We start from the raw sequence: 120,632 nt of genomic DNA on the forward strand, positions 1-120,632 counted from the left end.
TTGTCAAAAATTATATGTTCATAGGTGTGCGGATTAATGTCAGCATCTTCAATTCGATTCCATTGGTCCACCTGTCGGTTTTTATGCCAGTACCAAGCTGTTTTTATTACTGTAGCTCTATAGTAGAGCTTGAGGTTGGGGATCGTGATGCCTCCAGAGGTTGTTTTATTGTACAGGATTCTTTTTTGTTTTTCCATATGAAGTTGAGTATTATTCTTTCCAGGTCTGTGAAGAATTGTGTTGGTATTTTGATGAGAATTGCATTAAATCTGTAGATTGCTTTTGGTAAGATTGCCATTTTTACTATGTTAATCCTGCCTATCCATGAGCATGGGAGATCTTCCCATTTTCTGCCATCTTCTTCAATTTCCTTTTTCAGGGACTTAAAGTTCTTGTCATATAGGTCACTTGCTTAGTTAGAATTACTCCAAGGTATTTTATATCTATGGTAAAGGATTATGTATCTCTGATTTCCTTCTCAGCCTGTTTGTCAATTGTATATAGGAGGGCTACTGATTTTTTTGAGTTGATCTTGTATCCTGTTATGTTGCTGAAGGTTTTTTATAAGCTGTATCAGTTCCTTAGTTGAATTTTTGGGTCATTCATGTATACTATCATGTCATCTGCAAATAGGGAAAGCTTGACTTCCCTTCCTTTCCAATTTGTATCCCCTTAATCTCCTTATATTGTCTTATTGCTCTGGCTGGAACTTCAAGTACTATATTGAATAAGTATGAGGAGAGCCTTGCCTTGTTCCTGATTTTAGTGGAATCGCTTTGAGTTTCTCTCCATTTAATTTGATGTTGGCTGTTGGTTTGCTGTAAATTGCCTTTATTATGTTTAGGATTGTTCCCTGTATTCTTGATCTCTCCAAGACCTTTATGATGAAGGGGTGTTGGATTTTGTCAAATGCCTTTTCTGCATCTAGTGAGATGATCATGTGGGTTTTTTTTTTTTTAATAAGGTGTATTACATTGACAGACTTTCGTATGTCTCTCTGCCTGACCTGGAACTCACAGAGATGTGCCTGCCTCTGCCTGTCTCTCCAGTACTGGGATTAAAGACATGCACCACCAACCTGTACAACAGATGGAGGAGGTGGGGTCCCACATTTCTTTATCTGAAGGGGTAAGGGAACTTCCGATGGGACTTCTCAGTGTTGAGTCAGTCTTGCATTCCCAGGACAAGCCCCTGCTGGCCATGATGGTTCAGGAATTGAATTTGCTGGCATTGTGTGGAGGGATTCTGCATCAGTGTCCAGGAGGTGACTGGTGTAATGTCTTCCTTTGTGGTGATGTTCCTGTGAGGACTGTCCTTCAAGGCTGTGCTTACCTCGTGAGTTCAGGGGTGTTCAGTGTTCACTGCTCTTCTGTTTCCTGGAAAAGTTTGATACTGCCTCGTTTCTTAAGTGTTGGAAGACAATGTCAGGAAGCCACCAGAGCCTAGAGTTTTCTTTGTGTGAAGAGGTTGGAATCAGCAAAGTCAGAATCTTGGAGGAGGGGCCTCTTAGTCTTTAGACCTAAGACTTAGACCCAAGGAAGATCTGCTGCTGATCTTCCAGTATCTGTGAGCTCAGTTGGCCTTGCAGAGCTCAGACAGATCTTTGAAGAGAGAACCCGCCAAATGGGTCAGAATTGGGCTGCTTTATGAATGTGGAAAATGTGCCAGTTGGATTCACATGCTAACCAAAGTAAAGCTTCCATTTTGCCATCCCTAGGAATCACTGGAGCTAGGGAAGCAAGGGAACCCCATCCCCACCCCTCCCTGCTGTCCAAGTCCTCACAGCAGCCACCTCCTTGTCATCCTCTGACAGACTGGCTGTTCCTGGCTAACCCTTCCCCAGTTCCTGCTAGACTGCCCCAAGAGGACTGTTCCGTGTGAGTGTTGTTCCTCCTACTCCTTCGTTTATTTTCATGTGACCTTTCTCAGCCATCATGTCATGGATATGAGGGAGGGGCCCAGGCACCAGGTGAAGGGGAGTGCTGCGGGATGAACTGGGTCTGCAGCCTCTTGCCTAGCTCAGCTGTTCTCAGCTCCTCGATGGCATGTCTTTTCTGTACCTCTCTCTTAGGAGATAACTGGTTAGCTTTCCGCTCCAGGCAGGCTCCCCAGCACCAGGGCTAGAAAGAGCTTGCACATTGCAAAGTTAGCTGAAGGTCCCTGTGACTGAAACACTGTGAGTGAGCAGAAGGGCAGCATGAGCTGAGGTGGGAGACAATGGGAGACACAGGGAGGGGACCAGCTGCTCCGGCCTTACTTACGGAGGACACAGGACACGCTGGGGAAGATGCTCAGACCTGACCCCTCCGAGGTCAGGTGATCTCACCACCTTTCCCCGTCTCTTTGTCATTTCAGAGGTCGTGTTCTCATCTTACCCTGGATTTTCAACTTCAGAGGTAGGCAGAACCGCTACTTCATGTTGGTGTTCGTCTGTTTGTTCTTCTTCTAGGGGTCAAACCCAAGCCTTACCCTGACAGGGCAAGCGCTGTCCTGAGCTACACTTACAGCCTCACCTGGATTCTTTCTCACCCGATAGAGTGAAAAGTCTTACCAGTAGTTGTACTTCGATGGAGAGGAATGGCAAGGACATGAAATAGTGACAAGTTAACAGAGCCACAAGAGACGATTCTGTAGGTCACACTAAGTAAACAAGTCTTTGCCGAGCACCTACTACGAGTCAGCCCTCTGCTGCTGACGTTGGGGAGGTGGTGGGGGAACTGACTAGGCCCTGACCTCACTGGTCACAGACTTGCCCCCAGGCCTTCAGGAACTGTTCAGCAGAGCGCAGTGACAGCCACTGCCTTGGGTGATAACTGGGACTGCCACCAGGACGGGATTCACAAGAGCCCTCTCACAAAGGCCTAGAGAGTAGATTTCCGGCGAGTTACAGTGCTGCCCAGATCTGAGCCTCGCTGTCAAAGGTGTACCGTTTGATTTTGTCAACACAGAAGGCTGGTTTTTGTCTCAGGCAGAGCTCACTAACCAAGCTCATGGAGACTGACACATGTCGTCTAAATATTGTTGCATCCAATTGCAACAAGATGTGCCTGTCTACACCCAGCCAGCCCCTAGCCTTGAGAGATAGGCACCTCATCACAGGTATGACTGTGTGATTAATTGGACTGGTTAACTATGGCCGCACAACAAAACCACTGACTGACTTCAGTTCAGCTGATCCCGTCCTACAATTATTGGAGCTAGCAAGGTGGTTCTGCTGGCTTGCAGGCCAGCTGGGAACTGAGCATGCCCTGCCTGGCCTCTCCACACCGTCTTTACACCCTGGTCATAACAACAGGGCAGTTTCAGGTCTCAAGAGAGCAAGCAAGCATGGAGGAGTGTGAGATTCAAATGTGTCACATTGGCCACATTCGGTTGTCAAAGCGTACTAGAGGGGCAGGGTGACGTTAGAGCACACTCACCAGTCCAGAGTTTAAGGTCAAGTTCAGGGGGAGAGTTCCTAAGAAAACTGCCCTCACTGTAGGTGCCAGTCATGAAGGAGGGAGAAGACAGTAAGCTATCTACACTGTGACCACCTAGCTGCAAATCTGGGAGTCCCCCCCCCCCCCCCCAGGGTCGATGATTTTCTAGAACTCAGAGGACTTGAGAAAGGGCCATGCGCCAACAACTTCAGTAGGAGTATAAAGGACAGAAAGTGAGGCCGGAAAAATGAGAAGGCGGCTCATAAGGTGAGATCCCGAAGGTCCCACCTGTAAAACTTCTGCACCCCCCCAACACCTCAAACTACTTACCGACCAGGAAGCTCTTCAGAGCCTCAGCACACAGCTTTTGTAGAGGGTCTTCTTAGATGTGTTTGAACTCAGAGCCCTCCCCCTGCAACCGGGTCTGACCCGCACCCCTCCCCCACCCTCATCCCATTAGTAGAGTGGAAAATGATTCAAGGAACCCTGGCTAACAGACGAACCATCACTTAGGAAATTCTCAGGGCTTTAGAAGCTCAATGCCAGGAGCCTGGGGCAGAAACCAGATAAATTCTTCACCACAAGGCAGCCAATCTACTTTTAGGAGTATAGAAACGGCAGCTGCTCATTTGAGTGGGCAGTGTCAAGGGTCACTCTGCAAAAGGACATTCCTCAATAGCTGCCGTCAGCTGCACGGCACACGCATGTTCTCTGAGGCACATGCAAGAACATGGGCAGTGTCCACAGGTCATTCATTTCATTCTCTTCAGAGCCTGCTGGATTGAAACAATCTCGGGCTCTCCACCTCTGACCTTTCTAGAACCTTCTAGGGCATCAATGTCAAGTGTTGAACCGGGGCTGGACTGCTGAGACCCTCTCAAACAGTGCAAATACGAAATCTCCAGTCCAAAGGGCACTGGCCGTAGTTTGCTCTGTTGAGTCCTTTCTCAGCAGTTCTGGGCGGGGAAATCAGTTCTTGCGCAGGGAGGGTCTTTACAGAGGGCTTTAGTACCATCTAGCAGAGACCTTTATGTCCATAAAGTGACTCCCGATTTTCCTCTATGTTGTTGTCTGAGGCCTAACAAATGTAATTAATCTGCCGGGCGGTGGTGGCACTCACCTTTAATCACTCGGGAGGCAGAAGCAGGCGGATCTCTGTGAGTGCGACCAGCCTGGTCTACAAAGTGAGTTCCAGGAAAGGCACAAAGCTACACAGAGAAACCCTGTCTTGAAAAACAAACAAACAAACAAACAAACAAACAAAAAAGGACATTCCTATTGGATGGAAGGGCCTGCGGCCAGGGATGTGCCTTGGAAATCACTGACAGTTGGCAGGATGGTCCGTGCTTATAGCTCAGCGCCTGGAAACCTAGAAGGTGAATTGGTGGTAGAGATATTCATGGGTCTCTCTCTCTGTGTAAATGTCAGATGCATGTCCCTCTAGGAGACGGCCATCATGGCCTCAGCTCAGTGTCCTCTGAGCCTGATTCTCTGGGTTTTCCTGGTCTGTGCTCTACTCTGACCTGCCCCTTTCTGCTTACCCAGTCTTGCCCCAGTTCTGACGCTGGAGGGTCCTAACAGGCCAGACTCCTGCCACCTCCTTCCTCAAAAGTTCAGGGAGACAGGTGGTGGTCAAGAAGGAAATAATTTATTATGCAGTGTACCCACACTGAGAAGAAACAGGGGGACCAGTGGCTAACCCCTGACCTTGGGCTTCTGAGAAGAGCCCAGACTATACAGGGGAAGGACAAAAGACAGTGTGGTGGGCCATAAGCATACACAGTCGATCAGTCTTGGTCCATCTCTGAGTGGCTCATGGCTTCAGGTCTGGTTCTGGAGGTCCTGTGGTCTCTCAAAAAATTGTTGCTTGGTAGTGGGGGTTGGCTCAGTCATGAGATGACCATTCCCACTCAAGGGGCAGCCTCCACTACCTTATGGGATAACTGCTTCTCCCTCTGTTCCCATGGTGGAGTCATCTGCCTGCAGTCAGTGTCTTGAATCTTGAAGATGTCTTAATTATTCTTAGTGTCTTGTGCCTTGAAGGATGATGGGAGAGGTCAGGTAAGTTTAGGGCTGATCTTCTGTGGCCAGTTTTTAGATGAACACCCCTTAAATATGTATGTGTGGAGTTGAGCAGGGATATGACCCCAAGCTGAGAGCTGCACAGGAGAGAGCCCTGGTCCCATAGGGGCCAGAGCAGCCCTTCAATCCCTGTCACAGGGCTGAAAAGCAGAGGAGATTGCTGTCTGCTGTTACTCTGCCCTGCTCCATCAGATTGCAGGGGTGACCTGGACCAGAGGAGCCATGGAGGTTTCCCACACACTGGCCTGTCTCATTTGTGTGACTTCACAAAATATCTGGCCCAGAGTAGTTGCTGCACACATGTTCATCTGTCAAAGAAAGGGCAGTGGAGTGATTGTATCAAGATCATGCCACAGTTAGTGGCACTTGGGACATTTGGTTTGTCTTGGCCCAGTATCTGCTCTCCTCATGCCCTTTGACTCCATGTGAGTGTTTGGCATGGTCGCTCGTCAGGTTCAGTTGCATGCTTGGGCCTACACTGGCCCTGAGGCACTGGGATCCCCCCCCACTTCTGCCCTACTTCTTCTGGCCAAGGTGACCGATTGCCTTCATCAGTGCAAACACTTCTTCTACCTTGGGGTGACCAGGGCCAAGGAGCCCTGGGGCTGGGACTGGAGAAAGAAAGGGCTGGAGCCTCTGGTGTCTGCAGCATTCGGGTAGAGTCTGCCGCCCTGGAGAACTTGAAATTGGAACTTGGGATACTGGAGAATTAGCTCGTGTGACCTCAAAGAACATGGAGTCAGAATTCTGGCCTTTATGACCCCAGATGTCTCTTTGGCCAGACGCTCTTACAGAGAGAGGTCTTTTCACCACACCCAATAGAGAGGGCATTTGGCTGCTGCCAGCCTCAACTTTTTTTCTTTTTTTACTCATTGTGACACTTTGACTCTGACTTTTTTTTTTTTCCTTCTAAGACAGCCAAGATATGTTCCCTTCCTCCCATATTTGAGATTCTTCCTGTGAAGTCACTGAAAGCGAGGAACCAGACACTGGCCCCACCTTTCCCAGAGCTCAGATACCTTAGCCTGGCCTACAACAAGGTAGGTACCTTTGCTCTTTCCTTGGGACATGGATGGAGATGGGACCTGTTCTGGTCTGAAGTCCAGCATTTTCTTCTCCGCATACAAGTGTGTGTTCCTGGCTCTCAGGGTAGGGAGGATTAATTAGCACTTGCCACGTACTAGCCTCTGTGCTAGGCACTGGGAGTATAGGTGTGAAGAGACCTCGAGACCAGGGCTGGAGCTTGGTTATGGACTGCGTGCTCAGCATGTGTGAAACCCAGCGTTCAGTGCCCAGTATGGCATGAAGTAGGTGTGGTGGCACATCCCTGTGATCCCACCACGTGGGAGGCAGTGGCAAAACAATCAAGATCAGCTACCTGGTGAGTTGGAGGTTAGCCTGAGCAAGAGACACTGTGTAAAAGAAAAAGCCATAGTCTTTCAGAGTTGTCAGCTGAGGAGATGGCACTGGACAGGCAGTCACAACGTGAGCATGTTTGGTGCCGAGGGTCTACAGCACTGTGAGGTAGTGTGTGCTGCCGGGTCTGACCTAACGTTTGGCCAAGGAAAAGTGGTATCCAAGCTTAGATCTGAATCATTGGGTTTCATCAGGTGAAGCGGGGTTGGGGGACACAACAGGCTGAAAAGTCCACGTGTTGACTTCAGCTGTTTCCCCTCCATCTGGAATCCAGACTTGTTGGATTTTCTATAGCCCCTCGGTGGTTTATTTTTTGGTGCCAGACGGCACACCCAAGCTCTCCTGTGCACACATGTGTTCACCTGTGGAGCTACACCCCGGCCCAACCCTACAGTGTTTTTAATTTTTCCTATGATTTTGTCTTTGACCTGTGGGTTCCTTGGGCATCAGCTGGCTAATTTCCAGATCTTCTAGGTGTCTTAGATTTGTTGATTTCTAATTAATTCTCTCACCAGGTAAACATGATTTATAAGATTTCTTTCTTTTTAAAGTCTCCTTAAACTGGTTTTGAGGTTCCCTCTGAAACTGACTGTCCCGTGAGCACTGTCCCGTGAGCACTGTTCCGTGAGCACCGAGAGCAGCAGCATGTGCAGTTGTGGAGACAGTGTTGAAGAATGGCGGTCGAGATAAGATATTGGTGGTGTCACTACTGTTCTGTGCACTCTTGCCTATCAGTTACTGAGAGCAATGTTTTCAAATGTCTACTCAGGGCTCTGGGAGTCGACTAAGTAAGTTGCTTGCTACACAAGCCAGAGGACCTGAGTTCAAATCCCCAGCACTCACATCCAAGCCAGCTGTGGCAGCCCAGGTGCTAGAGAGCAGCCGCCGCAGGCGGGTCCTAGGGCCCTGCTGGCCACCCAGGCCAGCTGGAACAGTTCTAGGTTCACAGAAAGACCCTACCGCAAAAAGTAAGGTGGGCACAATAAAGGAAAACACCAGATGCCAACATCGGGCCTCCAGACACACATGCACAGGCAAGTGCACCCACACAGGAAGAGAGAAATCCACTCCTGGCCATGGTTTTGTCTTTTCCACCTTTAGTTCTGCATTCTGAAACTGTTAGCAGGGACAGCTGCATTTAGCACACGTCTACCTAACATGCAGTCAAATTGTGAATCACCTCCCTTTGCTTCTGATAATACTCCTTGTATTGAGGTCTTCTCTGTCTGATTCTAACATGGCTGTGGCACCTTCACATGCTTCCTCTTCATATGGTCTGTCTCTACCCCTGCACTGGCAGCCTGTCATCTGTACTGAAGCACATTTTTCAGACCACAGAGACTTGATCTTTGCTGGGCTGTGAGGGTGCTTCTCTGCTGTTCCCATCTGCAGCTGTCAGCCTTCCCCCAGGTCCCTGCAGCTCTGGTTGATCTCCATGAGCATCTCTGCCTCCTAGTAGACTGCTGTTGCTTGTTCCTTGGCACTTGCTGGCCCAAGGTAGGAACCAAAGATGGACTACAACTTCAGTCTTGTGGGCAGCACTGTGGCCCTGCATCTCCGAGATGGACGTTCTCATGGTCCTACTGTTGCTGCTCCCATGGCAGCAGATTTCTACTGTGCAGGACCCAGGTGCTTTCCTACTCGACGTCAGGAGTGGGAAGTGCTCCCTCACCCAGATGCCATGCTTGGGACTGGCTCTTCCTTCTGGGCAGCAGGGGCCACTGCCTCTCCTGCAAGGGCTGCTGTTCTCCAGGCACACATGCCGCACAGTGCCATGCCTCGATGAAGCTTTCTGTGGTCCTCTCTCGCACCCACACACCATAACCACACCCTCAGGAGCCTCACTGCCACACTCTGAGCCACAGTTGGACTTCAGCTGTTCATTACAATCTTTAGTCCTTAAAGCAGATGTAGCCCCAGCTTGGACCACAGGTGAGCCAGTGTCTCACTCACCCTGGAGATGCCCTGCTTTCCTGAGAGTTCCCCAGGACATCCCTGAGACCGGAGTTCTCTGCCAGCTTGCCCGGCTTGTTCTTGTTGGGGTAGCACCCCCTCCATCTGGTGTCCTCACCATGACAGTTAATTCCCAGCACTGTGGTGGTTAGCTCTTCTCAGGTACCTGGCACAGACCGTCAGGCTCCATCTTGTGTAAGTGCTAGGCTTTGTTCTGCTTACATGTGTATCCTTAGAATCCAGAATAACTTGATGCACGGCAGGCTCTCAGTAAGTCTTCATGAATGCTACTCAGCACAGACACAGCTACATGTGTTGAAATGAGTGTGTGGTTTAGCAGAGGTACAATTCTCCCTCCAAACAGAACTTCTCTCCCGAAGATGTTCACTTAGAAGTGTTGTGTCAAAAGCAAAACAGTCACTTTAACTCAAACTTTAACCAATATTTACTTAGCTCTGACATTTGATTGTTATATTGTCTTTAACCCAGTGAGGTTGGGCAGAATCAGAAGTTATCACTGAAAGAGGTGTGTCTCTGATGTCATATGACTCACCCTATAGGGAACAGCTAGCCTGGGGCCAGATTCTGCTTGCTAATCAGCCAGAACCCTGAGTCCATGCCTTTCAGCTAGGGCTTGGTGTCACAGAACAGAGAATACACATACACCCTAGGTGCCACTCAGCTCCCTTCGTGTTTTAATTATAAACAGGATCTTATGTCTTGACTGAATTAATTTACACTTCCACTCCCCATTTGAAGTGCTTGTCTCTCATTGCCTCGTTTACCCAGAGGCTCGGGCCATCCTGGGCCACCATTACATATACCACAGTCAACTCTGGAGACTGAACCTCCTTCTCTGGACTCTAGCACATAGGTCCACAAGCTCTTTGTAACGTGTTTTCAGCATGCTGGGCATGCGTTCTACCACTGAGCTACATCCCCAAGCCCAGCATTTTTTTCTTTTTTTTAAATAAAGGGCCAGATGATATATCAGTCTGTTGTAGCTACTCCGTTCTGCAAAGGCACTATGACCACAAAGGAGAAAGACTGTGATCTATTAAAATATGAGAGAGCAGATGGCTTGGTGCAGCCTCTGGACTGGGTAGCTTTTATACTTTCAGGTACATTCAACAAGGATAGCATTTCATGATGTGTTAAAATTATACAAAATCAAATTTCAGAGTCCATAAATAAAATTTTACTGGAAAAGAAACACTCTATTTGCTTGTGACTTGTCCAGGACTGAGTCAGGAGCAGAGAGTCTGTCCTGACACTTAGCGCCTGACTCTTCACAGGAAGCTTTTAGTGGCCTGTGGTCTAGAGAATCAGTGTTGGGCTTGCTGAATGAACAACCATGAGAGATGCCATTTGCTCCAGTGCAGTCCAGTGAGGCTCCAGGAGCCAAACTGAAGAGTCTGTCTTTCCCTGCCCCACCCCCCCCCCCGTGCCTCCTGTGTCCCAGCATTGAACCCCACTCTGGGCTCCTCTGATTCCACCCCACTGCTGTCCCCACATTCTAGCTACTCTGCTCAACAAAGCTTATGTAACATTTGTCATGCAGTCTGGCTAAGTGCACAGGGGTACTGTAGCCCCTGGCCCCAGCCAGCCATGAGGTGTCCCTTGCTGTGGCTCATCCCACTGATAAGTGGGCCCCTGGCCTCTGGTGCTCTTCAATCAGTCCATCGGTGCTTAGGGCTGATGGCAAGGAATACCAGTACTGCTAATGAATGCTGGAGTATACAGGTTTGCCATGAGTATACAGGTTATATCCAAAGTCAGTGCTGGGCTACCCTCACGGCTCTTCAAGACAAAGGCTTTTGACTGTTTGGCCACCAGTACCCTTGGCACTCTCATATCCAGTATGGCGAAGAGAGAGATTTTAAAGATGCAGCAAGAGGGGGAGGGGTTGGAGAGATGGCTCAGCTGTAAAGAACACCACGTGGCCGCTCACAACCAACAGTACTCCAGTTCCAGGGAGATCCAACACCCTCTTCTGGCCTCTGAGGTCACTGCACACATGTAGTGTACAGACAGACATGCAGGCAAAACACCCATACACATAAAATAACGAAAAATACTTTCAAACAGGGAAGCAGTGGTGGCAGAATCTTTAGACAGGGAGGGCCAAGTGTCTGGGCCCAAGCAGGGTCCAGATGGTGCGGGGATAAGGCATTGCCTGCTGTCCATCACTCCCACATCTGTCCTGCAGCCATCCTTGCTAGCTAGCCCCTCCCACCTGAGTGGGGAGCACCAACTAGCGTGTCTCCTACACCTGTTCCAGATCGCAAAGGAGGATGCTGTCCTGCCAGCGGCTCTCTTCCCCTCTCTCTGTGACCTTGTCTTCCACAACAACCCTCTGGTAGCACACACACGAGGTAGGTGGCCACAGATCTGTCCCCGGACCCAGTGTCAGTGTTAGCCCTGGGGCCCTCGCTCTCACCTTAGATACTAGGCTAAACTTGCTGGTGGTGTGTGTGTGTGTGGGAGGGGACCGGGGTGAGGAGGGGAGGCTCAGCTATCCTGGAGAACGGAGCACAGCTGACATTTCTGAGCCCCTGCTTTGCACCTGCTGCCCCAACAGCAGCCATGGCAAACAGGCATCAACCTCAACAACTTTGGTGGAAACCAAAGTACACAGTGGTTATGACCTGCTCAAGGTCACTCAGGAAAAAAACAACTGGGAATTTTGAATTCTCTAGCCCTTCCTTGAGCTCTCTCAGCTGCACCCTGGTTGCAGAGCAGGGCTGTATGGCGGGCACAGCTGCAGGGCTAGCTCTGCCAGCATTCTGAATGCAGTTCTGTTGTGGTGCCCACCATCTTCTGGCCCAGACCTCACAGCTGGAGGTGGGTTAGAGTCCCAGGCCTGTAGTCGCACCAGTGGGCTGCTAAGCCTTGCTGCACTTCGTCACCGTAGCCTCTGTGTGCCACTTTCCTTGCTCATAGGATAGGAATAATATGGCACCTATTTCCTGTGGTTGAAAAGAGAAGTCCAATTACACTGACATGTACAGGGTAACTGAACGGTGCAAACACACAGACAGTGAGCCCCGCTAGCTCATCAGTCATCTTTTTTACCTCCACAACACCAGGGATCCCACCACTGCTAAAGAGCTTCCTCCAGGAGCGCCTGGGCATCCGCTTAGTTCGAAGGAAACTGGTAAAATCTAAACACCATATTTTGATGCCTCGGAAGGAATCACGAAAGGTAAGTCTTCCAACAGGGCCCTAGCCCCGGGGAGGTGGAGCCTATTTTCGCATACACACTAGGGTGGTCATGAGAAGACCCCTCCCAATCAAACCTGGAGGCTCCCTCTCCACTGACTCGTGTACCTTCTTCCTTGCTAGAAGCAGGGTGGTAAGACGGAAGGCCCCAGCAAGAGGAGAGATAGTGAGGAGCCTTGGAGGTCACCAAGTCAGGGACCCCCAATTCAGAGGAACTAGGTCCAGAGAAGAGGGGGAGAAATCGGTCTTCAGGTTAGACCCATCACTGTCCACAGCTGTCTGAACTTGGCAAGAGCTTTGATCTTAGAGCTGCTGCTGTCCCAGCTCAGGAGCCTCTCAGAGCTGCTGAAAGGGCTGCATGAAAGGAGGCCCTCAGCCTCACTGAAGAGGCCAAGCCCTCAGCCACACATGCTCCTGTGAAAGTTACAGCTCTGGGTTGTCAGCACTGCCTACACAGCCCCGGCTGCAGGCAGGCTGAATTCTCTCACTCCCAGCGGGTTCTTAGCCTCACCTCTGGGGACCATGAATTAGTAATTATCATCCTCTTGATCTGAAGCAATTTCAAACAATCTGTGAAAAGCTCCCATCTCCTAATGCAGACATTGCTGGTCCCCAGAGAAGACACATCTGTCCCTCACCATCTGCTCTGTGGTTGCTTCTGTCTGACCAAGCTCTTAAGCTCTCAGAGGAGAGCAGTGTTTAAAGCCGGAAATAGAAATTCCTAGGGTTTCTGTGGCCTGCTCTGAGATCTACCACCTCCCTGTGTACCCGCCATCTGGCAGGGGAGGGTGTTCATGAGCTAGATGCTGGACAGGCCGCTGTCTCCTAAGTGCTCCATGGCCAGTCCTCCACGGAGCACTCACACCTCTGCTCTTACTCTTCTCCCAAGAAGACAGGCTCAGCTCACCAAACACAAGGCAGTGTCGGGCTCAGGGTGCCCCTCACCCCTCCTCCTGTTCAAGGGTCTGAGTAATGGAGGTCTTAATAAACACAGTACCAGCTCACATGTGAGAACAGCACTCGGGTACATCTAGGCACACACACCACTTGACCCCAGAACATGGCGTGGGCCTAAAGCCGCCTGGGATAGCAGTCTGTCCGCAGTGTGCTGAGAGGTGGAGCTACCCACGCAGGTCAGTCCTGGGCAGGAAGTCGGAGCACCAGTGAGGCAGGGATGAAGACTGTCAGTTCACCTGCGGGAAGGGACTAGGAAAGTAGGGTATGCTTGAGAAGTCTTTCTCCAGCTGCGCTCCATCTCCCACCCACAGGCATGGAGGGAGATGCTGTCCCTCCCCATGCCGGCAAGGGCTCCTGGTTTGTCACAGCTGCACTGTATCCTGCCTTTCCCCTGTGACGTGGGTTTTGGACCCCATGCCCTTCAGGCTTCCATTCAAAACATGGACTCCTCACATATCAAAAAGAAAAAAAAACTTCTTAAAATGAAACTTACTTTAGAAAGGAGTGAGTGGTCCTTCCCACTCCTCAGGTGGTGGGTCTGGGTACAGGCTGGGCAGGGGGGTCTGCCCTGTTCACAAGGAAGCAGCTTCCAGGGATCCAGCTGTGTCTCAGTGCACATGCTCCTAAGTGCAGTCCAGGGCCTTTCTGACTAGTCAGTCTGTAATCCTGGACAAGAGGGCACGGCCAGCCCCGCCTCCTCGCTGCCTACCCCCTCCTCCACCAGGGAGACCGTGCAGGAAAGAGGTGACAGGCCCTGCCAGTTCGGTAGCCCCACAGCTCCTGAGAAACTTGGCTCAGGAACAGCGGGGCCACCCGATCCCCATAGGAACCCCTGAGGAAGTGAGAGGCATTCCTGAAGAGAGACACTGCCAGGAGCAGAGCGAGGTCAGGCTACAGCTGAGACTTAGAGCACAGGACAAGTCCTGTCACCTCTCTGACCTGGGAAAGAGGCTAGTTGTTCCGGTCATTTATAAAGTTCACACCTGTGTGACAGTGTCCACATGGAGGCCAGAAGACAACCTGTGGGAGCCAGTTCTTTCCTTCCCGGCAGGCAGCCACCATGGTGGTATAGAGTAGAGCTGTGTCCTCTGTGCAGGGCATATGTGATGGCCTTCCTGCCTGCCCAGACTGTACTCCTCCCCACTCTGCAACCATCTGAGACTGGTGGGCCAGGACCCACTCCTAACTATGGAGCCAATCTAACCCAGCCTTTCTCTTATGCAGGTGAAAACTCATGTCCCCAAGGTGTCAAGGCACTCTCTGGTCCCCCATCACATGAGCTTGACTGCAGACAAGCCTCCCTCAAGTCTTCTGCGGGAGCCAGAGCCAGGAGCTGAAGCGCCGCTCTCTACCGAAAACGCTTCTCGTGAGGAGCTGCTGGCCACCGAGGGCCCAGAAGACACTTCCCTAACTCACCGGACCTTTGTGCCAATGCCTCCCATCTGCTCCGACTCCACTGTACACAGTGAGACGGTGTCCCACCCGAGCCGTGCAGCTGCCCTCTTGAGCCCAGAGCACCCATCAGATGAAGATGCCAAAAGCACGGAGTCCATCTTCCTGACCCAGGTACCTGTCCCCAGCTGCCTCCACCCCAGCTGCAGTGTCCACAGTTCCTGCTCTGAGCTACTGGCACTGCCGTGGACTGCCCAGGACAGGCAGGGAAACCTGAAGGCTGTGCAGCTCTCAGGGACCCTTGATCGGGCTACACGGGATCTAGTAGTCCAGTGGCACAGACAGCATCTCGGATCTCCCTGGGATGTGGTGCTGGCCAGTTTGCAGAGGTGAGTCACTACTCATGCCTTTGCCGAGTTATCTTACTTCTCCTGTTGCCCTGGGTCCTCAGCTACAGGTGCCACCTCCCTCCAAGGTGCTTATGGTCTAATGGGAACACTGACAGGAACAGAACTCGCCATCTGTGCTGAGACTGGGGGACCCAGGGACCAGCCCTGAGGAGGGACGCCTCTGTCCAAATCAGGATGAGCTGTGCTTCTCAGGCCATGGGAACGTTAGCAAGGGGGAGATACTGGCAGAGAGAACGGAAGTGTGGCGCAGGAGGAGCAATGCAAACGGGTGGTTTGGGAACCATGAATACCCAGTGTCAGTGCAGTAGTGTGTAGAGCAGGGGTTCTCAACTTGTGGATCGTGACCCCTTTGGAGTCAAGTAACCCTTTCCACAGGGGTCGCCTAAGACCATCAGAAAACAGATATCTACATTATAATTCATACAGTAGCAAAATCACAGTTACAAAGTAGCTACAAAAATGGTTTTATGGTCAGGAGGAACCACAACACAAGGAACTGTATTAAGGGGTTGCAGCATTAGGGAAGCTGAGAACCTCTAGTGTAGAGAAAGGAACTAGAGATTGGACATTCCCAATATGAATGAATCAAATCCCAAATGCTCTGAATTCTGAAATTTTTTAGGTGCCAACATGTTCACAAGAGGAAAATTTCATATCATGAAATTTTGTTTCATGCATAAAATCACCTAAGATATTTGAAATTACCTTAGGGCTATGTATATAAGATATACATAAAACATAAACAAATTTTACATGTAGACATGGGTCCCATGCCAAGCATCTTATCTTGTCATGTAAATATTGTAAAACATAAACATTCTTCCCCCAGGCACTTCATATAAGGACTGTTCAACCTCCATAAGGCTAGAAGAGTTGGCAGGGTCCCCCAGAACATCCCTACATGGGATAGGCTTCCAGTATTGTATAAAAACCATTTGGGTAGGCCAAAATGTCCCTGGTTCACCTCAAAGCAAGAATAAAGAGTACGAAACAAGCATCCTCAGCACGGCACATTTGAAGGTCCTTCACCTGTGCCACATTACTCTTTAAGTGTGCCATGCTGTTTCTCTACTGCTCCAGCCGCCAGCCTTTGTCACGGCCAGCAGTTCCCTGCTTTGTCTGGAAACAGCTCTCCTGTGTCCCCAAGACTTGGCCCAGACTAAGGAATCACTTCCTATGGAGTTTCCTGGCTGGCTTGGGGCCTCCTCTGAGATTGCGCAGACTGGCCATGCCTTCTCCTGCTAGCACACATCACCTATCATCAGCCTCCTCCACACCTCAGCTCTCCCTGTATCAGGGCCCAACACTGCAGGCTGTGCAGAGCCCATGCTGGGATCTGCCAGGGACCAAGTACCTGTTTTCTTCCGGGCGCAGGTGAACGAGCTGCCACCCTCCACCGTCCACAAGGAAAAGTTAGAGGCAAAGGAGAGTGACCAAAAGAGACCATTAACTGCACCCAGAGAGGCAAAGAGGACGCGGAGGAAGCTTCCATCTGCCTCTATGCACAACAAGTACTATGGTTATGAGGAGCTGCTCACAGCCAAGCCTGACCCCGCCTTTGTGGAGCCCAAGGGTATGTCAGGGCCAGGGGCATCCCTTCAGCCCAGAGCAGGCCATGCCAGGCCAAGGTTGGTGCTGCCCTCCATTTGGATGTCTGTCAGGGGGTTTCTTAGGGCACGGCAGCGTCACTACGCTTTGCTGAACCTTCAGTGCTTTGGGGTCATGGTTTTTCAAAGACTGGCTGGGTTAGCCCAGTTGCCCAGGGTGGGGAATTGCTCACAGAGAAGGGTTAATGAGCAAACAAAGCCAGGTTCCTGAGCTCCCTCCCGCCAGCAGACCACCCCACTCCCCACCCCCCATCACCACCTGGTTGGGGGGTGCAGAGGCAGTGCCCTCTCGGCTATGATTCTATTTACTCTGATGTGCCTCCAACGGAGCCTGGAGCAGGTCTCCTGGGAGTCACCCTGTCTGTCATGTGACCCCTGAGTTCAAGGAACCACTGTGAGGCCCAGTCTTCCCACATCAGACTCAGGCGGACATCTCGGACATTTCGCTCCATGAATGGTGAAGCATTAGGAGGGGGAGCAGACGAGGGAGCCCTGGGAACGACGTTCTTGGGCTCTGCAGTCCTTTTCCCTGCACCAAGCAGGGTCAGGGATAACACCTGCTGCTGCTGCCTTCTCTGCTAGGCATCCAGAAGAACGCCCAGGCCCTGCATCGCATGCTGAAGCAGCCGCTCATCTGCCGGTCCTCCAAGCCCAGGCTGGACACTTTCCAGAAACCCTACATCCCCAAGGAGAAGCGGGTAAGCACCTCAGCCACTGGCTGCTCCGGAGTTCTGAGGTCTCTGCAGGTACAGACCTTGGGACCCTGAGGCACGGTTCCCAGCACTCCCTACTGCCTGTTGCAATGAGTGCATGAAGTGACAGACCTCTTTACTTTGTGCCAGGCTGGGAGGATACCAATCCCACCCCCACGGAAGACCCGAGCGCAGCTGCTGGATGACATCCTCATTCGCATGCGGGACCCTCGGAACGTCACTGAAGCTCCACTGGGTACGGTGCCGCTGTCCTACCAGGGCTGGTGTCTAGCAGGAGGACTGGTGCAAACCTAGAGGGGAGCATGGGACTCAGGGAGGGCTGTGGGACTTCCGAGCTATCTACCGTGTGTGCAGGGCAGGCAGGCAGGCAGGCAGGCAGGAGGCTCCCTGTCACCAGGCACCCTTGGATTTTGAACTGAGGTATGACTTCCCATTGTCGGGACTGGACTGCTTCCACCCACCAACATGCTTTGTGCATCTCTGGGCCGGGATAACTGGGCGAGCCTGGCGCCATCTCGTCTCTCCCTGCAGGCGTGGTGCTGCAGCGGCGCGCACAGCAGCGCCTGGTGAACCAGAAGCAGTACCGGGAGGCCAAGAGGCTGCTCAAGGAGTTCCGTGCGCGCTACAGGCAGCTGGTGCGCAGCTCGCTGCGGACTGTGTTCACCGCCAGCCCGCCGCCCAGGCCGCCCACCCGCCGCGCGCTGAGCGCGGGCCAGCCCAAGTTGGGCCGCTTCCTCGAGTTCATGGACGAGTTCTGCCAGGACACCACGGCCAGCGACTCGAAAGAGTAGAGCTACGCACCGCCCTCCCCAGGGGCTATGTGCCCTGGACCGTGCCCAGCCCTGAACAGAGGGGGCTTGGGCTCCATCTTGCTTCGTGGTCAGCATGTGGAGCTCGGCAGGACCTCGCCTCCCAGCCCGGCAAGGCTGCACCTGGTGGCTGGCCCAGCAGCAATAAAGAGTGGTGCATAGAGCAATAGAGTGGGTGCCAAGCATTCTTCCTGGAAGCCAGGCCAGGGCCACAGTGGTGGTGTCACTAAGGAGAAAATCTCCACTGATTCCTGCATCCCAAGAGGGCTATGAGAAACCCACCCGAGTCGCTCATGACGGCTGAGACAGAGGAGTAGCATAGAAAACTCAGAAGTGCGCTGTAGCCAGCAAGAGGCAGGGTAGCAAAGCAGAGGGCCAGAGGCTGGGTAGACAGATTTCCCGTAAGGAACGGGAAAGAAGATGGAATGGTCCCTTTTGAGATAATGGCTGGTAGAAGTGGGGAGTGGCTAGTTTCCCAGGGACCTGTAATCCAGGACACAGGCTGAAGCTAAGAACACAAACATGGGGCAGGCGGGCACCCCAGTTCATAATAAAGCAACATCTGGCCAAGGCAGACTGGGGCTGCTGCACTCTCTTGGTGTGTGCCCAGTAGGCAGCACCTGCCCCAGAAGGGTCTGGAGAAGTCCACTGGGGCTGTGCTGTGTGGGACCTAAGACTTCTCCCCTGGGGACAGCTACTTCAGATCCGGGCAGCAGACCTGCAGTCCCTAGGGTCCAAGAATGCTTCTTGATCCCCAGCAAGGCAGACTCCCCAAATCCAAACTCCAACCATTTGTATATTATTGAACTCAACTTCACAGACTCATGTAAATAGCCAGTTAAGTGCTTACATGAAACTGTGATCATATTCAGACATACACATGCATGTACCATCACTACACAGACCACACCAGGTGACAAGAATATAGTTAGCCCATTTAGATGCCTGACAGATACAGGCGATGCCGTGACCAACAGCGGCCACACTCAGAGCACTTGTGGTTGACTTGCTGGAGTGGACTTACCGGAGTTCCAAAGCACCCGTCTTTATTGTGAGGAGCCACCCTGAGAGTCACAGTCAACCCACCAGGTTCACCCGTCTTTATTGTGAGGAGCCACCCTGAGAGTCACAGTCAACCCACCAGGTTCACCCGTCTTTATTGTGAGGAGCCACCCTGAGAGTCACACTGTCAACCCACCAGGTTCACCCGTCTTTATTGTGAGGAGCCACCCTGAGAGTCACACTGTCAACCCACCAGGTTCCACTGCTGAAGAACCTCCTAGAGTGCTCCCCTCAGCCACGTGTGTTACTGCCACATATTCTCAAGAATGGACCTACACACACACACACACACACACACACACACACACACACACACACACAAACCCTGTCCCAATCTAGCTTCTTGTAGTCTCTCCAGTAATGGCACTGACTCTCTTTTGTGGGCAGTTTTAATGGTTATGTTAGTACCCCCATGGCAGCCCCTTAATCAGTGTGAGGGAATTCCAAAGAGGGCACACTTGTCTGGGCAAAGCACCACTTTCTCTCAGGTGTACAAGCTGGTTGTCTCTCCTTACTAAGTTTCTGATCTGTCTAAATTCCTTTGGCTTCTTACCCCAGAAGCTGCTTCCCAGAGTTCAAGCATGAGCCTTTTTTCAAACATGTAACGAAGTGTTGCAACTGAACCCCAAGCAGGAAGCCACCAAGTAGTACCCCAACTCTTCTACTATTCTAGTAAGACTTGGTAAGATGACATGGCAACTCATGTTTTTCATCTTTTTTTCCTTGTATTTTCTGACAGGGCTTCATGTTGCCCAGGGTAGCCTCAAACTATATAGCCAAGGATGACCTTGAACTCCTGATCCTCCTGCCTCCATACACTCGATGCTGGGATCACACTTAACTTTCTGCTTTAGTTTACATGTCCTTCAATCTTCCCAAACTGAGCCGGCTAGTCACCCGAGATACTAATGAGCAATCTGGAAGTTAGTGAGGGTTTGGGAGAACCAACAGATGGAAAAGCAAACTGTGCTCACATCTGGAATTAACTCAGAATTCCACAGGACCAAGTGGGTAATGTGGGAAGACAGCCTGGTCACTGGCCCAACCAGTTCCAGTCCAGATAGCAACTGAAACCACACTGCTGGTGGTAGAGCTTTGCACTGTGTCATTAGCTATGGCCACAGCAGCAGAAGAGGCAAGCAGCAGCTTTGGAGTCAGGGGAGTTCTGGCCAGGGCTGGAGTTCCCATCTGTAAAGGACTCTCACCATACCTAGTTATAAGGGAATCAATAGTGTGTGGAGCGCTTTGCTACTATAGGGACCAAGTGCCAAGTACTGTTTTCAAGACTCCAAGTGGCTGCATGTTCACTTCCACCACTCTCCCTTGAAGGCCTAGTGCAAAGGGACTTCAGAGATCCGTCCGGATGTGCTGGCACAGTCTTCCAGGCTCGTTTTCCCAGTTTAGGAGAAACAGGTTAACATTTGTTCTGTGGTCAGTGAAAAACTCACATCAGAGGTGTTTTGGTTTTGTTTTTGTTTTTTTGGTTTTTCGAGACAGGGTTCTCTGTGTAGCTTTGGAGCCTGTCCTAGAACCCCAGGCTGGCCTCGAACTCACAGAGATCCACCTGCCTCTGCCTCCTAAGTGCTGGGATTAAAGGCGTGCGCCACCACCGCCCGGCCAGAGTTTTTTTTTTTTTTTTAATGACTTTCTGAGCAATGGTTCCAAAGAAGAGTATTTTTAACAATCATATTTCTAAGTCCATCACTAAGGTGCAAGGACAGTGGCATCTCCCAGTCATTCTTTACTCAAACTTGGGTCTTCAGAGAAGCTGCAATGGTCACAAAAGGTCAGGAACTGTAAATACCATCCATTAGAGCACATAAAATGGTAGACTTGTTCCCTGTGGAGAGCCCACCCCAGTGCCTCCCCACTCATTCTGGATGCCCAGGTAAGGCCTTCCATCCCAGGTACCTCCCTGGCCCAGGACAGCACCCAAACACACGGCTGCCTTCTGCTTAGCCCACACTGTCAGACGCAGCACTCCAGAGACCAGCCAGAAGCAGACCGTTTGCTTTCATGAGTGCTTTACTGCACTTTCAGCTTGGGCCTCGCCTGGAACAGGCGCATACACACACTGAAGAACGCACTTTGGTACTGTTTTAATCACACATCGTCCCACCTGATCCACACCACTTCACTGTGGTAACAGCATCCCTTGACAGGACATACCTTGTCCCAAGTCCTCTGTCAAAAGGCTCTTTATGAGTCAAGGGGGTACAGACAGCAGTGGCAGGCAGTCCACCAGGATGCAAGGCCCCTTCTCCGATCCTAATGTAAACAGGTTGAGCAAGTCACAACCACCAGACCACAAGGAGCTATAGCAGGTTGCCTAAAACCAAACAGACAACCAATTTATATTTCTAGGTGGAAAGGTTCAGCTCTTGGCTCTTAATACAACTATATTTGTACAGTTAAGAGTAAACAGTGTATCAGGTGCAAAAAGAAAGGGGGGGGGCGACACCCACTAGTTGGCATTTCAACTAGTCACTTCCTGTCTTGCATAGTATCTGTTATCTTGCTTTGCTGGAGGCTTCAGGCTGATGGTCATGTCTGATGCAAACCGGGATCTGCCGGGCTGCGCTGGTGGCACAGTTGGAGGGCAAGTGCCAGCTAGGGAGAACTGACTGCTATTACAGGAACCTGGCACCAGGAGGAAGCTGCTCCCTGCACAGCTTGACCCTGACCTTAGCATGACTTTATCCAGCTCTTTCTGGACCTGAGACACCAGAAAGGGAGGGGGCCTGTTCAGAGCCTAAGGTCAGCACTCACACATTCCTGGCAACAAACTTAGGAAACACAAAAGTACATTTTTCCCTCAGAAGAAACACTGGTGAGACACAGAGTAGTCTGCTCAAGTGGGCTTGGCGCCTCTCCCGCCATCCCCTTTGACTACATTGGTAACTCTGTGTATCTACCTCTCTTCTGTGGAATAGTCTTCAGAACGCTACAGACTAACCACAGGCAAAGGAGCATTCTGGGTCATCAAAGAGAATCTGTGCAGCAGCCTTGTCCTCAAAATCTGCTCCCTGCCCTACTGGCTCATAAGAACTTTAGCCAGCTCCTTTCTCTCTAAAGGCTAAATCTAAGGAGCATCCTCTGGTTGATAAGGAAAGGGCTGTCTAAGAAAGATTTAAGATGCTAAAGAGGTCAATTTGGAAAGAAACAGCAAAGGCTATGATTAAAATAACTACAACAAAATTCCACTCATTACTTAGCTCACACTACGGGGTTTTCCCTATTAAGTACCCTATATAGTATGGGTGTATTCAGGGGAAGTCGGTACATCTTCACCGAAAGAAACAAAGAAAAAGCCATTCTCAAACCTCTGTCACTCGGGTGTTCCCTTCATTCACAAATTGTATAACTCACTATTATTCAGCCCTAGAGAACTACAGCAGAAACCAGAACAGTGGGTCTTCATTTAAAGAGGGGCTAGGGTTGGTCCAGCTTTAATATCCCATATGATAAGCTAGCCTCTACCCTCTCCTGATGGCTCTCCACTTCAGTGACAAGTTAGGAAGAGGAAACCCCAAGTCACTTCAGGTTCTAGTGAGAGTCAGCTTGGGGAATGCATTAGGAGGTCACTCAAGTGAAGAATGGGCTTCTCCGGTCCTATCAGTGATCCAGACCTGCCTCATTTCTTGGAACTTGAAGTAAATTAAGAAAGGATTCCTGGACAAACCTCAGCCAGACTTAACTTTTTTTTTTTTGTTTGGGTTTTTTTTTTTTGTTTTGTTTTTAAGGTAACTAAGGGACAGCAGTCAGTTGCTGGCTGAATAATCCCTGACTTGACACCAATCCATCCAGATGACTTCTTCCACCAGGTACAATCAGCCGCAGGGTTACTTCTCTGGAGAAGGGCTGCTAAGCCCTCTTGAGGAATGGCAAGACGTACCGTCCTGTTCCTCATTTCCTCTTTAATAACAAAGGGAAACAAGCAGAATGCACACACAAGGACAAGCGGAACACGGGCAATGTGCAGGGTAGACAGAACTGCAGTGACTCGTGGGAAGTATTGATTCTGTGAAATCTCTTTTTCGCTCGCCAGCCCTCCCGCCCATTCTAATTGTCTCTACTCGTCAGGAGTCCACGTCAGCAACTGTAGCTGTGAAGGACTTCAGAAAGCACTGTGATGGGGATTTTCAGAGACAGTGTTCAGGTTTCAGTGACTAGATGTGAGAGCTTCCTGCACGCGACACGTTAGCAGTGTTCCATCTTCAAAGCCTTTCCTCCTCACCGGAAACTCTCGCCTCTACTTGGAGGAGCACTGCTCAGCAGGAAGCATGGGAATCGACACTGTCTGCAGCACACCTGAGTCTCTCTGGGGTGCGCAGGGACAGCCACAGTCGGCCCGAGTTGGCAACACTCGCTTAGCAGCGACACTGCACTTGTTACTACCACTACGCACACTCTCAAAGCCAAGGGGCCATTTAAAATATATATTTCTCATCTATTAAAAATATTTTATCTTTTTACCAAAACCAAAAATTAATTCCAACGGAAAGTGTTTTTCTACTGGTTAGTGACATATAAAAGGGTGGCATGTGGAAAAATAAGTGTCTTTGCTACTGCCCAGTAAGACTAGCCTTCCAATAATAATCTCTAGGATCATAAAGGGAATACAGGAAGAGGCAGACATTTCAGTTTTCTCCAATGGAATCTCCTTGTATGTGCACACCAGGGCCAGCTCTCCTTTTTGGGGCATTAACAGGCCTTTAGCAGCCCTTAAAGCCTTAAGATGCCTAGGACAAGAAGTAAAGTGGCATGAATATAAAGGAATGAGACCATTGTGTGTTTGTAAAACATATACCCACATGCCAGGACTCAAACAGGTTCCCCATCAGAGCAGCCTCTGAAGCCACCTATCTTGGTGATGGCCACACACATCCAGCATCCCTGGGAAGAGTCAGCTCTGAGCCACAGAGAAAGTAGCTCTGTCTGCTTCATGGACACCTTGCTTGGGACTCCACATGCTCCTTCCCACCTTCCTAGAAGCTTCAACCAACTTTGGGCTAATTCCAAATCTGAGGTTCTCTCTTCTAGAATCCCAAAAGCCTGACATCTGCCCCCAGGAAACAGCACTACAGGTAACTACCCTCAGCCGCTGACTGTAGCTCTAGCTATTTCTAAACTGACTGTTTTAGAAACACTCTGATAAAAGGCAACTTCACTGGAGAATTATGTACTATCCTGCTGGGACCTTTCAAGGGGGTCAGCAAAGGGTGGGTACAGAAGCTCTGGAAGGTTTGTTAAAATGCCAGTCACATGACTATGGTAACAGCTCATACAGACACAGGGAACGCCAGCCCACCTGAGAGTCCCTAAAATCATATCATAATCCCTATTTTCATTGAGCCCAGAAAGGCAGAAGCACCAAGCACCACCAGGGATGCAAAAGACACACAGTGTCATCTGCTAAGAAAAATAAACCCCAAAGGTCCATGGGACTACATTTACCAGCTGCATCCAGCTAGATACCTTGTTTCCACAATATCGAGTCTCAGCATTATCTTTGCCTGACTTTGGGGCAAGTTTTTCATGATTTTTAGACCGAAATTGCAGATAGCCATTGCCAAGTGGAAAGCAGTAAGGAAACCTCCTAGTTATTTCACAGGCTAGGACTCCTGGGAAAACAGGAGCCTGTGAGTGGGGCAGGCGAGTTCACTGCAGTTCTATGATTTACATCTCAGCAACACCAACTGTTTCTAGGTGGGCTTCACACTGTCACACTCAGTGCCTGGCCAGTCTCCCTAGGTGGCCGTGGCAGGCCCTTGGGTTGTATTTCCTTTGGGCACCCCATGATGGTGGAGAATCCATGGGACTTGTGGCCAGGAGACACTTGGCAGTTGGGAGAACCTGAACATCTGCATGGCAGCTTCATCACCCAGCTGACACCACTCACAAGTCAGGAAGAGCAGGTATCAGTCACACAGCATCGATCAAATGTCATAGTCTAAACTGTAAATCAAGTTCTGGAGAAGCCAAAGTTCTAAGCTCAACCAACTTAGGTGTACAGTTACGGGTGTGTGTGTGTGTGTGTGTGTGTGTGTGTGTGTGTGTGTGTGTGTGTGACAAAGACGAACGTGGTCACTTATTTACCTCGGGTCTTCACAGCACTGCACTGTTTGTCTCTGGAGAGTGAAGATCTATCTGCAAGGCTGACCTAAACACTGCTCTGTTGTAAGACGCCAGGGTCTTATGAGTGTGAGAAGGTACCCTTTCCCTGCCATCTCTAACTCTGGCCATCATGTTCATGAATGAGGCCAATCCCAATCTCATTCCAAGTGGGTGCTGCTGGATTTGGGCCCAGAAGCCTTCAGAGTTGGCTCACTCAGGGGGTGAGGAGTATGGCCCAGATCCTGGAGAGCCAAATATTCAGACCCTTGGATTTGATTACCAAGGCTCTGAAGCCTCTCAGAATTATATTAGACAGTGTTTTGCCATTGAAAGAAACTCAAAGTGAGAACATTGAGCTAGCTCTTTTGGATAAATGACTGAGGCCAAGGGCCTCTGAAAAGCAGGTAACACCACACTGTACAGTAAATGCTACTTGGCCCCAGCCAGGCTGCTGGACCGTAAGAGATACTGATCCACGTTGCCTTTCCGCCGGCTCACAGTCCGCCTCTCACTGTCAACTATGCGCTGGGACTGCAGAGCCATCGGCCGGTCCTCTTCCTCCCCCTGCCATTTCTGCCCCACCTCACGCAGCCCTGGCTCTTTGGGGGCCAGGCCCATGTCACTGCTGGGTGGTCGCAGTTTCTTAACACCATTTTGCTCCAAGTGCTTGGTCTTACAGCGCCTTTTCCGGCCCCTACGCAGGGAAGGAATTGGCTCCTCTCCTAGGCTGTCGATCAGAATGCCATTAGCCAAATCAAAATGACTGAGTGTCTTCAGCTGTTTCTTTGTTTTAAAGACCCCACCCAAAACATCACTTTTAGGCAGCACTGAATTAAGTGCCGAGGTCTTCATGACTGTGCTCATGCAAGTTTTGTCTAATGTGGCATCTAGGGTGGACCTTGACTCCTCAAACTGCCCCCCTTCCAAAGAAGGCCCACTGGCTACTCCTCTGTACTCTGAGGAGTGGCAGGTCTCCAGCGGGACCTCATGGCTCCTTTTTCTAACACAGTCCTGATCTACTTTTGTCTGGTGAACAGAAGGGAAATACTCAAGGGCAGTGGAGGTGGGCCCAGCACACTCTGAGAGCATCTGGGCCCTGGACAGTCTTGTGCTTAAAGCCAGGGGCGGCCTCTCCTTGCTGGAATGGATAGCTTCAGAGCCTGGTAACTCCTCCCCTCCTTCAGGGGCCAGGGAGGTGAGAGTGGCTTTGGAAAGGGTCTTCTTGATCTGCCGCTCCTGGAAGATCTGTTCCCACTTCTTGAGGATCCGTGGACTAGCCTCGTAGGAAGTCTGCTTCTGCAGGCTTCTGTTCAGGTTTCGAGGTGTTGATTTGATGATGAGTGGACTCAGCACTCGGCCATCAGGGAGTCTCTTGGGAGGGGTGCATGGCGAGCAGACAATGGGCTTGAAGTGGTTCAGTTCTTCAGAGATGCTGTCGTTGCTTTCAGGGCTGATGGAGCGCTCTGGCTTATGCAAGGAAGCCAAGGACGAAAGGGAGCTGAAGGGCAGGCGCTTTTCGATGGTTAAGTCAGGCGCTGAGAGGCAGCGGTTGTTTTGGGTGGACAAGAGAACACCAATAATGGGGGTGGAGCCTGGAGTTATAGTTGTGACCTGAAAGAAATATAAAAGATTGTGTGTGTGTTTTTCTTCCCTTTTTGTATTGTTTATTTTTCATTTTTTAAAACTTGTGTATATGTAGGCACATGTATGTGCAGGTGTCCAAAGAGGCCAGAAGAGGATGGTGAATCCCCTGGAGCTAGAGTTATGGGAAACAATGGCCTGCTATGGGTCTGGTTCTCGGCAAGAACAAGTGTTCTCAATTGCTGAGCCAGCCCTCCAGGTGTCTCATGCACGTATTTGTTTCTACGTAAGTCCTCTGGGAGGAGGGAGGACAGGGAAGGAAGGGAGGAAGAGTAATGCACACCTGAAACTGGGGAAATTCCAGCCTAAACCCCCCCCCCACACACACACACCCCTGAAGGAGTTAGCAACATGAAAATCTCATGGAGATGGGGCTCTCAGAGACCTTTAAAAAGGTGTCTATAATGGCTTAACATCCCCATCTGTCTACTAACTAGAAACTTCCTATCTGTCTGTAGGGTTCTCTGTGTCCTGATAAAACCGGGTGTGTGTGTGTGTGTGTGAGCGCGCGCTGGGGAGACCGCCTGGGCTGCGGTGTACCTTGGCTCTGTTGGGTGGAGCTGCTCTGAGCCTGCTCTTCACCCTGTCCTCAACTGTGTCGCTGCAGCTCTGACTCCTCTGCACCTTGCTGTTCAGCTTCCTGAAAAAAAAGAAGACATAGTTACAATTAGTCCATAGATGAGTTTAGAAAAAACTACACTCTCTTTTACCATTCTAAGCCACTCACCAAGAAAGACCATTTCCGTAAGTAGCTATAATAGAAAACAGGTTACTTATTAACCAAATGCCAGAGAAAGACAGGACACTTATCTCCAGCCCTGCCTGGGGAAGTAGAGAGGACCGCCCTCAGAAGGGTGTATACAGCATGCAATCCCCTTCCAAATAAAACCTGTTCTTCCTCTTAGACCCAAACCTCTTCTCAAGCTGTCTAAGGAAGCCATGAAATGAAAAATGGAAGCACTTAGGAAGATGTACCACGATGCTCTGTTTTTATTTAGGGAGTCAAAATTAAGTGTAGTCTCTTGCTTAACCCCATTACATTTGAATTTCCAAACACTTAAGTCCCAATGACTTGAGTCTTTCAGAACACATGATTTTTATCTTATGAAGGATAACTTTACAATTTTTGTTTTACCTATTTTGTGTGTGTGGGTGTTTTGCCTGCATGTATATCTGTGTTAACACATGCACACCTGGTGCCCATGTAGGCCAGAAGAGGGTTGAATCCCCTAGGACTAGAGTTACAGATAGTTGTGAGCTGCCATGTGCATGCATCTAACCTGGGTTCTCGAGAGGAGCAGCCAGTGATCTTAACCACTGAGCCACCTCCTGAGCCCCTCTATTATGACGTACAAACCACACTCCACAGGATTTGGATTGAGTGCTGCAGTCCACTACATTGTAGTGTGATAAATGAAGCAACAGAGAAGTTGTTATAAAGCTGAATTTCCAAGTCATTTGTTGTTGTTGTTTTTCACCCCTCAGGAATCTTATAGTTGGGGTTGTTATATTGGGTCTTGGTTTCATTCTGAACTACACTTTGTTTGTGGTAAAAGATTGGGGTCTGACATCTATCAGCTGTATGGGAGGCCAGATACAATCTACTATGGAGCTGCATGCAAGCAGTCGCCTACACCACACTATAGCTAACTTTCCCTTCTGCTCGACATAGCTTTCACCAGGCATGCACCACACACGCAGCACATACAAGGCACAAGATAAGACAGTCAAGGTCTTCAGGGAATCAGAGACCATCGGAACAGACAAATAATTCAGCATTACACAATTTAAGAGCATAATAAAGCAGTTATGAGATAAGAGGCAAAAATAGCATTAAAAAGAGAGTTATAACTAAGATGGAATGAAAAAAACTGGAAAATCTATAGCATGTTCACTTTGCTGGATGAACAAGTATTTCCAATAAATCAAGACAGACACATAACTATGTAGATGATTCCAAACAAAAATTATTTCCTCAATTGACCCTAATTAGCTCTTTAATGGGATGCATCATATAAACTCTTTTTTTAGAAAAGATTTTTAACATCAGAACTGGCTCAGAGAAAACTTAGAAAAGAAGGAAGCAAGGAAGGGAGGGAGGGAGGATTATCTTAGTATTTTTGCACCCTGCATCTCCAGAGAAGGCCTGTCCACCACTGAGAATGGCTTCTGTTCCAGCGCCTGTGTGGTTTTGCCCATTCTATTCTTATGGCCACATGGTGTTAACAGGAGAAAATGGTGGCTGTGTAACACACAGTCACACTTTTACTTAGAAAAATATTTAAGTTCATTTGCATTCCTAAAAACCACACAATCAGTCATGTAAGCCACCTGTGGTGGTCTGAATAGGAATGGTCCCCATGGACTCCTGTGTTTGAATGCTTGGCCCATAGGGAGTGGCACGATTAGGAGGTGTGGCCTTTGTTGGAGGATGTGTATCACTACAGGGATGGGCTTTGGGGTCTTGTACACTCAAGTTATGCTCAGTGTGGCAGTCTCCTTCTGCTACCTGCAGATCAAGATGCAGAACTCTCAGCTCCTACTCCAGCACCATGTCTGCCTGCACAAAGTCATATTTCCTGTCATGACAATAATGGTCTTTAAGGCACCTCCAATTACTGTTTTCCTTTGTAAGAGTTTCCATGGTCATGGTGTCTCTTCACAGCAATAGAAACCCTAACTCTGACACCACCACTAAAGGCTTTGTAAATAACATGCACTTTGACTATGGATTTAGAGCTGAAAGAGGTGGCATTACTATTTAGATACATGATTTTTAGTGAGGCAATCGGACAATGAGAGGAAAAGATTTTCTGACAATGCAAGAAAGAAGACCTCTGCAACTTCGGCAGCTCTCTGGAACAGTCTGATGCCACTGGAGGGTGGCTAAAGCTGCACCTAAACCATGAATTCCAAATTCTGTACTGAGGAATTAACAACACAGGCTGCAAATCCACCTTATCAGGGGTAATGGCCAAGGTGACAGTTTTAAGTCCAAATTATAGGTACACAAATGACTGCTGCCTGTAGCTGGGAAAACCATTTCACATCTCTCCCCTCAACTCCATATTGGTGAAGGAAAAGCCCAGGGAGCAAACTTATATTTGTGGTGATGAAGCATACATACCATGAAGACACCCACACAAGTTTCTGACAGTGAAAGTATTTTTGATGAACTTTAGCATTATTGTCTACTTCTAGAAGAGAATCCACTGGAACTTTAGCATGTATCCTACTGAACCTTTAAAAACTATTCAGGGATTATTAACGTTGTAACAATGTTAAGTCTAGCAATCCATGAGCAAGATGCGATTCCCTTTATTTAGGTTCTCTTAATAATCAAACTTTGGGGTTTTCAGTATTAAAATTTTATGTTTCTCTGGTTAACTTGATTTCTAATTATTCTGTTTTTTTTTTTTTAATCCTAGTAATGGATCAAAATGGGACTGTTTTTTTTTTCAATTTCATTTTTAAATTGTTCACTGCTAGTATATAGAAATGCAACTGAATTTGGTGTAGATGATGGCAGAAGAGAGAACTGACTCCTGCAAGTTGCCCTCTGACCTCCACAGGAGTGCACACACGTGCGCGCATACAAACACACACACACACACATATGAACACACATAATAGGTGTAAAAGATAAATAAATAAAACTAAGACTTAATGAAGACTAGAGATGACATTAAGAAGTTTAAGAATATATAGCAGCAATTACTTTTTAAATCATGTCATATTGGTAAGTCATAGTGACCAATCTGAACTCTGCCCCAAACCTAACACCCCTGACAGCCCAAACAAGAAAAATGCAACCCAACATAGAGAGCTTTTAGCAAGAGAAAAAATACCTATGGACTAGACAGTTTTCCTGTAAGAGCTTCTAGAATCACAATTTCAGTTTGAATTTAGTGGGGAAATAGGAATGAGGAGTAAAAAAAAATAATGACTTTAGAAATAATTAAACTTTTCAGATAAAATTTTTGAATTTAACTTTGTTATATATCCTACTTAGTTTTCAAATTAATTTTTCCAATTAATAATATATTCAGAAATGATCTCTGGTTAACTTCTAGTTATCTGAAAGAATTACAACCTCATCAGATGACCACAAAGCCCTCTTTTCTTTGAGTTTCTTTTATGAAAATTAGTTGACCTGTTCACAATATCCACAGTCAGAATCTATCAATGAACTTCCTCAAAATGGCTGCCCCCTTCAGCTCACTCCATTCACCTGCCTGTACACTTCTATACTTAAGAAACACAAGGGCTGGAGATGGCTCAGAGGTTAAGAGCACTGGCTGCTCTTCCAGAGGTCCTGAATTCAATTCCCAGCACCCACATGGTGGCTCACAACCATCTGGCACCCTCTTCTGTACACATAATAAATAAATCTTTGCTGGGTGGTAGTGGCACACACCTTTAATCCCAGCTCTCAGGAGGCAGAGCCAGGTAGATCTCTGTGAGTTCGAGGTCAGCCTGGGCTACAGAGCGAGTTCTAGGAAAGGCGCAAAACTACACAGAGATTATACACACACACACACACACACACACACACACACACACACACACACACACACACACACATATATATTAGCTGGTTCCTAAAATGATTTTCTTGCATGCTTCCAAAGAACTCCTAACAGTGTATTTATCTAAAATGCCTATCAAGCAGCCAAGGCCGAACAAAAGTACTCCTGTCTCCTAGGTCAGGCAGATAGCTTTATCTCTTGTGCAATTTAGGGTGAGACCCTCCTTTCTTATACAACCTTACTAATAGACCCCTAACTTCTCACCTAACCACTTCTAGGAATGTAGACTGAGCACATAAGATCCCCTTTTTGATATGCTAACCAGTCATTGGCACTCAGGTGACCTTCTCTTTTACCACTCCCATTTTGGATTGTAAAAGAAAGCCTGGTGGTCACTGCCTGAGGAAAATTCTTACCTGCCTTTATGACCCCGTAGAATTCAAGCCTAGTGACCTTGCTCGACCAGGGGATTGCTATTGCTTGGAGAGACTTAGGAGAAACATGGAGAACTTAGAGACGAGAACAGAGAGGGATAAGGAAGATTTGGACCAGAAAAACGTGTGGACAAGATGGAAGATGAGGAAGAGCCAGATGGGGAAGTACTAGCTGGGTAAGAATGAGATGAGCAGGATCTAGATGAGGCAGAATTGAGATGAGAGAATTAAGATAGAACACAGAAGGAGCAGTAGATGAATATAGAGAGAAATCAGGCAAGAAAGGAGCTAGGCATGAGAACAGAACTGAAGCTGTGTAAATAGGATGTTATGCCAGAGGAATTAAAGCGAATGGACTAAAGAGCTCGGTGTGCTGAGATTCTATTTTCCCCCAAATAGTCTGTGTGTGTGTGTGTGTGTGTGTGTGTGTGTGTGTGTGTCCCCGTCCATTCGTAGTTCTCTCTCCAGAGCTCCTGGGATGTATAACAGTAAGGCTGGTCCTTCAAATATTATACAAGACCTATTGCCACAGTATCCTCCACCATAACTGCCACCACAGTTGCTGGAACTACTGATGTTTCCTCCACAACCAAAGTTGTCACCACCACCAAGCTTGTCTCCATAACCACCAACGAAGTATTCAGGACTATCTCAGCCCCTTTGGCTAGATGAACCGTGAGCCATGCCTTACTTCAACGGGGCTTTCCTCACTTCACAGCTGTGACCGACAGATAGTGTTTCTGGACTGTCATGTCTATGTAGTCATGGCCATCAAAGGCTTCGTAAGTAAAGCTCCTCTGCTGGATGCTGCCACAGTGAGCCACAACATCAATCACTTCAGATTTCCCATGCTGTGCCAAACAATCTGTCAGAGCAGGTTTGTGGTGGTATGAACGGCCTCCATAAGCTCATATATTTGAATGCTTAGTCATCAGGGAGTAGCATTCTTTTTAAAGGATTAGGAGGTGTGGCCTTGTTGGAGGAAATGTGTCACTGGGGGTGGGCTTTGAGATTTCAAAAGCCCACACCAGGCCCAGTGCCTGTCTGTCTCTGTCTCTGTCTCTCTCTGCCTATGGATCAGGATGTAACTCTCAGCTAGTGCATACCTGCTTGCATGCTGCCATGCTTCCTGCCATGAGGATAATGAACTAAACCTCCGAAACTGTAAGCAAGTCTCCAATTCAATGTTTTCTTTTCTAAGAGTTGCTACAGTCATGATGTCTCTTCACAGCAATAGAATACAGACTAAGACAATGCTTCTCCAGTACCTTCTTTAATACTCCTGGAAAATCTTCCACAGTGAAATGAGTGCCTCATCTTGTGAGGTCACCTTCTGTAGATCTGCTCTTCCATCCTCCTTGTGAGGCCTTACAGGCATGTCCGCATTCACCTCTTTTATAGCAGTTTAGATGACCAACCCACAGCCCTTGAAGAATTGAGTGTTTGGCTATCTCAGGAATGCCCCTGTTGGACTCTCATGAAGCTGCTTAGGTTCCACAGGAGACTTGGACTTGGACACGACAGGCTCCAATTGAGCTTCTTTTGGGGTTGGTCAGGCACATATAATATCCAATTTACTGTCTCAAAAACTAAACTAATAATTGAACCTTGCCTGACTTGAATATTTGTAAGATGAGCCCTAAGATCCACGTTACATAATTGAACTCACACTGACCTCAATGTGAGCTAACAAAGTCTAAGTCAGTGTTTGCATGTTAACTGGTCCATGGTAAGGATAGGCTATGAGACAGGGAAGAAGATATGGGAGAGATGTTCTACAAGCACACTCCTCTATGCTTGTACAATTCTGACCAAGAGAGAATAACTTTAAGGCCTTTATGTACTGTCATATTAATCTGCAGGTCCTCTTTCAGAAGGAAGAATTGTACCAGCATAAGGGTAGAGGCAAAGCTGGTGAGAAGCAATTCACCATGCAGCATGGACTCCAACAGAGGCAATGTCCCTTTGGTACAGTATCATTAATTTATTTTTAAAGTTATTTCACATTATAATATTAATTGTGATTTCTGGCTTTATTGGAAAAATGATTTTACTTTTTTCTTCCTGTTTTATAGTCATTAAGATATAACTATGACTGAGTATGATAATCAGGAATTCTGATGTATAGTGCTGGAAGGACACTCTACTTCAGGCTCACACACAGTGAGTCTATCTTCACACTGTGTGTGTGGGTGTGTCACAGGCTTACCCACTTACTGGGTTCTGACTCTATCAACTAAGCTAACTGTCTAGGACAAATGGCTGTTCCACAAACATCACACAAGCAAATAAACACCCAGGGAAGGGCCCACAGGAGTTACTGTTACTCCAGGGACAACACCTAAGAGTAAAACACTTTTACAAAGGCCACCAAACTGCTCCAGAAGAACATACACAGAGGTTTCAGGAACAGACTTGATTGCATCAGAGACCTTCCAGGACAGAAGCCCTGACAAAGTTATTAAACTTGGTAGCTTGTCCCAGTTACACAGAGACCAGTGACTTCTCCAGGAAAGAAGAGTCCATGTGTGTCCAGAGGCAGCAGAAAAGAGTTACTACATAGTGCTGGCAGGAAAGAGAACATGAGCCCCAGCAGGAAGGATGAATAAGGCCAGCTTTAAGGAAAAAAGACAGCAAAATGGGGTCAAGACTGTGCTTCACACCCCTATATTAAAACGGAGCACAGCATGGAGCACCCACTTTCAAAATATCTACTAAACAAATGAGTGATTGCCCACCTGCCTGCCCTTCATTATTCCTCCAGGATCCAGCAACTATCCACCCTTGCTTTCTTCTTCTCCCAGGACTTGCAAAGGCTAAAGGATCCAGAAATGCCTTGACCAGGGTTTTTAAAAACTTCCTGAAACCCATGTTAGATCTAGGCAAGGAAAAGAAACTTAACACAGGCCTCACTCCTTCTAAGAGTTTTAAAGTCCAGAGGGAAAGTCTACAGATACTGTCAAACAAAAGAAAACTCATCATTTCCATAGGAGAAAGGGTCACACTTTGCAGCTATGAAATTAACAGAATCCTACCCAGAAGATGCCAGAAATGGGTAAACATGACTTTTCTATAAAAATTCAGGAGGGGCTGAGAAGAATGAGTCTGATTTCAAAGACCACTTGCAATCCTAATGCTAGGAAGGTGGGGACAAGCAGGTCTTAGGCTCCCTGGGCAGTCTTCTGGCCCATTTGGCAAGCTTCAGGACAATCAGGTGCCCTGTGTCAAAGAACAAGGTAGATGGCTCCTGAGGAACATCACTGGGAGTTAACCTTTGAGACACAGACACAGACACACACACACACACACACACACACACACACACATACACACATACACACACACACACACACACACACACACACACACACACCTTCTTTGTAACACTTTTTTTTTTTTCCAAGACAGGGTTTCTCTGTCTGGCTGCCCTGGAACTCACTCTGTAACCCAGGCTGGCCTCAAACTCACAGAGATCCACCTGCCTCTGCCTCCGAAGTGCTGGGATTAGAGGCGTGTGCCACCACCACCCGGCTATAATCTACATTTGAAAAATTCAGTTCCCACCTCTTTTTACTCCTTCTACTTGTCAGCAGCCCCTGTCATCCCCCAAATGAAGGAACTCTGAATTCAGCTGTCAGTCTCTTACCCTGCCAGGAAAGCTAAGGAGTAGGAGCTGTTCTTGGAAACAAAGGCCGAGCGATGAGTCTGGATCATTTGGCCCCGAGAAGGCTCTTCATTCTCTGAATCTGAGAGACGTGCAGGACACTGGCAAGGAGACAGGGAGATAAGATTAGGGTTCCCATCGTATCTATCAGAGCTATACTTTCAAAGTTCAATCTCTAAGTCACTTTTCTGAGTTTCAATCTGATTACAAATGCTTTCTGAAAATACTAATTGCAAATGTGGCTTTAACTGAAAGTATACCAAATCAAACGGACCCATTATCAAATTGCATATATTTTCTTCCAACTCTGAGAGAGGTGACAGACTCAACGCAGGTAAACAATGGCGATCTCTATGCACTTTCTCTTTTCATACCCAATTTGGTACCAAGCAAAAGACTATTCAGATCCCCTCTCTTTATCAGCGTCACTCTGGGTTCAATGATTCATCTTTAAGTCTGTTTTTGTTGTCTCTAAATCGGTGGTTCTCAACATGTGGGCTTTGATCCCCTTGACAAACATCTGTCTCCAAAATATTTACATTATAATTCAAAAGAGTAGCAAAATTACAGTTATGAAGTAGCAACGAGAATAATCTTAAGGTTGGGATCATCACACCATGAGGAACTGTATTAAAGCATCACAAAATTAGGAAGGCTGAGAACCACTGCCCTGCTGTAAGGATTTTGCTAAGCTGATAAAGTATTAAATAAGTTAAAATGTAAATCTTCAAAAAATAGACTTTACTTTTATTAAATAGTATTAAGGAAAAAAAGCTTAGTTTTATACTATTCACCAAATTCCTTTCAACTGATGAAACCTAAATTGCATTATTGCAAATAAATATATTTGCATTATTGCAAATAAACATAGACAAAAGCTACCTATGTCTCTACGCTTCCATGCCCACAACCTAGAAACATTAGGTATTGTTTACTTCTCATCTTTCTTTCACCTTGGATATAAATAAGCCTAAGGCATGATGGGCCCTTAAGACAGTACAGATCATGGGTAAATGAAATGTCTGAAGTGACACTGTCCCCCCCCAAGGATACACTGGTGGTAGCAGGGGAAGCAGGTGTGGTGCCTTCATACACCACAGAAAGGAGCTTATGAACACCACACTTTCTAGGGGACAACTGAGCAACAAACATGTTAAAACAGCTTCAAAGCACACTTCCTTTCACCTGGTCTTCTACTTTCAGAAATTTACCACAGTGTTATTTAAGACAGCAAGGTATCTACAGAAGATTAAAACAGCCACATACATTGAACTAGGGGAAAACTGAAGAAAGATAGGATTCTTTATTTACAAGGAAAGGCACAATTTATAATTAGCTAAAAGTGGTTATAAAGCAGTATGTACGCAAAGCAACATTTCTGGATGAAAAGAACATGTAGCATGTACACAAGGATGTGTGTGTGTGTGTGTGTGTGTGTGTGTGTGTGTGTGTGTGTGTGCGCGCGCGCGCATTGCACTTAGAAAACAGGTCAGATTAGGACAATTACCAAAATGCCTGTAAGGGTTACTTCTACGTTGTAGGGTAATTAATCTTTTACTTCTGATTTATAATCCTTAATATAACTGTTAGCTATACTGTTTTCCAACAGTTCACATCATTACTGAAGTAATGGTACCATAAGAAAACAACAAATCAAACATTTTATTTCCATTATAGAAATAATAATCTCTCCTTTCTTAGAAAGAATATGCTCTGAGTTTAATAATTCCATGAGCATGCATCAGAAACTTGTGAGGGGCAAGGAATTGTAGGAGGTTTTTGTCAGATACATGTCAACAATCTCATATAATGAAGGGCTGGAGAGATGGCTCAGTGGCTGAGAGCTGACTGCTCTTCCAGAGGACCCAGATTCAATTCCCAGCACCCACATGGCAGCTCACAACTGTCTCTAACTCTAAGATCTGACACCCTCACACAGACACACATGCAGGCAAAATACCAATGCAAATAAAAAATAAATTAAACAAATCTATAGTAGGAGCATGAAATCTTGTAAAAGTCACAAATATGAAGGGTGGAGTGAGAGAGGGGGATGAATGAAGTGAGCAATCTCTACCAGTTTGAAGGTGACAGCTTTTCAAATGGACAGAGGAACAAGCAGCAAGCTGTTGAAAATGTACCTGAGGAGGGAAAGCAGGGTGTATATGTTGGCAGCAAACTGTTCTGCTCCCAAGAGTCTTGGCGCATACTCAAGGATGGAAAGAAGACCAGCTAGAATTATGTTAAGGAAGGACCTGGGTGCTGGGTGAAGACTTCTCATTTAGTTCTCAAAGAAATGTAGAGTCATTGAGGTTTGGTGGTAGGGAAGTGTAATGACTCCTATCATCGTGACACACCCTTAATACAAAGAGTCCTCTGGCTGGCTTTCCACTGAGACAATTTCAGATTCTCTTGGGTCCCAATTTTAATATAATGAAATCGTTTGTTCAAGACCAAACACTTGCTTTTTCCCTAGCACAGGGGCCTGAATCCAGGGCTTTGCACATGCCAGTCAAGTGCTCCTCCACTCCACCGTCCAGTCAAGTGCTCCTCCACTCCACCGTCCAGTCAAGTGCTCCTCCACTCCACCGTCCAGTCAAGTGCTCCTCCACTCCACCGTCCAGTCAAGTGCTCCTCCACTCCACCGTCCAGTCAAGTGCTCCTCCACTCCACCGTCCAGTCAAGTGCTCCTCCACTCCACCGTCCAGTCAAGTGCTCCTCCACTCCACCGTCCAGTCAAGTGCTCCTCCACTCCACCGTCCAGTCAAGTGCTCCTCCACTCCACCGTCCAGTCAAGTGCTCCTCCACTCCACCGTCCAGTCAAGTGCTCCTCCACTCCACCGTCCAGTCAAGTGCTCCTCCACTCCACCGTCCAGTCAAGTGCTCCTCCACTCCACCGTCCAGTCAAGTGCTCCTCCACTCCACCGTCCAGTCAAGTGCTCCTCCACTCCACCGTCCAGTCAAGTGCTCCTCCACTCCACCGTCCAGCCCTTGTTGGGATTTTTATTGTCAACAGTCTGAGTTGCCCAGGCTAGCTTTGAACTCACTCTGAGGTCCAATCAGACCATGACGTTGCAATCTTACAACTTCTGTCTCTAAAGCAGTTGAGAGCGCAAGCCTACATCAGTCTAAAAACTATTTAAGTCATGTAAAAGTTCTCAAAAATGTAAAAGGAATTAGGAGGGGAGAAAAGGGCAGGATCATAAAAATCCAAAACAGGTTAGACTTTACTTACTGTGCTTTGCGTTGACAATGTTGTGAACTTGGCTATTACCAATAAGGGAATCTGAAGATCTGTATTTTCTGATTCCTCTAAAGAAGTGAGCTACACTGCTGTAACTGCTTTCTACTTCAAAGATGGTAGTACCCAAAGCAAAGTAATTATGACTCTCACTCGTGACATGAAATCAGTATTAGAGAACAGTTCCTGGAGAAAATCTGGACCTGCAGGCTCCTTCCATGGAAGAACCATCTGTCTCAAGATTTGGGGGCTTTCAAACTGTTTGCCTGAGGCCATTAAGATTGGAAAGAGGCAAAGCTGCAGCCTTCAGAGACCACAGTGCACAGCTGGGGCTGCGGTCAGACCAGCATGCATCCATCCGTCTGTCCGTCCGTCCATCCTGTTGCCTCCTAAGCTATGCGCAGGCATCCTTACTAGCAGCAAGCCTTCAGCCCTTCAAGGTTCCTGGGGTGCATGTCATTGAGAGTGCACAGCATTTTATGCTTGTTAAACAGAATCTTGTACAGTACTGAAAATTTGTAAGTTCAAGTGCCCATGCAGGCCTAGAACTCACTACAGAGCCCAGGATAGCTTAACTGTAACTGTCCTGCCTCAACCGACCAAGTGCTGCTGTTACAGATGTGTGTCACCATGGTCTGTTTCCAAGTGGATTCTTTTAATAATAATTAATGACAATGAAGACTACAACCAGAATCATATGTCATCTGCATATGCAGTCAGCAAATACACTGACCCAAGGCAGCTTAAAAAATGTCTATTTCTGAAGCTCAGGAAAAATGCCTTTATACAAACTAAGCCAGCAGGTGGACAGGAAGAAACCTGGCCGAGGACAGTGAGTGGCAATGCTGGCTGTGGAGAGCTCTCTCTCAATGTGTGTGGATGTGTGTTCTTATTTATTTTTATTGTATGAATATTTGGCCCGCATGTCCCCAACATGCATGACTGGTCCCCATGAAAGTCAGAAAAAATAGGATGCTGTGAGCCACCATGTGGGTATTGGGAACTGACCCGAGGTCCTCTGCAGGACCAGCAATCTCTCCAGCCCCCCTCTTTCCTACTCTTTTATGTTGCCTATCTTCACACATGTTAAGGCTTCACATAATTTCAAACCATTAAAAAAGTAACCTGAAATTTTAACAAGGCTATATAAAAATACTTAAAAGATATGACTCAAAATATAGACAGTAATCAGTAGACGTTCAAAGCAGTATAACTAGAATTGATATTAAACTGTTATTTTTCCATATGAATATAATTACATTTTCAAAAAGTACTTTTTGGTCCAGTGGAATAGTTGATGGTTGAAGGCTCCTCATCATTTGAGTTTAACCCCAGGACCCACATGATGGAAGAGAAAACTCTCACAGTCTGTCTTTTGACCACATGTGCACAAGGGTATGCATGTGCTTACACACATACAAACAGTAATGAAAACATTCCAGCAAGATTTGGCCCAATCATGTGCCTAACTGGTTAAGCTTAGACTGCTCATCTAATATTGAGGACAGATTTTGGTTTTGGTTTTGTTTTTCAAGACAGGGTTTCTCTGCATAACCACCCTAGTTGTTCTGGAACTCGAGATTTGTAGTCCAGACTAGCCTTGGAATCAGAGATCCACCTGCCTCTTCCTCAGAGTGACGGGATTACCAGTGTGTATGACCATGCCCGGCTGAGGACAAACTTCTAGCTAAGCACTGTTCTGCGTAAGGGATTATAGAGAATAAAGGAAAGTAAAATACAGCTTTAAAGAAATCTAACTGAAGATACTAAGATGTATAAAGTTTAATGTAAACAACCAGCACACATGTCAGTATGTACAAACCTTATCACATGTTGTTAATATTCTGATCTCGCCCCTTGGCGCCACCCTGTGTCCTAATGTAAAAGTCTCTTTTTAAGGAAAAACTTGCCCATTTCTCTCTCTCTCCCTCCACTCCCATGAGGTGTGCATCCCTGGACCCCCCCCTCTTCCTCTCCTTCTCCCTCTCCCTCTCTCTGTCTCCCTCTTTCTGTCTCTCTGCCTCTTCATCACTCTATTATAATAAACTCTCCATGTGGATGCAGCCTCTGGGATGTAAATGTCCACCCGTCATGCCCGCATGGAATGGGTCACATGCTAGCCCGCCATTGCATCTGCCCAACATGCCAGCATGGTTCCCTACACGCACAGGATACCGGGTGGGGGTGGGGGTGGGGGGTATAATAATAATTTTTTTGTTTTGTTTTGTTTTTCGAGACAGGGTTTCTCTGTGTAGCTTTGCACCTTTCCTGGATCTCACTCTATAGCCCAGGTTGGCCTTGAACTCACAAAGATCCACCTGCCTCTGCCTCCCAAGTGCTGGGATTAAAGGCGTGCGCCACCACCGCCCGGCGTGTAGCAGTAATAATTTATAACACATGTAGCACACTATCCCAGGTTTCCATAGGTTCTACTGTCCCATTCAAAATTACTTCCTCCATCTCCATCTGGACAGAAAGCACTTCCCACTGCACAGTCAATGGGTATTTCTGGTGCCAAGGTTCACCAACAAAAGCTCTCAGACCTACATCCCTGCCTGAACTGCGGGACTGAAGCAGATGTGCATCCAGAAGGTGACCACTAACCTGCTCCAGACTTGTTTTCAACACTACTGGCTCATCTCTTTTTTTCTGTTCATCTGTTTTCCTTTTCCCCATTTCTGGATCCTCCTGCAGTATCTTATGGATCTGGTCTTCACAAGTTTTTTCTTCTTGTAACTTCTCTTCTCTCAGCTAAAAAATACAAATCATACAAAGACAGTGTTAAAGAAATCTCAGACTTAAAAATCTCTTTAGACTAGACAAGTTGCAGCATCCAGGGTGACTCTCATTAGGCATGGCCACCCCCATTTTTACATAAATCTGCTTTTACTTGGCTCTACCTAACATACTTCACAGAGTAAGACAGAATTGCTCTATATTCTTTATTTTCCCAATAAACTTTGTATATAAGTAAATATAATATGAACAATTATGTATATAAAAAATAATGGTTTTTTTCAAGATAGGGTTTCTCTGTCTGGCTGTCCTGGAACTCATTCTGTAGACCAGGCTGACCTTGAACTCACAGAGATCCACCTGCCTCCGCCTCCCAAGTGCTGGGATTACAGGTGTGCGCCACCATCACCCAGCCCGAGGTTGATTTTTAAATGATTTGTTATTATTATTTTTACATGCTGACTGCAGTTTCTCTTCCCTTCTCTCCTCCTAGTCCCTTTCCATCCTCCGCTTCCCTTCAGAAAAGGACAGGTCTCCCATGGATATCAACAAAATATGTCACAGTAAGACTAGGCATCTCCCTCATATTAAGGCTGAGAAAGGTGACCCAGTATGAGGAATAGGAACCTCTGTTCCCACTGTTAGGAGTCCCACAAGAGGACCAGGCTACACACTGTCACATGTGTGCAGAGTGCCCAGGTCAGTCCCATGCAGGCTCCCTGGTTGTCAGTTCAGTCTCTGTGCTACTCTGCATTTTGAAGCAAAATAAAACCAAAAAGCTAGCTGTACATATAGGTCCATTCACACAGGAAAAAAACAAACTTTAACCTAAAAATTCTTACCCCATAAGCTACATATAGTTGTACTGGGCCAGGAGAAGAGCTGAAGCAGCCATAAGAGCATGTGAGGAGCTGGCTGGGTCTTATTAGCAACAACAATGACTTCTCCCAGTTCCAACATCCTGAATTTTATGTTCATATCCTACAGTCACAGCATAGGTCAACAAAGACACAAGACCTACAAAGAAGTCTAAGGCATAGATATATGCTTCTCATTTGGGAAAGACAGCAGCGTTGCCTTATGCAACTAGAAGAGGGCTTTAGTGAAAGCCTGGGCAATCTTAGGTAAGTGGTTCATTACTTACTTAGCTCAGAACAGGGGCCCCTGTGCCTTCCTCTAAGAAAACTATGACTATAAGTATTCTAAATAGTTATCAGAGGATCTTACTGTGCTCCTACAGTATATCAAGCAGTCCTTTCTAATTTTATTTCATTTTTCATTGTTCAATGTTTTAATAAATATAAATGAGATAATATATCCCAAGCACTGATAAGATAGTTTTCATTTCTTGTAAAAAGATAAAGCTAAAGAAAAGGGATAGTTTTGGGGAGGATGTTGTTTTATTTTTAATTAATGCATTATTTATTTTGTGTGAACATTTGCACAAATGAGCAGGAGCATGCAAGCATGTCATGGTGTCCATGTGATTGAGGACAACTTGTAGGTTTCCTCTCTCCTTCTACCCAGTGGGTCCCAGGATCGTCCTCAAGGGCTCAGGCATGGCAGCAGGTGTCTGTACTCCCTGAGTCATCACTGGCCCCTGTTTTATGACAAAAGGTCTTACTATGTAGCCCAGGCTAGCTCTGAGCACAGGGTGCTCCTCCCTTGGCTTCCTAAGAGCTGGCATTACACACTTGCACCATCATTCCTGGTTAAAAACATACTTTTGATAGGATGTTGTGCCTAGGCTTAAATGATAATAATCATAGCCCACAGTGCCTGCTTAGCCTTATTTTTATGATTTCTGTGTCTGATTCCTGTAAGCCTGAATTAGTCTCTAAGACACTGAACCTGCTTTAAGTGGTTATCTATAAGCGGAAAATACCACACACAACGTTATGCAAGGAGGAGATTCAAATGAGATGGACTCCCAGCTCCACCCAATTCAAATCCAGACGGGAAACAAAACTAATGTCAGCGCTCCAGCCACAGGAAAGAAAGAATTCATGTCTTCTACCATCTCAGAGACTCTTGTTTAACAACTGACCACAGCCACACCGATGGGCACTTTACTTTTCAGAGGACACAGAGGCAAAGAGTGGTCACAGAGTGATCAGGTTTTAGCATTATAGTAATTGTTATTTGCTAATTGTGTGCCAGGTGCTGAGTGAGCTAAGACCTCAGCCTCAGTGTCCATGACATTTGTACAGCTTCCCATGTTTTACTCACGCCTTTAAGACTCCAGGAAAGGATCTAACCGCTTTGGGTAGCACACAGAGGATGCCAAAGTGACAGCCTGTCTCCCCAGGACTTGCCCTGCTCATATCTTCATGTGTATGTGTGGGTATGACTTTGGTGACAAACAGGTGGACACGGGAGGTTCCCTGAGTTTAAGGAAGCATTCTAGCTCAACCATACCACAAGGACACATGCTCAACTACGTTCATAGCAGCACTATTTCTAATAGCCAGAACCTCAAAACCACCTAGATGTCCGTCAACTGAAGAATGGATGAAGAAAATGTGGTACATATACACAATGGAGTACTATTCAGCAGAGAAAAACAATGACATCATGGAATTTGCAGGCAAATGGATGATACTAGAAAATATCATCCTGAATGAGGTAACCAGAAGGACAAACATGGTATGTACTCACTCATAAGTGGATACTAGATATAAAACAAAGGACAATCAGACTGCAACCCACAGAACCAGAGAGGCTATATAGCACAGGGGACCCTAGGATGACTGCGGCTTATAATAAGTTTTGGTTTTACTCAATTACTTGGCAAGCCTCAATGAAACATTTCACTATTAGGATAAGAATTTATACTGTATCAAGCTGATAATAAATAAATAAATAAATAAATAAATAAATAAATAAATAATAAAAGATCAGCTAGACCAAAGCTGGAAGTGCCTAGTAGTGAGGTGGTAGGAATCCTAGTTAGTTCTACTAAATCTAAATATATATCAGATAAAAACACTAAAAGCATATTTAAATGAAATTTAATTTAAAAAAGTTTTGAACATAAAAACTATTGAGTCTTGTAAATGGATTGATATTTTCTCTCCTACTGATCTCTAATTTCTAGGATATAAAGTCACATATATGTGAACATGTGTATATCAAGGCTGATAAATTTTTATTCATTGTAGATGGCTCGCTTCTCTCAGCTGTTTGAGAAAATAGACTCTAAAGTTTATTACAATGCAAAACTGGCACTTCCGTTAATATAATAGGAAACAAAGAAGGTTCTAGAAAGTACTGATGTTTGACAAAACAAAGATATGTATTAATAAATTATAGAAAAAAAGAGAACAAATGATTTCATCAGAATTAAGAAAGGAAGCATTCTAGTAAACCAGCTGTACTTAAGAAGTGGGTTGTGGGCTCCAACCTGCAGCTATTCCCTGGGCCAATTCCTTACCCCAAAGTAACAACAATCTGGGTTTCTTTAAAATAACAACAACAACAACAAATTACTTTTTTCCTTTTTTTTAAGTCTCTCAAATATTACATCCCGATGGCAGTTTCCCCTCCCTTCACTCCGCCCAGCATCCCCCCATACACACCTCCTCTCTCCCCAGATCCATTCCTCCTCCATTTCCCTTCAAAAAAGAGCAGGTATGTTAACCAAAAATGGCATAACAAATTACAATAAGGCCAGACATATCAAGGCTGGACAAGGCAACCAAGTAGGAGGAAAAGGATCCCAAGAGCAGGCAGAAGAATCAGAGTCCCACAAGAACACAAGCTACACAACCATAACATCTATGCAGCAGACTTGGCTCGGACCCACAGAGTCCATAACTGTCACTTCTGTCTCTGTGAGCCTCTTTGAGCCCTGTTTAGTTGATTCTGAGGACCATGTTCTTCTGGTGTCCTCAACCCCTCTGGCTCCTATAATCCTTCCCCTTGCCTCTCCTGTGGGGTTCCCTTGGCTCCACCTAATGTTTGGCTGTGGGTCTCTAAATCTGCTTCCATCAGTTGCTAGATGATGCCTCTCTGATGGAATATAGCAAAGTATCATTAGGAATCATTTCATTGATTTTTTTTTTTTTTGCTAGCCCTGTTTGGTTCTATTAAAAATCATTTTATCTACTTGCTTTGGGGGGGGGGGAGATAGGGGCAGCATCTCACTTTAGAGCCCAAGCTGGCCTTGAACTCTCCAGCCTACTACCTCAGTTTCTCAAATGCTAGGAGTACAGGCATGTGCCACTATACTTGGTCTAGTTTTAAATTTCACATACATGGAGTTTTATGCTTTTTGGCTGTCATCCTTCACTAATCACTCTGTGAAACTTATCTCTGTGTTCCTTCTCATTTTGTTTTTTATATTCTATTATTTGATTTTAAAACAATTTAACCATTCCATTATTCACAGATATCTGGAGACATTCTAGTCTGTGGCTATTTAGAAATAAGCTAATTTCAAGAATGACTAGGTATGTGCATACCATAAAATAGTATCTAGAGAAACTGTGAGTCATGAGATATGGGCATGCTGCCAGCTTTTCAAGTTAGTTATCAAACTACACTCCCACCTGCAGCCCCTCGTGTAGGAGGACAGCAGTCGCTCCCAGACTCTCCACCACTCAGTACTCTATTCTTGCCATCCTGTGGGTTGGTACTGCATTCTGACTCTAATCTGCATTCCTCTGATAACAACCCTGCAGAGCACCTTTCCTAAGCTCACTACTTGCACATCCACTTCTTGGCACGGATATTCACATCTTTGCCCTGCTAGTAAGAGTTATATATATTCTTTGGATATGAGGACTGTCAGGATAAAATATACACACATATATGTCTGTGTGTTTCAGCTTAAATGTATTCACGAAGTCCATGTGTTGAAAATGTAACCCTCATGTTTGCATGTTAATGGCATTTGAAGACAGGGCTCTGAGAGATTAGGATTTGATGCAGTCATGAGGGCAGGGCCCTTCTGATCACATTGGTGACTTTGTAATGAGAAGAGAGATGTGCTATGCTAGCACACTGGCTGTCTTAACGTGTGTATTAGTTACTTCTCTGTGATAAAACGCCATGACCAAGGCAAATTAAGAGGAGTTTTTTTGGGCTGTGGTTAGAGAGTGGGGGTCCATGATGGCAGAGAGGAGGCCTGACAGCTGGAGATGGAAACTGAGCTCACATCTTGAACCATCAGGAAGTAGAGCAACAGGAAAGGCATGGGGCTTTTAAACATCAAATCCCCGCCCCAGTGACATACTCCTTCCAGCAATGCCCCGCCTCCTAAGCTTCCCCAAACAGTGCCACTAACCATTCAAATGACTAAGGGACATCTCAAGCCATCACACTATGCAATTGTCTCTGTCATGTTACAACACAGGGAGAAGCCCTCACCAAATAATTAGCAGATGCAAGAACCATGTTTATGGACTGTGCCACCTTCAAGTAATCCACTGTCTTTATAAATTACCTAGTTTCTGCAAAAGACAATGGACAACTACAACATACCTGTGTGCATAGATACATAATTTCCTTCCCACACAGCCTAAACACAGAAAATCCCAATCTGTACCACTCTCAGTTTTAATTGCATGGAAAGTGCTCTTTCTGTTTTATTTAAGCAGTTTCACATACCTTGAGAATCCACTTTCAACTGACCTTTCTTTTGTTTTTGTTTTTGAGACAGAGTCTCACTATGCAGCTCTGAGAGGCCTGGAACTCACTTATATGGACCAGACTGGACTGGAACTCACAAGGATCCCCCTGTCTCTGCTCCTGAGCGCTGGGATTTAAAAGCATGCACCACCATGACTGATTTTTTTTTTTTTAATCAATCATGTTAGGGCTGTCATTAACAGGACTTGCTGCAATTCCCAGCACCGACAGGCAGCTCACAACTGCCTCTACGTCCAGATCCATAAAATAAAACACCCCCTGGCCTCTGTGAGTACATACACACACACACACACACACACACACACACACACACACACACACACACACACACAGCCCTACAATTCTCTGTGTCAGTTGTTCAATCAGTTTGTTCCTGAGACTTATTCATATAACTGAGTTTGTTATTAGATATTCCTTTATATGAGTAAGACCTATTTCACTGCACAAACGTACCTCACTTTTAAATTCTACTCAAATACTAGAAAGTGCAGGTTGAAATATATAAGCTACTGAGTAAATGCTTTCCATGATGAGTATATCGCTGAAAAGCTCCACCTGCAAGGCACGAAGTTCCAGCTGTTCCAAATGTTCACGTTCTTTCTTATATTTAGTCTTTTCAGCCATGGGAGAGGATGTAAGATGCTGTCTTTGTGGTTTTAATTAGTATTTCCCTGATGGCTAAATATGCTGTCTTTTCATGTCCTTAATAGGCTATGCTCTTTTGTGAAATATCTTTTCAAACCTTTTACCCTTTTATTGCTTTTACTTATTTACTTATTATCTTATTAGAATGTACAAGAATTTCTGCTATATTTCACTGGATACAAGTTCACTGTTAGATACACATACTGAGAATATTTTCTTCTAATCTTTGTTTTGCCTTTTTATTTCTTTAATAACAGATTTGAAGAGCAAGGTTTATGGGTTTGTTTTTTATTCTGTTTTTATATTTTGAGAAATCTCAATATATTGGTTGTCTTGGTTAGGGTTACTATTGCTGTGATGAAACATCATGACCAAGGCAACTTGGGAGGGAAGGTGCATTTCCCTCGCAGTTCCACATAACAGTTCTCATCAAAAGCAGTGAGAGCAGGAACTCATGCAGGACAGGAACCTGGAGGCAGGAGCTGACGCAGAGACCATGGAGGGGTGCTGCTTGCTGAACTGCTCTTCATCACTTGCTTGGCCTGCTTTCATATAGAACCCAGGATACTAGCCCAGGGATAGCACCACCCACAATGGGTTGGACCCTCCCTCATCAATCACTAATTAAGAAAATGGCCTATAGCCAGAGCTTATGATGCAGAGTATGTATCCATCGAAAGAATGAAGTCTAGACTATACAAAAATCTTGTAAGATTAAGAAAAATTTGAAAACTGGCAAAAATATTGCACAGTCATAACATCTAATGTAACATACAGAACACAAGAAACACAGGAAAAGATGCTCACCATCATTGTTCTAAGGAAGAGGCTATTCACTGTTATATGGAACTGTGAGGGAAATGCACCTTCCCTCCCAAGTTGCCTTGGTCATGATGTTTCATCACAGCAATAGTAACCCTAACCAAGACAACCAATATATTGAGATTTCTCAAAATATAAAAACAGAATAAAAACAAACCCATAAACCTTGCTCTTCAAATTTATTATTAAAGAAATAAAAAGGCAAAACAAAGATTAGAAGAAAATATTCTCAGAATGTGTATCTAACAGTGAACTTGTATCCAGTGAAATATAGCAGAAATTCTTGTACATTCTAATAAGATAATAAGTAAATAAGTAAAAGTATAAAAGGGTAAAAGGTTTGAAAAGATACTTCACAAAAGAGCATAGCCTATTAAGGACATGAAAAGGGTCTACACAGCAGTAACTCTCCAGTTTCCAACTACAACTTTTTTTTTTTTTTTGGTGTTTTGAGACAGGGGTTCTCTGTGTAGCTTTGTGCCTTTCCTGGATCTCACTCTGTAGACCAGGCTGGCCTCGAACTCACAGAGATCCGCCTGCCTCTGCCTCCCAAGTACTGGGATCAAATGCATACGCCACCACCGCCCAGCTCCAACTACAACTTTTGAAAGTCTTTCCTTTCTTACCCAAGCCAAAAAATAAAAAATTAAAAAAAAAAATAGCAGCTCATTTTTTTAATTCTAATAATAATTGATACTTATATATGGATTTCCATGTGCCAACAGTATTTCACAATAAGGGTAAGCTAGAGACTATGGTATCCATTTGAAAGACCAAGAAACTGAGCTATACAAAGATTCTATACCTTGCCTAAATTCACTATTAGTAAGTAGCAAAAGCAGGATTTGAAGTTGGGCAGTTGACTCTGCAATATTGTCTTTCAGCTTAGGTTAATATTAACTGTATAATACATGTCATTTGACAAATATCTGCATTTTTAAAAGCCTGAGATAAACAAGTAGGTTCTTAATAATAAAAAGGGTCAGTGAACTGGGCATGGTGGCACACATCTTTAATCCCAGCATTCAGAGCATCCAGAGGCAGACAGATTTCTATGAGTTTGAGGACAGCCTGGTCTACATATTAAGTTCCGGGACACCCATGAAGACACAGAGAGACCTTGTTTTTTTGTTTGTTTGTTTTTAAATGGGAGACTTTTAAATGTATTTTAAAAGGGCTATAAAGATGGCTCAGCTCAGCTCTGTCCCTTGCCTGAAGGGGGCGGTCCCGGTGGCCTAGACCAACCAGCTCAGCTACCACCCAGACCCACACTCTGGGCCTTGAGTTGGCCCACCCTAACATCCCCTACATTTGTGACCCGCTGGAGTCCATGGAGGGACTGGTCCCACAGAATGATAACTGCAGGATCTCCATGACTCGGGCCAACAGCGGGATGTCTGAGAGGAGTTTTGGTGAGAGCCCAGTGATGGTGGTGCGCCAGAAGCCTTGAATCAGACCAATGACTCATTGCAATGAATATTTATGGGTGGGGTCAATTGGACAAAAGGGTGTACTGTGTGACACACCACAGCTCCCAATGCCCCTAGGATAAATGAAGAGGTGTTAGAAAGATGGAAGGTTGAGGTGGTTGTTTGTTTGTTTTGCTTTAAATTATTTTTGGGGGGTCATGCTGCAGGGATGAGGGGAAGGTATGGAGGGACTAGGAAGTGAGCAGGACTGGGGTGCATGATGTGAAACTCCCAAAGAATCAACAAAGAATTATGCCTATGGGGCCCTTTCCATTCAATGGTAACATCCCATAGACTTATAGCTGTTTCATAATGCAAAATGCATTTAGTCAACTTCAAAAGTCCCCATGGTCTACAATAGTCTCAACACTGTTTAAAAGCCCAAAATTCAAAGTCTCTTCTGGGACTCATGCAATTTCTTAATTATAATCCCTGTAAAATCAAAATGAAAAAGCAGATCACATACTTCCAACACTCAATGGCACAGGATATACACTACCATTCCAAAATGGAGGAAAGGGAGCAGAGTAAGGAAATACTGGAGCAAAGCAAGACTTAAAATCAGCTGGGCAAACCCCAAACTCCATGTCTGATGTCAAAACCCTCTTCAGTTCTCCAACTCCTATCTGCTTTGTGAACTGCAACATTTCTCTCTTTTGAGCTAGTTCCACTGCCTGTCAGCAGCTCTCCTTGGCAGATATTCCACGGCACTGGCATTTCCAACATTTTGAAGTCTCCAAGGCAATCCAGGATTCACCTCACAGCTTCACATGATGGCCTCTCTAGGCCTCCATGCAGGGACACCCCTGACACATGCCTAGCTTCAGTGACTTTCCTTAGTTATGGAGGGAGATTCCATAATGCCCTTCTTCTATCCTTGACTCTAAAGCCAGAACAATGGGCCTTAGCTGGAAGTTCTGCTGCTTGCCAGGGCTGGAACAAGCCCTCCTCATTCAATTACATCTTCACCAACTTTCTGTTTTCAATGGTTCCTTCACTGCCTAAGCTTGGCTGTCTAGAAACTCAATCTGTAGACCAGGCTGCCCTTTAACTCAGAGCTCTGCTTGCCTCTGTCTCCTGAGTACTAGGATTATGGTATGTACTACCATGCATGGACCTAAGCTGTTCTTCAATTCCTTTTTACAAGTTGGAAGCTTAGCTGGTGGGGTCTTGCCCTGAGGTCATCATTCCCTTTATTCCATTTAGCATCAGGCTTTTCTTCAAACTTTTTCCTAGTGTTCCTTTTCTCCTCACACTCCATAGTTTGTATTTTTCCTTGCTCAGCTTGCTCCTTTTCATTATAGATCTGCATAAGACTGACCATTAATAACCAAGCAACACAGCCAATACTAAGGTTGTTTGGAAATGTCCTCTGCCAGAGCTGTTAATCCATAACTCTTCAACTTAGCCTCAGGCAGATTTCTGGACAAGGGCAAAACCAGCCAAGGTCTCTAGGCCACATAGCCATAGTCTTCTCCTTTGAAACCTCTTGACCTGGACCCCATAGTTAAGTCATCCTCAGCACCACCATCTTCCATGTTCCAACTAGGATAGTCCATTAAGCCCCACTTAAAACATTTAACTGCTTTTCTAACCCAAAGTCCTAATTCCGAATAAAAGCATGGTTGGGCCTGTCAAAGCAATACCCCAGTACCTGGTACCAATTTTGGTTAGGGTTTTACTGCTGTAAAGAGATATCATAACCACAGTAAGTCTTATAAAAGAAAACATTTAATTGAGGCTGGCTTACAGTTCAGAGGTTTAATCCATTATCATCATGGTGGGAAGCATGGTAGCATGCAGGCAGACATGGTGCTGAGAGGTAGCTGAGAGTTCTACATCTGGATCCATAGGCAGCAGGAAGAGACTAAGACACACGAGGCCTGGACTGAGCTTCCTGGACCTCAAAGCCCACCCCTGGTGACACACTTCCCAACAGTGCCAGTCCCTATGAGCCAATGGGGCCATTTTCATGCAAACCACCACAAAGCCTAATTAATCAGATAGCTTAACAAAGTCTTTTACTTATATTAGAGGCTAAATAGTTATAGATGGATGATTCCTTTGTTTGGGTGCAAGTAACATTGAGATGATTTTTGTTTAAATTATTCTCTAAGCCATAAAAACAACTCTATTGGGCTGGAGAGATGGCTCAGAGGTTAAGAGCACTGACTGCTCTTCCAGAGGTCCTAAGTTCAATTCCCAGCAACCACATGGTGGCTCACAACCATCTGTAATGAGATCTGGTGCCCTCTTCCATATACATAATAAATAAATAAATCTTAAAAAAACTATATTAATATAATAATCTTATAAGTATTGATCCTGTCTCATAAATATGAAAGTAGCAAGGCAAAATATCACATTCCATAAGTAACCTGAATAACTTGTTACTCTAAATTTGATCACGCTCTAAATTTCCTATGTGTGTCATTTTCTCCAAAAAGTACATTACTTGAGAAAGCTGTTTCCCATCTGTGTAGTTGCAAATAGCATAGGGACTACAACCTTAACTAGTGTTCTTTAAGTTTAAGCACCCAGCCTATAGAGACAGTCTTCCCTTGCACAGTGAGGCTTAAAGTGCACTCTCTTAGAGGTTTTCTTTTCCTTGTACCTGCGCTTAGATAATAAGGCCTTGCACTATTTCTCTGTCTCTAGAAAGAGGAACACCAGCACATGTCAGAAATGGGCATTTTCTCAAACAGTACGTAATGTTCTGGAGGAAAAAATAGCAGATAGAATAGACATAAGAACACTAGAAATCTTAAAATGAACCCAGTCCTATCACAAGCCAAGGACATTGTTACATAAGTCACTGTTCACAAAGAAGAGGCTTTAGGATTAGATAAGCAACAACAGAGTAAACATTTGTACTTAAAAACATATAGGAAAAACATCTTAAAATAGGTCAACAAGCTGCTGCTTCTGTGATATGACAGAACATGTTTTAAACTCCCTAGGTTGCTGCAAGTGTTTTCTAAAATAAGCAAATAAACAGAAAACAAATAAGGAAAAAGCTAGTTTAAATCTAGGTTATTATACAACATCTAGATAGCCAAATAGATTGAGTGAAATGTTCAAGTTTTAGTAAAACAGGTTCTATTTTATAGTTTCAAGCAGAAAGATAGTGAAATGGATTTTTGAAAATACAGCCTCAGAAATCAAAGAGTTAGCTCAACAATTAAAGCACTTGCTGCTCTTGCAGAAGACCCAAGTTCAGTCCCCAGAACTCATGTCAAAAGGCTCATGACTATCTGCAACCTTGCTCCAGGAGCGAGGATGCCTCTGATGGCTGGTCTCTGCAGGCATCTACATTCACATGCACATACCCACACACAGGCACAAATGCGTTCTCAGCCAGTAGTCATGCTCTCTTTTCTTACTAAAGAAATCCCGCTTTTACTCAGGAAGTTAGTGCACCTGATAAAATGCTAAACTTCCCAGGCTCCCTCGCAACAGGGATCTGTGACATTAGAATTTAAAATTTCAAAAGACCCAATTCACCCAATAGATGTGTCTCTTGAAGGATCACCCAGCTCACACAATGAAAACAGCACTTCTGTTTATGTGAACAGAAAAAACAAAGTAATTCAGAGCCCTGGGTCATAATGCTGCAGTGCTCTGCCCTGAACTACCTGTCTCCAATGTTTGTGTTACCGGAGGGTAATAAAAGCCTTCTTAGCTTTAAAATCAGTTTTTACTGGTGTGTTTAAGGTGCATAGCATGATAGGGTAGGCACAGCAGTAAGATAGTTAACATAATTACATCAACTCACACAGTCATTTTCTTTGTTTTTATGGCAAGAACAAAAGAAAAATCTATTCTCACCTACTTTGAGCTATTTAGAATTTCTACTATTTACAATAAATACAATTCCTGACTTGTTGGCCTATTCTATTTCTAACACAGTAACCAGAGATGCTTTAAAGTTACATGTAAGATTCCACTGCCCACATCCCATTAGGCTCTTTACCACCTTTGACCTGGCCCTTCAACATCTCTCAACTCGTTTCCTAGAACCTCTCACCTGCTTTTGCCCTACTCCCGTTTGTATGCTTCAGACACACTGAGGTCCCTGTGCACTGAACAAGCCAGACTGCTGGTCCCTAGGCCTCTGAGGGGCTTCTCATGCTGTACCTAATTTGCTTCCTTCAAGACTGTCTTGCCTCTGAAATAACGTCCCTAACCACTCTTTCCAAAACTGCTCTAATGTTCCCTCCCACTGCTTTCTGACACTTCAGACTGCCTTATTATGTTCAATCATGATTGCTTATTTCTTGTCTTACCACTAAAAAGGAATCTCCCTGAAGACAAGGACCGTATGTGTCTTCTTCTATACTCTATCGCCAGTGACTCATACCAGGTGCTCAATAAATACCTGAATAATAAAAACTTATCATTTCATTTATAGTGTGTGTGTGTGTGTGTGTGTGTGTGTGTGTGTACTTGGCTAGATGGAAGAAATGAGCTGTTGCTATGTCTAGCCAGCCTTACTTCCTGTCTTTCTTGTAGAAGTATGAGCAAGCAGCTGCCCCATGCTTCTGTCACCACAGAGCTGTGCCTGTAACCACGTGGCCACCTGCAGCCATGCCCTTTCCACCATGAGTGACTGTATCTTTCCATACTGTGAGACAAAATAAACCCTTTCCTCCTGGAGCTGCTTCTTCCAAGCATTTGACCCTCTGAGAACAACAATCACTCCATCTTGCCTCTAATCTATGACAGTGCCTGATTCTGATTAAGTAGGTCATATACCTTTATGTAGTAAATGCCCACATACAGAATCATTACCTAAGTATTTACAAGCCCAGGTGAGCAGTGGCAATGCAGGGGGAGGACTAGGGAGGGTTGACATCAAACTTCTACAGGCCAGTCTGACAATTAGTTTGAAATTAAAACAAGAAAAGCAGCAGTTGAAGGCTGGAGCTCAGTGGCAGAGTATATCCACCATGCCCTCAGTTCAATCTCCAATATTGGGGGAAAAAAGATTATGATAATACAAATAAAAGCTTCCTGAGTAGTAAATATTTTGTAATTAAGAGAATGTTTCATATGCCCCATGGCCTCCATTATAACTCTCCCGGAGTACTTACTAAAAAATAAAAGCTGCAAAAATATCAGTAGCTACAAATAACTAGAAGTGCTTACAAAGAAGAATAATACAAACAATTAGCAAGAGCTGTGCTAAGTGTCAAGAACACTTTTCTTGGTAGAGTGTGATGGCCCCTATAAGCTACACTTTCATCTGAAAAGAAAACTCAAAAGAGTTCTTAGCTAAGTTTACTTCAAGTGTAGCTTTAAATCTATATAGGCTGGTATAAAATAGTATGTAGAAAGATAGACTATGAATTGTAAATTTTTAAAGACCCAACAAATCAAAAGTAAGCATTCTTTAACATCAATATTTCAATGAACTTGAAGAAAATAAATGTTGTTCTAATATGTACACTGTACCTTTCTTAGGCATTCATATTCCTCACGAAGTTCTCCGGGCTTGCTTAATTTGATTGGTGCTCTGAATATAAACTCTGGAGGAAAAGGAAAATACTTTTAAATAGGGTTTTGTAAGAAGGGACCATGACAATGTCCTACAACTGACTACCACATTATAAATCACATTAAAAATTTGTTTTGTTTGTTTTTTGATGCAGGGTCTCAGTATATAGCTCTGGGTGTCCTAGAATTCACTGTGTAGACCAAGCTGGTTTTGAACTCTGCCTGCCTCTGCCTCTGTGCTGGGATTAAAGGTATGTGCTATCATACCTGGCTCAGTATCAGTATCTTAATTTGAATATTCACTCATTCATTAAGTCAATACTTACTAAAGGTTATAAATGAGGACTGTTTTAAGCATTGGAAGAAATGTGAACAAAAGCAGTCCTTGTGCCATGAATTACAATCTTGTGGAGGAACAGACATAAGTAACAAGTGTGAATATATTCTGAGTAGCAGCAATAAATGCTATAGAAAGGAAATCAATGTAGGGTAGAAGGAAAAGTCTATTTTATACAGAGTAGTCTGAAAAAGGCTCACTGATAAACATGCCAAAAGACCACAAAGAAAAGTATATTTGAAGCTCCTATGTCACATCACACACACACACACACACACACACACACACACACACCACAGATATACAGATATGTGCATATATGTTTCATATTTTTTTTTAGCATTTAACCTACTTTCTTTATCCCCCAAAGCCTTCAGTGGTTCCCATGAGCCTATGCAACAAAGTCACTACTTCCCAACATGTTCTTCAAAGTGCTCCATTAACTGATCATCTTTTCAAAATCACTACACTGCTCAACCCTAGACTAACCACAAAATAGAAACCATATACATTAAAATTTGTGTGCTGTTTCCAGATCTGAAATTCTAACTTCTCTCCTTTCTGTATATATTTCTAAGCCAAAGACATAAGGTCTATAAGACACATAAAGTACATGGTAGTTATCCAAACGGGCAATAAAAATGAAAATTTAGAACAGGAATAAAAGGTAAGTCTTAAATGTTATCAAAAGGAAGAGCCAAGCATGGTGGTACACGCCTGGGATCCCTGCACACGGGAGCTGAAAGCAGATTGCAATAATTTCAAGACTAGCCTGGCTACAAAGCAAGAAGCTATTTTTCAAAAGGGTGGAGGGGTACCCATTCTATTTCTGTAAATAGGACAAAAGCTTGTATCCCCTAGATGTTTAGTGCTCTAACTATAGTAATAGTTTTGTGGTTTACTGATAACTCTACCACTGTTGCTTCTAGAAAAACTAAGTTCTTCCAAAGCCCTTTGTCTTTTTTCAGTTGTCTCAAATATTTCCAAAAGAAAGTATACTGGGGCTGGAGAGATGGCTCAGAGGTTAAGAGCACCGACTGCTCTTCCAGAGGTCCTGAGTTCAATTCCCAGCACCCACTTGGTGGCTTACAACCATCTGCAATGAGATCTGACACCTCTTCTGTATACATAATAAATATATAAATCTTTAAAAAAAAAAAAAAAAGGAAAGTATACTGAAGAATAAAGAAGATACTTAAACAGGGTGACGTCAAGCTCTCCCTGCACTAAGACAACACCCCGCTCTCAGTTTGGAAGACAATCTATCACCCTCACCCACTTCAAGACCTAATGACTGTTCCAGTCATACCCAAAAGCACATTCCACTTACAAGTGCGTGCATTTAAAAGTCGATCCTTAAAAAGAGAGAAGGAAGAAGAGAAAAGATAGCCAAACTCCTTTTCAAAAAGTACTTCAGGGGCTGGAGATGGCGCAGCAGTTAGGAGCATCCGCTGCTCTTCCAGAGAGCCTGGCTTTAGTTCCCAGAACCTACACAGTGGCTCACAGCCATCTGTAACTCCAGTTCCAAGGGATCCAAGCCATCTTCAGCTCTCCACAGACACCAGACACGCATGTTATGTACAAAATACCTGTAGGCCAAACACTCATCACAAAAAAAAGTACTACAAACGCACGTACTGAAATCCTATTACAGGTAAGATACTTCACACATTTGTCAGTGAAACTTTCACAGCAACATTACAGTTGGTATTATCTATTCTACAACTGAGGTAGGCAACTGTGGGTCTAATGGTCTGCTTAACACAGCACTGCAGGTGCATGGCAGAGATGAAGAGAAACTTTAATAGGAGTAAAAGGAGAAATTATTTAATGATTAAAGGGGCAGGGCTTCCAAAATTAAGGCCAACCTCTCTCCCCTCCTACAAAAAGCACTCAGTGGTGCCCCTCTTGAAAAAGTCCTCCTGGCATGTCTGTGGAAGGTGGTCTTGACTATGAATTGATGCAGGAGGACCCAGCCCACTGGAGGAATGTGCAGTCACCATACTCTGAGCAGGTGGTCCTTGGCTGTATACAGAAGTGAACTAAGTGGGAGTCTGTACTCAAATCAGCAAGCAGCATCCCTCCATGGTTTCTGCTTCAGTTCCTGCTTAAACAGGCTTTTAACATAAACCCCTTTCTACCCTAACTTGATTTTGGTCAGTATTTTATAACAGAAAGGAAACTAGTATACTTCCTTACTTACCTAAAAACACAAATTATTCATTAAAAGATAACAGTTGTGAATTTGTATGAACCTACAGCACAGCAAACAAGCAAAATTTTAAGGAGAAATTAATATGAAATTATGGTAAGAAATTTAATATACCACAATTAAAAACATGCATTAGGCAAACCAAAAAGGTAGTAAAAAATAAACAGAAAAATATGCAATAAAAATATTACATTTGATCATATTTATCTATATGTGTGTCCACTCAATAAGTAGAGTATTTATTACTTAGAGAAAACAAGAAAATTCAAATATTTATAATACACTGCATTACAAAGACATTTCGAACAGTCTCAAAGAATCCATACGATAAAGATTTTGATCTTTCATACTGGCTGCCATTTTCCAAGCTGAGCTTTCTAGCTATGCAAGTGCCAACTGTTACCCAATATTCTTTTTCATTACATTCCTTTCCTGATTAAATTTGTAAAAATAGATTTCTGCTGATTACAACTGACAAGGTTGGCTATTTCTATTTTTCAAATAGTACTCTGAAATAAACAGTAAACCAGGAGCTAGTAACCCAAGAAGAAAAAGAGAAAGATTTTGAAAAGGCCTAATGCAGGTACCACAGTGGGCGCCAAGCTGCAGTGACTGCTAACACTACAATTGAGTTACACGTTCACTCCTCTGCATGGCCGCTTGTCTATCAACAGAACCACTGCTGACAACTGAGTGCTGAGCCCCAGATACAGGAACAGGAACAGATAACAAACCCTTCCTAAGAAGACACTGGGTTACAGTCCCACTAGCATGGAACTGCCATCTGTTCAGCACACCTCAAGTGCTGAAACTTTAGCTTTGTCAATCTAAGAGGCAATGACGACACTTCCTATAGACATTTCATGAGTAAACTGAGGCCTTGCCACACAGCTAAGAGTAGTTTGCATTTCCTCTGAGATCAGTTTTCTTTACTGCTCACATAAACTCATCTTTTTGATTTGTTAAAGTCCAACCATCTGAAGAGCAACACTTTTCTTATCTATCGTTTATGTGGATTCTGCTTATGGTAGACATTCTTATGTAATATATTACTCAAATTGTTGCTTTTTTTTTTTTAAAGATGGGCTCTTTGCCTGGAACTTAGAGATCTACCTGCCTCAGCCTCCCAAGTGCTAGGATTGGGATTAAAGGCATGCATGCCATGCCTGACCTCAAATTGTTCTTTTATGGTTTCTGCATTTTGTACAATATTTGGAAGACCTTGAGACCAAGACATAATCAACTTTATCATAGTTCCTTTTGGTACAAACCAAAACAATCTTCTCAGATTAACTTTTTTAAATTCTAAGTATTTTGAGGAGCAACATAAGGAACATAATCTTATTCAGGCTTATAAATAAGACTACTATCCAACACAAGAGAATAAAAATACTTTAGTGATAGCTTGGAAAAAAATGACAACTTAGTTTATCATTAGGAAATTTTCTCTGTCTAAAACAGTTCTTGCTGGTTATTTATCACACAACAAAGTCTGTTATTTTGTGTAACCAGTATACACTAATTTCAAAAGTGAATAAGATTTCAAGTCTCAAGAGTTTAATATCCTTATCTTGTAAATAATATAAAACTTAAAACTTAACCCTAGACAAGATTCAGAGCCTCAGATAAATCAGGCTCAATTTCCTCTTCTATAAAATCAGAATAATAGTAAATGCTATTCTAATTAATGGTATCTTTCTCTATAGGCTATAAGAATCAAATGAGAATATAGAGAGTGAAAACACCTTGTAAATTATTTCAGACAGTAGAATACAGCATAATTTATTAAATATAAGATCATAGCTGATATTAGTCGTGTGATGCTTTTTATCTTATAACTTGGTTTTATTAGCAAGTTGCTTATAAGAAACGCAGACTTAGCTGTTTTTATATGCATATTCCACAAAAAGTGAAATTCACTTTGGAACATTTATTTAAAAATTCATATAAGACTAAACAGGAACTCAGCATCTGGCATCACAACTCTTTGGGTGGGCTCATAATATCTTTCTCTGTTAATGAAGTGAAAGAATTCAGAAATGTCAAAGCTTCTCTTTGTCTCAGTCTACTTATCTATCAAATACGAATCAAAATACTGGCCAACCGATCTCATATGCAATTAGACCACAATTACTATGATCTATCCTATCTTACTATGCCTCTGACTTGTTTGAAATCAAAAGACAAGAGTAGGATATGCCATCATATTTTCACTAACATTAGAACGGACACAAATCACCTTACTATTGGGTTGGAATAATTTAAAAATGTAAAATGCTCAACTAAGCATGATAGCTCATGCCTGTAACCTCAAAATTCCAAAGGGTGAGACAGGAAAAACTTGGGTCTGAGGCCAGCCTGGGCTACATAATAAGACCCTACATCAGTAATAATAATCATCATCACCATCTCTATATCTTTTAAAAAAAATATTGTAGAGGGCAAGAGGTATTTGTGCACATAGATAAGCCTTGAAGAAGCCAGGAAAAGTGAAACACACAGGCTTGTTTCTTCAAAGGAAGATTTTACCTGTCTTCCTGGAATTCTGGGAAAGGATGTAGTTTACAACCTGGTGATTCCTTGCTATCTTTGAGACAAACTCTACTGTATTCTCCTAAAATGTATGTTTTGCTTATCCCAGACCCTTTCCCCCTAAGTCTTTAGCATTGCTTCTAGGCCATGAAACCCATCCTTGAGTGATGTCACTTGTGCTTTACAACAGCCTAAGTGACTTCTATGTCATCTTAGGGCCAGGCTAATCTGACACCCACAGGCAGTATGTTTACCACAGTCATTTTCCCCAGACCCTAAATCTTGGGCACTATCTCTGAGTCAACAGTACCCATCTTTGTGAAAGAAGCCAGGTGTACTTATAAAGAATTTCAATGTAAACATGTATTAAGCTCTGCTACACTCATGGGATTGAATTGATTGTTATCAGCAAACTTTTTCCAAAATCATGCTGAATTTAAATATGGCTAAAATAAACCATCTCAGACTCTCAAAGTTTAGCCCAGTACCAGTTGCCTACGTTGGGCTACGTTTCATTCTTCCCTTACCTGGACTGTTGCCCTGCCCACTGTAAAGCTTGCGGGACCCCCAACAAAGCACAATGCTTTTTATTTTTTAAACTAATCTACCTCACAGGAAAACATAAGTATAAGTAGTAGTATTACTACGAGTCAATGAAGAATCCTGGCAATAGGCCTGGTATGTGGCATATACCTGTAACCCTGGTATTCAGAAAACTGGAGAAGGATCTTTGTGAATTCCAGTCCAGGCCAGATTACATACTGAGTTCAAGGTCAACCTGGGCTATGCAATAAGACTGTGTCTCAAAAGTTCAAAATAAAAGTTTTATAATAAAAACATGTAACAGTTAATGAGCACACACTATAGACTAAATATCAAATACATGCAAACCACAAATTGCCAGAAAGACAGATATTGCAGACCTAACTGCCTGTCATTATGAAGGTATGCCTACAAAGATAGCCTTTGGCTAATGCCTTGAACTTGGATTTCAGGTAGGCTCCTACCCTCCCTGGCTTTTCTGGTAAGAGTGGTTTGTTGCACATCACTGACTCTAGAAACACCTGCTTACCTATTAGAAGAATGAAATTTTGGTACATGCTCAACAGAAAATGTGTATGATCCATTCATTACAAAAGCTCTAGGCAGTAAGCCTCCAGCAAGTTTCTCTGGTTGGCAACATTCACATATTGCTCCACTTTCTTTGCTGGGGGAATAATACATACCTTGCATGCCTCCACTGAGAGAAAACTATGGAAGCCTGTACCTAATTTCCCCCAGACTTTGTCCTATAAAATGTCAATTTTCCTCAGTATTACTTCACTGTCCTACATCACAGCTATGAGCTCAACTACATGCTGAGTCCTGTTAATGCTCCTGGTGAGTATCTGAGGTTGTGGGTTTTCCAGCACACACACACACACACACACACACACACACACACACACACACACAGTGTAGCCCAGGATAACCTTAAGATCTTCCTGCTTCGGCCTTCTATATTCTGGTATTACAAATGTGCACTACTAAATGCCTAGCTCTAAAAAGTCTTTAGATCCCAGTTTGTATCTGAGAAACGATAGCAAGATTACACATCTATAGTTGTTGGTTCAATATCAACTTTTAATTCATTCTTATTTCCTAGTCAACATTCCTCTAAAATCTGTAAAACTCTACTACAGTTCAATCTTACAGGTAAAATGCTATTTGGCTTAGAATAACTACAACATCAAAACAATGTCTCTGAAACTCTATGAAGTGTGGCATTTTAATCTGTATGGAGAAAATGGACCAAGCAAAGGTCAGAAAATGAAAGCAAGCTCCCCTTTTAAATTTTTTATTACATGTTTAGCAACTTATAGGAGGGGGTGTGTGTGCTACTGTGTGCATACAGAGGTCAAAGGACAGCTGTGGGTCAGCACTTCCCACTGTGTGGGTCCCAGGGTTGAACTCAGGGGGTCAGGGTCGGCAGTATGCACCTCATCTGCTGAGCCATCTTGCTGGTCCAAGGGCTCCTCTTTCAAATCACTCCTTCACAGTTGAGTGGAGACTATATAGCGGTCACTTAACATTATCAGTTAGTATGAACTGGTTTCATGAAGATAGCTTGTACCTGCTGATGTGGGATTTTACTTAATTTTTCCTCACTTCTTAGGACTATATGTCAGCTCCTCTACCCCCAAAGAGGAAACTGAGGTTGAAATGCCAGCAACACTACTACCAGCAGAGGAACAAACATCAAGGCCAATAGGAAATGCAGCACAACCCTCTCTTACACAAAGGAGTTAGTTACACACACACACACACACACACACACACACACACACACACACACCAATCCCATGAGACCTTGTTGCTTAGCTGGTTAAAAGTATTACTCAGGAAGACATCTACCAACTGTTCAATGATTCCCAAGTGCTTCAGTAGCATGAGAAGAACCACTCACCCTTGCAGAAAGAAGTGCTAGACATGGCTTTGGATGCATGCAAGCACAGACTATCCCCATTCATAAACAAATCCAGGGGCTGACAGAATTTCCTGATGCCTGTCCTCTGACTCTGACTATGCATATCAGGAAGACAAACTCCCAAGGGATGAGACTGTCTAAGGATGATACAAACCTGTGGTCAGTGACTTAAGCATTGTACTTACTTTAGTCTAATGTAAATTCTAAGAACAGAAAAACATCCTTAAAGATTCTTCTTAAGAAAGGACTCCCGGGCCAGGCGGTGGTGGCGCATGCCTTTAATCCCAGCACTCGGGAGGCAGAGGCAGGCGGATCTTTGTGAGTTCGAGGCCAGCCGGGTCTACCAAGTGAGATCCAGGAAAGACACAAAGCTACACAGAGAAACCCTGTCTCAAAAAACAAAACAAAACAAAAACAAAGAAAGAGAGGCCTCCCTGGAGCAGGGTGACTAGTGATTTGTTAATAAAAAGAAATGAACTACAAGACAGAAATTTTGCTGCTTGTACCACGTCCAGTGTCACTACCAGAACATCCACACTCACTGTAGCACTTTTTTAAATTTTATTTATTGTGTTTGGGTGTTTTGTCTGTATGTATGTCTCTGCACCATGTGTTTGCCTGGTGCCTATGGATGCCAGGAAAGGGCACCGGATCCCCTGGAACTGGAGTTACAGACAGTTGTGAGTTGCTGTGTGGTGCTGGGAGCTGAACATGAGTCCTCTGGAAGAGAGGCCAATGCTCTTAACCCCTAAGCCATCTCTCTAGTCCTTCAATGTAGGGTTAGATTTTTTCTTTTTTAGAACCCTACTCTATTGTACTGGAAGATGCTAGCTTACCAACCCCAAAGGCCAAAGTCAACTGTCCTCTAGTTCTGGGACATGACTAGTTCCCCATCACAAGTTTAATTTCTTATGAATGTAACAGAATAAAAGAGAATTTTGGAAGACCTATTTTTAGATTTTAGTGAGAATATTCTCACTGACTAGCTATTTGTCCTTGAGACAATTTTTTAAAACTCTCTTGGCATGAATTTCCTTATTTGTGATTTTATAATAATATAACATCTTAGAACTATAGACATGATATAAAACAATGAATTCAAAAGGTTGTAAATTGTTAAAGTGTTTGGTGAGTTATTTACCACCATGCAAACACATGGTTAGATTAATATCTCCTGAAAAATGGTTAACTGGGGAGTGTTGCATTCTCTTCAAACATAAAGGGACAATTGTCTATAACCACCAGAGCTGGCTATTTACCACTTACATTTCACTACAATATAAGAGACAGTCATGGGACACAGTCTCTGCCACCTCTGTCGTTTGTATCCCCTCGTTCCTTCCTTTCATCTGCCCCACGTCTATTCCTGAAATGCTCTCAACCTTCTGCGCTCACTCTTCTCAGCCACTCTCCTTACTCACCTTGTACCAGGCTAAAAGTAAAGCACCCTTCAATAGTAGTCAACTGTGTGGAACTCAGGGTGTGCTGGGCCCATGTCTAATGCACTAATCATAATGTCTCTGTGCTGCATCCTTATTACCATTTTCCTAATGAGGAAACTGAGGCAAGGAGATTTTTAGTTTGCTAATGCCCCAGTGCTGTAAGAAAACCATGACTGAAACCCAGGCAATCTAGATTCAGGTTCTGTACACACACACACACACACACACACACACACACACACAAAACAAAGGACATAGGAAATTACAGCCTAGGTTATACAAACTATAAAAACCATTAAAAACAAAATACTTTAATGTAGCAGGTTGGCAAAGATCAAAAAGTTTGCTTTAGACAAGAGTTGGTAAGGATACTGTTATCTTTTTTTTTTAATTGAAAATAGGTTTTTTTTTCTCACGTTATATATCCTGATTAGTTCCCTCTACTCCTCCCAGCTCCTCTCCATCTCCTCTCTCATCCAGCTCCACCCTCTTTCTATCTCTCATTAGAAAACAAACAGGCTTCTATGGGATAATAATAAAATAAGATAAAACAACACTAACACATTGGAACTGGACAAAACAAATGAACAGAAGGAAAAGAGCCTAAGAGAAGGCACAGGAGCAGAGACCCACTCACTCACACATTCAGGAATCCCATAAAAACACTAAACTGGAAGCCATAACGTATATGCAAAAGCCCTGCTGGGTAAAAAGAGAGAAAAAACATATGAATAAAATAAAAATAAACAATAGTACAATAAAATTAGAATAAAAATGAGTCTTGACAAGGCATTATAGGACAAGGAATCTCCAAAGATGCACAGAGTTCATTTTCTGTTGACCAACTACTGCTGGACATGCAGTCTACTCTTCAAGAGAAGTTTGTTTCCCCACTGAGACTCACTTTGAGGAAACTAAATTTATGTTTGCAAGTGGTTACCAATTGGAGATTGTTTCTGAGTTCAGAAAGGGGGCACGTGCCTACTTCTCCTTTTGGCTCTCGGACCCCAACTGGCACAGACCCATGCAGGCCCTGGAGTAGTATGGAAACCTAACACAGAAAAAACTTCCTAAAATATAAACATATATGAAGGCGATCTAAATGAAATAGCCAAAAAAATGGGGGAGACAGAGCCCAAACTGGCCATCTCTTGTCACCAAATGAAGCTTCCAAGATTGGATTTTATCTACTGAGTTGTGGCCACAGGGGTCCCACATGAATCTCCAACAACCCAGGTTGTTGCTAAGACTCTAGGTTGCTCTCTTCTGACTGACAATAAGGCCCATTGCTGAAGACAACACCCACACAACACTTCAGACATGGAGAAGCCAAGCTGATGACTACACAGAACATTCACTCCTGTTTTCTAGCATCTTTGGTGCAGGAAGGTACTCTGCAAGCTACCAAAAGAGAAACATAAACCCTCTGATGTCCAATGCGGTCGCCTGCGAGATATGCTAGTGCAATGGTGGTACAAAGTTTATGGGAGTCACCAACCAGTGTCTGGTTTGGTTGAAGGTCCACTCCACAAGACAGAACCTATCCCTGACACTGCTTAGGTGACCAAGAACCTGAAACGAGACAGCCCAGGGAACTAGGGTAAAACCAAACACTACTAGCAATAAAATGACTATTCTCATAGACCAGTGCTCAGCCACCATCAGAGAAGTTGCCTCCTATAGCAGATAGGAACAAATATAGAGACCTACAGCCAGTTTATATAGAGAATAAGAGACCTTGGAACACTCAGCCCTAAACAGGATGTCTCCATCAAATCTCTCCCCTTAGGGCTCAAGAAACCCCAAAGAAGAGGAGACAGAAAGAGTGTAAGAGCCAGAGGGGATGGAGGACACCAAGGGAACAAGGCCCTCTAAATCAACATGATTGACACACATACGACCTCACAGAGACCGAAGTAGCATGCACTTTAAGATACTATATCTTGAAAATAAAGTGTGCAAAGATGTCTGTACAAGAATGCTCACTGCAGATCACTCACAGTACTTAAGACTACCACCCGAGCAGCCTGCAAATCGAAACTGACTAGACAAAGTGCTATGCAAGTGGGACACCATTTCTGTACCAGCCACTCCTACAAGGCTGCTTTCCCTAGCTCCTAAGTCGGCCTGGTGATCTGGGGTAAGACGTCATCCACTGTGCATAAAAACACAGCAGCTCTGGATGGATCATCTCCCTGCTGAGGCTCACCATGTTCTCCAACAACAGTCAGGAGAGTAAATCACCCCACTACCTAAACAGGACATAAACGGACTCAAAGCTGCTGCAGCCTCTGGTTTGTAAACGTTACTCTGACCTTGCTCTCACCCCACAGGGGTCCAATGAGGGTCCTGGGCATTCACCAGACCCAGCCTTCCTCAGAAGCTCCTGGAAACTTTCCTCCTCAACACTGAAAGACAGCTAAAAGACCTCTTGTTTCTTAGTGGCTTCTGGAAGGCTCCCCAGCCTCTTACCCTGCTCACTTCAGCCAGCAAATGCCCCAGAGACAGCAGAGAACGCACCTCCTCACTAGGGCCCTAGCCTGTCAGGTCTGGCTGTGTGGCACCCTGAGTGATGCTTTTTGTCTCTGCAGGCCCATAAGGAGAGCATGTCTGACTCTCTGCTTCTTGCTTTTCTTACTAGCTGCTCCCTCCCTTCACCAAGAATCCACAAACGTCTGAAGCCCTGGCTGCCTTGGCAACCTTACAACGCTCCCACATGGATTTTTTTTTTTTTTTAAATAAGGCTCTTCTAGTTATTCTCAGTAGGGGTTTGTCTGCTACAATCTGTTCCACTGTAGTCAAAAGAATTTAAAATCTACATACTTCATAAGCACTGTAAGAAAAACAAGATTTCATGATAAAAGCACAAAGCACAAATGAGACCAAACTATTTTTTCAAATTCTGAGATGAAGCACATTGTAAGGCAAACATGGATACACAGATGAATCTGAAGGAAAAAGAAAGGACCAACAGGAGCTGACATAATAAAGGCCAGGCTGCCTGAAGTTGTGGTAGATATCAAGGAAAAATACTGGCAAAGACAACCAAGCTGCTCAGAAACTAGATGAATATGCTGAGAGGTAAGAGCGGAACACAGGAGACGGTGGACAGCAATGGACGGCCATGCTGAGTAGAGGCCATGGGGTGCAAGGACACAGGAGACGGTGGACAGAGACAGACGGCCATGCTGAGTGGAGGCCATGGGGTGGAAACCATAGCTGAGGAGGCTAAAGGGTAGGACTAAAGCCTGAGGATTAGTTCTAGACACAAAACAATGCATTTCTGCCTCTAAGGGGCATGGGCAAAGTGGTATGAAACTCCTCTAAACGTGAGGATATGGATGGAGGAGACGAGGTCGGAGCAATTATTATTGAGTGAATGTTCTAACGAGACATGGGTCCTAAGAATGAGAGAGGACTGAGAAGAAGAGACAGGCCTAACAGAGCCACAGGAGAACAGAGGGAACACTCTAAAAAGGCTAAAACAGTACCACCAAGATGGCTCAGCGGAAAAGGGCACTTGCAACCAAGCCTGGTGACATCAATTTGATCCCGAAACCTACATGGTGGAAGGAGAGAAGTGACTCCTGCATGCTGTCCTGACTCCAGACAGGTATACACAAAGGTATACACAAAAGAAATAACTGTAAAAAGCTTTAAATGATTAACATCTTGCTAGCAAAGACAGAAAAGAGGCTTGGCTCTGATGCATGCTGGAGTGGAGGGTGAGAGAACACACCACAACTGCCTACGGCACCTGAACACAGTGCTGAGACTCAGACACAGTTACAAACGTTAAACATGGCCGGGCGGCGGTGGCGCACGCCTGGAATCCCAGAACTCAGGAGGCAGAGCCAGGAGGATCTCTGTGAGTTTGAGGCCAGCCTGGGCTACCAAGTGAGTTCCAGGAAAGGGGCAAAGCTACACAGAGAACCCTGTCTCGAAAAAAAAAAAAAAAAAGTTAACCATGTGTGCAAAGGAAAAATCAGGGCTTGATCCTATCCCCAGCTACCAGCATGCACTGGGGTGTGGGGCAGATAAAGGGGAAATACTGTACCTCTTCAAAACATAGTAAGTGCAGAGATGCACAGAAAACGAATCACTATTGACACACTCTCAACTTACCCATGTGTGTATGTATTATGTCTGCGCCTATCCAACAACCTCCAAACAACTGTCAAATAGAACACATGAAAAGAGACCTTTGTGAGGAGAGCCTCACCGTGTTCGCGAACACTGTCCCGAGTGCTGAGATGACAGGCACTGGCCCACCACAGCCAGCCCTCCGAAAGGAGGCCTTCTAACGTTAAATTCAGCACACACTCTGCAGCACGAGAGGAAGAATAGAAGGAAGTCATAAATGTGTACTAAAACCAAACTAATAAGCCCCCACACTACGGGGGCTACAGCTCAGAGTCGGAGCACTTACATCACAAGGTGGGCAGTGGGTTCAAATCCCAGTACCACAAGGGAAACAAAAGCTTATTGTCTGCTCTTCTGTGTTTGCTCCTTCTGAGGGTGTGGACGGCGGCCAAGCGTCAGTCAACTATACTAACCTAGCACAACTGCACACTTCCTCACCCAAGACAGGAAGAATTATAGTAGGCAATACCAAGAGTGCTTGCCTGGGAAGACGGTGCAGAGGGGAAAGGCTAAGCACTAAGAACATGGACAACACTTGCTGCTCTTCCGGAGGACATGGGTTTGATTCCCAGCACTCACACGGTAGCTCACAACTGCCTATAACTCAAGTTCCAGGGGATCTGATGTATTCTTCTGACCTCCACAGGCACTAGGTATAAATTGGGTACATACACATATGTAAGTAAACAAAACACTCGTATATTTTAAATAAACATTTAAATTTAAATAAATATTTAAATATAAAAAATTTTTAAATTTTTCTTAAAAGCTAGTAAAATTTAGAATCAAGTATGGAGACTACCTACCAATGCATAAACCTGAACATCTCTAATCACCATTACACTCAATTTCACTGTTTATATTTTTAAAGCATCCCTTGGTAAAGCATTAATCAAATCAAAATTTCACAGCTCATACACTAAGAATTTATGTTTATAACTTCATATATAATAATTTAATTTCTAGGAATGTATCTTAAAAAATGTTCTAGAACAGAACAGAAACACTTATATAAAACTTTTTCAGGGCCCACAAGATAGCTTGGCAAAGATGCTTGCCACCAAGCCTGATGGCCTGAATTTGACCCCAGGGCCCACATCAGAGAAGGAAAGAGCCAGCTCCTCAAGCTGTCTTCCAACTTCCTAAAGCATACTGTAATCCAACACACACACATCCACGCAAAGAAACATAAGTTAAAAGTTAAAAAGCGGGGCTGGAGAGATGGCTCAGAGGTTAAGAGCACTGACTGCTCTTCTAGAGGTCCTGAGTTCAATTCCCAGCACCCACATGGTGGCTCACAACCATCTGTAATGAGATCTTGTGCCCTCTTCTGGCCTGCAGACAGAACACTGTATACACAATAAATAAATAAAATATTTTTTTAGGGCTAGAGAGATGGCTGAGAGGTTAAGAGCACTGACTGCTCTTCCAGAGGTCCTGAGTTCAATTCCCAGCAACCACATGGTGGCTCACAACCATCTGTAATGAGATCTGGCGCCCTCTTCTGGCCTGCAGTCATACATGTTGTATACATAATAAATAAATAAATCTTTAAAAAAATTTTTTTTAAGTTAAAAAGATTTTCACTACAAAATGAAAACCAAAAATAACCTCAGTGCTCAACACTGAGAGACTGATTAGGCTAATTATGACAAGCCAGACAATGGACTATTATTTAGCTATAAAAATTATATAGAGGACTATGCTGGCTAATTTTATGACAACCTGACAGAAGCTAAAGCCATTTGAGAGGATGGAACCTGAGAAAATGCCTCCCTATGACTGGGCTGTGGGCAAGCCTGTAGGGCATTTTCTTTATTATTATTATTATTGTTGTTATTATTATTATTATTAACTTTAAAAATTTTTATTTTACATGCCAGTTTCCCCTCCCTCCTTTCATCCTGTTCCCATTCCCCCATGTCTTTTTTACTCCCCCACCCACTCCTCAGAAAGGGTAAGGTCTCCCATGGGAGTCAACAGATGAGGAAGGGCCCAGCCCATTGTGGATAGTATCATCCCTGGGCTAGTGTCCTGAGTTCTGTAAGAAAGCAGACTGAGCAAGTAAGCACCCCTCTGTGACCTCTGCATCAGCTCCTGCCCCCAGGTTCCTGCCCTGCTTGAGTTCCTGTCCTGACTTCCTTCAGTGATGAACTAAGATGTGCAAGTGGAAGCCAAATCAGCCCTCTCCTCCCCACGTTGCTTTGCTCATGGTGTTTCACTATAACAACAGTAACCCAAAATAAGACGAGGGGATTTTTTTAAATTTATTTATTGAGTACACTGCACAGGGCAATAGCTGGGCAGTAACTAGAATACCCAATAACATAAGTTGCTTTAATAAGATGAAAAGCCATTGTTAGAGTACTGACATGCTAGAAAAAAAAAAATGGTGACTTAATAGAATTCATAAAAGGAGAAAAAGAAAATCAAAGTGCTAACATAGGAGTGAGTGAGTGAGTGAGTGAGTGTGTGTGTGTGTGTGTGTGTGTGTGTGTGTGTGTGTACACACCATGGAAACAGTCACAAGATATTAGGAGGTCAAAGAGGAAATGAGCAGTGAAGAAGGGAAAGTGACTGAGAAGAGAAAACACATAAATACGAGCATGCAACCTTCCACAAAGAAGTTTAGTTTGGTTTATTAGCTAGACACATCTACACACGGTCCCAGAAGAGCTGCAGGGCTAGCAGTCACACAGGACAAGCAACTGCCGAATCAACCCTACAGCCAAGTGCTGCAGTCAGGAGTCCCGGGGAGGGAGCAGGGCTGGAAGGAGAGGCAGGCTTTCGGAAGGAAGGGTGAAGCAACACTAACCAGTGGCCACAGTGTGCCAACTCCCGAATCAGAGAAACCGACAGTAGAGGTCAACAGACTTGCAAAGGCAGATTTAAAACTAGAGACAGGCAAGTAACACTTCCACACTGAATCAAAAAATGGCCCCCAAAGCAATGTTTTCTTGTTAGGCAACCTGCAATGGATCATCAGTAAAACCCTATGATTAAAGAGGTCACAGAATCAAATGTAGGAACAGGACTCAGCAGCAGCTGAGAAGAAAGGCTTGGGCCTCAGGGCTCTCAACCAAGGCGAGCAAAGAACCACATGTCCACAGCATCACATTCACCATCATGGAACAATGACCTCTGATTTCTTCTATGTGAGGCAAAACATTATTCATAATTGTGGTTTGCATGAAAATGGCCCCCACGACTCAGAGAGTGGCGCTAGGAGGAGGTGTGGCCTTGGAGGAAGGGTGTCACTGTGGGGTGGGCTTTGAGATTTCAAAAGCTCAAGCCAGGCCCAGTGCCTCTCTTCCTGCAGTCTGCTGATCCAGATGCAGAACTCCCAGCTACCTCTCCAACACGCATGTGCTGCCATGCTTCCACTACGCTCCCGCCATGACGATTATGGACTACACCTCTGAATGTAAGCCAGCTCCAATTCAATGCTTTCCTTTCTAAGATTTGCCGTGGTCATGGTGTCTCTTCTCAGCAACAGGACACTGACTACGACAACAATCATCAATAAAATGATTTCTAAGTTTGAAAGAGTCCAGAATCTAGCACCAAACAGACCTGTGCTCAATTGTACCCTATCCTGGATTGTACCTCCACTATTCTTCCTGGCTAGCTTGATTCTTTAACTATAAATAAAATGGGAGTAACTCCTATCTGAATAATCGACTAATCTTCCAGTATTACTGAGGACAGCTTGCGTGCATATTCAATGGCAGCCTCCCTGTCTCTCAAACTTTCCATCTATCCTCAACTTTGCTTCTCTAGCTCTGTATAACGAGATCTGGCCCTATCATCCTCCTAATGAGTAACTGTGGTTAGCCTTTAACTCCCTCCAAGATCTATACAATAGAACCCTAAACCTAACACTCCAAGCATATCTTTACCCTTCCTCCAATAGACCTGTCACCAGCCCTTACCCACTATTTCTAATATGTCATACTTGAACTTCACACATGCTGCTTCTTCCTAAAATGTTTTTTCTCCTTCATCGCAGGATGATCCTCTATCCATACTTCAAATCCTGCCTTCTCCTTTTCCAAAGCTTTTCTACTAACCCAGAGAGAAGTATTACCTGTCTGACACTCACAGCATTCTATAAATGTACTAGCATGTATCTATCACACATGCTATGAAGGCTTGACTCTGCCTCACTGCCTAGGGATAAAGATAGAAAAGATCACTAAGTATGTATCCAAGTGTCATTCAGTGCCTTCAAAAAGTGTTTGTTGAATTATCCAATGAGAATATAAACTTCCATTCAGTTTTCTCTACTCAAAGTCTCTGGAATCATCAATTTCTCCCCTCTACCATAATACACAAATGTAACATATCTATTGTTGACTTAGTATCACCTATCTTAAAGAGAAAAGCCTCTTAAGCTCTTACCCCACAGGTACTGATTCTCTGCTCCCTTGACAACAAACCTATGAAGACTATCTGTTCTGCAATCTTGTTCTTAGTTCTCAATTCAGCCCAGTCTGGGGGTATTCTGTTGCTGTTGGTTTGGTTTATGTGAGTGTTTGCTTCCATCCAACTACTGTACCAAATGCTTTTTCAAATGCTCAAATGCACCTCTGGTTAGCCAAAGATGGCTAACAGTACAGATGGAAAACAGTTAAGAGGATGGACATAATCCACGGTACAGAGTCTACACTTATATCGAAGAACTACGGCGCTCTAGTATCACCTAAGCGGCCTTATTGAAAACATGAGTCTGGGATAGTGCAGCCCATTGGTCTTTACAGCAGTACCATCCACTCCCCCGGAAAGAAAGGAATAAATAACCAGCCAGCACTGTCCTTTGTATTACACCTCCTTACCACCTCTAGAGCTGCCCAGAATGTATTCTTCCAAAGCAAATGCGAAAGCACACGTTCCTCAGCGTTCCTCTTTTTAATACACTTTGCTCTCAAGTCCAGCCTTTCTAGGAACCTAGTCCAGTGCCTTACACAAATTAGGAATTCCTCATTAAATACAGCATAAAGCCTTAGCATACAGGCAAAGTAAATTCCATAAATGCTAATTCTTCTACCTCCAAAACTTTCCTGCCTATATCAAACAACGCCTAAAGCTGACAAATCCTTCATATCCTATTTAACAAGCCTACTTATTTCTGTCAGAAATATCTGCATTGTGAGAGAATTACAAGAACAAGACACACACAGAGTTACTCAATTTCACACACTACAGGATAAATTTAAGTAAAATCGTGATGCGGTAGAAATTTCCCAGACTCTGAAATTCCAGACATTTAGGTGATTAAACATAAACCTGAATTCGCACACAAGCCACACATACCTGTTCATACATGTTCTGGTTTTTTCTGTTGCTGTAATAAGACACCCTGACCAAAGCAACTTAGGGAGGAAATCGGGTGTTTGGCTTACACTTCCAGTTCAGTCTATCACTGAGGGAAGTCAGAGGAGGGACTCAGCAGAAATCCTCTGCTTGCTAGCTTCCTCTTTGGCACACTCCAAGGTTCCTGCTTGACTAGCTTTCTTATATGGGCCAGAAGCACCTGCCTATGGCTGGTGCCATCCACAGGGAGCTGGGCCCTCCTGCATCAACTAATTACCAAATAACCCCTCAGACCAATCTGTACCCCCCAAATGCCCAAAGACCAATCTGATCTAGGCAATTCCCCAGTCAATGTTTTCCTCTCAGATAATTCTAGTCTGTGTCAACTTGACAGTTACTACTAACTGGAACAATGGGTAAAAAGTCTGGCAAAATTTACCCTCATTATCAATGGCTGTCTCTGAAATGGGAAAACAATAGCGTATAATATTACCAATGTCTTCACTGTGCCTTTTTTTCTGTATGCATGTCTGCATGAGGGTGTCAGATCCTCTGGAACTGGAGTTATAGACAGTTGTGAGCTGTCATGTGGGTGCTGGGACTTGAACCCAGGTCCTTTGGAAGAACAGCCAGCACTTTTTTGTTTGTTTGTTTTGGTTTTGGTTTTGTTTTGTTTTTCAAGACAGGGTTTCTCTGTGTAGTTTTGGTGCCTGTCCTGGATCTTGCTCTGTAGCCCAGGCTGGCCTTGAACTCTGCCTGGCTCTGCCTCCCGAATGCTGGGATTAAAGGTGTGAACCACCACCACCCGGCTGCAGTACTCTAACCACTGAGCCATCTCTCCAGCCCTCGTGCATTTCTGGTGTTTAATTTTCCTATACTGAACGCAAATGACTAGTAAGTTTCTCCATACTTAGGTTTTGCTCTCCATAAATCCATTCTGCCCACTACTGTCAAAACAATTTCAACAGTCTTCCTCTTCTTTGTATCCCTAGTAACTAGCACTGTGCTTGGCACAATAGTTAATGAATACATTAATAATGAATAAAACCTAGTATTAGGTATTTGCTTTCTCTAAAGCACCTAACATGTGCCATCTCACCTAATCCATACCACTTTCCAATGCAACCATTATTCAAACTTAGAAATGAATTTTAGGTGCAATTTAAGCAGCTTGCCCAAAGCCTCACAGCTACTACAGGGTCTCAAGCTAGAATTCACATTCAGATCCACTACTTTTCATTCTATCTTTCTTCCAGAATACTTTTCAGTATACAAATAGTTACACTTCAGTAGGGAGCAGAAGATATTATTAATCATGTATGCATTTTATAATCCTTCTGATCTCAGTTAAAGTATAAATGCATTAGAATATTGCTGTTCCAGACCCAGTTGCTACTGAGAACTATGTCTGGGTCCATGGTCCTACCACAGCTGGAGTCTGTGCTGAAGTTCATGTATGGTATTGTCACCAAAGGTCGCATAGAAGCCTGGGGTTGAAGCCGCCACCTGAGGCCTTGGTGGTGTCCGGGGTGGCATCATGATATGAGTGGCCAGTGCTTCCAGCAGAGCCAGGATGTTGTCTGGGCACCAGCTGCTGCTGAGGGCCATGTCTGTGGCCTGTGTCACCTCAGGGCCATAGGAACCATGCATGATGAAATCAGAGGGCCATGATGAGCCAAGCCGCCCTTTGCTGGCCCTTGCACTTGGGAGATATGGCCCCATCCCTCAGCACAGGTGAGGGAGAATGAACCCTGATGACAGGGGCATAGGGGAGCTGGCCCTGCCCCATCACCTGAGGTAGGCGGCCCCAATGGCCCACAGCAGGGTCTTGAGTTGGCCCACCCTCACATCTACTCCATCAAGAACCTGCTGGAGCTTGTGAAGGGACTGGTTCTGTGCTACAATATCCTCAGGATCTCTAGGACTCAGGATGGCCACAGGATATCCCAGAGGTGTTCCAGTGAGGATCCAGTGATGCTGGTGTACCAGACACCAGAGGTCTTGAACCAGACCAGTGACTCACTGCAATGAGCATTTGCTAGTAAAGCTGATTGAACAAAAGGATATACTATGTGACACACCACTCCCAATGCCACCAGGACAAATGAACAGGTGTTAGGCGGGAAAGAAGGAGAATCGAAGAGGGTTCTGTCTGTTTGTTTGTTCTTGTTTCTGTTTGCTTGCTTGCTTGCTATGCTTTGATTTTTTTAAATTTTCTTTTGGGGGACACTGCAGGGGTGAGGGGAGGATATGGGGGGACTGGGAGGTGAGGGAAATGCATGATGTTAAATTCCCAAAGATTCAATAAAGAAATTATCTTGGGGGGGGGGCGGAGAATACTACAGTGCCTATCAAGATGAAGAGAAAAAATAAACTGACCTGACAGTACATTTGCAGAATGCCCTTCTCTCCCCTTTCACAGGTAACTTTCACTACTCAATTAGCATCATACATCATCCTAAACATTATAATCAAGTTACTGATGAAGATGAACACATATAATAAATCCTGGCTACTGAAGAAAAAGACATTCAACAAAACGGAAAAATACCAGTCCATGACTCCATCAGGATGGTGTTAAAGTAGAGAAGTTCTGAACTTAGGCCCTAATACGGACAGCTACCCCATTCATCCAGCACATGCTTAAGAGCCTACTGTGTGCCAGGTAGTGCGGCACCACAGAAATCAGGCCACCCTCCCCAGGCCCCATCCCTGATCCTAGCACTTTCAGCCAGATCCCATCTCCACCAGGGAGAGAGATGAACATCAGGCTTAAGTAGGAATTATGTCTATGGAAACATTCCGAACGGTGGACAGCACGTAAGTTTTCAGTCAGTGACAATTTACTAGGTAGGCCTGGCCCTGACCTCCTTTAACCATTAACTGCTTCCTACCAAAATGCGGTAAATTATCTCCAGCCACTGGAAAACCAGAAGCAATTCATAAACAAATGGGCATTCCTGCAGTCTGCAGCAAGAGAGAAAAATTATCTCTGTCACTTTAGCTCTCTCCCAAGCATGGGGACTTTGCAAAGGCGCCTGCCCTGTTCCTCTTCTGTAGAGATGGACCCTCCCTCCCTTGCTGTCCTCCATTTCTTCCTTCCTTCCCTCCCTCCTTCCTTCCTTCCTTCCTTCCTTCCCTCCCTCCCTCCCTCCCTCCCTCCCTCCCTCCCTCCCTCCCTCCCTCCTTTCTTTCTTTCTTTCTTTCTTTCTTTCTTTCTTTCTTTCTTTCTTTCACTAACCGCCAGAAAGACTAGTCTCCACTGCTGACTTCATCTCAGGCCTTCCCTTCCAATAAGGCCATCTTTGTGCACCTTTCTATTTATATCCATGGCATCAGCTGGAGCTTTTCTGACTGCACTGAACATTTTTTTCAAGATTTATTCATGATGAGATGTAAGAACTTCATTCATTCATTGTAATAACAGCTACAGAAGTGAGCCATAACTCATCTGCAGGCTGAGATGAACTGTGTGAGCATGCGCATGCGTACCTGTGAGCTCCCCTAGGGCAGGTGACCACTACTGGAAAGGCTGCACAGCGTGTATCAGGCGAGGCCAAAACCTCCTCTCCTCTCACTGGACACTTGCCCATTCTTTTAGATCATGTACCTCTGAATTTTACCTACTGCTACTTTTCTAACTTTAGTTGACCACTTGGTTTTGTTACTTTTAGAAACTGGGTGCAATCCCCAGCACAGGGCCGGGGTACAGGCGGGGGGGGGGTGGGGGGGGGGGCGGGGGGGGGGGCGGGGGGGCGGCGGCACAGGACACGGCTGCTGTTTCATCGCAGTGTGTTTAGTTATGGCTCCGTGTTTTTCAATTCTTGCTGGACTTCATGAATATTAAAAGATTCAGGGTTTTTTATTAGTTCTGAAATTCTCTCAAGTCATCCTATCTTCAGATCCTGCATCCCCCTTGTTCTATCTGCTTTTCTCCTGGAATTAATACATTTGGAGCTTCCTGATCAACCCCTCGCTCGTTCCTGGTTTTCTATTCGATGTGGACCTGAGGAGCTTCCTCAATACTCACCTACTTTCTCACATGTAAAAAGCAGCATTCACCCTCACTGACTTTGGATTTCGGCTACAGTTCGTTTTTACAAATTGTTTCATGGCTTGTTCAGAGGTGTTCAATTCTGGATGTCTTTATATAAAAGATATTCAGTTCCGGAACAGCGTTAGTCCTGAACTATGCTCGCTTACTGGGGTGTCAGTCCTGAACCACACTCACGTTAACTATCCTCTGAGCTCCAGTCCCTGTTTTCTGCCTGTGGCCTCTCCTATTATTTTCCCAGCATAGGTTATTTGAACCAAAACCTCTCTGATCTTGAATGTGAAAAAGCTATACATCCTGTGTTCTAGTTTCTTAGGAAAGCATTTTTTTTTTTTTTTAAGTTCCTCTTTGCAAAAAAGCCCAGGCAAATCAAGACAAGATTTTTCTTCTTCTTTCTTTGTGATGGAGGGTAAATTTTTTTTATAGCCAATCCTTTCACAGAGAATATAACCCATGAAGAACCCCAGAGCTTTGCAGAAGTCTTAGCTTCTTACACATGGCTAAACTCAATTCAGTCCCCCAGGAGGAGAAAAACAGAACCTCCTCCCTCACTCAGATCCCTTGAGCCTGCTGGGGATAACACGGCAGGGCTCAAGGACTCAACGGTTTGGACAGCTCTGTGTCTGTTGACTACTGTCTCCCAGCAAGCTCAGGACTGCTCGCACACACACACACACACACACACACACACACACACACACACACACACACACACACTGGAAGTCACCAGTCTGCCTGGTTGGGCGCAGTCTCCCTTAGCCATCTTTCAAAGACAAGCAGGGTTTCCGACACGCGTGCCAGTTGCCCATCACAGTCTCTAAGGTGCAAACATGAACTCCTCTGGGATCTCCAGTGCGTTCTCACTCTTGGGCAAAGCGTCCGAAGTCCACTATCACCCAGCACGTCCTGTCCCCATCCTTCTACTCTCTCCTGGACACTCTGGGTTCTAACTCCTGGGCCAGACTGGCTTTATTAAGACCAATAAAACAAGTAAGTGAGTGTCTTCAAAAAATGATAGGAACCAAATATTCAGTAAATTAATCAAATAAAATGTGATGAAAATGAATATCATATTCTTGAGTAAATTCACATACAAATGAATTCAGGGTGGGCAACTCTTCTAAATTAACTAGAAGTCAGGGAGCAGGAGTAAGAGAGGAAACACCACCTGAATTCCTGCTGCTCAATCTGAATGCACAGATCTGAGCTATTCTTTCCACAGTAATTCATTTCACTGGAAGAAGAGATGGTGAGGTAATCTCCACTGAGTTTTGCACAGCATATAAACAGGCGTGAGGCACATGGTTCCTGCTTAGTGCAACACAAAAGGACATGCTTATGCACGTCATTAAGGAGAAAGGGATGAGTCACTTTATGTATCTTGAAACAAATCCTTATAGACCAGGGAGATCCCTGTCCTTTTATACAATCCATAGTTTCATTATTCACTAGTCCTAAAAGCAATTTAGGCAACACACATTGCAGACGTTGTCTGACAACTGAGTAATAAACCAAAACTATTTGCTTTTCACCGAAAGCAAATGTTTAAAATGTGTGTTAATCATAAGTGAACAGGAAGTGTGAACAGGGATGTTTGTGTAGGAAGACTATGGAATAAAAAAAGGAAGAATAAATAAGGTACTATTCACTTTTTCATCTACTAATTTTTTGAAATTCAATTTTAAGACAAAAATAGAAGAAAAAAAAAACCCTGCCAACTTAAAATGGTTATCAGCCTTTGTCTAACTTACTAGAATTATGCGGTCTATACTAGAATTACTTCAATCATTACCTGTAGTAGAAGAAAAAAAGAATTGTCCTAAAAACAATAAAGTTCCCATTTCAAGATCAAAAACAGTATAATTTAGAAGGATCTTTGGCTTTAATTCTCAAAATTCCTTAATTGTTTTCAATAAGGCTTAAATATAATTATTATGTACAGTTCTAAACCTATGCACGCCTATGTAGTAAATGTTTTTAAATCAGCATGTTAGAATGCCTTTAAATTTAGAATATAAGTTCCACGAGAAAGAGATTTATAATATTTTGTTCACCAGCGTGAACAATGCTTAGCAAAATGTAGTATTCATTATAACCCCTGCATACTGCTCAAGACAGTACAAATACTTAGTATGTCCGCACAGACAGGGGCTCAAAGATGTTCAACTTGGAGTCGGTCTTGATCTTATCACTACTACAGCCTTCACACACTGAGCTTCACAGGTCGGCAAAAACAACTAGTTAACTAGGGATGGTGGTACACACCTGGAATCCCAGCACCCAGGGAGATTCTCCCAAACTGAGGGAGAAGGGCTTCTCAAGTCTGAGACCATCCTGGGATACACAGTGAGACCCTGTCTCAATTAGATAAATAAAATGTCAAGCCACAAAAATGTCAAAAACACAACCAAAATTTTCAACAAGTACAGACTACACTTGCCTCAATAGACAATCCAATTCTAAAAGAGACAGTATATTTTTTAAATAATTTATTTTTATTTTATGTGCATTGGTGTTCTGCCTGTATGCATGTCTGTGTGAGGGTGTCAGATCTTGTAGTTACAGACAGTTAGTTGCCATGTGGGTGCTGGGAATTGAACTCATGACCTCTGGAAGAGTAGTCAGTGCTCTTAACCACTGAGCCATCTCTCCAGTCCCGCAGTGTACTTTGAAATCCCACCCCCCTAGCTGAGGACCCAACCCAGGGCTTTGCACTTGCTAGGCAAGTGCTCTACCACTGAGCTAAATCCCCAACCCCTTGAATCTTTTTCAAAAAATAAATAAATTGTGCACAGTGGCACATGCTTGAATCCCATCACTTGAGAGACTAAGGTTAGAAGGTCTCCAGTTTACTGCCTGCCAGGCTCCACAAGGTCCTGTCTCCAAATACAAACCACAATAAGCAGCTTCAGTAGCATATGCAGAGGATGAAGTGTGAGGACACCACTTGACTGCAGGAGTTTAAAAACAGTCTGTGCAACAGAGCACAACCTGGCCTCAAATAAATAAACAAATAAGTAAAAAGAAAAGAATCCACTTCAACAGCAGCGAACCTGATATAATTTCATTTCCAGTTTTACAAAGCAATCCCAACCCTTCCAACATTAGCTGGCCAAACTGATGTAAGAATCCACTAGGAGATATACTTCTAGGGTTCCTACACACGACCTCCTGCTGCTGTAGTTACAACATGAAATGCAATGCAAACAGTTCAGCCTCTTCCATTAAAGCCAGCTGAAGCCAGGCTGGTAGTCATACTTGCAAGCTCAGCACTCAGGAGAAGAAGCAGTGGAATAGTTCCACACCTCCTTCATTCCGGCTGGCTGGACTACAACGTAAGATCTTATCAAAACCCAAACCAAGTCAACATGGGCCTTTCACGGTCACCAAGTCTGTGTTCTGTCTTGTACACAGTACTCTCAGCTTTTGTTTATCTACTACCTCACTGCAGCAAGTTGTAACTAGGAGTTCTTTCTCCCCTCCACTCAGTCTTCTCTCTGGTACAATGAGGACTCTGAAGGAAACAGTTCTGAACCTCTTCCTTTTTCTCTTCTTTATCAACCCTTCGAAAATCTGTTGAAAATCTCTCCATAAAAATGCATATACTTACAAAACAGCTTTTTAAAAATTATCTAGAGAGCTGGCTCATGCTAAAGAGCACTAGCTACTTACTCTTCTAGAAGTTCAGTTCCCAGCACCCACCTGTCTAGTCTCAGCCATCTATGACACCAACTCCAGGGCATCTGATACCCTCCTCTGGCCGGCCACCTTGGGCACCAGGCACACACACACATACATGCGGGCAAAACACTCATACACATAAAATTTTTATTTAAATTTGAAAAAAACTTTATAATAGAAAAAGGTAAGATTCCACTTAAACATTCACCAAGAGATGGCTAAATAATGTCATGCCCATTTAATAAAATTCCATACAATTATAAGAATATTAAAGATGTTTTCTCTTCTAGCACGGATGTATTATGAATGTATTCTTAAACAAACAAACAAACAAACAAAGGAACTTACAGGGCTAGGGAGACGGCTCTGGGGTTACCAGTGCTTGACCTTCAATGAAGACCTAAGTTCAAAGCCCTATATAAAAGCCCGGTGTAGCTCCATGCGTCTGTCACCTCAGCATTGATGGGCAGACTGGAGGATGCTACCATCTTGCTGACCAGTCAACCTAGCAAAATGAAGAGCTTCTGGGTCCATTAGAGACCTCATCTCAAAGCAATAAGGCATAGAGGAAGGTGTCCTCATTTCAAAGCAACACGGCATAAAGCAGTGGTTCTCAACCTGTGGGTCTCGACCTCTTTGGACGTTGAATGGCCCTTTCACAAGGATCACCTAAGACCATCAGAAAGCACAGATATTTACATTACAGTTCATAACAGTTATGAAGTAGAAGGAAAATAATTTTATGGTTGGAGGTCACCACAACATGAGGGTCATAGCAATAATAAAGTTTAAACCAATGGCATAGAGGAAGGTATGTGACATCTTACTCTGTCCTCGATGTGTCCATGTAACATACACACACAACATACACAACAGTGTGTATAACACACAACCTTTTGTATAAAATGTCAAAAATATACATTTTAATTTTGATAAGGACTTCATAAAGATGTGTGAGGTGTGGGAGAGTAAACACTGGAGGTGGCAGAAATGAGGGGAAAGTGCCATTCACCAAATACCTTCTTCTGTTTGCCTGACTCCTGAAGGATATAAAGGGCTTGGGTTCTGGTTTTGAGACAGAGCCCCATGTAGCCCAGGCTGACCTGAAACTTATTCTGTAGTCAAGGAAGATCTTGAACTTAAGGTCCTGTCTTCTTCTCTGGCTCCCAAATAGTGGATTACAGGCTTGTCCTAGCACAATTTATGACATTTTTATGTACTTATTTTAGGAGGTGTGTCCATATGCCACTACACAACTGTCCAGGCTCAGTTCTTTCCCTTCACTATGTGAGTCCTGGAGCTGAGCTCAAGTCAGGCTTGGCCCTGTTGGTACCAGCTTGCTGCCCCTCATTAAAACTTTAATGTAAAATATGGTGTCTAAATAACTTCAGTAAATACCCACTAGAACTGAAAGATAATCCCCAAACCCGATTTGGCAATTCTTTTAAGTCTTGTTTTTTGAACAGCTTCTCACATAGCAAAGAATAATCTTGAACTCCTGACCCTCCTGAGTCCACTTCCCAAATACTGAGATCCCAAGTTTGTGTCATCATGGTTGGTTCAGCAGTATTTTTCTATTCTTCTAAAATTATTTAGCTGAATAAATATATGATTGCATATACTCACTAATCCAAAAAGAAATGTAGGGAATATACTTTTCATTATGACCCACACATAACTGGAAGATACGAAATAACACAAGAAATCCTATGGACTCTCATTTTAAGTAAAGGTCCTTAGTCACTAACAGCCTGTCCTTTATGAAACAAACTTCTTTAATGGAAAATGTTTACACAAACCAACAAGTAATACTCTCTTTCATAGTTCAAATTTCAAAGCAGATATTTCACAACTGCTCCTAGAAATACAGAAATAAAAATTGCTCTCCTATCTGGCCATACAGTCAATGTAGTGGTAGAGAGACCAGAGAAATTGCCTTGGATATTCATAATCTCAGAAATTAAAGCAAACTAACTTGAGCGCAGGAATCAGATGGAATTGGACTTTCACCATTAGGCGAGTTATTTAATCTCTCTGGGCCTCAGCCTCATCTATAAAACAGAAATAAAGGTACAACTTCACAAAAGCGCTGTGATGTTCTAAACAAGAAACACAGAAAGTAAAACGCAGACCATCTCAGCCAGCCCTTAGACAGAAAAGCAAGGTAGGTGTCTTTGGCAGGTGTCTCTGCTTAAACCAAAACAGATGCATTCTGGACCCTGTAGTTTCTAGGAACTGCACTTTCATACACACAAAGCAATGCCTGCTCTCTCCTACAGAAAGCAACGTAAGGCAGAATTCCTAACATAAAAGGGCTGGCAAATGGCATTTGCTGATTTTACAGTTCTTGAACATCTCAGTTGTAGATATGACGCCTGGGCGTGCCCCAAAGAAGCCTAAGTCTTGGTTTGTGTTACAAAAGGGATTTTCTATCTCAGACTTCAGCACCAACAACCAACAAATGATGGATGGGCTGCCCATGCTGAGAAAAGGAAAGGAATTCAGGCCAAGAGTCCGACAACAGAACTTTAAACTGCCAGCATCATAGACGGAAAGACAGAAAACAGCCCCAGCCAACCAATCTTCGTCTCCAAAACTTAAATCCCACCCAGCTTTTTCATGGAGCACTACTGGCGTTTATGATTAGTATTATCACAAATATAAATAGATGGTATTTACCTCATCCTCACTTGGTGCCAGGCTCTGCGATAAGCATGTATTTTTTTCAGGACTGCACGAGAAGAACCACACGTGCGAGCTCAACCTCCAACCCACTCTGCTCTCAAGTCTGCAATGCCCCCCCTTCACAGCTTCAGATTCAATCTGTCCCCCGAGCCTGGGATACCCAACACCCGTCGCTCATCCACTGGAGCCCAGGAAAACACAGCCTACTTCAGAACACGACCCCAAGCCCTCCGCCCAACACTACACCCAGCGCTGCGGGGATCCGCCAGGGCCCCTCCCCCTCCACGCACCAACTTCAACATGCCCCTAACTTGTTCCAAGAACTGTTTCCTTCCCAACTTCTGACTTACGCAAGGCGCGGGGTCCCCTCACTGCCCCTCCAAATGCAACACGCCCGCAGTTCGTTCCAAAGTTCAACCTTCACCAACACAAACGGCGTCAGGACAGAACCCGATCGCGACCCCAGGAGAACTCTCCACACCCGCTCCAGTAGGGCCCGGGATCCTCCACCCCGCTCACCAGGCCAGAGCCGGGTGGCTGGGCCTGGCTGGACCCCAAGGGGACGAGGGGAGGCTCCACCTGGCTCCGCGCGCGGCTCCGGGTCCGGCCTGGGCCCCGCGGCGGCCGCGCCCCCGTCCCGGCGCGGGCGGCAGCGCTCCGGCTGTCCGCGACGGGCGCGCTCGCCCAGCAGCTCCGCGGCGGCCTGGCCGTCGTCGCGGGCCCGACGGCGGGCCCAGCCCGAGCCGCGGGGACGGCAGCGACGGCAGCCCGGGCCCGCCGCGCGTGAAGCGCAGCCTCGGCACCGCGAGTGGCCGCACGGCAGGGCCGCCACTTCCCCGGGGGTCTCCAGGCAGCCGGCGCAGCCCGACTCCTCCGGCCGCGGCGGCCGCGGCAACACTAACAACGCGGGGCTAGAGGCCGGGCCCGGAACCCTGGCCTTCGCGGCCGCCATCTCGTCACAGCGGCCCCGCCGGCCCCGCCGGCTCAGAGCCGCTGTGGCTGCCGCGGAAGAAGCCCGAGTGCTCGGACCTGCCGCCGCCATCTTGTTTCCCGTTTGAAGGGAGAGTCGGTGGCGCTGGGAGGAGAGGGGCGGGCGGGGCCGTGCGCGGCGGGCAGCCTCTCTGCATATTCATGAGGGGGCGGTCGGGGGCGAGGACCGCCGGCGTGGGGACGTTTCTCCCTGCACCCCCGGCTCCGCCGAAGGCGGCTCATTAATATTTAATGGTATTCTTTAGAGATCCGGCCTTCGGCCCGCCCTCCAGTCTTCGCCAATTCCAGCCCCGAACGCAGAGAGGCTGCGCGCTGGAAGAATTTACTTGGGAATTCTGAGCGACCTGGAGCTGTATAAAGTGATTACGTCTGTGTGAGCTATTCGGAAACCTGCCTGAGCGCTTCTTTTGGTAAGGGCCTGTGCTTTTTCTTCCCGACCACGACAGCTTGTTGGGATTGCCATGAGGCCTCCCGTGACCCAAAGTCTTTAGTGAGTGCTGAAATAATAACAACCCTGGCCAGCCCTGGTCTCATCCTCTCTCTCTCTCCACAACCTTTCATGAAATCCCCTCCTTTGGCTGGGGCAAAAAAAGCATCCTTTATCTCACTCGTATACCACAGCCTCGCTCCTTCTCAGATTCCTTCCTTGTTCGATACTTAAATGTAGAAACTCTTCTAAGCTTTGTCCTAGGTCCCCTTCTCTTCTCACTCTATATGGTCCCCTGGTCCCCTCACACTTCCTCCTTTCTGAAACCCCACATCAGTATCTGCAGTTCAGAGTTACTGACTCCACCATTATGGAAACATACCTGCATCCCTCGTGTTCGAACCTAATGTCACACTCCTTTCAAAACAGCCCTTCTTATTTCCCACATTCTAGTCACAGAACCATCTCTACAGGTCCTCAAGCTCCCAGCCCAGGCATCTTTAACTTCCTCATCATCTCCCATAGTCCTTCCATTTTCTGGCCAAAATGACTCCTTTCCAGCCTGCTCCTGGCTCTTCATTCCCCGGTCCCACTGTGTGATTTATGTCTCATCATCTCTTCCCTAGCTGGCAGCAGTGACTTCTGCAAACTGACCTCCCACCACACAGCCCCACTTCCCCTAAACCTTGTTCCCTGGCTCCTAGAGTTCATTTCTAAAGGCCAGCTCTGGCCATGCTGTTCCTGTTTAAGCCAGGGAGAGGTGCTCAGACTGTCTTGGAACTCTCTTTGTAGACCAGTCTGGCCTCGAACTCACAGAGATCCGCCTGCCTCTGCCTCCCCTTCCCAAGTGCTGGGATCAAAGGTGTGTATCAGCACCGCCAGGGGTGCTCAGACTTTATTTCCACTTCTGGATCCAGGGGATTTAGGAAAAAGAATGGCTCCCTCATGGGAAGATGGCTTTTCTCCAACCGCTCTCCTGCTGTTGACTTCTCTGCCTCGAGGTACATTCAGACCAAGACGTTATCTTCGTAGAAAAGCAGAGGCTTTGGAAAGACATTACTTTGCCAGTTCATGCCTTGTGTCAGCCGGACACACGTAGGAGGAGGTATCCAGAGGCCCCGGGTTCCATGAGATTATGCAGAGTTGGTGCTAACCATTTCAAAGCAGAGGGATTGGTCAAAGCCAGAACCAGAAAAAAAGCCCTGGATTCCCAAGATGAGAACCAGGTAGCTAAAGGCAGCCAGCACCTGAGGAGGGCCAGCGAGTAACTAAAGTAAATACTGTGTTCAGGGTCAGAAGCCCAGACAGCCGATCCTGCCAGACAGACAGAAACTTGTACAGAGTGTGCTGGCTTGTTGTGTGTCACGTGACACACTCTGCAGTCATCTGAGAGGAGGGACCTGACTGGAGACAAGGCCTCCATGCCATGGGGCTCTAGGCAAGCCTGGAGAGCATTTCCTTAACCAGTGATTGCTGTGGGAGGGTATGGGCAGTGCAGCCCTGACCTGGTGGTGCTGGGTTCTTTAAGAAAGCAGACAGAGCAAGCCAGTAAGCAGCAGCCCTCCGTGGCCTCTGCAGCAGCTCCTGCCTCTGGGTTCTGCCTATTTGAGTTCCTGCCTTGGCTTCCTCAATGGGCTGTGACCTCGTGTCTGTAATCCAATAACCCTTTTCCTCACGAGGTGCATCACAGCAATAGCAGCCCTACCTATGTCAGAGAGCAACACCACCACAAACAGCTCCTTCCCGAGAGCTGTTCACTCAGTGGGACTTCAGTCTGCAGGGCCTGTTCGCTGCTGGACGCAAACAGTGCAGCATGCTGTCTTGGACACAAAGAGAAACTGGAAGTTTTCTTTTCCAGGAGGAAAAGTAAGAGATCTGAATATCATTGGACCAGATGCCAGATCTGATCTTGGTCCTGGTCCTTTTCATTGGCTCACTCCCTCAGTTTCCTTGGCTTTAAAATAAATGTGCTAGAATTCAGCAGTTTTCCACCTGGGATGCACCACACAAGTGTGTGCACATGGGCATATGGCAGCCCAGAGGTTGCCTCAGACCTACCGAAGCCAAAAGCTGAGGTGAAGGATGGCAGGATCTGTGAGGTTCATTCTTAATGTTGTAACCCAAACTCCTAGGAAGGACTGTCACAATGGACACGTTCAGAAGTCCCCTCCATCTCTCAAACTCAGAAGACCAGTTCCCAGTCCCTCCTCTATGCTGTTGCCAAAGTAACCTAACACAGTAATGGTTTGAGAGGGCCAGGCAGATCTGCGCAGAGTTATTCATGCTGAGAACAGGAATCGGAAGAAGATGGTTCTAAAGTTTCAAGTGTAAACCAGAGATTGTGATCATGATTGACAAGCCAGCAAAAACAGAGCAGCTAGAAAGGAGCACCAGACTGAGAGAAGAGGAGGACTGAGGCCCCGCAGACATTTTGTTCTATCTCATTTGCTGCCATTTAAATCTCCTTTCTGCTGGGAAATGCCTCCTATGTATTTCTGACAGGAGGAGGGAAGCGGAACTAGGGAAGCAACTAACACCTCCCTGCCCAGAGAAGGCCCAACAGGACACAGGGCTTGGGCTCCGCCTCCTCGGGATTCCTTCCAGAACTCTGAATCTTCGGTGAATGACAGATTTAGAATAGTTCACAGCAACAAAGACAGCAGGTGTCCAGCAGCAAGGGCTCTTGGGTGAGAACTGGGGAGGGGTGGTGTCCTTACCGCGGGGATAGTAGCCACACTGGATGGTTCCGGAGGTAAGGACTATGCTGTGGTACCAGCGGCCTGGCCTCTGCCTCTTGATTCAATTTTGCCTCAAACCGTTCTCAGTTCTTGTAATTTGTCCTGCAATCCTCTTACCAAAACGTGGGCTTGTCAGCAGAGACTGGTGGTTAGGATGCCTTACAGATTATGAACCGATACAGCAAGGTTGGGCCAACCCTCTGGAACAGAACAAGTCCAAACATTGGCGGGAATGAAGACACTCTAAAGAGACACTTGAAACCACTGAAGCAACAGGCCCCATGGAACTGAGATTGCCCTGGTCGTCCTGGGAGAAGGAAAAGTCTAGAAACTGGCTAGGCCAGAGGAGGAACTTGTCTCTCAGAAAGAGACTCCACGAAGACTGACAGCTTGTCAGGTCACCTTGAGGGAGACACTCCAGCCAGACAACAGGCCACACTTGGACCCCAGCTGCTTCGCTCCACATGCCCCTTATCTCTATTTAAACCGAAGCTTCATGTTAGGCCCCAGAAGCTGGATTGACCAGAGGAGGGGGATGTGGCCCACAGACCTCTTTGTTCCTCTTCCTGCTGTGGCCACACTGACTACATTTTTGTCTGTTTTGCACTGTTACTGTTAATGGGCCTGTTGAGGGCAGGTGCTTGAGCCTACCTTGCTGGAGTGAAAGCAGGATTCAGGGTCAGGGCTCTGCCCTCAGCACTATAGTGGCAGTAGCAGGCCACGCTCTTTTTTTCTCATCCCCCACTGGCTCCCCAGACGTCCAGGAAAAAGTGGGACCCGTAGTTGAGTGCAGGATGCTAACTGGAACAAGAGTGGAGTCTCCTGCTTCACTCTGCTACCCCATTCACACAGGCCGAAGACTGCATGGCTGCCATGGTGCCTCAACGTGAACAGCTCCACACAGTCGTGAACTATCCTTAAAACTCTTCCTCCTCTTCATCCACTCCCTGCAAACCTTTGCTCTCCCTTCAGGCTGGTGACCCCAGCTTTGCTCTCCTGGGCCAATGGACTGGGCCTCCAGTAAAATCGTTCAGCACAGTTCCCAGTGGAAACAAGGCTGCTGTCGGTTAATTTTGCTCTTTCAGGGGTCCCACCACCCAGCTCCAAAATAAAACAACACAGAGGCTTATTAATTATAAATGTCCAGCCTTAGCATGGCTTGATTCTTGCCAGCTTTTCTTCACTTTAAATTAACCTGTCTGTCCTTTGCCTCTGGGCTTTTACCTTTCTCTATTTTTGTATACCTTTATTTCTTACTCCATTGCTGGTTGTGTAGCTGGGTGTCTGACCCCTGATGTCCTCCTTCTCTGGCTACTTCTTCCCTTATCCCATAATTCTCCTTCTATTTATACTCTCTTGCCAGCCCTGTCTATCCTTTCTCCTGCCTTGCTATTGGCCATTCAACTCTTTATTAGACCATCAGATGTTTTAGACAGGCACAGTAACACAGCTTCACAGAGTTAAACAAATACAACATAAATGAAAGTAACACACCTTAAAATAATATTCTACAACACAGACACAGCCCAGAATAGACCTCACACAGCTAGCGTGAGAGAAAACCCATCCCTTAGACCTCCCTCATGGCTACTCTTCTCTTTGGGTGGCTTCTTTGTCTCCCTTCCTTTGGTTTCCGAAGTTCTCACAAAGCTAATCCCTCTACCTATTGCTTCAAAGCCATCTGACACCTCCAGACACTCTATGAACCCACATAACCCTTGGGGTTTGCCCCTTTGACAGGCACATGTGTGCATCAATAATTGTAAGAAGAGAATTGTGACAAAGCTAGAAGCAGTGTACCGAGCATCCACATGGTCCTAAGGAAGCAGAGAGCATAGGTGGAGTCAGGGAAGGGCTCAAGAGCTCTGCTTTGAGGAATTCGCCCAGTAAACAGGAGGGAAGGCAGGCAGAGGCAACAGCCGAGGCACGGAGGCGTCAAAGCTCAGCTTTTGTGGCAGCCTCTGACTAAGCAATTCAATGTGGGAAGAACATAAGGTTGGGAATGTACCTGGAATTGGGGGAAATGAAGTAGGGGCAGCAAGCCTGAAGAACTGAGCTCAACCCTCAAAGCCCATGTGGTAGAAGAGAACTGACTCCATGTCATCGTCAGACCCCACAGGCAAGCCTGGCATTTACAGGGATCTCTCTGTTTTTCTCTGTGTGTCTCTCTGTGTGTGTCTCTCTCTGTCTGTCTCTCTCTTTCTCTTCCTTCCTCCCTTCCAGAGGACCCAGGTTCAATTCCCAGCACCTACATGGCAGCTCACAAATGCCCGCAATTCCAGTTCCAGAGGGTTAGTGCCCTCTTCAGATCTCTGAAAGCACTAGGCGTGCATGTAGTACACAGATATAGTACAGATAAAACACACATAACCATGAATTTTTATTTATTTGTTTGTTTGTTTATTTTTCGAGACAAGGTTTCTCTGTATAGTTTTGTGCCTTTCCTGGAACTCACTTTGTAGACCAAGCTGGCCTCGAACTCACACAGAGATCCGTCTGGCTCTGCCTCCCGAGTGCTGGGATTAAAGGCGTGCACCACCACCGCCTGGCCCATAAATTTTTTAAATGAAAGAAGTGGTTTAGAAAAACAAAACTAGAATTCACAAAGAACTTACACTGTGTGGCAGGCACCATATTGAGCAGTAAGGTGACTGTCTCAGTAAAGCCTGTACAATGGGCATATTTATGTCTCTTGTTTTGCAGAGGAAAACACAAGACCTGTAGGAGCAATCAAAAGACATCATATTTGGACTAAAGGAGTGTGGTGTATGGATTTTATAAGACTAATTATCAAGCCTATAATTTGAATATGGAATAAAAATAATGTCTTCTCCCTGCCCTGTATGGAACTGAGATGTCACTAGAGAACACTGTCCATTCACTCAACATCCATACAGAGACTTCAGCCACAAGAAGGCAGGCAGGGTACTGATGATATGGGGCAGCTATGAAATCATGGAATAACATTCAGTAGTTGATATTATTAACATTTAGTGAGTTTCAAAGTATAATGCATAAGAAAAAAAATCTATTTACCAAGCAAGCACATTGGTAAGTCATCTCTGGATCTCCTACTTAGATACTGTAAATCCATTAATTACACATGCAGCCGGTCCCTCACATCCCTCCTTCCCGTCTCCATCCGCACAGGCTCCTTCTCCTTTCTGTACTTCTTCCTGACTCTGAGTCTTCCCTACTCTTCTTCCCCATAGACTCTGTGATTCTAAGCAATCAATTTCCTTTCCTTTTTCATTTTTGAGACAAAGTCTCACACTGTATCCCAGACTGGCCTGGAACTTACACCAATCCTATCAGAGAGCAGGGATTACATACCACCCCAAGCTTGCTTTATGCTTTACAAAGTTGTTGAGTAAAAAATTGTATATTATATATGTGTGTATGTATATTATAGTTGTTTTTAAAGAGACAGGCGGCTTCAAGGGTACATTGAGTTTATGATAGAAGGAACAAGAGGAAAATGGGTGAATAACTCTACCCAAGCCCATTTCCAAGTAAGACGTTTAGAGACATACCTTTCTCTGCTAGTATCTGCCACATTATAGGTAAGCTCACCTGTTTAATGCTCACTGAGCCTGCCTCCAAAAACCTCATTTTGCCTAGACCAAGGCCCCAAAAGAAAGTGGGAATGGTCCTGTCCAGGACCAGTGTGAGAGGCAGTGAAACCATTTTATTTTTTGTTTGTTTGTTTGTTTTGTTTTTGTTTTGTTTTGTTTTTTGGTTTTGGTTTGGTTTGGTTTTGGTTTTTCAAGACAGGGTTTCTCTGTGTAGCTTTTCGCCTGTCCTCGATCTCGCTCTGTAGACCAGGCTGGCCTCGAACTCACACAGAGATCTGTCTGGCTCTGCCTCCCGAGTGCTGGGATTAAAGGCATGTGCCACCACCGCCCGGCCCATTTTATTTTTTATCATAAATGGATGCATAGATAGTAATACTGACGGAAGAATTTGCCACTGAAGAAAATGTCTCCTGTTTGGGAATAAAATGATGCAAGAAGGGTTCAGCTAAAGGCCGAGAACAGAGAGCACAGTGACCAGCAATGAATTTGGTTTGTCTGTTCTAGAATGGTACAGAAGATGGCTCTTTGTTCACTGTTTGGTTGCTGGTCTCAGCTCTCCCTCCCATCCCTGAGAAACAACCACCTAGTCTCCCATTCTCCCAGAACTGTGATGTCATGATTTGACCACCAGGGGGCAAACAGAGACTGCACAGTCTCTCACACCGTTTCTAGGGAGCCAAAGTTACTTACTACTCAGAGCCCTGCTGGCTTTGGAAATCATCAGAGGTTTCTAATTAAACCTCTTTGTTAATAGAAATGAAAACTAAGGTTTAGAGAGAGGAACTACTTTGTCAGTCCATGTAGTGAATCATCTGAACTAGAAACCAGTGTGCTGACAAGTCCAGTTCTACCCATGCTCTGCCCTGCTAGGCTTTCTCCTGTGAGGCAGGGTCTCTATATAGCTCTGGCTGGCCTGGAACTCACTATGTAGAACAGGCTGGTCTCCCATTCACAGAGATTCCCCTGGCCTCTGCCTTGTGACTGCTGGGATTAAAGGCACATACCATTCATTATGCCTGGCTAACACTGGGTTTTCATGTTTTTCATGAAAAGACTAGTTCTCAATTAAGTTATAAAAACATGAGGCTGGGGATTGTGTTTTGACCAACAATGAACATCCCCAACACCTACAATGCAGTTTTGCAGACTGCCTGTGCCATATGTGATTTGGAGGATTTCATCAAGCACCATGAAACTGCCATGTGGCAGATCCAGCCACCATTCCTGAGTGCACGAGATGAAAACACACCATGTCTGCCCTCACAGAGCTCAGCAAGGATGAGAGAGACAGATCTGTGAACCCATAGCTAATCCAGGCAAGGAGCCGAACAGTGGCAGAGGGAAAACACATGGGAGGGCAGAGAAGGAAGCCACTCCTAGACCTGCCTGCACGGAATCGGATCCAAAGGAAGAATCTGAACTCATTAAAGAAGAAAGGAGTCCCAAATGGAAGGCACAGTAGAGGAAGCCAACATTTAGAGACACAAAGATTCGCTGTACAGGGAGAAAAGGACAGATTCTGAGTAGCTGGATTAGGGGTGGAGAAGGAGGAAAAAGGAGAACATGAAGTTGGAGGGGGCAGAGGTAGGGGTGGATCTGGGAAGAGTTAAGAGGAGGAGTTGGGGGTGAATATGATCCAAATACATTGTATGAAATGCTAAAAAAATAATGAAAGTATATCTTCAAAAAGAATATGGTAAAGAGAAGACTAGGGTCGGGGTGGTGACTTGGTTGGTAAAGCATCTGCAGTTTGAGAGTGAGGACTGTAGTTCAGATCCAGGCAAAAGCGAGTGTGGCAGCCCTCCTGTATCACCACCACAGGAAGCAAAGACGGCGACTCCCCAGAGCAAGCTGGCTAGCTAGATTAGACGAAATGCTTCTAGGTCCAGTGAGAGACCCTGTGTCAATACACATGGTGGAAAATAACGGAAGACACCAGACCTCAACACGGGGCCTTCACACACACACACACACACACACACACACACACACACAGAAGTGACACAGAGGGTGCAGGATGTAGCTCAGATGATAGTCTTTTTTCAGCACTCCCGAGGCCCTGCATTCAATCCCCAGTACTATATTAACCAGATGTGGTGGGTGGCCTGTAATCCCAGTACTCTGGAGGTAGAGGAAGGAGGTACAGAAGTTCAAAGTCATCCTCTACCACCTAGCAAGTTTGGGGGGGGGAGGGGCAGACTGAGGTACATAAGATCCTGTCTTAAAAAGAAAAAAAAAGTAAAGAGAAAATTGCAAAGGCCATCTGGTAGAAAATGGAGTTGGACCTGGAAGACCGTTGAATGTGACATTTGCGCACATGTCAAGCCTGCTCTGGGGAAAGCCTGGGGGAAATAATTCCAACCAGGAAAGACACAAAACAGAGGCCTTGAGAAGCTGAGAATGTGATGTGTCCGAGGGGCAGAAAAAGGCCAGGTGCCTCCAGTACAAGGAAGAGAGGAAGTTCGGGAGGGCAGGGACAGCTAGCTCAGAAGGGCTTGCAAACAGTCTCCAAGAGGCTGGACTAGATTCCAAAGGCAATGACAACTCTTCATCAAGGAGAACATTAAGACTCTGAGTTAACTTCACAGATGATGACCCTAAGGAGCCTTGAGTCCCACATTCAGATGGACACAGTGTGGGCCACCATCTGTTGTAATGACTCAAATTACATGGCACCACCCTCTGGCACCCTACCTATTAACAGACCCATTGACAGAAGCCTGTGAACAAACTCTTTCCTAACATCCCTGAGTGCGGGCGGAGGGGGCCAGAACCAAAGGTCCATTCCCCTGTGCTGCTCCTCTCCACTGCTCATTCTGAGAAGCCACGTTAAGAATCCGAATCGCCCGTGTGTGTGCACCCAGAAGTCAGAGGCCAACACTGAGTGGCTTCATTAACTGTTCTCCACTTACCTTTTGAATCAGAGTCTCACTGAAACTGTAGTTTACTCGTGGGCTAAGCAGGCTGACCAATGAGCACAGGGATCCACCTTTCTCTGCCTCCTCAGAGATGGAGTTGCACATGCTTGCTGCCATGTCTGGTTTTGTTTTAATTAAAGTTTTCCACTTATTTTACATCTTGACCACAGTTTCCCCTCCCTCCTCTCCTCCTGTTCCCCCACTCCCCTATTTCCCAGCCCCCATCCCATCCACTCCTCCTCTTTTTCTGTTCAGAAAGGGGCAGGCCTCCCATGGATGTCAACAAAACAGGGCATAGCAAGGTGAGGGAGGACTCAGGTCCTCCCTTCGTATTGAGGCTGGGCAAGGCAGCCCAGTATGAGGAATCGGTTCTCAAAGGCCAGCTCAAGCGTTAGCATTGACCCCACTGCTAGGAGCCCCACAAACAGACCAAGCTACATAACTGTCACACATATGTAGAGGGCCTAGGTCAGTCCCAAGCAGGCTCCCTAGCTGTGATCCAGATTCTGTGAGTTCCTAAGAGCCTAGGTTAGTCATTTCTGTGAGTTCCCTTTTGATGACCTTGGCACACACACACACACACACACACACACACACACACACACACACACCTCATACAATCACACACACACACCTCATACAATCCTCCCTCCCTCTCTTTAACGGGACTCCCAGAGCTTGGCCCGGTGCTTGGCTGTGGATCTCTGCATCTGTTTCCATCGCTGGATGAAGGCTTTCTGATGAAAATTAAGGTAGTCACCAATTTGATTACAGGAGATGCCAGTTCAGGCACTCTCCAGTATTGCTAGGAGTCTTAGCAGGGGTCATCCTTGTGGATTCCTGGGAGTTTCCCTGCATGCCTGCTTTTTATGTAAGTGTTGGGATCTGAACTAAGGTCCTCAGATTTGCACAAGTACATCACTGACTGAACCATCTTCCCAGCCTTTCTCGTCTCCTTTTAGAAAAGGATGTTAAATGATTCAGGAACAACCCTCTTCAGCATTCTTCCTGCCAAAGTGCCTGGATTTTCTTCCTATACTTTTTTTTCTTTCTGCTGCTGATTTTGTAGTGAGTGCTGAGGTCAAACCCAAGGCCTTGCACAGCCTGGAGAACGCTACAACACTGAACTCATGTTTCTTAGAGAGTAAGGCTGAGGCCGTTGGTTTCTTCAAGCACTGGATGAAGGACCAAGGTCTCGTGGACTCCCTCCTGTCCTTGCTCATTCAGTCAGCCACATTTGTCCGATGCCTTTGTGTATCAGAGGTTTTGATAAGTGCTAAAAGAGAGAAGTAAGCATCTTCCTCACAGTACAGGGAGAATACACAAATATTAAAAACCCCTCATGAAGAGGGGAAATTCACTAGAGTCCTTACCTAGCATGTACCAGGTCTGTTGTTTGATCCACAGCACTACAAAATAAAAAATAAAAAGACCAACACTTACCCTGAGAGAATCAGGGAAAGCATAAATAAATAAGATAGATAGATAGATAGATAGATAGATAGACAGACAGACAAACAAATAAATAAGAAGAGGACTAGAGATGTAGCTCAGGGGTTAGAGTACTGTGTCCAATTCCCAAAAGGCTTGAATCAATGTAACCCTTGCATTGAGGGGTTGAAGGTTTAAGGTCATGCTGAACTGGATAGATGGTTTTGGGGGCAAGAGCACTTGCTGTGCACGCATAAAGACATGAGTTTGAATCCCCAGCACCTACATTAAAACCTGGGTGTGGGATCTAGAGAGATGGCTCAGTGGTTGAGAACACTTAACAACTTGTTCTTGCAGAGGGCATACATGGGTTTGGTTCTCAGCATCCACATGGTGGGCTCACAATTGTCCATAACTCTGATCCTGAGGAGCCATAACCCTAGTACTGTGGTAGGTAGGGAAAAGAGCATTGCCTGGGCTTGCTAGCTATGAGCCTGGATTCCAGATTTAATGTAGACCTTGTTTCAAGAAAGGAAAAAAAGTGAAGAATGATAAAGCAGTATTACCTCCTCTAAGCCAACAATTATGTCTGGGGCCATTTGTGCCAGCATGCAAGTATATATACAGCACCCACACATGCATACATACATGCACACAGAAAAGAAAAGCAAAAGTTCAGGTCATGAGACATTCCAGCATGAAAGCACATAATATAATAATCCTGGGAGGCTGAGGCAAGAAGATCACTGAAGCTAGCTTGGACAATTTGGCAAAGCAAGAGTAGGTATGAAACTCAATCAGAAAGTACTGGCCTGCTATGCTCAAGGCCGAGATTTAGAAGCAGGAGGAAAATGTGTACACAAAGGTAGAAAAATGTGTGGCCACTCTGTGAAGGAGCATGATTGGTAAAGCTGTCGGGTAGGTGGCAATAACAGAAAGGAGTTGAAGTGAATCCAATGTGAAAGTTTGACATTGTAATCCTGTGACTGACAGGATGGTCAGAAACAGTTCAAGCAGGAAGGTGATGACATCCGGTTTGCAGTCGAAATGGCCAGCACAGCTCCTACAGCAAGCATGAGGAAAATACATCTAGACAAGGGCCAGGAGACCTGGGGACAGGCTGTGGGAAAGTCCAAGTATGGGCTGAAGATGGCCTGAGCTCTGGGGATAGATGGAGGGGGAGGCTGAGATAGTGGAGGTAGATAGGATGACGTAAAATGAGCAGGTTCAGGGGATGCCAGTGAGTTACACCTAAGCCATGCATTCCATGCACAGAACAGTTTTTGGAAAAAGGAAGAAAGGAAGCACTCTCCCCTTACTAAAGCACTGTGCCCTCGGGAGAAAGGAGCATCGAGTTAGAATTGGAAGGGAGAAGTTGAGCCGGAAGCATATTGGTGGAGAGTCACTGTTCTGTTCCTGAGAGCCCCAGGGAAGGCTGCTTCCGGTCGTTGGCTCCTCCCACTGATCACTGGGGTGAGGAGGTGACAACACAGGGGGACAGGGACCCCAGTCTTAACCTGGAAATCAGATTCTCTACCAGAGTGGGGTGTGGCCCGCCATCTCCTCTCCTTTCTTACCCTCTCCAGGTCTCTCTGAGAGACTCTGGTAGCTGTACAAGAGAAGCTCAGAAAGCCAAAGTTCAAAGCAAGGAAGGCTGTGTTTACCCACAGTGCCCCAGCAAGGTGTGGATGGAGCCAGGCCCTTGAGTCTGCCCATTCACTGCAGAGCCTGGGTGCTGTGGTGTGGGCAGAGCTGGTTCTCTTCTCAAAGTCTTGTTAGTTCAGGAGCTCAATCAGCATGAGGTCTGGAAGCACAGGCTGCCTGGGCTGCTGGGGTCTGGGTCAGCGTGAGCGTGCTCACCTTCTGGTGAAAAGACAGGGCTCTGGCAACCGGCTGCTCCTGTCACATGCAGAGTGGTGGGGCCTCACCTGTGCAGGTGGAGTTCACCCTGGGCTGCTTGGTTAAGGGGCAGCAGGAGGGACTCCATAGGAAAGTCTTGCTGGGCTAGCTCTCAACCAGGGGATGGCACCAGGGGACAATGACTGCAGATGAGGGAAGGAGGTCAAGTGGCAGCTAGGTGGCATGGCTCTGAAGCTGGTGTGCTTCGACCTTTGAGATGCCTTTTGATCCTTACGACAACTGTGGTATGACAACACAAATATGAGGAGACTCTACGCCATCATTTTACTGCTGGGGGAAGACACTGAGGCTGTGGTCTCCAGACTACAAACTGCACTGCATTAAGAATGGCAGTTGAGGCTGGAGAGAAGGCTCAGCAGTTAAGAACTGCGGATATTCCTTTACACTGTGTGAATATATGTCGCTGTGAGTGGTTTAATAAAGAAGCTGACTGGCTGATAGCTGAACAGGATAAAGTAAGGTGGGAGAGCCAAACTGAGAATGCTGGGAGGAAGAAGGGCGGAGCTGGGGAGTTGCCAGCAGACACAGAGAGAAGCAAGATGGGCGTGGTACTGAAAAAGGTACCAAGCCACGTGGCAAACCATAGATAAGAAATGCGGGTTTATTTAAATGTAAGAGTTAGCTAGTAACAAGCTATTGGTTATTAGCTGAGCATTTGTAATTAATATTAAGCCTCTGTGTGGTTACTTTCAGGACAGAACTTCTGCCAACAAAGAACACTGGCTGTTTTGAAAAGGACCCAGGTGTAGTGGGTAGTCATCCCAGCCTTGGCCTGGAAGTTCCAACCCCCATTAAGGCTTTGGTAATGGTCACGCCCACAAGGCGGGATGGAGGGAGGATGCTGAAGACCCAGGATCGAGAGGAGAGGCTTCTCTTGGTTCCGGGACGCTGGACGCTGGAGGTAGACTGAGCAGAGTTCTTCCAGAGAACACCGCCGGACTGCGCCATACCTTTCCCAGACCCTACAACCTATCCCTTCATTTATAAGTTACCCCACAAAATAAACCTCCCTTTTAACTACGTGGAGTGGCCTTGATAATTTCACCAATACCCAGGTTCAGTTTCCAACACACACTGGCCACTCACAGTTGTCAGTAACCCCAGTGGATCCAGCGTCCTCTTCTGGCCTCCTCAGCCACCAGACACCAATGCTGCAGCACACTGACACACAGGCAAAACACCCTACACATAAACTAAACCCATCTTTTTTAGAAGAAGAGTCATCTCAAGTTTAAGCGATCTTAAATAAATTTGCCACATAGATGAGTAGCTAGGCTGAGGGATGGTGTAGGTGAGCATTGTTCACTTGGCCCATTAATGTTGACAACCGCCGTGAGTAATATTTATCTTTCCATTGTCTATGAATTGGTTCTGACTTTAAAGTGTCAATTTCTTTTCTTCCCTTAGGGAAAAAATCAAGGAAAGGTAGTAGACAATAGTTGTCCATCACTGTCTAGCACCATTGATTCCAGGACCCTGCAAAATTCGTGGCTGCTCAAGTCCCCTATATAAAATGATGTAGTATTTGCAAACAACTGGCACATACTCTCTTGTTTCAATACTTTAAAAATCTCTAGATTACCTACACCCACTAAGGTGCAAATACTTTATAATTGATGTACAGTTGTGTTTAGGAATTAGGACAACAAAAAGCCTACACATGTAGACGAATTTCTAAATGGTCTTATTCAATAAGAAACACAGAGCCAAAGAGATCAGAGCAAGAGCCATGACTACCTTTATCTTACCACTCGCTGTTGTCCTTCCCGAGAGAGAGTGTCTTCCTGTGTATCTTGTGTTTTATTGCTTTCCTGTTCTGCCTTCTCATTGGCTGTAAGCCCAGCCACATGACTTCCTCGTCTCTGCCTGTCTATACAAACCTCCTGGTCTCTATGATTGGTACTGGGATTAAAGACGCAAGGCTCATCATGCTTGGCTGTGTCCTTGACCACACAGAGACTCTGCTTGCCATGTGATCAGATTAAGGGCGTGGGCTACCACCACCTGACTTCTATTCCTGCCTTGCTAATGACCTCTGATCTCCAGGCAAACTTTTTTATTAACATACAAATAAAATCACATTTCAGCACAATTAAATTATCACCACATACACGTGTTCAGTAAAGTCATTTTTAGTAACTTAGGTCCTTAGTTGGTTCAATCTGTGGCTGCTAAATCCATAAATATGGGAACAGACTGTACTTACAGCCAGCTAAATAGAGCCAATGGTAAAATATCTAGACATTTTTGCAGGCTGGTTATTAAGCACAGTTATTGGCAAAGTTAAATTACATGAACTTATGATCACATAAATTGTGTTTAAAACAGAGGTAATGAGGGCTGGGGACGTGACTCAGTTGGTAGAGTGTTTGCCTAGCCTGCGTGATGCCGAGTTCCAAGTCTTCAGTGCTACATAAACCAGGCGTGGTGGCAGCAGGAGTCAGGATTAGAAGTTCAAGGTCATTCTCAGCTTTATAAGGAGTTCAAGACCACTCTCAACTACAGAAGACCTTCTCAAAAAAACAAAGTTAAAATAATAAAAAAATAAAACAGATGATAAATACTCAAACACATCAGTTTCTAGTTGTCTTTGCAACAATGCGCTTAAGGTTATCAATGCCTATTGTAATTGTATGGGAGAAATACACAGTAATGTGTTCCGTTGTGTTTCTTCTCTCAACTGCTCGGTGAACTGTTAGGAACCTGAATTGATCACAGTCAGGACTACTTACATCACCGAAATTAGCAACTGTAGACACCAGAATCATGAGTCCTACAAGTTTCCTATCACTGTGAGCATCAGGGCTCTGGCCTGTGGCATCTGTGCACTTCCTCATGGCACGGCCTCGAAACAGCAATCTGTGCTTATGACTAGGCCCAAGAAATCCAGACCAGTTCTCATCCTGAGACTGGCAGCCAATTGAAGCAAGAAGCAACTGGACATGTTGAAGTAGAAAATGAAATAGACAGATTTAAAGAACAAGCCAGTGAAAGAATTTTGAAAGTGTAACAAATATAACAATCTCCACCAACCATTTTTTTTCAAAATAGGTAAGAATTAATCATCAAAATCCAACATTTTGGAATAATATCTTTCAATAACATCATCCACAAGTGTCTGCACTGCTTAGGGAGGAAGACAAGAGGTGCCAAATTATCTAACCAGACTTGACATGACAGAATGTGAGGACATAAAATCAGGTTACACAGTAGATTTGTATTTTGATGAAAATTCTTATTTTGAAAATAAAGTTCTTGCATTGACACAGGAGATTACTTCCTAAATATAACACCAGCAGCACAGACCCTGAGCACAATTAATAAATGGGACTTCTTGAAACTGAGAAGCTTTTGTAGGGCAAAAGACATGGTCAATAAGACAAAAAGACAGCCTACAGAATGGGAAAAGACCTTCACCAACCCCACATCTGACAGAGGACTGATCTCCAAAGTATATAAAGAACTCAAAAAACTAGACATCAAAATACTGAACAATCCAATTAAAAATGGGCTAAAGAGCAAAATAGAATTCTCAAAAGAAGAATCACAAATGGCTGAAAGACATTTAAAGAAATGCTCAACATCCTTAATCATCAGAAAAATACAAATCAAAACGACTCTGAGATACCACGTTACACCTGTCAGAATGGCTATGATTAAAAACATTAATGACAGTCTATGTTGGAGAGGATGCAGAGCAAAGGGAACACTCCTCCACTGTTGGTGGGAGTGCAAACTTGTACAGCTACTGTGGAAATCAGTATTGCGGTTTCTCAGAAAACGATAATCGATCTACCTCAAGATTCAGCCATACCACTTTTGTGCATATACCCATGAATGCTCAATCATACTACAAAGATACATGCTCAACTATGTTCATAGCAGCACTATTTGTAATAGCCAGAACCTTGAAACAATCTAGATGCCCCTCAACTGAAGAATGGATTAAGAAAATGTGGTACACAATGGAATACTACTCAGCAGAGAAAAACAATGACAGCATGAAATTTGCAGGTAAATGGATGGAACTAGAAAATATCATCCTGAGTGAGGAAACCCAAACCCAGAAAGACAAACATGGTATGTACTCACTCATAAGTGGATACTAGATATAAAGCAAAGAACAATCAGACTGCAACCTACAGAACCAGAGAGGCTAGATAGCAGGGGGGGACCCTAGGATAACTGTGGCTTATAATAAGTTTTGGTTTTACTCAATTACTGGGCAAGCCTCACTGAAACATTTCACTATTAGGATAAGGATTTATACTGTTATCAAGCTGATGATAGAAAAGTAAATAAATGAAAATGAAAAAAAAAAAGAAGAAGAAAAGAAGGTTCTCTCCAAAGGATTTCATCTGCATGAGAGCAATTCTCCATCTTCAAAGTCCACCAGGTGCAGATGGAAATCTGGAAAGCATTTGACAAAACACTCAAGTTCAACACAGAATAAGGCAAGCAGGAAGAGATACCATAAAGAACCAGAAGGCTTCTTTATCTGATTGACTGATCATTCTATGCAGGTGAGGATGAATTAAGAGAGATTATCATCTGGGCGGTGGTGGTGGCTGCCTTTAATCCCAACACTTGGGAGGCAGGTGGATCTCTGTGAGTTCAGCCTGGGCTACAGAGCAAGTTCTAGGACCAGCTCCCAAGCTACACAGAGAAACCCTGTCTCAAAAAAACAAACAAAAAACAAAAAACAAACAAACAAACAAAAAAAGAGAGATCATCAAAGATGATGTTTGGCCAGGCCTCTTGGTTCCTGATATGGATGATTGGGGGGGGGGGGTGATTATGATGATTATGATGATGTTGATGAAAAAGAAGGAGAAGAAGGATTGGAAAATATTGGTGAAGAAGGGGATAAGGGTGAAGGTGAAGAAGATGAAGATGATGAAGAATAGGAAGGGGGGAGAGTGAAGACCTCTGGTAGATTCCAACCTTCTCCTTTTTTCTTTTTCTTTTTCTCCAGTACCTGAGAGCAAGTTCAGTCATTTCTCTCCTCCCAACCTCTTTTGTGCTCAGTCAGTTTTTGAGTTATCTTTCTTCTCAACACTATAGTTCTCAACTTATTTGGAGGGAAATACCTTGAGCAAAATACAATGGGAATATGAAAAAACAAAACAACCAAAAAACCATTCCCCTGTCCCCATTCACTAGCATGATGCAGTCTCTATTACGTAGTCCTCTCATGTCACCTCCCTTGTGGTGAGTTCTTTTAGAAGCATGCTGACAAAATTCAGTGCACTAGATTATGTAGGCAGAAGTTTCTGTCCCACCAGCCATTCCCAAGTAATCACACAGAGGCTTAATATTAATTATAAATGCTCAGCCAATAGCTCAGGCTTATTACTAACTAGTTATTACATTTTAAATGAACCCATATTTCTTATTTACACTCTACCACATGGCTTGGTGCCATTCCTCAGTATGGTATGCCCATCTTGCTTCTCTCTATCTCTGTTGGTGACTCTTGACTCTGCCTGTCTTCTCTTCCCAGAATTCTCCTAGTCTGGCTTTCCCACCAAATCTCTTCCTGCCCAGCTATAGGCTAGTCAGCTCTTTATTAACCAATGAGAGTAACACATATTTATAGTGTACAAAGATTGTTCTACAGCAAGGTTTAGAAGCTTTGTCTTGCCCTGATCCCTGTGATCCACACTGCGCTGCTGATTTTACTCTTAAGCAATCTCTAGGCCAGGAATAGTGCATGGCTAGAGCAAGGAAGGCCTCTGAAGCTTCGTCCATCTGGACCTGCATTCACGGGAAAAATTTTGACTGTTATGGGCTATCTAGGTATGCAAATCAAAATTTTGTTAATAATAAATCACAAATTCAATTAAAAACAATTGTTTAGTATATGAATACCTTTTCCATTTGTTAGACACAAAGATACATTTGCATGCAAATGAGATTAATGTAATTATTTGTGTCTAGATAAACAATTAGATAATATCAGAATATGTGATACTATAAGATATGGAGCCTCTTCCAACTTACTCAGAATTGATTAATATTTTTATTTCCTAATTATCAATGCTGGAAATGCTGCTTTGAGTAAGTAAGCAGTGCAAAACACTGGGGTATGTTCAAGGTGTTCTTAGCAATTATTGGAAACTCTGTCCAAATCCCAAATTTTCCCTAACCCCAAATTCATTGAAGATTTTTTTAATGAAACTCAAATTAGCAAGTAGTTTAAAAACAACAATTTTAAAATCAAATGTCTTTATATCCAGCATTCAGGAGGCAGAGGCAGGGGGATCTCTGTGAGTTCAAGTCAGCCTGGTCTATAGTTCTTAACATAGTGAGTTCCAGGCCAATCAGAGCTACATAGTGAGACCTTGTTGCAAATAAAATGGAATAAAACAAAAAACTACAACATAATATGATCCAAAGATATTTTAATTTAATTTGATACTTACATGTTGAATGCTACAATAGTCAAATATTAAGGCATTGCTTATCATAATTAAGCCTTTATGTTTCTAAATGAGCAGAATTTGCATGTACAGTAAACACTGTAATTCATAACTGACAATAGTCTTGAATCTGAACTGGAGTGTTTCCGTGCAGCACTTGGTGGCACTGCATCATGTGACCACATGCCCTGTGGTGGTTTGAATGAGAACGCCTCCATAGACTCATATATTTGAATGGTGGTTCCCAGTTGTGGAACTGTTTGGGAAGGATTAGGAGGTGTGGCCTTGCTGGAGGAGGTGTGTCACTGGGGAGGTTTTGGAAGTCCATGCCGCCATTTCCAGTTAGCACTCCCACCCAACCCACCCATGGTACTTTCAGACAAGGATCTAAGGTATGCTCTCAGCTCCTGCTCCAGTGTCATGCCTGCCTGTTGCAATGCTCCCACTGTGATCATGGACTCACCCTATGAAACGGAATCCTCAATTAAATTCTTTCTTTCTGTAAGTGGGCTTGGTCATGGTGTCTCATTACAGCTTTAGGAAAGTAACTGTAGGAAAGACATACCCTGTGCAAAGCACACACAGTGTGTACTCAGAGCCAAGACTGTAGTGAAGTCATGTGATACAACTCAGGCAAGCACTCCCAGAAACACCGGAGATTCATTATGCTTTTGATACTGAATTAATATTAAGTTATTGCACATTCAGAAAACGTTTCCTTTGCCACACTTCCTGCCACCCCCACATTAAGTTATGTGACTCCACATAGGGTTGAAACCCTCAGATTAAGAAAGTAATACTGGGGCTGGAGAGATGGCTCAGTAGTTAAGAGCAGTGGCTGCTCTTCCAGAGGACCTGGGGTTCAATTCTCAGCACCCACATGGCAGCTCACAACTGTCTGTAAGTCTAGTTCCAGGGGATCCAACACCCTCACACAGATAGGCATGCAGGCAAAACACCAATACACATACAATTTTAAAAATAAAATAAAATTTTAAAAAAGAGATAATACTGGGGGTCCCCAGCAGCCGGCCAGCAGGTGAGAGACCTGTAAGCAGGCTGCACCACCACCACGGCCACCCACTGGACTCTGTTCCCACAAGACTCACTCCTCCACCCAAACCCACAGACCCCAGCATCTTCTCCTTGGCCAGTAATCCCCTAAAACATCAGCAGTCCCTTTAGGCACAAACACTCAGAACAGGAGAGTGACTGATCTCCCAGCTGAACTGCCTCAACCTCCAGGTCCTAAGCCCCAGGGCACATCCCATGTCCCTCCCACTCCCATCTCAGCTCCAGCAAGGCAGCTGGGCTCTGCCTCCTACTCTGGTGGAACCCCACTGCTCTCTCTGGTGCAATCTCCAGCAGCCAGCCAGCAGGTGAGAGACCTGTGGGCAGGCCACACCACCACCACTGCCACCCACTGGATTCTGTCCCACAAGACCCACTCTGCCGCCCAACCACACCTACTCCAGGATCCTCCCTGTAGACAGCCCTCTCCAGCAACATCAGCAGACCATTTAGGCACAAGTACCACCCACACAAGTTGGAAGAACAGATGAGTAAACACCGGGGTAAGAATACATTCAACAACATAAAGGGCAATACGGCACCACCAGAACCCACTGGTCCTACAACAGCAAGACCTGAACATCCCAACACAGATGAAGCAGAAGAAAACAACCTTGAAAAGAAGTTTATGAAGATGATAGAGGACCTTAAAAAGGAAATGAAAAATTCCCTTAAAGTAATCGAGGAAAAGACAAACAAGAATGGGAAGAAATCAATAAATCCCTTGAAGAGAGCCAAGAAAAAAAACCATCAGACAGGTGAGGAGAGCAGTTCAAGACTTGAAAATTGAAATAGAACCAATAAAGAAAACACAAACTGAGGGAAGTCTGGAAATGGGAAACTGAGTAAGCAAACAGGAACTACAAGCATCACCAACAGAATACAAGATACGGAAGACAGTATCTCAGGCATTGAAGATATGATGGAGGAAATAGATTCATCAGTCAAAGAAAATGTTAAATCTAAAACATTCTTAACACAAACATCCAGGAAAGTCTGGGACACCATGAAAAGATCAAATCTAAGATAATAGGGATCAAAGAAGGAGAAGAATACCAGTTCAAAGGTACAGAAAATATATTCCACAAAACCAGAGAGGAAAAATTTTCCAACCTAAAGAAGGACATGACTATGAAGGTACAAGAAGCTTACCTATAAAAAGACAGGCTAGGGCTGGGGATTTAGCTCAGTGGTAGAGTGTTTGCCTAGCAAGCACAAGGCCCCCCGGGTTTGATACTCAGCTCCACAGGAAAAAAAAAAAAAAAAAGACACAGGCTAACAGAATGGATATATAAAAGAATCCATCCTTCTGCTGCACACAAGAAATACACCCAAACTTCAAAGACAGACACTACCTCAGCTGGAAAGATTGGGAAAAGATTTTCTAATCAAATGGACCTAAGAAGCAAGCTGATGTAGATATCCTAATATCTAACAAAATAGACTTCAAACTAAAATTAATCAAAAGAGATGGAGAAGGACATTTCATATTCATCACAGGAAAAAACCCATCAAGATGAAGTCTCAATTCTGAACATCTATGCCCCAAATACAAGGACACTCTCATTTGTAAAAGATGCATTACTAAAGCTTAAATCGCACATCAAACCCCACACATTAATAGTGGGAGACTTCAACACCCCACTCTCACCGATGGATGGGTCTGCCAGACAGAAACTTAACAGAAAAATGAGGGAACTAACACATGTTTTGACTCAAATGGACCGAACAGACATCTATAGAACATTTCACCCAAACACAAAAGAATATACCTTCTTTTCAGCACCTCACAGAACCCTCTCTAAAACTGCCCAAATACTCAATCTCAAAGAAAATCTCAACAGATTTAAAAAAAAAAATTGGAATAACCCCCTGTACCTTATTGGATCACCATGGCTTAAAGTTGGAATTCAACAACACAAACTACAGAAAACTACACACTCATGGAAACTGAACAACTCTCAACTGAACCACCACTGGGTCAAGGAAGAAATAAAGAAATCAAACACTTCCTGGAATTCAATGAAATTGAATCACAACATACTCAAACTTATGGAACAAATGGAAGCAGTGCTAAGAGGGAAGTTCATAGCACTAAGTGCCTGCATAAAGAATTGGAGAAATCTCACACTAGTGACTCAACAGCACACCTGAAAGATCTAGAACAAGAAGAAGCAAACTCACCCAGGAGGAGCAGACAACAGGAAATAATCAAACCTGGGCTGAAATCAACAAAATAAAGAGAATAATACAAAGAGTCGGTTCTTTGAGAAAAAGCAACAAGATAAACAAACCCTTATCCAAACTAACCAAAACACAGAGAGAGAATATCCAAATTAACAAAATCAGAAATGAAAAGGGGAAACATAACAACAGACACTGAGGAAATCCAGAGAATCATCAGGTCATACTTCAAAAACCTGTACTCCACAAAATTGGAAAATCTAAAAGAAATGGACAATTTTTTGATAGGTATCACATACCAAAATTAAATCAAGACCAGATAAACAATTTAAATAGACTGATAGCCCCTAAGGAAATAGAAGCAGTCATTAAAAGTCTCCCAACCAAAAAAAAGCCCAGGGCCAGATGGTTTCACTGCAGAATTTACCAGAATTTCAAAGAAAAGCTAATATCAATACTCAAATTGCTTCACACAATAGAAACAGAAGGAACATTGCCAAATTCGTTTTATGAGGCTACAGTTTCCTTGATATTCAAACCACACAAAGATACAACAAAGAAAGAGAATTACATACCAATCTCCCTCATGAACATTGATGCAAAAATACTCAATAAAATACTGACAAACTGAATCCAAGAATACATAAAAAAAAATCATCCAGCATGATCAAGTAGGCTTCATCCCAGAGATACAGGAATGGTTCAAATTATGAAAATCTGTCAATGAAATACACCATATAAACAAACTGAAAGGAAAAAAATACATGATCATCTCATTAGATGTTAAAAAGGCCTTTGATAATATCCAATACCCCTTCATGATATAGGTCTTGGAGAGATCAGGGATACAAGGAACATACCTAAACATAATAAAAGCAATATACAGCAAGCCAACAGCCAACATCAAATTAAATGAAGAGAAGCTCAAAGTGATCAGGAACAAGACAAGGCTGTCTGCTCTCTCCATATCTATTCAATATAGTACTCCAAGTTCTAACTAGAGCAATAAGATAACAAAAGGAGATAAAAGAGATACAAATTGGAATAAAAGAAATCAAATTTTCACTATTTGCAGATGATTTGATAGTACACATAAGTGACTCCAAAATTTCTACCAGGGAACTCCTACAGCTGAGTAATGTGGCAGGATACAAGATTAACTAACTAATTAACTAATCAGTAGCCCTCCTATACACAAATGATAAACTGGCTGAGAAGAAATCAGAGAAACATCACCCTTTACAATAGCCACAAATAATATAAAATACCTTGGGATAACTAACCAAACAAGCGAAAGACCTGTAGGACAAGAACTTTAAGTCCTTGAAGAAAAAAATTGAAAAAGATATCAGAAAATGGAAAGATCTCCCATGCTCATGGATCAGTAGGATTAACATAGTAAAAATGTCAATCTTACCAAAAGCAATCTACAGATTCAATATAATCCCCATCAAAATTCCACCACAATTCTGTGCAGACCTCAAAAGGACAATACTCAACTTCATATGGAAAAACAAAAAACCCAGGATAGCCAAAACAATCCTGTGTAATAAAGGAACTTCCAGAGGTATCACCATCCCTGACGTCAAGCTCTACTATAGAGCTATAGTAATAAAAACAGCTTGGTATTGGCATAAAAATCGACATGTGGATCAATGGAATCAAATCAAAGACCCTGACATAAATCCACACTCCTGTGAACACCTGATTTTTTACAAAGAAGCCCAAATGGAAAACATAAAGCATCTTCAACAAATAGTGCTGGTATAGCTTGCTGTTTGCATGTAGAAGATTGCAAATAGATCCATATCTGTCACCATGCACAAAACTCAAGTCCAAGTGGATCAAAGACCTCAATATAAATCCAGTTACACCTAACCTGATAGAGGAGAAAGTCAGGAGTAGCCTTGAATGCATGGGCACAGGAGACCACTTCCTAAATATAACACCAGTAGCACAGACACTAAGAGCAACAATTAATAAACGGGACCTCCTGAAACTGAAAATCTTCTGTAAGGCAAAGGACATGATCAATAAGACAAAACGACAGCCTATAGAATGGAAAAAGATCTTCACCAGCCCCATATCTAACAGAGGGCTGATCTCCAAAATATATAAAGAACTCAAGAAACTAGACATCAGAATATCAAATAATCCAATTTAAAAATGGGTACAGATCTAAACAGAGAATTCTTAACAGAAGAATCTCAAATGGCCAAAATATACTTAAAGAATTGTTGGACATCCTTAGTCATCATGGAAATGCAAATCAAATTGACTCTGAGATACCATCTTACACCTGTCAGAATGACCAAAATCAAAAACACTGATGACAGCTTATGCAGGAGAGGATGTGGAGAAAGGGAAACACTCCTCCACTGCTGGTGGGAGTGTAAACTTGTACAGCCACTTTGGAAGTAAATATGGCTGTTCCTCAGAAAAATGGGAATCAGCTGTATCAATCTTGGGTATATACCCAAAGGATGCTCAATCATACCACAAGGACACTTGCTCAGCTAAGTTCATAGCAGCATTATTCATAATAGCCAGAACCTTAAAACAACCTAGGTGCTCCTCAACCAAAGAATAGATAAGGAAAATGTTGTACATTTACCCAATTGAGCATTGCGCAGCTGTTAAAAAAAAAAAACGACATCATGAAATTTGCAGGCAAATGGATGGAACTAGAAAAAAATCATTCTGAGTGAGGTAACCCAGATCCAGAAAGACAAACATAGTAAGTACTCACTCATCAAGTGGACGTTAAGAGTAAAATATAGGATAACCAATCTACAGTCTACAGCCCCAGACAGGCTAGATAACAAAGAGAGCCCAAAGAGGGATGCATGGATTTCCCTGGGAAGGGGAAACAGATCTCCTGGGTAAACTGTGGGAGGAGGTGAAACTTGAGGGAGCAGATTGGGTTGGCTCCCATGGAAGGTGGTTTGGAGGTGGGACAAAGCAAGAGAGTAACGAAAGAGACATCTTGATGGGGAAGCCATTTGGGAGAACTCTGGTGCCAGGGAAACTCCCAGGAATCCATAAGGATGAGCCCAGCTAAGACTCCTAGCAATAATGGAGAGGGTGCCTGACCTAGTCATCTACTGTAATCAGACTGGTGACTTCCCTAATTGTCATCAGAGATACTCTATTTAGTAACTAATGGAAGCAGATGCAGAGATTCACAGCCAAATGCTGGGCCAAGCTCCAGGAGTCCTGCCGAAGAAAATGAGGAGAGATTGTATGAGCCAGGGGGTGGGGGAGAGTGTCAAGGTCATAATGGGAGAACCCATAGAGACAGCTGACCTGAGCTTGAGGGAGCTTATGGACTCTGGGCCAACAGTCATGGAGCCCGCATGGGACAAACCTAGGCCCTCTGCATGGGTGTGGCAGTTGTGTAGCTTGGTCTGTTTATGGGGCTCCTAGCAATGAGTCCAGGACCTGTCTCCTTGGTGCTTTGCTGGTTTTAGGGAACCTATTCCCCATGCTGGTTTACCTTGCCTAGCCTTGACTCAAGGGGAGGAGCTCAGTCCTGCCTCAACTTGACCTGCCATGCTTTGTTCAAGCCCATGGGAGGTCTTGCCCCTTTCTGAGTGGAGTAGTAGATGGGGAGGGGGGTAAATGGGAGTCAGGGGGAAGGGAAAGGGTGGAGAAGGAGGGGAAACTGTGGTCAGTATGTAAAATAAATGAAAAATATTAATTAAATGAAATAATAAAAAGAAGGTAATACTGGCCTGAGTGTCTTGAGGGGTGACCTACAGATGTCTGCCGGGATTTAAGACCCACTCAACAAGGGAAAATTCATACCTAATACTATTTATATCTGGCCAAGAACCTGTGGCTTGAGGGGCCATAGGTCCTATGGGAGAACCTGCTACTATGATTTTGCTAAACTGAGGCACTGTAAACTTCCTTCTAATTGTTTATCCTTACACCCATATAGTAGTCCAGCTCACGCCCCTGTCCAGAGAAGTTTCTTGAAGTGGACAGAGACCCACAAGTGACCTAAGTGCACAGAAGAAGTGACTGCTTATCTCAAACGGGACATCTCCATCACAGGCCCTCCTCCCAAGGCTCAGGAAATAGAAAGGTTGTAAAAGTCAGATGTCAGGAAGGACACCTGCAAAACTGTCTTCTGTACATGACAGGCAATTGCCTCAGGAACTCTCAACAGCTGTGCTTGCTAGACAAGATCTGCATGAAATCAATGTAGTCCATATTTCAGCAAGGATAGTGGAAGGCTCAAAGGACCCATTCCTAGTTAAGAAGCTACAGGTGGTCTATGGGAAGGACTCTCACAAGCTGGTTTGTGAGGCTGTGGGTGGGGGGCAGTAGAAACAGAGAAACTAAGCAATATGCATGCATCTCTCCTTGAGACACAAGCTAAACAGTCTGAGGCAGGCAAAGGGGTCAGTCCCTGATGGAGTGGCATTTCAAGCCACTGGGGGTATTTGGTCATCATCTGTGGAAGTCTCCATGGATACCAGGGGCTGGAGGACCATAGAGGAGGGACAGGCACAACCCAGAAAACTAGGTATAAAGAAATCAATGTATGATGCCTAGCTCAGTGGAACTTTGCTTGCCAAAGATTTGAGAAGAGCTGGATTCATTAAGGACCTCAAAAATGGATGGAACTTTAGTGGATTTGCAGAGCCCTTTGGTGAGGCAGGATCTTTATGAAATAGCAGTCTTTGATGGATCTACATGACCTTGACAAACATATAAACCATGTCTATGAGGTATTAGAGAAAATTAAATGCAAGAAGAGAATGGATATTTTACATTACAATTAATAAAAGTAGCAAAATTACAGTTATGAAGTAGCAACAAAAATAATTTTGTGGTTGAGGGTCACTGCAACATAAGGATTGCAGAACTAGGAAGGTTGAGAACCACTGCTCTAGACTACGCAGCATGTTTTTCTCTCTTGCAGAAAGATATGCTAGAGATGGAGATCTGGCCAGCTAGAGCCTCCCAAGCAGCCAGGTGTGGTAGATGAAGAGACAATAGCTGGAGTTGTAGCCACAGTTCCACCCCACAGCCATAGTCCCACCCCAGAGCCACAGTCCCACCCCAGAGCCACAGTCCCACCCCAGAGCCACAGTCCCACCCCAGAGCCACAGTTCCACCCCACAGCCACAGTCCCACCCCAGAGCCACAGTCCCACCCCAGAGCCACAGTCCCACCCCAGAACCACAGTCCCACCCCAGAGCCACAGTCCCACCCCAGAGCCACAGTTCCACCCCACAGCCACAGTCCCACCCCAGAGCCACAGTCCCACCCCAGAGCCACAGTCCCACCCCAGAGCCACAGTCCCACCCCAGAGCCACAGTCCTACCCCAGAGCCACAGTTCCACCCCACAGCCACAGTCCCACTCCAGATCCACAGTACCACTCAAGAGCCACAGTACCACTCCAGAGCCACAGTCCCACTCCAGAGCCACAGTCCCACCTCAGAGCCACAGTTCCACTCCAGAGTCATAGTCCCACCCCACCGCCACAGTCCCACTCCAGAGCCACAGTCCCACCCCAGAGCCACAGTCCCACCCCAGAGCCACAGTTCCACACCAGAGCCACAGTCCCACCCCAGAGCCACAGTCCCACTCCAGAGCCACAGTCCCACCCCAGAGCCACAGTCCTACCCCAGAGCCACAGTCCTCCCCCAGAGCCACAGTCCTCCCCCAGAGCCACAGTTCCACCCCACAGCCACAGTCCTACCCCAGAGCCACAGTCCCACCCCAGAGCCACAGTCCCACCCCAGAGCCACAGTCCCACCCCAGAGCCACAGTCCCACCCCAGAGCCACAGTCCCACCCCAGAGCCACAGTCCTACCCCAGAACCACAGTCCCATCTCAGAGCCACAGTCCCACTCCAGATCCACAGTACCACTCAAGAGCCACAGTCCCACTCCAGAGCCACAGTCCCACTCCAGAGCCACAGTCCCACCCCAGAGCCACAGTCCCACCCCAGAGCCACAGTCCCACCCCAGAGCCACAGTCCCACCCCAGAGCCACAGTCCCACCCCAGATCCACAGTCCCACCCCAGAGCCACAGTACCACTCCAGAGCCACCGTCCTACCCCAGAGCCACAGTCCCACTCCAGATTCACAGTTCCACCCCAGAGCCACAGTCCTACCCAAGAGCCACAACACCACCCCAGAGCCACAGTACCACCCAAGAGCCACAGTTCCACCCCAGAGCCACAGTTCCACCCCACAGCCACAGTCCCACCCCAGAGCCACAGTCCCACCCCAGAGCCACAGTCCCACCCAAGAACCACAGTTCCACCCAGAGCCACAGTTCCACCCCACAGCCACAGTCCCACCCCAAGCAACAGTCCCATCCCAGAGCCACAGTCCCACCCCACAGCCACAGTCCCACCACAGAGCCACAGTTCCACTCCATAGCCACAGTCCCACTCCAGATCCACAGTCCCACCCCAGAGCCACAGTCCCACCCCAGAGCCACAGTCCCACCCCAGAGCCACAGTCCCACTCCAGAGGCACAGTACCACCCCAGAGCCACAGTCCCACTCCAGAGCCACAGTCCCACCCCAGAGCCACAGTCCCACCCCAGAGCCACAGTCCCACCCCAGAGCCACAGTCCCACTCCAGAGCCACAGTCCCACCCCAGAGCCACAGTCCCACTCCAGATCCACAGTCCCACCCCAGAGCCACAGTCCCACCCCAGAGCCACAGTCCCACCCCAGAGCCACAGTCCCACCCCAGAGCCACAGTCCCACCCCAGAGCCACAGTCCCACCCCAGAGCCACAGTCCTAACCCAGATCCATAGTCCCACCTCAGAGCCACAGTACCACTCCAGAGCCACAGTCCTACCCCAGAGCCACAGTCCCACCCCAGAGGCACAGTACCACTTCAGAGCCAGTCCAGAGTCACAGTCCCACTCCAGATCCACAGTCCTACCCAAGAGCCACAACACCACCCAGAGCCACAGTACCACCCCAGAGCCACAGTCCTACCCCAGATCCACGGTCCCATCTCAGAGCCACAGTCCCACTCCAGAGCCACAGTCCCACCTCAGAGCCACAGTCCCACTCCAGAGTCACAGTCCCACCCCACCACCACAGTCCCACTCCAGATCCAAAGTCCCACTCTAGAGCCACAGTCCCACCCCAGAGCCACAGTCCCACCCCAGAGCCACAGTCCCACCCCAGAGCCACAGTCCCACCCCAGAGCCACAGTCCCACCCCAGAGCCACAGTCCTACCCCAGATCCACAGTCCTATCTCAGAGTCACAGTACCACTCCAGAGGCACAGTACCACTCCAGATCCACAGTACCACTCCATAGCCACAGTCCTACCCCAGAGTCACAGTCCTGCCCCGGAGCCACAGTCCCATCCCAGAGCCACAGTCCCACTCCATAGCCAAGGTACAGACCCATAGTCTTTCTAACCCACCCTAAGTCACAAGTGCAGCAGTGGGGAGCAAAACCTGTGACTAGGGAAGTCTCAGGCTCAAGTGGAGAAGCAACTGCTATTGCTTTGCTTAAAGTTTGTGATAGCCAAGGTACTTCCTCATATTTGTGTCTATGAAGCTATTACTGCTGTCTGTCTTTTTGAACATTTTCTCACCCCTTCCCCTTTTTAGTCCATTTCCTCACTTATATTTTGTAGTAAATGTTCTCACCTCTCAGACTTGCCAACAGCCATGCTCTGGAGATGGAGGAATGATGATTGAGTGTCGTGTGTGTGTGTGTGTGTGTGTGTGTGTGTGTGTGTGTGTGTGTGTGTGTAGTTTTGTATTGTTATGACAAAACACTATGGCCAGGGTAACTTATATTAAAAAATGCATTTAATTGGGCTTATGGTTTCCAGAAGGATAGAGTCTGTGATGGTGGAGGAACGCCATGGTGGCAGGCAGCTGGAACAGTAGCTGAGAGCTCACATCTTGATCCACAAGAGGGGGCAGAGGAGCAACACTGGTAGTGGTGTAGACCTTTTAAATCCTCAAAGTTTGCCCCAAGTGACACACCTCCTCCAACAAAGCCACACCTCCCAATCCTTCCCAAATAGTTCCACCAACTGGGGACTGAGTATTCAACAATGTGGGCGTATGGGGTCCACTCTCATTCATACCACAACAGAGGACATGAGGGCAGGTTACCTTGCTGGAGTTGAAAACTGGTCAGAAATCTATGTCACCCCTCCCAGGATCAGGGACGCTTGTGCAAGACAGCAGAAAAAACATAGGAGTTGAAGGAGGGGAGCAGTTTGAAGTGGCTGTACAGGATTACCCTCTGAGCCTAACTGCCACCATCTTCAGGAATTCTGCTGAGCCTACTTGCCAAAAATCATCATAGCTGAACTTCATAGGAGTGGGCAGAGAGGGTCATGGGAAATTCTTGGGAGTATCCATCTGCCTCTCCCAACCCATTTTGTGCAATTCTGCCGTAATTGCATGTGGTCTTTTGGGAGGAGCAAGAGGCTATAGATGGAGAAGGGTGAGGAGGGGTTCCATCTATGCAGCCCTAAGGAAGCCATCATCCCTGCTGGGCCCTGACTTTTCACCTGTGTTCCTTCCTATAACCCCTCACCATTGTTCTGGAATTAACCTAATAAACCCATTGGTTTCACTGGGTGGACTTCAGTGGAATTGTACCTTGGTTTGTCATTGGGAACTTGGGGAGGAGAATGAGACATCTCTATCCCTGGGAAGGCATTTTAGCAACATATCATAAGCAAAGTATTCCTGTGAGGGAACTGACCATAATGTTTTGGGGAGGATTGTGGAAGGGTCTTGGAGCTTTGGGCTGAAAAAGTCATTGAGTGCTCACAGCTTAATGAGCTACTGTGGGAAACCGGAAGACAATGCCAAGAGCAACACAGACACATGGAGGCCTGTCTTGTGAGGCTTCAGAGGGCACAGGCATGTTACATGAAGTTTCCCAAATGCCTATGGCTCTTATTCCTGTTACAACATCTTCTGTCCCCAAGAATCCACTCTGGCCCTGTGGAGTATGTCCTAGGGTTAGTTGACTGAAGGAGAAAAATCTAGGACCTGGTGTACTGGCTGTTCTCCCTGACTCCCCCAGACAGGGTCTCACCACGTAGCCCAGGCTGTCCTGGAATTCCTCTGTAGACCAGGCTGGCCTTGAACTCAGAGCTCCACCTGCCTCTGCCTCCCGAGTGCTGGGATGACAGGCGTGTGCCACCACACCTGGCCACTGGTGTTTCTGCACGCCATGCAGGCACCACCCAGAAGCTGACAGCTGCTGCATTACAGACCCTTTCCAGAACAATCATAAAGAACACTGGTGAAAGTCTTCATGGCGGGCAGAACTTGGTGGTGAACAAACATATTTGTATGTTTGCTTAGATGGAGAAATGGACATATATGTGGTTTTTCACTGATCCATGGGCTGTAGCCAGTAGATTGGCTAGATGGTCAGGGACTTAGAAGGAGTGTGACTAGGAAATTGGTGAGAAAGACATTTGGGGAAGACATATATGGATAGATTTCTCTAAGTGGTAGAAGGCTATGAAGATAATCATGTCCCATGTAAATGCTAATCAAAAGATGACTTCAAAAGAAGAGTTGAATAGTCTAGTAGATAGGATGACCCATTCTGTGGACATTGTTTCTTTTCCTAGCCATTCCTGTCATTGTCCAAGAGACCCAGAAAAAAAAAAATAACCATGCTGGCAGAAATGGAGTTATGCATGGGCTCAACAAATGGCCTTCCACTTACTAATAATGATTTGACCATGGCTGCTTCTAAGTGCTAGCAGCAGAGACCAATACAGAGCCCCTGATAAGGCATCCTTCTCTGGAGGGACCAGCCAGCAACCTGATAGCAGGTGCGCTCCACTGGACCACTGACATTGTGGAAGGGGCAGTTCTTTGACCTTACTGGGATAGATAACTTATTCTGGGTTTTCCTTGCCTACATGCAATGCTTCTCCCAAAACTACCACCTGTGGACTTATGGCAAGCCTTATCCATTATCGTGGTATTCTACACAGCATTGCTCCAACCAGGGAATCCACTTCACAACTAAGGAAGTGCAGTAATAGGCTCATGGAATTCACTGGTGAAATGGCCTTTTGAAGATGCAGCCAGGAGCTGCAGAGATGATCCAACACTTAAGAGCACTGGCTGCTCTTCCAGAAGACCTAGGTTTGATTCCTAGCATCCAAAGTATGGTTCACAGCTGTCTGTATTCCAGTTCCAAGAGATCCAACCCTCTTCTTGCTTCCCTGGGCACCATATGTGCATATGGTACACAGACATACATGCATGCAAAAACACCATACACATAAAATAATAATAATCATTAAAAATAACATAAAATAAAGATACAACTGAAGTGCCAGTTGGGTGGCACTAGCCTGAGGGGCTTGGGCAGGGTCCAGAAGTCTGTATTGAATTAGTGTCTACTATATAGTACTGTTTCTGCTATGGCTAGGATTCATGGGTCCCAGAATCAAGGGGAAGAAATGGTAGTGGTTCCACTCACAATCACCCCTCATGGTCTATTAGGAAACTGTTTGCTTCCTGTTCCTACGACCTCATGATCTGCAAGCCTAGAAGTTTTGGTTTTAGATGGTGGAATGCCTCTGTCAGGAGGCCCAACAAATATTTCATTGAACTGGAGTGAAGACCTGGCCATGTGGGGCTCCTGGTGTCCTTGAGTCAACTAAAGAACAAACAACAGTGTTAGAAGGCTGATTGATTCAGACTACTGGGGGAGAGTTAAACTGCTTCTTCATAATGGGGGTGAGGAAGATTATGTCTGCAGTGCAAGAGATCCTTCAGGGAGTCTCTTGGTGTTGCCACGTGCTGTGACTCAGGCCTATAGGAAGCGACAACAATCCAATTCGGACATGATGAGAGCATGACCAGACCCTTTGGACGGAAGTCTGAGCACCCCTGCAGCTTAGAAGCAAGTCACTAGGGTGTTTGCTAAGCAGGGGGAAAGTACAGGTGAGCTCACAAGTGCCTGCTGAGGCCACGTGACCAGTTTCAGCCATGAGGTTGTAACTGACATGAGTGTTTTTGTCAGGAATTATGGGTAAACATATTAAATTGGTATTTGTGGTTTTTCTTTCTTCTGCTTCTTTATCATGTACTGTAACATCAATTGAGATAATATTAGTGATTAAGTGTTATCTATATTGCCATATTAAGGTCATGGGACATTTAAAAAAACTAAATATTCCTCAAAGGACTTTGCTGCCACGCTCTCTGGAGCCCAGAATAATTCAGATGGTGGTCTTTGGAGTTGTGAGGTTTATTGTTTCCTCTATTGGATTGGATTATGCTTTGTTATGATTGCTCATTTGCTTTGCCTTTTTTTTTTCTCCTTTGGAATAAGAATGTCTACTTGGTACCAGAATATGTTGGAAGTATGCTCATGGGAGCTGACAGTTAAGAAATTAGAGGTGTTAAAGGATTAAGGAGACCTTTTAAACAGACTCTAGTAGTGAGTGCTGAGGTCAAACCAAAGGCCTTGCCCATGCTTGGCAAGAACTCTAACATTGAACACTGTATTTCTCAGTTATTAAGGCTGAGGCCAATGAGGGCTTCATACATTCAGATGAAAGAGTGATGTCTTTTGATATCATCCATGCTCTTGCTCACACATTCAGCCATATTTATTCAGTGTCATTGTGTATCAGAGGTTTGCATATACTCAAAACACCAAAGAAGTGAAAAGGGCATCTTTCTCACAGTGCAGGGTAAAAATGCAAATAAATATTTACACTCCACACAAAGATTGAGAATTTACTAGAGTCCTTGCCTAGCATGTAGAAGGCTCTAGATTTGATTCTCCAACTCCCCCCAAAACAAAAATGAAAAAAGAAATCTTTGCCTGGGGGAACTCAGTGAAGTCCCCAGAGATGGTATAGCTAAATTAGAGTGCCTAGCCAGCATACAGGAAGCCCGTACCATCTCCAGGTGAGTGTGGTAGTGTATATCCATCCCCGCAGCCACAGCACTTAGAGGTAAAGGCAGGAAGGTGGTTAAGTTAAAACGGGGAGCTAGGGACATGACTTAGTGGGTAAGAGCACTTGCTGGGCAAACATGAGGCCCTGAGTTCAGCTCCCTAGGACTCACATAACAAAGCTGTTTGCAGCTGTTCAAGCCTGTAACCCCAGTGCTAACTGTTGTGAGTGGTAATAGAAGGATACTCAGGACTAGCTGGCTGCTGGGGCTAAAGCAGATCCCTACTGTCTCAAATTAGGTGGAAAGTGAGGCAGCGGCTGCCCTCATCTGGCCATAACATGCAAGTGCAGGGGCATGTGCACCAGCATACACCAGTGTGCCTACAGTGTGCAAATGTGAACACACAAAAACACACGGCAAAGAGAAACAAGCAGCTCAAGGTCACAGCAGTTTCCAGCACAGTGATGCAGACTTATTTCCCTAGTCACTAGGGGGCTGAGGCAGAAGGATCATTGGAGCCAGCTGGGGCAACCTGTCAAGTCAAGAGTGGGGATGAAACTCAGAAAGTGCTGGCCTACTTTGCTCAAGGCCCAAGACCTTGAGGAGCAAAAGGAAAGTGACCTAGCAGAAGGAAAGCGTCCACAAAGATGCAGAGGTCTGCAAATGCACGGACACTTTGGGGAGGTGAATGGCT

General features: G+C 45.2%; 2 protein-coding genes and 1 pseudogene across 3 annotated transcripts in view; 2 read left to right on the forward strand and 1 right to left on the reverse strand.

The window, feature by feature from the left end:
- Xrra1 (X-ray radiation resistance associated 1) overlaps nucleotides 1-18,331 on the forward strand; it is a 24,193-nt gene extending 5,862 nt beyond the window's left edge. The window contains exons 3-10 of one of the 2 annotated variants that reach the window (XM_036207059.1): nucleotides 2,356-2,396; nucleotides 11,152-11,245; nucleotides 11,960-12,075; nucleotides 14,274-14,615; nucleotides 16,226-16,424; nucleotides 17,041-17,156; nucleotides 17,301-17,406; nucleotides 17,703-18,331. In XM_036207059.1, the coding sequence (XP_036062952.1) occupies nucleotides 2,356-2,396; nucleotides 11,152-11,245; nucleotides 11,960-12,075; nucleotides 14,274-14,615; nucleotides 16,226-16,424; nucleotides 17,041-17,156; nucleotides 17,301-17,406; nucleotides 17,703-17,962 (1,274 nt within the window). In that variant the 3' untranslated portion in view covers nucleotides 17,963-18,331. The remainder of the gene's footprint in view (nucleotides 1-2,355; nucleotides 2,397-11,151; nucleotides 11,246-11,959; nucleotides 12,076-14,273; nucleotides 14,616-16,225; nucleotides 16,425-17,040; nucleotides 17,157-17,300; nucleotides 17,407-17,702) is intronic. The other variant, XM_036207066.1, reaches the window with a different exon arrangement.
- Nucleotides 18,332-21,049: 2,718 nt separating this feature from the next.
- Nucleotides 21,050-85,617, reverse strand: Rnf169 (ring finger protein 169). Its single transcript, XM_036193685.1, has 6 exons — nucleotides 84,934-85,617; nucleotides 55,447-55,520; nucleotides 41,273-41,419; nucleotides 35,410-35,528; nucleotides 27,341-27,440; nucleotides 21,050-26,770 (listed from the first exon to the last, which is right to left on the reverse strand). Exons 1-6 carry the CDS (start codon nucleotides 85,394-85,396, stop codon nucleotides 25,589-25,591), a joined length of 2,085 nt encoding a protein of 694 aa, XP_036049578.1. The 5' UTR covers nucleotides 85,397-85,617; the 3' UTR covers nucleotides 21,050-25,588.
- Nucleotides 85,618-100,951: 15,334 nt separating this feature from the next.
- LOC118574554 lies at nucleotides 100,952-103,260 on the forward strand (annotated as a pseudogene).
- The last annotated feature ends 17,372 nt before the right edge of the window (nucleotides 103,261-120,632 follow it).

The sequence above is a fragment of the Onychomys torridus genome, chromosome 1 (genome assembly GCF_903995425.1).
Source record: "Onychomys torridus chromosome 1, mOncTor1.1, whole genome shotgun sequence".
NCBI classification, from domain to species: domain Eukaryota; kingdom Metazoa; phylum Chordata; class Mammalia; order Rodentia; family Cricetidae; genus Onychomys; species Onychomys torridus.

Bases quoted from the DNA above. Each gene is read 5' to 3' on its own strand.
- Rnf169 (XM_036193685.1), bottom strand. From the start codon at position 85,396: ATGGCGGCGGCAGGTCCGAGCACTCGGGCTTCTTCCGCGGCAGCCACA. The intron at 55,521-84,933 runs GTGGAGCCTCCC...CTTTTCCTCCAG, and splicing joins GGAGCCGCGCGCGGAGCCAG to AGTTTATATTCAGAGCACCA. The intron at 35,529-41,272 runs GTTAGTGGTCAC...TCTCCTTGCCAG, and splicing joins TGAAAACAAGTCTGGAGCAG to TGTCCTGCACGTCTCTCAGA.